This window comes from Apodemus sylvaticus, chromosome 6, assembly GCF_947179515.1.
Source record: "Apodemus sylvaticus chromosome 6, mApoSyl1.1, whole genome shotgun sequence".
NCBI classification, from domain to species: domain Eukaryota; kingdom Metazoa; phylum Chordata; class Mammalia; order Rodentia; family Muridae; genus Apodemus; species Apodemus sylvaticus.
This window is the reverse complement of record NC_067477.1, coordinates 135,011,991-135,155,020: the sequence shown is the minus strand read 5'-3', so window position 1 is coordinate 135,155,020 and position 143,030 is coordinate 135,011,991. Positions and strand designations below refer to the sequence as shown.

General features: G+C 46.0%; 4 protein-coding genes, 1 long non-coding RNA gene and 1 pseudogene across 9 annotated transcripts; 4 read left to right on the top strand and 2 right to left on the bottom strand.

The window, feature by feature from the left end:
• Positions 1 to 13,972: 13,972 nt before the first annotated feature.
• Positions 13,973 to 14,104, top strand: LOC127688258 (uncharacterized; annotated as a pseudogene).
• Positions 14,105 to 32,930: 18,826 nt separating this feature from the next.
• On the bottom strand, positions 32,931 to 40,957 carry Cript (CXXC repeat containing interactor of PDZ3 domain). Its single transcript, XM_052186520.1, has 5 exons — positions 40,840 to 40,957; positions 38,449 to 38,514; positions 37,476 to 37,530; positions 34,414 to 34,517; positions 32,931 to 33,792 (listed from the first exon to the last, which is right to left on the bottom strand). Exons 1-5 carry the CDS (start codon positions 40,853 to 40,855, stop codon positions 33,728 to 33,730), a joined length of 306 nt encoding a protein of 101 aa, XP_052042480.1. The 5' UTR covers positions 40,856 to 40,957; the 3' UTR covers positions 32,931 to 33,727.
• A 131-nt stretch (positions 40,958 to 41,088) lies between these two features.
• Pigf (phosphatidylinositol glycan anchor biosynthesis class F) lies at positions 41,089 to 68,791 on the top strand. 4 transcript variants are annotated; one of them, XM_052186514.1, is made up of 6 exons: positions 41,089 to 41,201; positions 43,081 to 43,329; positions 45,127 to 45,218; positions 46,508 to 46,624; positions 57,458 to 57,566; positions 68,485 to 68,791. In XM_052186514.1, exons 2-6 carry the CDS (start codon positions 43,102 to 43,104, stop codon positions 68,596 to 68,598), a joined length of 660 nt encoding a protein of 219 aa, XP_052042474.1. In that variant the 5' UTR covers positions 41,089 to 41,201; positions 43,081 to 43,101; the 3' UTR covers positions 68,599 to 68,791. The 4 variants fall into 4 exon arrangements, with proteins under 4 accessions (XP_052042474.1, XP_052042476.1, XP_052042475.1 ...); XM_052186516.1 differs by having other exon boundaries at positions 57,458 to 57,631; positions 68,485 to 68,575; XM_052186517.1 differs by having other exon boundaries at positions 41,121 to 41,201; positions 43,085 to 43,329.
• An 85-nt stretch (positions 68,792 to 68,876) lies between these two features.
• On the bottom strand, positions 68,877 to 101,810 carry Rhoq (ras homolog family member Q). 2 transcript variants are annotated; one of them, XM_052186518.1, is made up of 5 exons: positions 101,310 to 101,808; positions 100,698 to 100,756; positions 71,381 to 71,545; positions 71,009 to 71,104; positions 68,877 to 69,141 (listed from the first exon to the last, which is right to left on the bottom strand). In XM_052186518.1, the coding sequence occupies exons 1-5, from the start codon at positions 101,449 to 101,451 to the stop codon at positions 68,986 to 68,988; spliced, it is 618 nt and encodes a 205-aa protein (XP_052042478.1). In that variant the 5' UTR covers positions 101,452 to 101,808; the 3' UTR covers positions 68,877 to 68,985. The 2 variants fall into 2 exon arrangements, with proteins under 2 accessions (XP_052042478.1, XP_052042479.1); XM_052186519.1 differs by lacking the exon at positions 68,877 to 69,141 and adding an exon at positions 69,174 to 70,413 and having other exon boundaries at positions 101,310 to 101,810.
• Positions 101,811 to 112,053: 10,243 nt separating this feature from the next.
• Positions 112,054 to 120,902, top strand: Atp6v1e2 (ATPase H+ transporting V1 subunit E2). The gene is made up of 2 exons (XM_052184807.1): positions 112,054 to 112,180; positions 119,969 to 120,902. Exon 2 carries the CDS (start codon positions 120,068 to 120,070, stop codon positions 120,746 to 120,748), a length of 681 nt encoding a protein of 226 aa, XP_052040767.1. The 5' UTR covers positions 112,054 to 112,180; positions 119,969 to 120,067; the 3' UTR covers positions 120,749 to 120,902.
• A 12,923-nt stretch (positions 120,903 to 133,825) lies between these two features.
• Positions 133,826 to 136,762, top strand: LOC127686765 (uncharacterized). The gene is made up of 3 exons (XR_007978240.1): positions 133,826 to 133,920; positions 134,946 to 135,106; positions 136,425 to 136,762. It is a non-coding gene; the product is annotated as an uncharacterized LOC127686765 (long non-coding RNA).
• The last annotated feature ends 6,268 nt before the right edge of the window (positions 136,763 to 143,030 follow it).

Genomic DNA, 143,030 nt, shown 5'->3' with positions numbered 1-143,030 from the left:
TTCATAGCAGCCCTATTTATAATTGCCAGATGCTGGAAAGAACCCAGGTATCCCTCAACAGAAGAGTGGATGCAAAAAATGTGGTATATCTACACAATGGAGTACTATTCAGCCATTAGAAACAATGAATTCATGAAATTCTTAGGCAAATGGATGGAGCTAGAGAACATCATACTAAGTGAGGTAACCCAGACTCAAAAGGTGAATCATGGTATGCACTCACTAATAAGTGGATATTAACCTAGAAAACTGGAATACCCAAAACATAATCCACACATCAAATGAGGTACAAGAAGAATGGAGGAGTGGCCCCTGGTTCTGGAAAGACTCAGTGAAGCAGTATTCGGCAAAACCAGAACGGGGAAGTGGGAAGGGGTGGGTGGGAGGACAGGGGAAGAGAAGGGGGCTTACGGGACTTTCGGGGAGTGGGGGGCTAGAAAAGGGGAAATCATTTGAAATGTAAATAAATTATATCGAATAAAAAAAAGAAAAAAATGGGGTACAGAGCTAAACAAAGAATTTTCACCTGAGGAATACCAGATGGTGGAGAAGCACCTAAAGAAATGTTTAACATCCTTAGTCATCAGAGAAATGCAAATCAAAACAATCCTGAGATTTCACCTCACACCAGTCAGAATGGCTAAGATCAAAAACTCAGGAAAAAACAGGTGCTGGCAAAGATGTGGAGAAAAAGGAACACTTCTCCACTGCTGGTCGTGTTGCAAGCTGGTACAACCACTCTGGAAATCAGTCTGGCAGTTCCTCAGAAAACTTGGCATGATGCTACTGGAGGACCCTGTTATACCACTCCTGGTCATATACCCAGAGGATTCCCCAGCATGTAATAAGGACACATGCTCCACTATGTTCATCGCAGCCCTATTTATAATAGCCAGAACCTGGAAAGAACCCAGATGTCCCTCAACAGAGGAATGAATACAGAAAATATATACACAATGGATTACTATTCAGCCATTAAAAACAATGAACTCATGAAATTCTTAGACAAATGGATGGAACTGGAGAATATCATCCTAAGTGAGGTAACCCAATCACAAAAGAACACTCATGGTATGCACTCACTTATAAGTGGATATTAGCCTAGAAGCTTGGAATACCCAAGACACAATTCACATATCAAATAAAGCCCAAGAAGAAGGAAGGAGAGGCCTCTGGTCCTAGAAAGGCTCAGTGTAGCAGTGTAAGGGAATACCAGGTCAGGGAAGCGGGAAAGGGTGGATTGGGGAACAGGGGGAGGGAAGAGGGCTTATGGGACTTTTGGGGAGGGGATCGAGGAAAGGGGAAATCATTTGAAATGTAAATAAAGAATATATCAAAGAAAAAAGTTACAAATACACGCTTTGGAGTTATAAATACATCATACCAACAAGTATCAGAGGTAAACAAAATCAGCACTGTAGGGCTAAAGTGTTCCCAGTGAATTGTTAGGGAAATTAGAGCTGGTTAGCATGTCCACACTTGATAAAGCCAATGTATCCTTCCAGTCTCTTTCTTCGTCTATCACAGTGGTCTTCTGAATGAACAACTTAAGATTTCACGTGGTGAAAGACACCCACGCACAGCAGCTGATGAGAAGGTTTGGGGCTTTGTTTGGCTTGTTGAATCTTTTTTATACTTTAGAGAAATACCATCTTCCAAACACTGACGTTGACTCTAACCTCCTAATACTTAAGTTTGGATGAGTAAGGTATTTAAGGAATGCAAACAATTGTCACTGGGAAATAAACACACTTATGGGATACAAGACTGGGTTGAGACTTCTGGGTTCTACTGTGCTTTATGCTACTGTCCAGGGAGTGGCCTTTTGTTTTTTAGGCAAACAGACACAGATAAACAAGACTGGACCAAGGCATCTGTCTTCTTAGGCTGAAAAGATATTGCTTCAAACTCCAATTCTTGAAATATATATTTATTGTTTATTTAAAATTAGCTTGGTGATTACAGAGAATGAGGGTGGGATCAGAGTCAGTTCTGTTGTTTTGAATAAATTGGCTCAGCCAAACAAAGCTTCTGCAGTTAAGCATACACTTAGCCTTCTTTGAAATCAGGTGATTAAAATGCTTCCCCTACTTGAGAAACTCCCTAGGCACCTCAGACTACTGTCAGCTACCCTATGTGACCACCTGAGAGGTACGTGGAATGTTTACCTATCTCCATTTTATTACTTAGTCTACAGGTTGATTTACTATACAGGATACTGAATCAGTGCGTAATAGCATAGTATCTTTACAGAAGGATAGCGTAGTACCCCCCTTCATTTAAGTCTTCAGCTAAAACAAAAAACAATGAGAAAAAATAGTCTATAAATATGAGATCTTTCTACTCTGATTATTTGCAGTGACCATGGACAGCCAGTCATAGGCTGGCACTCCGTGAAGGTACAGATGGTATTTCTGTAACCACATCCTCGAGCCCAGTGAGAGAAGGCAGTGCTTATAAAAACTAGAAGATTTAAAGAGAATGATGCTGGTCCACTCTTTCATTATAGTCTTGTTCTGCTTGAAGGCACTTTATCGCTGTTCTATGTAATCTCACCCTCCACATGCTGACAGCCTACTCAAGCTTATAACAGGAGGAAGCAGCCTTGGGAGGAGCAGTCAACAACACCGGAAGTTCAGTGGTTCAAGCCCGCCCACCCCTTCGAGCTACTCTTCCCAGGCCACACTGCATTATGTTCTGCCATGTAACGTAGCCTGTGTTCAGCTGTGCTGGGGGCTCCAGCGAGTCTCGTGGAAGTGGCAACCGCACTGTTGCCAATGTGGCTTGGAAGAAATAATGTGGAAATCAGTCCTGGAGTTGTACATTCAAGTTTCAACATCCTGTAATTCTGAAGAAGCCATTTATCCCCCATTTCATTTACTGACTCAAAATATTAGGTTTTTATCGTATGCAAGACGATAGGGAGCATTAAGGTGTATGGAGCCCTCTGTCTCCTTCCGGCTCATGGTTTACTTGGGAAGATAAAATTCACCTGCAAAACACGAATCTGCAAGGCAGAGCACAGCGAACTCACAGTTGCTCTTTTATATATATATAAACTGTATCCTGAGCAAGACAAATGACTTCCTGCTGCAATAATCAGGAAGGCACCATAGAAGCCAGCTGAGCTCAGGATTAAAGGATGATTAAATTTCATTAAGCAGAGAGCCGGGGGAGGAGGTTCAAACAAGTGCGGAGCAGGAGAGAAGGTGCAGAGCCGGAGATGCTGGTGCTATTTTGGTAAGCTTAGACAGATGGCTTGTGTGGGTGGGCTGTGAGTGAGGAGGCTAGTGGCCTGCTCCATCCCTGTCACGCAGTGGACACTTTAAGTCTTAGTTTCCACATTGGGAAAGAGACTATGGAAAATACTTTCAAAGAACTCCAGGATGGACATTGGGAGCCTAGTCACCAGTTTGGAAATTGCAGCTTTGTTAGTTTTCTGGATTCTTTTGGTGATATCACTAGGAGGCTGCATTGTCCTCAACTGTCTCATGGAGGGATCTTGATTGTCTCTACATGGTCCTAAGAGTTACCAGGACACGGTGACACCGAGAATGGACGACAATAGAGAGCTGGCTCTGCTCTTCCTTAACTGGGAGCAGCTAGGGAGCCCGGTTAAGCTGAATAGCTTTGCTAACAGACAGCAGACAGGAGCATCTTCTTCCTCTAGTGCTCATTGCTCAACAACCTCGTGCTTCAGAACAGGCTGGAGAAGCTGGGGGTGGGGGAGGTGCAGATGTGCTCACCTGGGTTGAGCATGCAGCTGCCAGGCTCTGCAATGGAGGCACAAAAGCAGAGAGTGTGGAACAGCGGTATAATATCAAGTGGAAGGGTCATGTGGGACCCTAAGGGAAGCCATGGATAGAAGCCTCCAGGAAGGAGGCTGGATGGGCTCTGAACCCCAGGGGCATCCTCGCATCCTCAGAGCCTTGTGGTGTGTCTCAGGGCAGCCACAGGCCTGGCAGCAGATCGATCCCTCTGCTCCATGAAGGGTGCTGACCAGGAGGAAGTGCTCCTTTCTGTGCCAGTGACTTCCCTGGAGCCAAAGGACTGGTCTCCAGGCAGGAAGGGTGTGCCTCCACCACAGCTTCCTGAATGAATGAGTCTTGCTCTTTTCAACCCATGTCCTCTGCTCTTAGATCCCAGAGAGGATTCTACCAGCACAGTCCTGTGTTTCCTAGACAAGAGTTGGTTTAACAATCTCTCCCTTGCCTACTCAAGTCAGGCTAGATGCCTACTGAGATGTCTCATGTCCAGGTCCCAGAGGCTGTGGCTTCTTATAGTATTTATAATTTGTGGGTAGGAACAGGCTACTAGGTGGGCAGATTCATCAGTGTGGCACTGTCCCCACAGCCACAGGATTAGTAGCAACCTTCTGGGGAGTTTTTCTTGACACTCCTCATCAGAGTCATGATATCTATAAGCTCAGTGACAAAATGATCCTGTTCCTTGTAGCACAGTGAGTTGTTCCAGAAAATCTGGGCAAAGCCCTGGGATGCAGAGCCTTCAGGACTCCACTTTCTGATCACTTTCTGAGTGTGTGCCCAGGCATCTTCTTTCTAAGCAAACGCTAGACTCTTTGTCTACGTAGAGGGAAGACTCTTCATTGTGGGAAGATGTGGGGACGTGGGGATAGTGCCTCTGGAATTGGGAGCTGGGCAGAGATGCACTTTCTAGATTATAGATTTCTACAGCCTCTGCTCAGTAGTAGGGGATTTGGTGATGATCTCTGGTTCATGGGGGTCTTGAACTCCTCCCTCCACCCCTGACCAGTTGCAGAAGAGAAAGCAGGTGAGGAATGGGAGAAGGAGAAGATCTGTCTGAGTCCCCTGAAAACATCTGTGTGACCAAAGGGACATCAGCCCAGGGGGGAAATTATTTGCCATATAAGGTCTCCTGCTCTGCCAAACAATACCAGGGCACCTTCCTTTAAATCTGGGGGGTAGGGGAATACCTGATATGCCTTGTGTGTTTGCCACAACATTATTTCAGAATGATTGGTGGGTGCCAATAAGTTTCTGCTACCACAAGTGGATTAGTTTCAGGAAAGCACTGTTCGTGGTATGTGAGAGTTTGCCAATGGTCAGATGACCTCTGACCTCTGAACTTGAATTTGATTGGTATTTCACATCACAGCTGCTGTGCTGGGATCAGGGTTGACTACAACAGTGATTGAAGGAGTTGTTGGAACATCTAGGAAAATCTCCAAAAAACAGGTGAGGGTCTGAGCCTCAAGGATTTAGATTTGCATGTTGAGGCATCCAGGAAGACTGGGGTAATAGTTAGGTCTCTTGAGTCATAAGAGTACCCAAGCTTTCTTGTGACTTCTGTGCATATAGATTAAGGAGTTAGCCATGTGTGTGTACGCTGCCTGGGAGTATGTCACTAAATGTTTGCAGTAGATGGATACATGTGTTTATTTATGAGCTATTTTTGTATAATGATGCATGTACTGCACACATGCATGTACTGCACACATGCATGTACTGCACACATGCATGTACTGCATACATGCATGCGCTAAATATTATTATTTGCTCTCAATGTCGACTAGGAAACTATTTTAGGAAGCATGATTTTGTTTCCTTCTTGAGATAGAGTCTCACTATGTAGCCCAGGCCAGCCTCAAACTCATGATTCACCATGTAGCCCAGGCCAGCCTCAAGCTTGTGAATCTCCTCTTTTAGCTTCATGTTTGTTGTGAGTATATGTATACACTACCTTCAGCTAGCAAACATACTTTTGTTGATCATTTGTAGTTCATAAGGCTTTGAGACACATGCCTGTCTGCCTTTATCTTTGGGGCATGTTTTCCTAGAACCCCAGTGGGTACTTAAACATTAGGGGAGTACCAAACCCTGTCTGAGCACTGTATATGGCAGTGGTTTGTAACTTTAATTTTTTCAAAACCTATTTTTAATGATGGTTGTTAAATGCTTTAATTCCCCTTCTGGCCTATCACCCACCAGAGGATACGGGGGAAGTAGACCAGTTTAGAAAGGTTCTTTGGAGCAACTCCCATCTGTGCTGTCTGGAAATCAGCAGTTCAGTTCACAGGCTAGCAGCGGCAGCTTGATCCACTCAGCAAACACTTCGAGGATACACCAGTAGTCCAGTTCAGTAGATCAGGATATCAAACACAAATCAGCAGTGGTGGCGCTACCTAGCAGAGACAGCCAGGCCTCAGCCTTGGCTCCAGTCAGCAGGAGGGACCAGGAGGGAGGCCAGGAGAAGTTCTCTGCTGTGTCTCTCTCAGGGAAGCAAAGATCAGCAAAGACTGAAGACTCACACGCATTGTGTAGCTAGCTATACCACCAAGCCAAGCTCGGCCTCCAGCACCCCATCAAGTCTTATTTATACCCTCCAAACATCATGTGTCTTCCATGTGCCTCGCCTTACCACGGGTCTTGCCTCAGTACGTGGCTCCAATCAGAGGGAAGAAACTGCAGCATGCCACCAGAAGTTTTTTGGTGCATTTCTCTCTGGTGTCCTGACAAATGCAACTCAGCTACGCAAAGTAAGATGAACAAATGCATGCATTGTTAGTTAAGAACCCTTCATCATGTGTCCTTTCACGTGCTTGCTTTAGTAGAACATCCTCTCGCCTATGTCTGCTTCAGTGAAATGTTCCTTCATGAGTCTGCCTGAGCCTTTTACACCTGTGTCTACTTTAGTGCAATGTCCTTCATATGTTTGCCCCAGAAAAACACCATTCAACCGACTTTCCAAAGAACCCTGAAGTTTCCACTTCGCTAGTTAGTCATTGTGGGGCAGTGGACCCTGAGAGGAAGCCTCGTCCTCGGTTGAGCTAAAGGCTTTGAAGCCCAGGAGAGCCTGAAGGGGCAGTAGGAGCTTCACCCGCTCCAGGCACCAGGCCCCGACATGGTCCACTGCTATACAAGTCACATGACCAAGACAGCTGCTAAGTGACTAGGGACCAGGGAGTATATACAGCCTGAATATGTCAGGCACAGCAGTAAGTCAGCCATATTTTGGAATGGATGGAGTTGTCAATATATCTTATCACACTGCTCAGAACAATCCAGCATGTAAAACAGCATTTCTGGAATTTTCCATTTAATATTTTCAGGCTTCAACTGATTATGAGTAACTGAGACCCTAGAAAATGAGAGGGTTGGCAGGGTAGCTGCCAGGTGTGTAAGACTTCTCCATAGGAAAGGGCGGCTGCTGGGTGTGTAAGACTTCTCCGTCCTTCAACACGCCAACCGTGGGAGAGTAATTCAATGGATAAAATTGTACATCTCTACTATGCATCTTTTCAGGATGTGTCCAATCTCATTCCACGAAAGCACAGTTTGGAGGGGGCACACTAGAAAATAGCATGTTTGAGAGGATAAACCCATCTATGCCTGCGTTTACCTTGTCTTTAGCTATTAGATCAAAAAAGATATTTCTTTTAGCAACTTTTCTCTTCCTGGATGACCCCTGTTTTGGTTCCTGGTTCACCAGTACTCATGGACTGCTTCCTCTGAAGCCGCCTAGTACATGTCACTCTGTGATTGTCTGTCCTCTGGACAGATAGGACCCATAGAGCAAGATTTAGGAGCAGGAAGGGTTTCTGTCCCGTTCCACCATGGTCACACACAGGACAGATGGTGTTCCTGCTTCCCCTAGACAAGGAAGCTTAGAGAAGCTACTGCAGACTGACTGAGTTCAGCACTTTGCAGCCAAGTGGTTGTAACAGGATCTTAGGCAAATGGGTTTGCACTTCCCAGTAGAGAATGCCACCACAGCCAGAGGAAACTCAGAACAGGGGGCACTGCTTTTCTGAGTGACTCTGGTCTGCTCCTTCTCGTCCCTCTGCCATCTGTTCTTCCTGTGCCAGTGTCCTGACATGTGCTCATTTGCTATTACCTCATCAGAGAGCCTTGGACAGGGAAGGAAATCCCCTACATCTGCCTTAAATGTCTTGCACAAGATAAAACAAAACAAAACAAAACAAAACAGTAAAATATATTGCAAAGTCCTGGCATTGCCCAGGAGTCTCTGCAGTTGGCAGCCTCATTGCTCAAGGATGCAGCCTAGAGGTTGGGACAGGGAATGATCAGCTGTCTAGTAGGTTGTTGTTGTAGAGCCCCTTCTCAGAGCTTCACCATATCTACAGTCCCAAATCATTTGAATCTATTTGGGTGCAACCGCTTCGCCTGGAATTGTCCCCCGAGTGCTTGAAACGAAAAAAGAAAGAATTGACTGCGTGTAGTGGGGAAGACTTAGCATTTTTAAAAGCTCGAAAAATGATATCCAGATGCTCAGCACAAAGGAGGAGGCCCTTCCCTCTAGTTCTGAGCTGGCCACAGTGATCCCTCCCATCTGGACGGCTGCCCCGAGCCCTCAGGAGGCTACCTTGGGAGACCGCCCGGGAGCTCCAACTGGCCCCAAATCCAAAGAAGGCAGGCAAACCATCTGGAATGAATTGTCTAGATCAGCCCTGCTGTGCCCAGGCGCCCTGACAGCTTCTTGGGTCCACGAGGCTTGGATTTAATCCGCCAAGCACTCTGCAGACTCGGCCTCCAGACAGCTCTTTGACTCCTCTCAGAATCTGGATTCCAACGGAGGTACAATTAGACCTGCTAGTCACTTCCAACTTTGACTTTCTCGGGGAGAGGAGCAAGGTGTGCTCTGAGACACACTTTCCAGCAGCTCTTGGCCCAGAGACAAATAAAGACGGGAGTGGTTTTGGCAGGAGGCCTCTCCCGGTTCCTTTGTGTTCCCACTGCGATATGCCAACAATCCATCCAGCCCTGACAACTGACACTTACTTGGAAAGAATAGAGAAAATAATCCCACTCCACAACACTTGGGGAGCCTCTCAGAAGTGGCAACCTGTCTTTCTACACCCTCTCTACACAATGCAAGGTCTGCTTGGGAGAAATGATGGAATACCTGGGGGAGGGGAAGAGGCTGCTGGGAAGGTTTTTGGAATTGTCCCTAAATTGAACTGTCAAAAGGATTGAGGTTTGTTTTTTTCTTCTTCAAAATGATAAAACCCTAACAACACTAGATTTTTACAGTTTTCCTTCCAAGATGACAGCTGCCTTGATGGTCTGTGGACAGTACCCAGCTTCTCCTCACAAACCCCACCTTCCCTCACCCACCACCTCCTCTCTACTCTGTCTTCATGTCTTCACTGATAAGGAAAACGGATAGTTTCTCTGAACTCTCTCAGCAGGAAAACAGATTCCAAGATAAATGAGTCTAAGTTGAAGAGAATCTGCCATGTCTCAGATCAGGTCTCAAATGGCCAGAGTGACGGGGAATCACAGAATCACCAGCACCAGCACCTCAGAGTTGCTTAGAAGCTTCCAGACTGTTTAGCAAACAGGGATGTTCCCGGCCTGGCCTGTGTCCCTCACAGTGCTCCCCTCCTGTGTCTCCTGCACCACTGCTATCTCCACCAAGCACTGCCCATTCTTCCCATGTTCACCACCTGGCAGCACGGGACAGCCCAGAACTGAACGAAACTTGAGCTACACACAGATGTGGCCGGAGCAGGTGACAGCTTCTGTATGTTGTCTTGCTCACCCATCTCCCCATGTCACCACAGTAGCTGCACAAGAACACCAATATTTGGAGTAAGGGGCAGTGAGATTGTCTCACCGCAGACTTCACGGGACGAATCTCTGAGTTGCTTTCCCAACTCTGAGCCACTTGGAAGACTCAAAATGTCCCCAGAACATGGCCTCCATCTCCTCCTGTCGCCAACCAATTTGTTTTTTACATTTTTACTTATTGTTCTTGTGTGTGTGTGTGTCTGTGTGTGTGTGTGTTTCCATTGTTGTGAAGAGACACCATGACCAAGGCCACTCTTACAAAGGACAACATTTCATTGGGGCTGGTTTACAGGTTCATTGGTTCAGCTTGTTATCATCAAGACGGGAAGCATGGCAGCGTCCAGGCAGGCACGGCACTGGAGAAGCTGAGAGTTCCTCATCTCGATCCAAAGGCAGCCAGGAGAGACTGTCGTCCTCACTGGGCAGAGCCTGAGCACTAGGAGCCCTTGAAGCCTGCCCACACAGTGCCACATCTCCTCCAACAAGGACACACCTATTCTAACAAGACCACACCTCCTAATAGTGTCACCCTGTGAGCCAAGTGTTCAAACACATGCATCTATAGGGACCAGACCTCTTCAAACCACTACAGTGTGTGTGTGTGTATGTATACTGTGTGTATGATATGTGTACAGTGTGTGATGTGTGTGTGTACGCTATGTGTGAGATATGTGTTTACAGTGTGTGATATGCATGTACGCTATGTGTGAGATATGTGTGTACAGTGTGTGATATGTGTGTACGCTATGGGTGAGATATGTGTGTACAGTGTGTGATGTGTGTGTGTACACTATGTGTGAGATATGTATGTATAGTGTGTGTGTGTATACTATGTGTGAGATATGTGTGTACAGTGTGTGATGTGTGTGTATGTGTATACACTGTGTGTGATATGTGTGTACCATGTGTGATGTGTGTGTGTGTACACTATGTGTGAGATATGTGTATACAGTGTGTGTGATGTGTGTATGTGTGTACGGTGTGTGTGATATGTGTGTACAGTATATGTGTGATGTGTGTGTACACTTTGTATATGATATGTGTGCACAGTGTGTTATGTGTGTGATGTGTGTGTATACACTATGTGTGAGATATTTGTGTACAGTGTGTGTGTGATGTGTATGTACATGTGTATGTGTATACACTATGTGTGAGATATGTGTGTACAGTGTGTGTGATGTGTGTGTGATGTATGCATGTGTGTGATGTGCACATGCGCATGCGTGTGCATGTGTGTGTGTGAGATGTGTGCATGCATGCGTGATATGGTGTGTAAATGAGTGCAGGTGTATATGCGCTAGAGTGCATGTGTGGAAGGCAGGGAAAAGTTTCTGAAGTTGGTTCTCCCCTTCCACCATAGGACTGAACTCAGACCCTCAGGCTTTAGGGTGGGTGCTTGTAACCGCTGGCCAGAAGGAGCTAGCTGCCTCTGTCCTCTTCCGGACCACCGTCTTCCAAATCCAGGGAGCCGGGCAGGGCGTGGCTGCCAATAGATCCTGCCTACTCCTTCATATTGAGGAGTGTCACTTGAAGACTTGCTCTCTGGAAGAATCCTTTGTGCCAGACCTCCTGGACACAAAGAAATGGAGTATGGTGAGGGTGTGGTGGGGCTGGGGACCACTTCACTCCGGAAGTCAGCCCTGGAAGGGACAGGTGGTGGGCAGCTCAAGGCCAGTGCCACCTGAGATTTCATGCCAGGCTGCGTTTGGTTGGCAAAGCACAGCCTAGGAGACTGGAGAGCTGGTTAGAGGCTCAGCGTCTTCTGGACAGATGGATAGCGTGTACAAGTTTGCTTCTAGAAGCAAGGCGTAGCTATCAGGATTGATTATAGGTGAATGTTCCAGTCCAGGAATGAGAGCAAGAGAAGAGTTCACCAGCACCAGCACCAGCACCAGCACCAGCACCAGCACCAGCACCAGCACCAGCACCAGACCCAGCACCAGACCCAGCACCAGACCCAGACCCATCCAACCCCCATCACCAATACCCCCCACCAATACCCCACACCAAACCCCACACAGGTGACCATTTGGGGTAGAATTCTAGCTTCAAGAAAAATAGGGCAATAAAGCAAAATGTCAGGGCAATAAAGCAAAGCATCAGGCACCAAGGCCAAAGCACATGGAGGCCATAGAGTTATAGCTCAGAGCTGGTCAGCATGCTCAGTGGTCAGCGCAAGATCTCAGGTTCACGGACTAACAAGGATAGCAGGACAGTAAAATGGATGCAAGGCTCTTAGAAGTGGGTGCCAGCTATGGCAACTGTCTGACGCTCTGCCCTGCTGGAGTGTGGGTGATGAGCTAGCCTGGGCTGCTTAGGTGCTGAGCCCACAGAGCCTATGGTGGAGCCAGTGTCCGAGACTGGTCATCCTCACATTGTGGTCATTGCCCACAAAGGGCAATGTATTTATGATTAAAAGAGCACCTGGCTATTTTAATTCTGGTCCTCTGCCACCCTGGAGTGGTACAGGAAATACCAAAACAAGAGTCTAGGAATCTCTCGGCTGCTCTGCCTGAAGCCAGTCACTAGTTTGGGACTCCTAGATATGTCTTTTTTGGGGGGTTTGTTTGCCTTGTTTGTAAAAATCAGGAAGTTGAGCTAAACTAAAGGTTTTCAAAGCATTCTCCTTGAACTGGCAGTACCAGTGCCATCGGTGGCTTAAAGGAAATATAAGTCCTTAGGCCCTATCTTAGTTCTACCAGATCAGAACCACCGGGAGTGACCCCTGGAAACCCGTGCTTTAATGAGTCTCCAGGTGGTTCTGAGCCCTAAAAATTTCTACATCTGCATGCCCATATGCCTCTGCATCTGCTAGAAGAGATGAAAGGCCCCAGCCATGCTCCTGAGCACACAAACGCCCCCAGAGCAGGGCTCAGCCACAGCCCTTCTCCCTGGTCTGTTGATAAGCCAAGGCTGCCTCTGCAAGGGACGGATTGATGCTGCGGCCAGCCAGTTAGAGGGTGCGCTGCACCCTGTCTCCTATACCTCCTGCCCAGTTAGCCAGAGGTAACTTCGGAGGTTACTTACTCTTCTCCACAAGCAAGGTCACAACCTGAGGTTGTCATAGAAGCCAGTTTCCACCCTGGCTGCTTCCCTGGAGCAGCGGATTGGCTGGCAGGCGGCAGATTGGCTAGCAGGCAGCGGATTGGCTAGCAGGCAGCCGGCTCTGCCTGGCAGCAGGGATTTGATAGGCACAGCGTGCAGGAAGAACCATAGGGAAGAGCAGCTCTGCTAAGCCTGTGGCTTCTGCTTACAACATTTATAGGTCTATTTATAACCTGCCTTGCTCCACAAAGGATTTCAGGCGGCTGCCTTCCTTGTTGGAAAATCCGTGATGCCAATACTTGGCGTCTGACACCAAGGACTTCCTGGTCCAGAGCAGGGGCCAAGGCTTTGTCCATGCGGCCCTGACAGAGCACATAAGGCGCCCTAGGTGTGGAGGAGGCGCCTGACCCTCCTTCCTACCTGCCTGTCTTCACAGATGATACAGTCAGCATCTTGTCTGCCCTTGTTTTCAATGATACGACCTGGCAACTCCTGGTCTGCATCTTTTCCATTTGGGTTAAGTAAGTAAGGTCCATTAGGAAAACGTCCCAAAGCCGAGTCTGAGGACTGATTGTCGGAGCTCTGTACGTAGAGGGAATTCTCTGCTGTTTTCTCAGCCATCTATTCCTCAGGAAAATGCCGGCATTGGCTGGACTCATACTTGGAGTCAGTTTGGATTCTGAGGGGTCCTTAAGTTAGTTGCATTCTCAGCATGCTTAGGAGAGACGCAGCTCCATAGGAAATGCTCAATAACCGTTACCTTAAATAAACAAAATACACACCAGTGGCATGGGTTGATACTAGAGTCTCTTAGGAAGCTATGATCCAACTACGTTTATCCCCTTGCAGGGATAGTTAATCACCATGAGTCTGAACCCCAAATCCGTGTCTTGTTTCTCCCTTTTCACTTTCCTTCTTAGCCTAGCTTAGTTCAACAATTAAGTAATTTGGCTTCAGCTCTTCCAGAGGGAGAGGTTCTAGGTTTTAACAGATCTCCCCGCCGGAGGCGCAGGGAGAGGCTCGGTGATACCCAGAGTTGCTGACTCTCGTAGAGGCTTTGACGTGGCCGAGCACTCTGTGGAAGACTGCCATGTTCCGGCCCCCTGAGCCCCTGCTCCCTGGACTTTGGCGGTGCGGGGGGGTTCTGAAGCATGCTCCGCCCCCACATGACTGCCCTCTCACCGCTCTGTGTGTCGCTGCCTACCCCTGCCCTTGCTTCTCAGACAGGATGTTCTCCTTTGGACTCTGACTAACCAAGACAAAAATTGACAGGAAACAGTCAAGAGAGAAGGATAGGAATGCTGCTTCTAAAGAAGAGAGACTGAGCTTACTAACCATCAAGAGTCATTATTAGTAGCATTTGGGTGGGTTTTCTTTTGGTTGAGCTGGTGGACAAAGACTTCAAAGGCAGGTGCTAAACAAATACTCTTTTGTAACCCAGGATCCATTGTTCTGTTTGCGTCTCAGTAGATATAAGCAGGAGTACAAGAAAATGCATTCAGTACTAATGCATTCAGCAATAGAAATGATAACGTTATTAGTGCAGGGATAAAGAAGCAAACAATAGAACAGAAGGGAGAAGGCAGAACAGAGAGCACCCCTGCACACATGTGGCAGAGGCTATAGATGGTGCTGGCTATAGGGGGCAGCAGCTACAGGAGTGGCTATAGGGAGCAGTGGGTATAGGGGTAGTGGCTATAGGGGGTGGTGGCTATAGGGGTTGTGGCTATAAGGGGCAGTGGTTATAGGGGGTGGTAGTTATAGAGGGTGGTGGCTATAGGGGGTGGTAATAGGGAGCTGTGGCTATAGGGGGTGGGGGCTATAAGGGGTGGTGGCTATAGGGGGTGGTTATAGGGGCAGTGGCTATAGGGGTGGTGGCTATAGGGGTGGTAGTTATAGAGGATGGTGGCTATAGGGGGTAGCTATAGGGAGCAGTGGCTATAAGGGCAGTGACTATAGGGGCAGTGGCTATAGGGGGTGGTGCCTATAGGTAGTAGTGACTATAAGAGACAGCGGCTTATAGGGAATAGTAGACTTTCAACGAGTGGTCCTGGAAAGCTAGTTTTCTTAAACATAGAAAAAAATAAAATGGATCTCTACAAAGAAGAAGGAGGGAATGAATGCATAAAAGATAAAGGTATAGATGTAGAGACCGAGACAGAGATAGATGTGATATGGCAAATTTTAAGCATTTTTTAAACCTACATGTATGTATTTATTTATTATCCCCTTTGTGGTCAAGCATGTGTGGTGTACATGTATGTGCAGCTGAAAGGGCAGCCTGAGGAGGTCATTGCGCTCTCATGTTGTCATTGGTGACAAGTGACCCCCTCGCTGCCAATGAGAAACATTTACTAAGTGGACCCTATAAAATAAGGTGGACTGTGCTATCCACTCACAATGAGCACAGTAGTACACACACACACACACACACACAAAAGCAGTTCTGAAGGTATTAAAATAGTATTATTCTCATACGTAAAGCACAGAAATATGTGTGGTACAAAAACATTTACTCATGGGATTAAAATGTCACTGAAATAATTAGGGGAAAAGAAGTCTGAGAAAGTTAAAAAGCTGAAGGGCCGACGGCATAGCGTGCCTGAGGACAGTCCTTGCCAGGCCTCTTAGTCACTGTCCGACTGCTGTGAAGAGACACTCGCCATGACCACAGCAGCTCTTGGAAACAGCGCACGTCACTGGCCTCGCTCACCGCTTCAGAGCTCTAGTCCACTGTCATCTCGACAGTGTGGTGACTCACTCAGCACTGGATCTCAGAGCTACATCCTGCTCTGCAAGCAGAGTGCCTGGGCCTGGGCCTGCCGTGGGCTTTTGAAACCTCAAAGCCCACCCTCAGTGACACAGTTCCTCCAACAAGGCCACGCCTTGATCCTTATAATCCTTTCGACAGGTCCAGTCCCAAGTGACTGAGCATTCAGATATATGAGCCTGTGGGGCCGTTCTTAGTCAGAAACCACAGACATTACAGGGCAGAGGAGACATCACACATTCCAACACTCTAGTTACCTCTGAGGGTGGGAAAGGTGACGCTTGAGACAAGGGAGGCAGCCATGGGTGTCAGTTAGCATTAAAGCATTCTGTCCCTTTAGCTGGGTGGAAGATGGGTCCAAAGGTGTTTATTTCCTTCAGTAATATGCATGGTAAGTGTGTTCTTATGTGCAGATATAATCTATTTCATAGAGTATTTTTGTTTTAATGATCAAGGTAGTAACTGAAAAGCTGAGGTAAAAAAGAGACGAGTACTTACTGGCCTGAAGGCCGAGGGTTGGGGAGGACGGACTGGAGGAGGGACTAGGAGGGAGATGGGCTGGAGGATGGGCTGGAGGATGGACTGGGAGGATGGACTGGGAGGGAGGACAGACTGGAAGATGGACGAGGGAGGGTGGGCTGGGAGGAAGGACATAGAGGGAGGGTGCACTAGAGGATGGACTGGGGGGATGGGATGGGAGGGAGGATGGGCTGGAGGATGGGCCAGGAGGGAGGATGGATTGGGAGGGAGGATGGACGGAGGATGGACTGGGAGGACGGGCTGGAGATGGCAGGTTTCAGCAGCCCCCTCCCCAGCTTCCCTGCACTCTCCTTCATCTGCTCTGTGCTGTGAGGTCAGAATCTAGTTCACAGCTGGTTACAAATCTTAGCCTGACCCTGCAATGACGGCAGTGCTCTTGGAATTAGAACTTGTGAGTGTAATTTCCTAGGGCTGGTGAAAACCCTCACAAATCCCTGAGATTACACACATGCACTGTGTGCGGGGTGTATATAAGTATCCACATATGCATGCATATATTCAGAGATCTTTAACTTTCTAAGGCAGGCACAAGGAAGGGAGTGCACTGGAGTCCCTGAAGCCCCATGGGAAGAGGGACTTAAGTCACCAAAGTAGTGACTTAAAACTGCCCTGGGTTCACTACCCTTCTGGCGGTAACTTCTGTCCGACGGAGCAGAGAGGCCCTCTCAGCTTACAGTGTTTTCCTTCCCACACAGAGCACATCAAGAGACAGTCCATTTCATAAAAACTTCAGTGTGGGAACTGGGGGGATGGCTCAGGGTGAGACTGTTGCACAAATGTGGCAGCCTGTGCTCAGACCCTCAACACCCATTTAGAGGCAGGCATGACTTTGAATACCTGTAGCCCCCACTCTGGTGGGTAGAAAACAGGAGGCGCGCAAGGGCTTGGCGGCCATCCTGTCTAGCCAAAAAGTGTCAAGCCCCAGGTTTAATGGGAGGCCCTGTCTCAAGAGGATAAGGCAAAGGGAGAGAGTGGGACACCAGACATCCTCCTTAAGTCCCACACAGGGAGCAGGGGCATGTGCACCCCCACAGATGTGTGCACATATCCACACCCAGCACACATGTGCACACATCCACACACAACACACATGTGCACACATCCACACACAGCACATGTGCATATATCCTCACCCAGCATACATGTACACACATCCACACACAACACACATGTGCACACATCTACATGCAGCACACATGTGCACACACACGTGTACACATCCACACATAGCACACACATGTGCACATATCCACACACAGCACATATGTACACACATCCACACACAGCATACACATGTGCACACACCCACACACAGAGCACACATGTGTACACATCCACACACAGCACACATGTGTATACATCCACACACAGCACACATGTGTACACATCCACACATAGCACACATGTGCACACATCCACACACAGCACACATGTGCACACATCCATACACAGCACACATGTGCACACATCAATACACAGCACACATGTGCACACATCCACACACAGCACACATGTTCACACATCCACCCCCAGCAGACACAGACAAAGTCATTCAGTCTGGTGCTTTTGTAGCAGTGATGGGCAGTAGGAAGGTCTCATGACTATCGCTGGCCCATAGTTACTATAGAAGAAAATCAAAGTTTAGTTGAAAGGGGTGTGCATGAGACCGGCCTGAGGCTGTCTGGGTAGAGACGCAGCTCTAACTGCAATGCTAAAGGAACACACTGAGGCCGGTTGCAGAGCTCAGCATCTTCAGGCTCCCCCAGCAGAACGCAGAGGTCGCATGGTGAGGGTCCCTGGCTCTCGCTGGCCCAGACACCACACTGCTCTGGAGAGGCAATCCACTCTGCATTTGGAGGACAATACAACCTATCCCCTCACCTCTATGGAGAGGCTTCTGGTTGTTTAACTCTACCTCAGCCATGCATCTGGAATCCTGAGACCCAAGCACCTGGGGCTGATGCAGCCATCCTCCCCATCCTCTACACACACCAGGTAAGAGCAGGACGTGATGCCCAGATGGGCAGAAACACTGGACTGCCAAATCCTGGATTCCAGGGAGTTAAGGAAGAGAGCAGGTAGGGGAGAGGTAAAAATAAGACTGCCCAAGGAGCTGACTGGTTAAGGAGAGAAAGACGCGATGGAGCATCCACTTGTCAGCAAACAGTTTAAATGAGGTGAATTCTCTGAAGCTGAGAGCACACTCCATCCCCAGAGAGGGAAGTGCCTGCAGGCTGGCTGGACAGCTGTGCAGCAGAGCAGCTCCTGTCATGGGCCCCAGAGAAGAGTCTCTGTTCTCAAAGTCATTCCTGTTCTACAGGGAGGAAGAGGTTCTTATTTCCTTCCGCTAGCTCCAAGACCTACTCGTACTTTCCAAAATACAGTCCAGCACTGACCCGCACCAAGGAGAATGTGGGGTGACTTTGCCAGGACCCCAGCGCTATTAGAGAATAGTGTAACCACGTCTCTCCTCAGGGAAAATGTTCTAGCCTTGCAGTCCCATCTCCGGCCAGTCATCTTCATTGGGGAGGTGCCCTAGCTTAAGGTGGATGGAATGTCTTGAGTGGGGGTTACAATCAGATACGGAGGCTGCGGTTGGCGAGCCAAGGTAGATCTGGCTAGACAAGGCCTGGGGGTAATGGTGTTGTTACCACCAGCGGGGGAGGGAGACCCGCCACAGTGGAAACATGGACTAACCCAAGGTTTCTGAACCAGAAGCTGCGTTCATGGCCCAACTCTTTATGTGGCCAGAGATCTGGACCCAGGTCTTCATGACTGTGCGCTTGGTCGTCTTGCTAGTCCACACATTCTGTCTTATTCTGAGACAGGGTTTTGCGACAGCCCAGGCTGGCTTTGAACTTACAACCCTCTCATGTCAGTCTCCCACATGCTGAGGTTACAGGTCAGCACCATTGAGCCTGGCTCTGTACTGTGTTTTGAATACATATCTTATCATTCCAGTTGTGCAGTAGGGTACTTTGGGTTTAATATGAAGTTTACTTTGTTTTAACCACTTTCCTAAGTACACTGTGTAGATTAGTTTCATCTAATGTTCATAGATGCCATAATGTATCATTCCTATTTTGTTGAGGGAAACAGAAACAACAACCAACTCCCTTAAGATCGTGTAGAGGATGAGGACACTGTAACTTTTCATCTATGAAATGGGCCGGCTAACAGCAGCTGCTCCTTAAGAGTGCGGTGAGGCGTGAGGGAGCTACTGTGTGGGAAGCACCCAGACTGGGCCTGGCTCCTAAGCACCTACTGAATGAGGTAAGGACACAGTGAATGGGAATCTTCATGCTTGAACTCAGTATAGCCAGGTGGTTTGATTCCTGAGAATAAAGTCTTGTTTTCCAGTTCTCTCCTGTTGACTGTTCTGCTCCTTCCCTTCTGATTTCTTTTGGCTGGGATTCTTACAGATGGGGACACTGACCTCCAGAATCTCGGGCCATCCAGGGCCACACATTCATTCCTCTTCTTTAGAATGCCACGGTGACACTTCCTGTATCCTATGGGCCACTCTACCTGCATTTACTCATATAGTTGCCATGTCATTTTAGGGATAGGGAATGCTCCTCATCTGTTCTGTAGACGAGGCCGATCAGGCGCAGGCTGGCCTCACGGTGAGGTTATGCTCCAGCTGAGCCCTGTGGGGTTTGAGACCAGACAGCTCTGCCACGATGCCCAGAGCAGGAACTGGTATGCTAATTTAGAAAACTACTTAAAAAAAGAAACCCAGACACTGAACACAAACATACTCTTACAGAGGAACCTGTGCCAAGTGTGTCCCATCTGCTTTTGCAGTCATCTATGGCTAAACCTTCTGATGAACCTCAGATCTTAGTATCTGCCTTGGCTTCTGACTTCAATAGGTACATCAAATAGCTTAGTCTGACCTGTTGCTAGGGTGACCAGTTGTCTAGTTCATCTGGGACCAATCATATGAAAGTCCCGTGTTAACAGGAAACGCCTCAACCCTGCATTCTTCACAGAGATGCTTTGGTGATCGCTGCTCAGTAAAGTTTGCCTTTTCCTATGGGTTTCCAGAGAAAGCACGTCTTTTCTCCAAATGGTCCCTGTTTCGTTGTAATTTTGGAAGCATCTACAACACATCAACCACAGGAGCATAGGGAGCAGCACGGTGATGCTCTGTGCCCTGGGGGTGGGGCAGATCCGCAGGCTTCTCTCGATATAATCAGGCAGAGTAGAGTGACTACTCAGTAGTTCTCCCCACGCCCATGTGGCCCACCATGCTATGAGCGCCCCTCACACCAGCACTCTTCCCAAGCACCGTTGAAGGTCTCCTTTCTGCAGCACCATAGAAAATAAGGAGAGCTAGCTGGGTTTGGCTGTGGTTGGTGGTGGGCGAACAGCATGAAGAGGAGAGAGCAAGGGCTTTTCGGGGGAGAAAGATCTGCTGTGGAGTTTAGTCTCTCACGGGTCAGTTTTTGACCATGGGTGAGTTTGTCAGCAAGACAATAATACTTTGAAAAATCAGCAATGCTTTGTGGGCTTCGACTTGTGCAGAGAGGTGCAGTCAGCATTAAATGATGGCCACAGAGGCCCAGATCTAGACTGGGGCACCCAGTCACTACCATCAGCTCAAGCGGGCTTGCTATGTCTGTCTGTGCAGGGAGATGCTGCTGAGTGGCTGCTATGTGTCTAAGGTGGCCACGGTCTTCTCTCCTTTCAATGTCACTTCCCCAGGCAAACTTTACCTTAGACCCACGGGACCCTGTCTTTTTATGTTTCTTTTTACAAAATGAATTTTTGTCAATTGTTTATATTCAGTCTTCCCTACTTGATGACAAACTTTCTAAAGGCAAGGCCATGTCTATCTTGTTCACTCTTGTAGCTTCAGTGACTAAGCCAGGGACTGGTACCCCACAGGCATTTACAAATGCTCGTTGGACAAAATTAATCAAATGGCCATCTTAGGTACACGGAGACGATGGCATAAGCCTCAGATGCAGTCAGCCACTAGATGGCGCGAATGCTTCTCGCGCAAACTGTCTTGCAGGCTTTCTCAGAGCTGAGGGATGGGTGGCAAAGGTTCAATTTCCAATTCTGCTTGGAAGGGATTCTGCTGAGTTTATAATATTTGTCTTTACTGAGCGCCATGCTAGGCAATTTACAATGCGTACTGTAACTCTTACCATTGCCACGGGAGAAGTTAACCGGCTTTACAAGGGAGGAAAGTAATTTCAAGCAACTTGAAGTAACTTTTCTTAAGATACACAGCCCGCAGCAGGAAAATACCACTCTGAATCTGAATCTGTTGGCCTCCATCCCCGAGTTCTTTCTAGCATATTATAGTGTTTCTATTATAGTGGCCAAGCCAATAATATACTTCCTTCTATTGAAAAAATTCTCACAAGTGATTGGTGTTTTATCAGAGGCCCAATAAGAAGTCTCTGCATGGCTGTTGGTTTCTAAAGTCAACTGAGAGAAGAGGGGGAAATCAAGTCAGAATAGACTCAGTATCTCTTGGGCCAGACCTTTAGGTCTTGAGCTCTTGAGTGACCCAAGCATAGTTGATGAAAGGAGAAAATAATCCTCTTTTTATTAACCAATCATGAATCGCTACAAAGGTCGTTCATGAATCGCTACTAAAGTCATTCATGAATAGCTAGCTACTAAATCCATTCATTCAGCAACTAAGTCGGTAACTGGTCTGGCAGAAATGAAGATAATCTAAAGAGATACTGTGTCTCTCAATCTGTCAGACTACTGGAACAAGGGATCCCAAAGAAATGGAAACTTGCCTAGGAATCTCACTGTGGGAGAAGGAAGGGAGGCTACCAGAGGGGAACTGTTCTCCTTGAAAGAGAACAGTGCAGGATGAAACTAATGGTGGGTCAGTGGTGGACAGGACCACATCCTGACTGAGACTGCTTAGATATGCATGCACGTCCTTGGCCTCTATTTAAGCTTACATCAGGCCCCCGGAGACAGACTCTTTGTCCTTCTTCCCAATGTTGTCACATTGAATGTTTCTTTTTCTGTTTTCCACATAATAATTTAGCTGTTTTAATTGCTCATTGAGGACCTGACTTGGACCACAAGGTACAACCCCAAAATTCAATTAATACATTCACATACAGAGTTGAGCAAACAGATGGGTTTACAACATGGTCAGTGTTAGGAAATGTGCGTAGGAAAGACATATGTACGCACAACAGTACCTCGGTGCCAGGCAGATGCTACACATCACAAGAGCAGCATGAGTCTAGAAGCCAGAAAGAGTCCCGTGAAAGTCGCAGGTCCGAAAGTCAGGGGTGACCAGAAAACACATGAGCAAGACAGCAAAAAATTATGCCCTTTTTACTCAAGGTGGAAACCAAAGGTCAGAGGCATCAGCCCCAGCTGAGAACGTGTGAGTAGTGCAGAGTGCTACCCCAGGCCTCCTGAGCAAGAATCTGCGTCTTAACAAGCTTCCTGCGTGATCTGCACATGTTTAAAGACTTCCAAGGACCATAATATACTAAAATATACTAGTACTTTAATTTTTAATTTTAATTTTGGACTTTTGCCCATGAAGGAGTTGCACTGTATATTCATTCCTGCTCTTCTTCACAAGGAGCCTCATAGACACTTCTAATGACTAAATTTTCTATAGGCTGGTAAATCATTAACTAGAAGAAAGCTCTTACCTACAAGTATTTTTTGTATATGTTAGTTTGAAAAAGTTTCAGGAAACTAGGTAGGTAGGCCTTGAAAAAAAATCCAAAGGACTAACTTTTTAATCACTAAAGACTTTTAACCTATTCATTTTAATTGTGGCTCATTGTAATTCTTTTATTTATTTATTTTTTGGGGGGGGGGGTTGAGACAGGGTTTCTCTGTATAGCCCTGGTTGTCCTGGAACTCACTCTGTAGACTGGGCTGGCCTCAAACTGAGAAATCCACCTGCCTCTGCCTCCCAAGTGCTAGGATTAAAGGCGTGCGCCACCATGCCTGGCCTCATTGTAATTCTTTGGAGACCAATAATTTATACATGTTACATACATCAGGACACCTCCTGTCACTCCCCAGGTCCTATGCTGACCTTATTCACCATTCAGAATTCACAGAAGTGGAAACATGGAGTCCAGGGGTACTGTGGCGGAAAGAGATCTCCTAAGAAACAAGCCCGTCCAATGGACCTGATTTAAGACCTTAGTGAAGGTGACACTGTTCTATGTCCTTACCTGTGGCTCCTGGCTGCTTGTCTCATGAATGCTGTGCAAGCCCATTTGGATAGGCAGTGTGCTCTAAATTTTAAAGGCACTAAAACATTCTAAACAGAGGAACACGGTCCCTGGGCGTGCGAACAGTCCTTGCACAGCATCGCTTCTCTGAGATGCAGACCCCTGTGTCTAACTAGGAGAAGTTAGACGGTTGCTAAGGACCCTTCCCTGCTCTACTATTACACAGGCCTGGTTACCTAGGAGTAGAAGCATGGCGTGTTATTCATTAAACCCAGAATATATATTCCCAAATAGAAACAGCCCACACTATCCTCACTCCCAGATATAAAAGTTGAGAATGCCGGTTACCATAGCAACCCACCTTCATGGAGTCATTTAGAAATCCAATTCTGTGAAGTGACAATATTATGTAGCAGCACCTGCAAAGGTCCATAATCTTTCCCTTCTTGCCCCGGGCTATGGTGCCAAGAACTGTCATACTCTGGAGAAGCGATCTGAGTCCTGGAGCTGCCTTTCAGGCACTGGAACAGAAGGTGCTGAGACGGAGGGGGCGTCAGAAGGCCTCACTCCGGCTTGCTAATTCCGAAGCCGCCCTTCACAAACTCCAGCAAATATTTTGTGATGTTGCAAGGTGTTACGAGGAGTGAAAAGCAAGCTGTGATTCAGCCAGAACGAAGACTTTGCAAACACGGAAGGGCGATGTGTTGTGAGGCTGAGGCTTACTTCTGTGAGTGTGCAGGGCAGGGTGCTTGCCGAGTGCCTGCTGCCAGACGCTGTGGTCGCAGACTGGATTTTAAACACTAGACCTATGTAAAATTATGTGGTCAAGAAGGTGTCACCTGATGGATCCTGGGCCCTTGGGAGCTCTGGAGTTAACCTCAAGGAGTCTGTGTGTTCTCCCTGCAGAGGCAGTGGGACGGGGTTCACTTATATGAACTGGTTTCGAGTGTGCATGAGGACTGTAATGTCCAATAAGCATAGATTAAAATTAATTAATCTGTAATGTTACTATGCCTTAGCTGTGCTTTTAATCAACTGGTCATAAAAGCAGGGTCATTCTTGAGCTTAAGGAAAGAGGTTATTTTGGGTGGAGTTGGCTGCTGAAGTAACCTCACTTTTTTAGATCACATCTTGATCCTGAGGGCTGAGACAGGGGCACCTTACTGTTAGGAGAGGGTCTTTCCTCAGTTACTAGCTTCCTTTACATGCCGTCGGTTCAGAGAGTTCATTTACCCCTGGTTTCCAGAATGTCTTTAATTGGCCAATTCAGCACCTTTTCTCTATGGGAAATGTCATATCTGAATATAAGCTGTGAACAATGGATATAGTTCAAACATTTTATGCCGTCTAACTGAAGAACTAAGTATTCGACAGACTCCACAAGAGGCAGACAGATAGGGAGGAGGGTCGTGATTAGATATTAAGGATTGTACATTTCCAAGATGTCTGGCTTCCTCCTCCTGATCCCGAAACAAATCTCCCAGTTTAAAACAAAGGTCGTGTGAACATTTTCTCCAGCAGTCAAGCACCCTGCTAATGGCTCAGCAAGTCCAAGGCCCATTCAGGACTTGTTACAGAACACTTGTGGGCCAACTGGGCTTCTTGTCTTTCTTCAAACTGACCACCTAAACTGGGGAAAGAAGACCCTATAAAGACTTAAACCCTCAAGGAGAAGCCGGCTTCGGCTCCCTGAGTCCTCCCCCACCTCCCACCCACCCCCATCTGCTTTGTGGGTAGTTTTTTTTCTACTTGTGTTTCTTCTTTCCTAATAAAAGCTGATTCTGTTTATTGTGTTTGCTTGTTCAACAATTTCTCTGCTGCTACGTGTCATATTTGAGATTTTTCCTGTCTCTTACGTTCTATAACTGGCAGAGAAAAGCCCAGTCAAGACTCCTAGACAGTGATATTATACTGGTTATGTTTTTGTAAACTTTACACAAATTAGAGTCACCTGGGAAGAGGAATGCTCTAGAAATTGCCTCTGTAAGATTGACCTGTGGGCATTTCTGTGGCTATTTTCTTAATGAATATTTGATGTGGGAGGGTCCAGGTATTGAAGGTGGGGCCACTCATAGGCAGGTGGGTTTTATAAGATAGCAAGCTGAGCAAGTCATAGGAATAAGACAGTAAGTAGCATTTTCCTCCATGGTTCATCTTGGTGATGAACTATAAGTCAGTTTTAGTGTTAAATTACAGCAATGGAGAGGAAAATTTGTCTCTCTGTGTGCATGTGTGTCCCCCCTCATGCTCGTAGACACACATATAGCACATTATTTCTTTCCTGAGGTTCTGACACTTGGGGGTATGGGGAACCCTATTAAGGTCACAGGGAACATGTACTCTCAGTTTCCAAGTCTTACAAACCCAGCTGAGACTGCTTATCTTCCAGGTGAGCGTGGGGAATGGGGCAGCCCACAAACCCTGTCTTCCTGCTTTCCCAGTTCTATGTGCCTCCTTTTTTCCAAATACTGTCTGTGCTGTCACTTTGTTTTTCCCATCCCCAGGGAGCTTCTCAAACCAAAGCGAGGAAGACTTTTGTTTGTTTGTTTCTCCATTTCTTGCTGTTAGCCTTCTCTGGGCTCAGAGCACAAACTAGGCTTTCCCGGGGAGGAACAACCAGGGATGAAGATGCTAAAAGGGACACCCGTCCCGGGGCCACATCGCAGACCAGCAAAACTGCCTGGACCCAGGGCCTGCAGGAGCCTCGGCCAAGCAGCCTCAGATGAAATTAGATGACAAACAAAGTGTGAACATTTTGACTGTAATTAAAATAGGACCCCCTTCCCCCAGCATCAGACACCTTGTCTTTAAAATCTTTTATAAGGGGGGCTAGACATTCAGAAGTCAGTGCCTGGGCTTTTGGACACAACAGTAAAATCTGAGTATTTTCTCAGGACTGGAGAATGATGGAAGCTGTGGCTCGTGGTAGCCCCCCAGCCAGAGCCTTGGCGGGAACTGGGGGAAGAAACAGCTACTCCCTGCCCTGGCTGCCCCCTTGAGACCCTAACTTTCAGACTCACAGCTGCCTCTGACATAAGTCATTTCTACCCAACAGGAGTCAAAGTATCTTAAGTCATTAATTCATCTGAAACTTCATTAAAAACCACTGACTTTTGTCATGAGCTATGAAGTGGGAATAGGTAGGTCTGTCTTCATCTTGGTGGTTTTATCCAAGGGGCCTGTTGAACAACAAATATGCTCTATTTGGATGTATGAGTCTTACAGTTTAGTTGCAGGGATGGAAGACCTTGTAAATGCAAATGGAGTGATTTTAATATTATGAGAGGAAATGCGGCCTGCAGGATAGAGACACGGGGTACACAGCGAGGCCTTCAGTGTCAAAGAAGGCTTTCTGAGCAGGCAGAGAAGTTAAAAAGGTGGAAACTTAAGAGAGAGCCACAAGGCTCCGGGCGCAGGGCAAGTTCTAACAGGCCAGCGTGGCTAGACTGCTGCTTAGGTAGGGAAGGAGCAGGAAGCTGCTGGAGTGACCCTAACTCACCCCGTTTCTAGAGTTGTGATAGGGTGTTCCAGAGCTGGTGGTCATGAACACACGTGCTCTTTCATCAAAAGACGGAGCTGCTGAGTGCCTAGGCAAGAGGACTCCACCCCCACCCCGATTATCAACGCCTGCTGAGGGAATCAAGGGCCTGGGGAGGGTTCTTCTAAATGCAAAACCCACAGGTTCTCTTGTCCCTTGCTCCTTGCGGAGGAGGAAGCAATGCCTTACAGGCTCTAAATTTCAGGCAAAGGAGTTTGTAAGCATGTGTGAGGCATTAGAGTGCTGGACCAGACTTCCATGTTGAGCAATTTATTTTTATCATTAAACCTTTGGGTAAATTTGTCCAAATGGGCTGCCTTAGTTGAATGCTCATCTGAGTGTGGGATAAACTCCTTAAAACACAGGTTGGTTGCAAATAATCGACAGAGAAACTGAGTTAGAATTCATTTTATAAAATAAGAACCTCCTGAGTTGTAGGTGGCTCTCTGACCCAGCGACCGAATCAGGAGAAAGAATTATGTTTCTGCAGCTGTGAAGAAGGAAAAGCAGCAACCTGCCCGGGACGCTGCCTATCACCCAGAGGCCAATGTCACCTCATGGAAGGGCATCAGAGGGCTGGATCTGGAGAAAGTCCATAAAGTCTAGACCACACAGGAAATAATTACATACTATTATTATTGAGTGAATGGAGCAAGGTGATCCTTGAGTAAATAGCCAGAAACGTCTGAGCACATTCGTGCTGGGCTGCAGTCATGTGAACCAAGTTATTGAAGTTTAGTACATCAATGTCTCAGTTAGGCTTTCACTGCTGTGAGCAGACACCATGAGCAAGGCATGTCTTATAAGGACAACATTTCATTGGGGCTAGCTTACAGGTTCACAGGTTCAGTCCATTATCATCAAGGCAGGAACATGGCAGCATCCAGGCAGACATGGTGCAGGAGGGGCCGAGAGTTCTACATCTTCATCTGAAGGCTGCTAGCAGAATACTGACTTCCAGGCAGCTAGGATAAGGGTCTTAAAGCCCATACCACAGTGACACACCTACTCCAACAAGGCCACACCTTCTAATAGTGCCACTCCCTGGACTGAGCATAGACAAACCATCACAATCAATGTACAATAATATGTGCTTTAACTCATGCTGGTAAGATAATCTTCAGAGATGTCTGAGAGACTTCTGGCCCTAACATTAATTCATAAGGTTATTAAGGAATTATGAAACAGTAAGAATAGTCTGGGAAAATGTTAAACTAATGCTGGGCAGCCATTAACCTTTTCTATCAACTCAGTTTCTCAAATGTATTGATCATTTCTAACTAGGATAAAGCAAACTTATTTTAAGTAACAAGTAGTAAATGTTTCAGGCTTTATAATCCTGTCCTCTCACAAGAAAGCAGCCAGTAAATGTCTGTGACTATATTCCAGTACATCTTTATCTGTTAAAATAGTTAACGTGCTCATGTATTGTAATATCCTCATATACCTGACCCTGACCGGCTATATCAATGCAGAATGGTTATAAACTCTTGGGGGAAAAATTAGGAGCTCTTTGAAGGTTCACAGCAGACCTTTGTGAAAGTGTAATTTTAAGGGTATATTAGTCACTGGCCAATAGACAGTGACCTTTAATATTTATAAATATTGCATGAAGAAGCCTGGATGCTTTTGTCAGAAGCCAGATGCCTGATCAAGAGACAGACCTGGTGCTGGGACCAGGGTGAACTGTTCATTAAGTGTAAAACACTTAGGTTAAAGCAAGCAGAGTATCTTACACACTCAACTTCAACTAGGTTAATCTCTTACATCCCATTAACATATCTCTGTCTCTCTTCTTTCCCTGATTTTGCCTTTGTTTCTGTCCCCACCATTTCTCCCATTAGTGGATTGAATTTGTGGGTCAAAATATAATTATTGGGTTGGTGGCCTGGCCTGGCTCAGTAGCAGAAACTTGCCTAACATTTGTGAGGGTCTGGTTCAATTCCTGCTACCACAAACTAGATAGATAGATAGATAGATAGATAGATAGATAGATAGATAGATAGACAGACAGATAGATGGATAGAAGATAGACAAACAGTATAGATGGAATACCAGGACGATAGACAAACAGGTGAGAGTATAAATGTCTGATGAACATTAGGAAGATGATGAAACTATAAAAATATGAAACTTAAGTTTCTGGAAAATGTCAACAAATAAAACATCTAATTTTGATTCTCAACTTCCCCTCTAAAACCGCATTACCAATATTTTAGGGGGAAATGGTATGCACCCCAAGATAGTGAATGGAGTTATCAAAGAACACAGCTTTGAGTGGGTGGAGAGAAACAAATGGTAATAGACCTGTTACTTCTGCAAAAGTCCAACTTTGATTACATTAAGTAAAAATATGGGGACAAGTGTGGCATACATTGGAGCGCTAACTGGCTCACAACCTTATGACACCTCTGGAAGTGGGCTGGAAAGCTGACTTCAAGCGCACTGGCTGAATGAAGGACAAATGAGAGTCATGTGACTTTCTGACCCCTCAGCACAACTCCTATGCACACTACTGGTGGAGGAGTATTGCCCCTCCCACACTATTGCCAAAATCCAGAGGTGCCAGAGATGGGAAACAGACCTTCACCAAGCGCAGCTGATGGTGGGCACCATGAGGAGAAAACATCCTCAGAGTGAGGACAGCCAGAGGCTGAACACTGACTACTTAGGCGCTTTCTGCCACGTTAACCTCTACACAAGAGAAATTCAGAGTGCTGGTTAACTCTCTTCCCAGCCATTTGGTGACACTGTTGGGGAAGCAGGCCATCACTGTAAGCAGAGTGCTGAACAATCTCATAGTCTCTCCATTGTTGGGTCTGCACGGGACAAAGAGCCAAAAAGGTCAGGGGAAGCTTAGAAATAGGGCGGCAGAAATGAGGCACACAACTAGAAGAGGGCGGAGTCCATAGTGGAAAAACCTAAGAGAGTGTACAAGACAAGCCAGACATGGGTGTGCATTCCTTATTCATCCCAGCATTTGGGAGGCTAAGGCTGAATCAAGAGTTCTAGGCCAGCCTGGGCTACACAGGGATACTCCCTCAGCCCCAATAAACCCACAGAGTCCTCTGCTTATGATGCTTCACCTCATATTTTCTGAATTTAGGATGCTGAGGAAGTATTATTATACACAATGTACTTGGATCTGGAGTGCTGAGCTTTCCTGGCTAGGGAGAGGCAGTAGGATGTTTTCTCAGGATGCTGGCCGCGGCATGTGGAGGCAGGAAACGGGCAGGGATGCCAACTGACGCTCCAGTGAACTATGCTGTAAGCTGGGATGTTCAGCTGCTGGGTGTGTGTGTAACATTTTCAGCCTACAATGGGTTTACTGGGATGGGGAACTTTATCAAAATGAGCATCTTAGTCCATCTGTAATGGTCAGGGGTACTAGGACAAAATACCTAGGCCATATTTACCTTCCTGCTCTAATCAGTTCTTTAAAACTGGGCAAAATTGTGAAAACCGCTTTTGGATACTGGAGAATAGGCAGCCCAGGGCTGCGACTCCTCAGAGTGTCGGGTCCACACAGAAGCAGATCCTATTCATCTTATGGAGTGAGGATCAAGGCAGTGTGGGCAGTTCACAGATACAGAGCAGTCCTGGAAAGGCAGCAGCACCACAGAAAATAGTCCAGAAATCCTCCATCAGCATCCTCATGGGTCTTTATCACATATGAGGGTGACCATGTCTGGTGTGCAAGCCAACACAGCTGGGGCCTGGGAGCTGAAGAGTTCCCAGACTTTTTGTCCATCACTCTGGAGGCTGAAGCAGTAAGCCCTCACTGACAACCAGGCCTCAGATGTAGGCCTGGAAGGACCACACCTTCATACTGGGGCTAAACTATCCTTACAGTAAGGATTCCTCTACATTCTTTCTAGCAAAGCTTTAAAAAAAAAAAAGTCAAAAGAGTAAGCTTAAGCAAACAAGATTCTGCATGAGGTCAAAGCCTGAGCATTTCTTTCAAGAAACACATTTCACTTTTTAAGGTTTATAATATTGATTGTGGGCCTTCTGTTACCTTAGTAGGTTAAGGAATTCCTTTCTATTCTAATTTTGTAACAGTTGTCACTATTAACAGGTTTTAGACCATTTTGTTATTTACATCTATTTGCATGTATGTGTGGGCGTGCTCACCTGTTTGTATGAGTGCAGGCCGGGAGAGGGAATCGGGGCCCTTCATTTCTCCAGTTCCTCTGAGGCAGTGTCTGCTCCTGAACGTGGGCTCAAGTCTTCAAGCAGCAGTGACCAACTCTCCTGTCCTTGCCCTTCTATATATGTCTATGTATGTATGTATACATGTGTATATAAAAACATATGTGGAACCACTGGGTCATCTCTCCAGCCCTGACCATTGAACTCTATCAAATAATCTTTTTCTACACTGAGACTGTCAAGTAGCTTTCCTTTCATTTTTCTAATGTTGTACCTTTAATAGGTTTAAAAACTGTCAGCCAACCTTGAATTCCTAGAATAAGCTGACAATGTTGTCTTGTGTTGCTGAATTCATTTTTTTTTAATATTTCCCATCTTTGTTCTGAAGACTGCCTCTTAACAACATTTTAAACTTATTTTCCAGAGTTAAAGATTTATTTTTATTGTGTGTGTGAGCCTGCACGTGAGGCGATCTGCGAGCAACCATATAGATGCTGAGACCAAACCAGCATGTGGGTAAGAGCTAACCACTAACCTCCCCAGCCCTGCCTATCTCCACTTTTAAACAGATGGTCTCACGGAGCTAAGGAATGTTAGAGTTAGACATTATATAGAGCAGTTCCTAAGCTACGTGTATATAGTTCATGGCCTTAACTTGTATACAGTGAAGGGTCACCTTTAGACGGCAATCCTCCCGCCTCTACGTCCCACGTGCTGATCAGCACACCTACTGCATAAAGTACTGGGAATCAAACCCATGGCTCCATGCACTCAGGCAAGTGCTGCCGCCCTTCTTTCCACATTTTAAATGTTTTATGATGACCTTCTCTGGTTTATCTTATCACTATACTACCTGGGACTTAAGCTTCCAGTTGGCTTTGGGTTGCTTTGACTGCATCTTTTAGCATCGTTGCCCCCTGGTGGAAAGGCCTACTATTCCCACACGACAGCATGGCTCCGCTCAGCTTACTCAGTCCAGCCAGTCTCTCACTGGTAAGGCCAAACCTGTATTTTTCCATTGACTCCCCACTATTTTAGCTCAGCTTTCAACTTTATCATTATTACTGGGCTAAAATCACGGCTTTGAAACAGGTTCAGATTCTACTTTAGTACAAACATTTTGGAATAAAAAAGCAGAAATCCAATAAATACCGATTGACCTTTAAATGCACTCAGCTTCATTCACTAAGTTACCTGGGAGGAAAGCAAAACCATACAAATTGCCAGGTTTGCCCTGTATGAACAGGCTGATAAATGATAATCACATGTTAACTATGTTGTGGGTTTGCCCAGACATTTTACAACTTGAACCAGGGACATCTGGACGAACAACTCACTGCAGGGCTCAGGGTGGGAGCCCACGATCAAAGCAGACCCCCTGTGCTGGAGGGTAAGGACGTGCTGTGTGAGCAGAGCATGCCAGCAGATCTGAGGCTGGCTGGCTCCTTCATGACTTCTCTGTGTTAAGATTTTGAAAAATCCCGACACTTCAAGAGGTCATCTTGGTCTACAGGACAGCCAAAGCTATCCTGTCTCAAGAGAGGAGAGATCCTGTCTCAAAAAACTAAAACCCAACCATTCCCCCAAACCCCAAGTTAATTAAACACAGGGGTTACTGAGAGACAAGGTTGCTCTGTGTAGCCCTGACTGTCCTGGAACTCACTCTGTAGACCAGGCTTGCCTTGAATTCAGAGATCCTTCTGCCTCTGCCTCCTGGGTGCTGGACTTAAAGTCTGTGCCACCACTGCCCAGCTGAGAGATATTTGTATCCTGCATTATTTCTGTCATTTTTCTGATAAACAGAGATTAACAAAGTACCCTAGAAAAACGCTGAAAAAAAAAACCATAGTAGATAAAATGAAGTTAGACTTTTTCATCAAAGTAATTTTAAAATAATAATCCTAGTCTATCTTTCATTGCTTATAGTAGGCCCCACATTACAGTGATGTGTATTTAAGATCCTGCAGATGGAAACAGAATATGCTTTTGGTATCCGGGTAAGCTGAGGGTTTTAAAGGTGGAATGCCCAACCCTAAGAAGGCACCAAGAAAAACTTTCATTTGAAACCTCAAAAAGTCTTCTGGCACTCAGTCTAGTGACATCATTGAAGACACAGGAAGGCCAGGACGCTTGCTTTATTTCTGAGGGAGTGGCAGTGGGGGTGGAGAGATGTTAAGAAAATAACAGAAGAAATTTATCCTCCTTTGAATTTAAAATAGTGCTGACGGAATTGATGCTCTGAACTTCAGTGCATGCCTGGGCAGTCGGACCCGTGGCTCTCAGTCACATATGAAAGGAACTGCACTTCAGCATCAACAGCCAATTTAAATAAAAACTGCAACTTGTCTTACACTTGCAGCAGGACTGGTCACTAAAGAACCACTCTGCAAACATTTATAGCTCATGAAAATGCACTTAACTAAGGTGCTGCTCATTCTAAGAACTGTGACATTTGTGAATAAGTGAGAAATCTCAAGTCTGGATGTCAAGTTCAGAACAAAGGATCAGTAAGTTCACATTTGCAATATCTATAAATAAAAACACATGGATCAGATAAGAATTATATGGATAATGCTGAGTAGACAGTGCGTACGGAAGTCAGGAACAGCTTTTCATTACATGGATAATGTTGAGTAGACAGTGCGTACAGAAGTCAGGAACACCTTATTCATTAATTTTGTCACTTATCTAGTGCAGTAAAATGCTCACAAGGAAAATAACCACTAAGGCAGAAAACTGGTCATATCACTGCTGTTCGGAACTTGGTGAGAGCAGACAAATCAATACTGATCAACTTCTCTGCTTCCGACGGAACCATTCATCTTCAACAGGCTATTCTGTAGATGGACATCCACGCCATGCCTTGAAAAGCTGAAGCACAAAGCAGTCATGGAACGTCAGAGTCGCACCAGCACGTCTAGACAGAGGTCTGCTTGTAGTTTTTAGTATCCAAAACCTTTTTGCCACACATCGCACAGATGCCTGAAACAAAAGAAACCGTGTGAGCAGGCAGGCAAGCAAGCAGTGCGATGGTTTATCCTGTCAATCTAAAGCTCAGACGCTCCCGCAGTGGGACTGCAGAGACGGCCTGCTGGGTGAGTGCACTGCTCTGTAATCATATAAACTAGAGTCTGGAGTTCAACATTCACATATTCTCACAAATGCCCATAATTTCAGATCCAGGTGGGGTGCAGACAGGAGGAACCTTGTGGTTTACTGGCTTCTGGCCCAACTGAGAACAAGGAGCCTCGGCTTCAGGCACAACTATTAAACTACGCCTCAAAAGCTGTAGTAATAGAGGAAGACACATGATGCCCCTCTTCTGGCTTCTGAGCACATATGCCTAGGTGAGCTGCACACCTGTACACACACACACACTCAGACACACACACACAGACAGAAGGACAGATAGAACTTCAAAGCATCATAAAAGAGAAAAAGGAATATCCTTTTGACTACAAATTCACTTTAAATTCTATTTATCTTAGTAAAAAGGAGTATTTGACTAACAATTTATGAAAGGTTACCCCTTTCTGTTATTCAAAGCAATAGCAAATGAGACAGATTTGATATAAGTAAAAAAATTAAGTTAAAGACACAAACCTTTTTTGTAGGCACAGCCTTGACAGTAATGAGAACCTGGCTGGTGTACAGAACTTTTACAAATTCTGCAAGTGGAGAACTTATTCTTTCCATATGGATCAAACCTAGAGAATTAAAAAGAAAAAAAGATATTCACACCACAATAGAAACGTGAGCGTGTGTGTATGTGTGTGTGTGTGTGTGTGTGTGTTTCTCTGTATGGCTTTGGCTGTCCTGGTACTCACTTTGTAGACCAGGCTGGCTTCGAACTCACTGAGACTCACCTGCCTCTGTCCTGAGTGCTGGTATTATATATGGGTAAGCCAACTACTAAAAATAGGAGGAAGGAGTCTGTATGTTCGCTCTCTCTCTCTCTGTCTCTCTGTCTCTCTGTCTCTCTGTCTCTCTCTCTCTCTCTCTCTCTCTCTCTCTGTCTCTCTCTGTGTGTGTGTGTGTGTGTGTGTGTGCGCGTGCATATGTGTGTCCAGAGGGTCCGGGTTCTTTAGAGATGGGGTTACAGGTGGTTCTGAGCTGCAGTAATGTAGATGTTGAGAAGCAAATGGTCATCTCTCCCGGACCACTCCCCCTTCCCTGCCCAACTCCCCTCTGATGGGGAACCCAGGCTGAATGGCCCTGGCCTCCTGATGCTTTTGTTACCAGCACCCAAGCACTGTGATCACAGGCACGCAACATCACAACTGGCTTAGCGCTGGCTCCATTCTAAAGGTACAAAATATCTATTCTGGTGATGCTTTATGTGAGAATATAAAATTCTCATCAGTAGACCCAAACTGTAAAGGCTTAATCTCAATACCCAACAATAGATGAATAACATCTACAGTTTGTTTTAAAATAAAACAGGGACATCTCCTAATGACTACTCACTTAAACAAGCATTTCAAGTGACTAGACTAATCCCTTTGGATTAAGGTTTTTCTACTATATGAACATGGTAGCCTATAGGAAACACAGAGCAAATAACTTTATAAGAAATAATTCTCCCAAAACTGAATGTTTGCCTTCCTGCCAAATAGCTATTTATATTTCCTCCATGAAACATCATAGTCCTAGTATCTTGTTTGGGCTATAGCGTGGGATATTCTTTTCTTTAAATTGCTTACCTTTATCTATGTGTCTTGCCTGTATAAATGTCTGTGTGTCATGTGGGTTGTGCCTGTTCAAGCCAGAAAAGGGCACTGGATCTCCTGGGGCCAGAGTTAGGGACAGTTGTGAGCCACCATATGGGTAATGGGAATTGAACCCAGGTCCTCTGGAAGAGCAGAAAGTGCCATCTCTCCAGCCCCATTATTTTCTATATTCAACAAACAAACACCTTTTCCTTGTTTCTTCATTTATTTTTCTAAGACAGAGTTTGGCTCCATGACCCATTTAGTATCGTCCCCGCTCAGCTTCTCACACGTACCACGACGGCTAGGTAATAGGTAATGTTTACAGGTTAACTTTTCTAAACTGAAGCACTTTACTCCCACAAGAGTAAGTAAAATTTTTGTTTAGATTTGGATGTTTAGAGTCCTTTTCTGAAACCATATTTTTATTGTTCTAAAACAACATTTTAATCTTCAAATGAACATTTACCATTAATTGGCAGGATGTTTGTTCTTTTTCTAGAGATGCTATTATTTTTAAAAATATGTTTATATGTGTGTTTGTGTCGGAGTTTGTGCTGCTAAGGCTAGAAGACAGTGATGGATACCCTGAAATTGGAGTTATAAGCAGTTTGTGAGCCTCCTGACACCCAAACTGAACTCAGATTCTAGAAAAGCAGTGTATCACTGAGCCAGTTTTCCAGCCTCCTAGAGTTTCTTGCTCCTTATAAATAACAGTACTGAAAGTTTAATGTAATATAATAGTATACTTTCAAAAACAAGCTAACAGGAGTACTCAAAAATAATAGCTACATTTTAGAAATATCAGAAAAATTTAAGAGCATAAAGGAATTGAATGTATATGAAGTTGCACGATTTATATAAATGACTAGTAAAAAATGGCTTTAGAAAGTATAGTCAAGCAACAACATATATGGTACGTGCCAGCTACTTTATAAAGTACAAATTTCATTTTTATTTCTTTTAATTCCTAGGATAATGCCACACAATGGCTACTTATTCATTTAGCAAATATCTACAGAGTACTTACTATACTCAAATACTGTTCTAAATACTAAACATGAACATTACAAATTCCCTTCCCTTACCTAAGTGTTACAGAGAGAACCCCAGCTGCAGGCTGTGGTGGAGAAGAGACAGATGCTGGCTAAGGACCCCTCTCTGAGATCACATCTCAACCAAATTTCAAATAACAAGAAGTCAGGAGGAACCTCGGAGCAGCAAACATGCACGGCCTTAGGTGACTGCGGGAAGCTACCATATCATGTAAGAACATGGTAGAGAGCCCAGATTCTATTCTACTGGAAAAGGAAAACCAAGGGAAGGTTCAAGCAAAGGACCCACATGACCTTTCTGCATGGCCAATCGAATAACCCTTCACTGTGGTAAAGGAAGCAAGGCATAGCAGTGGGAAGGGTTCATGCAGAAGTTTAAATTTAATATAAGGAAGCAGCGTGTCAAAGTTGGGGAGATTTTGTCCTCATTCTCAGGTGCACTTCAGAAAGAGTAAGGAACTGCCACATGCTTCTGGTCATGTGACTAGAATGACAGAGTCCAGATTCAAACTCAGCTCCAACTTCAAAGCTTATGACTTCCACATTTCCTTGGTGCCTTTGATTTGTAGGTGAATTAACAAGTAGATAAAATAAAAACCATGTTTTCTGTTAAAATAGTAGCGAGTAGCACTCATACCTACATATGTTGGTACAGGGTGGAGAAGCGGCCTATAGCAAAGAGTCTGTCTTTGAATGCAAATACACCTAACACACATGACCAGGCAAGAGCTCACTGCACTAGGCTTGCCACTTACAAAGTGGGCTTCATGACTGCCTGGGTGCTCTCACCCACCCATGGCTGCCCCCCCAATGGCTGCCCCCACCCATGACTGCCCCCCCCCATGGCTGCCCCCACCCATGACTACCCCCACCCATGGCTGCCCCAGGTGTTCTCACTCACCTTGCTTTTTTGGAAGTCAAAGCTTTATTCTCATTCAGCTTCCTCCCGCCACTCTCTACATATTAAAAAGAAAAAGTGCATACATGTCAGACAATTTACTTTTGTGCATTTAACATATAACATGTAATACCAAAGTTCACGCTTTGACTTTTTAATCAACAAACGACCCTTTTTTTATTTTTTAAAAATCCTCATATAAGCCGGGCAATGGTGGCTCACGCCTGTAATCCCAGCACTCAGGAGGCAGAGGCAGGCGGATTTCTGAGTTCGAGGCCAGCCTGGTCTACAGAGTGAGTTCCAAGGCAGCTAGGGCTTCACAGAGACACCCTGCCTTGAAGAAACCAAATCCAAAAAAACAAAAAGGAAAAAGAAAACACCCTCATCTAATAGCCCCGTTTTTCATGACTGCTGTATGAAGTGTAAGCACTTTATCGCTCGGTCTTAAAGTACATCTCTGACAATGCCTACACGCTCTGTATGCGTAACACCTGTCTACTGCTATCAGAGACAGAATACAGAACAACACTGGCTTCCCCTACCATTAAAGATATACTTTGCTGTGTGCGTGGGTTTTGTTCTGTTTTGGAGATAGGGTTTCTCTGTGTAGCTCCTGGATTAAAGGTGTGCATCACCATGCCAGGCTTTGCTGTATGGGTTTAATAAAAAAGTAAAGCAGTTTAAATTTGTTTGAGAATGTAAAACTTAGATGTGGAAAGGAAATTTAAATACAGATCTTATTAAGTTGAATCAAATAGACATACATTGAAATAATAATTTTACTACTTCTTGACTATATGAAGAATCCATACATGTAGCTCAGATGATGAAAAGTACATGCATTCACGGAGAGCCCAGTCCTCTGTTTAAGGGGCGATACTGTAAGCATCTAACAGTGCACTCTGCAGACAGTGAAGCACTAAAGCAGTATCCACAAGGGCTGATCCAGCGCCTATCTCCTAATGGCAAACAGTACCTGTGGTATTCCGGGCACCGTCTTTCCATGTGTCTGGAGTGATAACTCTGCCAAGTTTCTTTTCACCTGTGGTCACCAAAATAGCAAAAGAGAACAACTGTCATCTAATAAGCAAATTGTGTGGAAATAAAATAATGAAATTCATTTCTTTGCTAACTTCACAATAATAATTTAAAATAATATATTGTATTACCTGAAGTACATAATGATATGAAAAGTCAGGTTATAGTAGGAATCTATTAATGCCAGGGTAGAAACCAATGAATGACTTAACTGCATGCATAGTAACTGTGGGTAACAGATACTGGTTCTAAATAAAACTTGCAGGACAATAAGATACTTTAACAACAGGCTTTCACTGATTATACTTCAAACAATTCTGACGAACTTACTCATTCCTCCTACATTTTCTACTCACCTAGTCCCTACAAAGCGCTGTATAAGGTGCAGATGAAAACAAAGCAACGGATCTAGATTCAGGGGCTTCTACCCAAGCCCACTAGTTCCTTAAGAGCTTGTAGGCAGACTGTAGGAAAGAAATAATCCAGGTGCAACTGTACAGAAACCTAGTATGTGTGTTTATAACTTTTTCTTGTTAAGACTCTACAGCGTTCATCAGATTTTCAAAGTGATTAGAGACTTCTTAAAAAATGAAGAAGCCTTCAGTAAAAATATAAGCAGGAAAATAAAATGTAACAATCGTGAACTAAGGAGACAGAGTTTAAATGTCTGGCAAGGTAAATGAGGAAGATGAAGTCAAACAGTAGATAAAGTACACATCCCCAGGACAGGCACAGGAAGTTCATGGGGGAGGTACCACAGTAATCTGGCCAACTTAGTGTGAAACAAGGTTGGAAGGATAAGGTAGGTCTTTGTAAAGGGCACGAACATCGAGTTCCAAATGGACAGTTACTTCTTACTGTTTAATAGGGAAATGGTCAGGGGGGAGAAGTGGGCTGGATACTCAGGGGTATGGGTGTGCTGAGGCCAAGCATTCCCCAAAGTCCTAACAGAGCAAGGTAAAGTTCCAGGAGTTTAGTGTGAGTCTGGGAAATAAACCAGACCCACACTAAACTCCTGGAACTCAGTAAATGGAAGATGACTGGAGAACACTGACAAGTTCATTTAGTAGTATGGAAAGCAGTTTGTATTTGCCAAGTTCTAAGAAGTAATTCTAAAAAAATTGGGAGACAAATAACATTTTTGAATAATTTATCACACAAGGAAAGACAGACCTCAGGTGGCTGCCTGACATTACAGCTTCTTATGAGCAAGATTTCAGTTTACTTAGAGGGTGAGTGCAATGAGCAGACAGACTAAGAGGTTACAAATAATAAAACATTAGATTTTTCAGAAGAGCAAAGAAGTAACTAGTAATAGAAATGATCTTTTATGGCACAGCACAAAGGACAGCCTCATAATCTAAATACATTTAAGCCACATTTAATTAAACATTTTCCTCACTTTCAAAAAGAATAAAAACACTGTTTAAGAATGGCGGCTGAGTCTAATGCCACAGCTATGTAGGGGTGTCTGTGTCCAGAGTTCTATGTATTGAGGAGATATGAACAAAATGGGTCATAGATATTAGCCAGTAACTGAGATGTGAGCTGGGATCTTGTCAGAGAAGGATGTCTAGTCCAAGAAAGAAATTAAGAGAAGAAGGTTGTTTTAAAACAAATCATCAGCTTTTGCAGTTAAAAGAATCAAATATTTCCAACAAATCTCACGGGTTTCATTGGAATTACTGAATGGTAACTAAAAGGGTTAAAAATGCCTTTCTAAAAGCCAAGGGTGACTACGTAAAGATTTCTTTAGTGATGATGAGACTCTCTCCTTCACCTGAGTCAATGCTGTGAATTGACGGGATGGTCAATTAAACTTAATTTCAGATAACCACTTAAGTAATTTTTAAAGTAAAATCTGTATTAAATGCCGCATTTTTTGTAGTAAGGCACAACAAAAAGTCAAGATTTAAACACTATACAGGACATATTAATAATACTAGAAATTAATCATTGCTTATAATCTTAAAATGTAACCGAGAGCCTGGAATTTTCTTTTGTTACATCTGGCAACTCTAGATGCTACCAGAAAGATTTTGAAGTTCCATTTTAAGCCTCCGAGAGCCAATCAAGAAGTTGTAATTGAAGAGATCCAGGAAGGACGCGAGGACGACAAGAGTAACAAACACAGAGATCTGAAACCATTCTGAACACAAAGCATACGGGAATATGGTCCCGGGACCGGCAAGAAGGACCGTGGGGAAGGGAAGGTAGACAACGGTTCTCTATGCCACAGACCAGTAGGGGAAGACCCAAGGCCGAAATCGCAGAGAGTCTCGTCAGTTTCCCGGCCTCCACCTCCCGCAGAAGCAGCCCCTTCACTTACATTTTTCACACACCATCCTTCCAAGGGGTGTCCTGTCCCCTCAACCGGCAAAGCAGGAGCAGCTGCCAAAACACATCAACAACACAGCTGGGAAGACTTCCTCTTCCGGCTACGTCAGCTCGCTTCCGTACGCTCAGCCCTCCGCTCCGGCCTATCGAGCACCAAGAAAGTCGCGGGCGGGATAAACGCAGCAGATGGGCGGGGCTTCATTCATTGTCCTGCCTCTCCTCTTCAACGATTGGCTGTGCTCTTGTGAGTCCCCGCCTTCTGGTCTGCGCCTGCGCGAGGGGCCATGGCGGCCTGTCGCACCTGAGGGTGGGAGGCGGTGGCGTCCCCATCCCTTCGGCGGGCGGGAGTGTCAGGTAAGTCAGCGGGTGGCTTCTCACGCTCGCCCAGGGCCGGTGCAGTTCGCGCTGCGGACTGCTGCGGTGGCTTCCAGCGCTCCGCGCTTCCGGCGGACCAGAGGATGCCCTGCGCGACCGACCCTCTGAGATCCGGGCATCTGTCCGCGGTCTCTCAGGTCACCGGGTCGGCCGCACGGGCTCTCTCCGGTGACGCCCTGGTCGCCCTCACTCGCGCCGTCCGAGGCTGGGACAGAGCCACCTGGGTGTGGTTGAGCCGCGGTCCGCACCTGGGCAAAGGCTGCTTAGGAGGAGGGCTCGGGAGCAGCCATGCCTTCCGACCCGGCTCTCGTGGGATCGCGACTCGGGAGGGCGGCTTCCCAGGTGGCGTGCCGGGAACTCGCCCGCCAGAGTCCGAGGAAGGGCTCCATTCAGCGAGCCTTTGCCCTTGGGTACTGCTCGCCCTGTTAGATGGGGATTTGCTGGTGGCCTAGAGACGCGCTCTTCTCCAGAGGATGGATTTCTGACCCCCTCACCTGTCTGACCCCCGCAGTTTAATGAGAACTTTCCCCAAGTCTTTTTACTGCTATCCGTTCTCGTCCCAACCCTGGAGGATATCTTCTCGTTAATGAGGCGATGCTTGACATGGCTTTAGTGTGCAACCTTGGCCGTATCTGCTAACTTGTTTATCCAGTTTGCTTAATCAGTATCACATTTGCTTTTGAAACCGATAGTGTGAATTAAATGAGGGCTAATAGGACAATGCCCGGACTTGCGCTTTTACCTTTCCTGCTAGTTCCTCTTCCCTGATGAATGGATGTTCCCTTTTGGGCCGGATTTTTACTACATAGTAACATTTGTTACTTTTGAGTTCTTATTTTATTTTATTTTATTTTTCACATTTTTTTGTTCGATATATTTTTTATTTACATTTCAAATGATTTCCCCTTTTCTGGCTCCCCACTTCCCGAAAGTCCCATAAGCTCTCTTCCCTCCCCCTGTTCCCCCATCCACCCCTTCCCACTTCCCTGTTCTGGTTTTGCCCTATACTGCTGCACTGAGCCTTTCCAGAACCAGGAGCCACTCCTCCATTTTTCTTGGACATCATTTGATATGTGGATTATGTCTTGGGTATTCCAAGTTTCTAGGCTAATATCCACTTATCAGTGAGTGCATATCATGATTGATCTTTTGAGTCTGGGTTACCTCACTTAGGATGATGTTCTCTAGCTCCATCCATTTGCCTAAGAATTTCATGAATTCATTGTTTCTAATGGCTGAATAGTACTCTATTGTGTATATATACCACATTTTTTTATATCCATTCCTCCGTTGAGGGACACCTGGGTTCTTTCCAGCTTCTGGCTATTAGTTACTTTGAGTTCTTAATTAATTTTAGTCAATATAACATAAAAACTGTTCTTTAGGTCAAATATATGTATTTAGAGACTGTAAACCTTTCTCTTCCCACTCACGGTCTGCTTTTACTAGAATTCAGCATCTGTGACAGACAGTGAGCCCTTAGTGCAGCATAAGGACCATCTTAATATGGTTCTCACCATATTAAGTGTATTTGCATCTCTAAGTGTATACTTGATTGTCATTTGGGAACTGCAATGACTTCATCTTCCTGATTTTGGCCAAAAAAGTAAAATTAGGTGCTTGTGTCTGATATATGCCCCCTTTGTAGAAACCAGTCACAGATATTTAAATTTGTACCATATTAGAGAAATCTAAAGTAACAATTAAAATCTGCATATTCATGTTCTGTGTTTTGAAACAAATATATTGCCCATAGAAAATTATTAGTACATGGTTTATATTTAGAGTGTTGAAGTGTTGGGGACATGGAAAAAATCATTATTACATGTTTTTCTTTTCTTAATTTGTTTTCTACTAGATAGATACCCAAGAAAACACCATGAAAGATACTGACATCAAGAAACTTCTCTATACCAATCTTTTGTGCATATTTTCAATTTTCCTAAGCATTTTTATTCCGTCCTTCGCCTTGGACAACTTCTCAGTGTTGGAAACCCACTTGACCTGGTTGTGTACGTGCTCTGCCTGTGTGACCACTGTCAATCTCTTGTCATACTTAGTAGTGAGACCAAATGTGTCCTCTAAAAGAAGTTCATTGTCACATAAGGTAAGGGCTATTTCTGCATAACTGGCTTTTATGTGGAAGTTGCAGTGTAAGAATGAAGTATTGCTATGTCCTTATTGGGTTATTTACAGTGTAAAGGGAACCGAGTCCCACCCCACCTCCCAAATCAGTGGCCTGTTACTTTCCTACAGTGACTGACAGAGCCATGTTGTGCATTAATGGTGGAATTGTGACTCCTTCAGTGCATCACAATGTAAATGACCTGTGTAAGCATGGTTTTATGTTATCACTGGAGATAACTTACAAGACACTGCAGTTTATTTTCATTTATTTTTGTACATGTTTAGGTGTATGGGTGGGTGGTTACACTGTACAAAAATGCATTTGGAGGCTGGAGGGCAACTTCAAGTGTTATCTTTAGGAACACTGTCCACCTGCTCTGTACAGGACATTTCAATGGCCTGCAGCTCACCACTTAGGCTAGACTGGCTCTCCAGTGAGCCCCAGAGATCCTCTTGCCTCCCTAGTGCTGGGATTACAAGCATGCCCCATACCTGACATTTTCCTGTGGCTTCCAGGAATCGACTGAACTGTCTCCGGGCCATGTATGTTTTTAAAGTATATATTTTTATTGCTTGGTGATTTCACACATGCCCACTGTGTTTGATCACAGGCATCCATCCCCTGCTCTATCCCTGCCCTCTGGCCAACTTGATAACCTTCGTCTTTGTTGTACCTTCTAGAACCCTGTATCTGAGCGGATGTGGGCCATCCACTGGGGTGTGGGCAGCCCACCAGGGACCACCCACTGTCAATAGCTCCCACAGCCAGGGGTCAAGACCAAGCCCATATTCTTGCACTCCTTAAATAAGTGAGTTTTCTAGGATTCATTGCAAATTAAGTCATAGCAGCTGTTACTTCACATGTGGCCTTCCTTGACTAAACAGTTAAATGTTTTCAGAATTTAGAATTAACTTTTTCTGGAATAGTCACTGTGCTATGACACTTGGCAATTATTTTAAATTAAAATCCTTACAGAATACCCAGTACTGTGTTTAATTCCATTAGAACATTTTAAACACACATACACACACAGAGACACAAAATTTATAAGTCTTTTTCATTTAAGAGACAAATATCACACAAATACACGCTACCCACCATACCAGCATAAGAGCCATTGATTTTTGTTTATTGTGACTGTGATATTACCAATACTTAAGAAATATTGATAACAGAGTGTTGAGATACAGAAACCACAGCCACCACACACAAATTACCTACAAAAACATAATGCTACACTTTTTTTTTCACTTTAAAACAAAACCGGGTAAATTATACCTAAAAAAAGCAAAACACTAGATAATTTCTCAAATCATATTCATATTACACTATAAACAATATTAAAAAACACAAAAGACTTGAACATCTATTAGGCCTATGCCTAGAACATGATCTGAAAGTTCAGACATTATAATTACAAATTACATATTAACATTTTAAACTGTGTATATACAACACAGCTCTCATATTGAGGTCAGAGGGCAGGCAGATCTTTATCATGTGGGTCCCAGCGATTGAAATCAGGTGGTGGGCATGGAGCGCGTGCCTTTCCTGCTTGGCCCGCTTGCTGGGCCCGTCTTGTAAGTTTTTCTAGAGTCTGGTTTGAGGGCTGTGCATATGATAAGACATGCGATCCAATTTGAGATTATCCAACAAAGAATGTTCAGCTATTTCAGACATCATGGAACCAAGTCATATTTGTATGTAAAGTGGCAGAGTTTATTATGGCTATTTAGGTATCTTCTTGAGTCTTCAGATTCTTCATTTCTCTTTTAGGTAACCAGAGTTTTGAAATGCTGTATCTACTTTCTTATATCTTGTTTGTCCCTTCATATCATTTTTGTTCTATACGGAGCACCACTAATAGAGTGAGTTTTGAATATTTGCTTTGTTTATGTTTTAGTGTATGAATTTCTAAACGCTATGCTAACTTTCAGCTGAGATAGAACATAGCGGGGTTGTTAATGGATCAGGCAGGGAACAATTGTCATCGTCCTGTTTTCAGTGCTGCTGTTTAAAACATCACAACAACCAAATCTTCACACACTTTAGCTGTTAGCTTTCTGGGACACAGCTGTACATCATAAGCAGGGCAGGTTAACACCGTTACTATATACTATAGTAATAAATAAATGTATGGTTGTTAAAAACCTCTAGCTGTCTAGCCTTTGGGCATTAGAGCACAACATGTTCATCTACAAAACTGTATTTAACAGCCCTGGGATCACGTTACCAAAAATTAAAAAAAAGTGTGCCAATGCTGTAAGTAGGTTATGATTTGGGAGGCATTGGTAGCTGCTGCTGGCCAAGGCTGCAGGCCGGACACACCTGGATTTCTGCAGGCAACTCGCTATTGTGATGTGTGTAAGCTGGTTATAGATAACATTTCAGTGATTCAGAAATGTGATTCTAGAGTAGCTGAGGTTATTTTCATAAGGGACATAAAGTCCTCATCAAATACTAATGTTTATATTAAAATTTAGTAGTTTTTAAAACTGGACCAATTTCAAATTAGTGGAAGCTAAATTCCTAAATATTTCTTTTATGAGCCATTTCAGTTTAGCAGTGATTAATGATGATGGTGAAAGGAGTGATGTAGCTACAGGTGTACACACGCACGCACGCAGGCACATATACATACACAGTTGTATACACATTAACAGATTGTTCTATTTTATGCATAGTAGGAAAGTCTTGTCATGGAAGATGACTTCTGTCTATCCATCATAAAAGAATAAATGAAAGAACAATGTGTTCCAAAGTTCAAGATTTTACCAAAATGCAAATTGTTAGCCATTAGTCATAAACTCTTGAGGTGAAACTTGCTGATCTTCAGTCTCTTCATGTAGGGGGAAAAAAAGGCAGTTTAACTTTGAGAGTTCTGGAAACTGATAAGAAAGAAAGCTAATTGTCTAAAATTGAGATTTTTTTTTTCATGAAGGCCTTACTTTTAACATTTTGGAAGTCTATGATCAAAATTAGGTAATTTGGCTTGTAGAGTAACTGAATCCTTATTTAGTGGGGCTCAGGTAGGTTTTTGCAGTGAAGTATATATGAAGGAGATACTGGAGCAGTGAGTGCACTTACAATGATTTTATGTGCTTGTATACATGTACAGCTAAGACTTTTGAAAGGTAACAGTGTTTTTTTCTCCTAGGTTGGTGCTGGAAACATTTTTATTTGCAGTTGTTTTGTCTGCTTTTACTACAGTACCTTGTCTGTGTTTGTTAGGACCAAATCTCAAAGCATGGCTGAGAGTTTTCAGTAGAAATGGGTAAGTTTAAAGTTTACACTTTAGTGATATTAGTAATTTAAAGGAATTAGAGAAGTATTTTCTATTCATGTCATGTCGACACATTCATGAGTCTTTCTAGGCAGTGCCTGGCTCTCTGGGATGTCAGAAAGGGCCAGGGCAGTTGGAGAATGGAAATAGAGAGGGCCCCAGGCATTGATAGCCACCGCTTCTCCCTCTACATTAGCAAGATAAAGTACTACAAGTATAATTGTTTCTGGCTTCTCACAGTGTGAAACTGAAGTTCATAATACACAGGTATTTACACTAACAGTATCTTCTTTGGTATTTCTCATGGTAAGAGCAGGTGTTCCCAGAGTCCAGTTCTGTAGCTACCGTGTATATTGTCAGCATAGTTAAGATAAACGGTTAGCTTCCTTAAAGGCCTTGGGATGATACACACTAAAAATGGTTAATTTTTAACTAAGAAAACCAGCTGAGTTAGTTCTCACAGGTTTGCCCTATTTGTGATTCAACAGCCAAACTTCGTGAGCATTTACTCTGTGTTCCCCATTATCTAGCCCTGTGTGGGTTGCAGGATGACCCCCGAGGGCCTTGTCTGTTCAGGCTAAGAGCCAACAGGAAGCAACTAAAAGTATATAAATTCCACAGCTGGTAATGGGAGAATAGGGAAGGAAGGGGCAGAGGACAGGTTGTGAGGTGACCGACCGATCTGTGATGGATTGGGTCAGAAATAGAAGATTTGATGAAACCTAAAAAGGCAGATATTTTTTGCAGGGTGTTGAGGGAGCATAAAAACTGAATTAAATTTAGTATTGTTTGTGTAATTTGGAATTTGGCTGTACTACAAGGAGCACACAGGATAGGTTCTGTGTAGCCTATCTCTATAAATTACATTTTTCTTTTGGAATAAATATTAGTTATTTTATATATGTGTGGGTAGCTTTGGTCTTGCTGTGTTTTATTTATTTATTTTATTATTTATTTTCTGGAACTGCTGACTAATCATAAAGTTTCTAAGAACGAAAGCATAACAACTAAATTTCCCTCCCCTACATTATCATAGAATCTCCAATGGAATTCATTTATTTAATTTGAAATTTTTAAATATGGAAATTGACTGAAACTTTAATGGTTTATTTATATTGGTGGTTTAGTCAGCTTTGAATTTTGTGTGAAAGAAATATATTTGCTGGGCACATTGTCATCTTGTTTTATATATAGTTGTTCTGTCCCTTGACCTATATGTTCTAAAATCTACTGTACTTTGCAAAAACTCAGTCAGCAAAGACCACAGAGATTTTGTATAGGAAAGGATGGAGTTAGAGACATCTGCTCAGAGACTTCATTAATGACATAAGAGAAAAGCTAGGAACTTAATAAAATGGTAGCACAGTTTTACATTGAAATGATTCAAAAACATATAAACATTACATTCAATAATATTTTTCCAAGAAAAGACTTGAACTGTGTTCCAGGTCAGTGATGTGAAGCAGTGAGAGACGATGGCTGGGACTCTGACTAAGAACTACCTCCTGGTGTGGGGGAGCATGGCTCAGGATACATGAAGGAAACAGAGAGTTGGGACACAGACTGATTGATTATTAATGTATTTGTGTATATGCACAGGTGTCCATATACATGTGGGTGCTTTTGTGCTGTAGGGCATGTATGGAGGTTAGGGAACAAAACTCTGGCAGGTTTGGCAGCAAATGTCTTTACCTGCTTTGTAAGTTAGGGTTTCTGCTGCAATAAAGCACTGTGACCAAACACACCTTGAGGAGGAAAGAGTTTATTTAGCTTACCTCTTTCAATCACAGTTTATCATTGAGGAAAGTTGGGTCAAGAACTCAAGGCAGGAACTCAAGCAGGACCGTGAAAAGACTGTTGCTTGCCGGCTTCCTCCTGGCTTGCTCAGTTTGCTTTCTCATACACCCCCTTGCCCAGGGCTGGCACTACTCACAGTGGCTAGGCCCTCCCAACTCAGTCATCAATCAAGGAAATGTCCCAGGGCTTGCTTCTGATGGAGGCGTTTTCTCAACTGAGGTTCCTTCTTCACATGATGTAACATTGTGTCAAGTTGACAAATAACTACCCAGCACAACTGCTGAGCTATGCTGACAGTTCATGGGAGACACCATCTTATAAAACCAACATTGAGATATGGTTTGCACACCATAGTATGACATAATGGCTTTAATACAGTCACAGTTATACATACCCATATTTTCAGTACTTCAAATAGAAGTACATTCTTACATCCTTATTGCTGCTCTCTTCTGTCCCTGAATCTTGTTCCTGTCTCAGTAGAGCTACCTGTACTGGGTATTTCAGATAAATGAGCCCAGCAGTTTGTGATCTTTTGTGACTGATTTCTTTTACTCAGCATAATGTTTTCAAGAGTCACTTGAGTTGTAGTATGTATTGCTCTTTAATTTCTTTCTTTAGGATGTTAGAGATTAAACTGTCATGTGTAGGAGGAAAGCAGTCTCTCAACTGAGCTCTATTCCTTGTACTACTTAGGTTAAACAGAAACCCTCCAAGGTTAAAGCGTGTGTATAGGATGCAACGTTTATGTTCAAAGGTAGAAGAAATAGTCGCATTGATCTCTGAAGAAGACAAGATATTTATTCTTCTGTCAAACCAATTTATGAAATATTGATGATCTCTGAATAGCTAGTAGACAAGCTAGACACTTTTCACTGAGACTTTTTAGCTAGCTTGTGAAATTCGAGCTGTACCTACAAGAACTAAGAGTTATTGATATTGCATTATAGATACTGAATTGGTTCTTGGTTACTGAAAATTAGAGCTGTAATAGAGGCTGTAAAGTTTCTTAGTTGCCACCAAAAATCAGTAGAGTATAAGAGTCGCCCTTCCAAAATTTCCAACATGCAACTAGTTGAAGGTATCAGTAAGCTGATAAAGGACTGTGGTTAAAAAAAAGTCAGTTTGTAATACAAACCGTGCAATTTACCAGCCTATGAGATATGATATGAACTCATAATAAAGTAAAATCAAGTAAGAAACAGACTTTAATAACTTTTAAGCATGTCATGGACTTTATGTTGTTCAGAGATGCTTCACCACATTCTTCATAAGATGCTGGGCATCTTGCAGGGTGAGCCCGTTGCTCTGTTCCACAGTCAGTAGGCCTTCATTACACAGAGGTCGTCTCAGACAAGCTGCTCGGCTCCATGAGTTCTCACGTGTAGTATGAACAAACTAAAATGAATATGTGCTCTTCAGGGTTATTGCCAGAGTGAGGAAGACAATAAAATCCGATAGCAAGTGTTTGTTAAGTGGGTTAACAAATAGCAGCAACATCTGTATCTCATTTTTCCAACTCGGACAGTTTGTCTCAGTAGTTGTGTTTGGTTTGGAACAGACCAGCAAGGGCAGTACCTAGATAACTCAGAGAATAAGAAGGCTCTGCCAGTTAATTCAGTGTGATGTGCACGTTTGGTCCTGGGTGGAGCAGAAGACATTATGGCTCCACATTCGTTAGTGTAGTTACACACGATGAAATCGAGTCTGGGATGTTGAGGGTGAGCAGGCCTACTTTGAACTGACACCCAGCTTCAAATCAGTATTAACAGTTTGTACGCTTTTAACTGAGATGACTAAGGTTGGATTTACTTGTATTCCTTTATTCATTTTTATGTATATGAGTTTGTGCTTTCATATATGTCTGTACCACATTCATCTCTGGTGGCCAGAGGCCAGAAGAGGATGTCAGGTCGCCCAGGACTGGAGGTGTAGACACTCGTGAGCTGGCATGTGGGTGCTGATAGTCAAACCTGGGCCCTCTGAAAGCATCAGGTGCTCTTAGCCACGGAGTCCTCTCCTACCCTGGGTTTAATGCTTGTGTTTGCATATTCATGTACAGCTAGTGCTGAGCAGATGACAATCATGTGTAGACTGAAAACTAAACTTTTGACTTTGAAGAATAAGAATTGTATCTTGAGAGTAAAGGATTCTGATACTTTTGAGGTTTAGACACTTAATTTCATTATCTTAACAGTTATCTTTAGTTATTCCAAAAAAGTAAATGAAACCAACTCCAAGAGAATGCTTTGTGAAGAAACTGAAGACAAAAAGTATTGGTTTCTTCTTATTCTTGTCCGTAATATTGGCTGTGCTTGGTTTGTAAGTTTGTTGTCTTGTTAATTATCACAAAGAATGCTACTTTCACCTATAGACCGTGTGTGTGTGTGTGTGTGTGTGTGTGTGTGTGTGTGTGTGTGTGTTAATGTGGTGAGCACGTACACCTGCTCGCCAGAAGAGTGCATCAGATCCCTTTATAGATGGTCATGAACCACCATGCAGTTGCTGGGAATTGAACTCAGGTCCTCTGGAAGGGCAGTCAGTGCTCTTAGCTGCTGAGCCATCTCTCCTGCCTGTGGACTTTCTTATAAAGGAGCGTAGTAGTTACCTGTCATAGACCTATGCTTTGTATTGAAGTTTGTGTGCTCTTTGGTTTGTTGGTTCCTTTATTCTGTTTTGTAAGTGTTTATTCTGTTTCTGAGTTTGGTCACTTGAGCTGAAAAATGTTCCTGGGTAGGATGGTCTTGTCAAGTTGAAAGCTCTCAGTAATGCCTGTTCTGTAGATGAAACAGCTAGGTCTGATTTTGTCATTTTATATTGAGAAAACCACTGTAAACATTAAGAGTGAAAGGGGAGTAAATGGCCAAAAATGTACACATATAAAAATAGGTACCTTATGCAGCTTTTATTTTTTATTTATATTCAATACTTTATTTGTTGGTTCTTCTCTATCTTCTAGCAGTGTCTTCTCTGGTTCAGCCCAGCCTCTCCTGCCTCAGCTGTCACCAACTGTCTTCTGCTCACTCTGCTCTCTGACCCTACTCTTCTGTCTCCTGGAATGGCCTCTCTGCTACCCCTGAGGAATCCTACTCCCCCAGCTCACCCTCTGCTGGCTTTTTATAGCCTCTCCTGTTCCCAGAATTCGAGGCAACTGACACTGAGGGCCATAGGGTCTTTAAAGGGCCAGGCACATAAAATAAATTCTACTACACACTTAGTCCAAATGTGGTCAAAAAACTTAGTAGCAAAGAGGCAATGAATTTAATATTCACTTATTGGGGAAAGCCTGTACTTAATTGTGTAAACTGTTCTTAGTTACCAGGAGTTAACACCCCCCCCCCCCCCCCCGTTTTTCTTCCAAATCTTTGAACATGTTTTGATGAGAACATATCTAAACCACATGTGCTTATTGTTAATTGCATTGAAATGGTTGACACGTTGACATACAGAAGGCACTCAAAGAGGCATATGATGGTTGACATTTGACATAAGGAATTTCAGGGAAGTCAAATAATATGAACAAGTACTTAGGCCTTTGTCATAAAGAGTGATCTATAGCATTTTCTTTAGTTATCTTAAAAGTTTATTCAGAGAATAATAGACCATTTAGTCTGTTCTCAGCCCTCTGGTTTATGTGCAGATATTCTCTAATTATGACAGCATTAGCAGCATTGCACACTTCAGACATTTGTTATGGACACTTGTGAAGTGAGAATAAGCCAGTGTTGGTCCTGCGAGAATTAGTTAGTAGGAATTTGACAGTTTCAATTTTTTTCTCAATTCTTTGTTACAAAAGAATGCATGTATGTACTTTACTCTTAGTAGGAAAATGTATAGATTTTGTAGTAAGCGTATATATTATTGAATATTGTTCATGTTAAAAACTCAGTTAAACAGAAGGTTAGAGAGAAGGGATAATAATTACAGTTTATGTACTCTAATTTGGTTTCTTCATATAATATGCAATTTTGAAACAATTATAATTTGGCATTATAATTTACTGTATTCCACTGATGTTATGAACATTGCTGTCTGTGCATATGTATATGATGTACCACTTTTTGCATAGCACATTTGCACAGCACAATTATCTAGCTTTAAGTGAAATGAAACCTTAGGATGTACTGTTTGACCATGAAGGCGTGTGGTTCTGCTGTAGTTTGGACAACGCGTGCTTCTAGATACAGATTAGACCTGGCTGTGCCTCTTAGGGATTCTTCTTGTTCTTGTCCTTGTTAGAGGTGGGAGAAGACAGTGGCTTCCTTTCCTTGTGCCTTCCTGCCCTGATTACCGAGAATAGGTCACTGTGATCAAATTAGTACAATCATCATATCATTAATATTCTGTGATTAATTTACTGTTGAATGTTATCACATTTTCACAGTTGTAAGTAAGGTGTGATATTTGTTTTATCAAAGTTGAGGGAGGGGTTTTTGTTTCTCTTTAACAATTATAAGTAATGTGAGGTACATTTTTGTTTCAGCAAAACTTAAGCAAGAGTCTCTGTGAACTAAATCCCTGGAATAGAATTCAGGGATCAAAGGCAGCTGACTGACACTGTCAAGCTGTGACTCTAATACCAAGACTGTGGGTACAGCTCCAGAGATTTCTCTCACCAGCACAACTCTGACTCATTGTCAGTTCTCCTTGCTTTTTATGAATCTGCAGGGCTGCTTTCTACTGGGCCTCTGCCAAGGGCACAGACGGTACCATAATAGCTTCATCTGGCTTCTGAAAGGATGTATAAACCCTGGCCAGGATTGTTTTAAAATTTGAATCATGACTCCACCATTTACTACATTGCAGCTCAGTATTACTATTGAGTCACAGGAAGAACATCTACCTTGTTCTCCATTCTTTCCCTCTGACTAAGGATTGTTTTTAAAAAGGCATAAACTAAAATCCAAGGTTCAAAATACAGATTCATAACAGGAAAAAATGGAGCCAGTTAAGATGGAAAGTCAGTACCAAAGCGAATTCATTTGTTGTATCTGAGCAAACAGTAGCCAAGACAGTTTGCCCATGGGAAGGATGAGCAAGAGAAACAGAAGTGGCACAGCAGCCAGGAAGGGAAGGCTGGGATGCAGGGGCGAGAGACACATGCACGTGATGTGGAAGAAAACAGCCCTGGACCAAACCAAGCAAATCTCACAGCGTACCAGAAAACATGTTATTATGCAAATTAAGTTAATAAAAAGAGCAAAAACGAAAAAATAAAACTGAAGAAGACTGGATTGCAGAATCATTGCCATAAATTCAGAACCTAAACCACATGTATAAACCACATGTATAAAACATATATTAGAAATATCCAGAAACAGCTGAGTGGTGCACACCTTTAATTCCAATACCCAGGAGGCAGAGGCAAGCAGATCTCTTGAATTCAAGGCCAGCCTTGTCTACATAGTAAGTTCCAGAACAGACAGGGCTAGGTAGAAAGACCCTGCCTCAAAAACAAAACACAAAAGAAATATCAACAAGTATAAAGCAAGTTAGAAAATCAAATTTTAGTATTAGGGAAAGGTTTGAGCTAATCAAAATGAATAAGAGATGCAAAAGGAGTTGGGGAGCATTAAGTACTTACAGAACATGATAGATACAGAGAAGAGACAGGAGAGTCATTCATGTGCTCCTCTAGTGCACAGGTAGTGTAAAGAGAGTTCTGACTGAAAGAGTTGCTCAGTTTTGGTATGAAAGTGGCTCATTATGTCAAGAAAATACTAGAATGAATTATAGAAGAGGAGATACTATAGAAGTAACACAACAAGTTGAACCATGGAGGAAGAGGAGTGGAAAAATAGAATTATACCCCTAAAAGCCTGAGCTATTTCAGCCAACCCTAAGGTTGGAGTTGTCCATCTTCTTCAGGGGCTCCCTTTTGTCCACATGCTTCCCAAAAGGAGATGTCTTACCAACAGTTATAAAATGCAGAAAGAAATGAAATCTTGAAATATAATACATGATATATATCATCTCTATAGGGTATGGAAATCAGAGGGGGGAGACTTAATTCTGATTTTAAAGCTATATAAGTTACTTTTGATAAATGTTTTCTTAAAAATATAGGCTACAGAATTTTTATAGTTTTATAAGTCTTGTTTGTTTCTTTTTTTTAACGTTTATTGTATGCAGGATCACAAAAACTCATGGATATGCCAAACAATCAAAATTGAAATCAACCTCTTGGATATTGGCACTATTTATTTTAGTAAGCAGAAATTGGTTACAAATGTGCTGGAATAATGAAAAGACTGTGGAGGGTATTATTTCTTGCCGCCAGTGTCTCTGATCACATTGTGAGCTTGATTAAAATCCTTCAGTGATTTCTATAGTGTGACTTTAATGCAGTCTTAACCATAAGTCTTCTGCACTGAGATACCATTTCACACTGGCTAGAATGACTATATAATCCACAGATAATTAGGAAGATGTAGAAAAATTGGAGCCTTCACACATAACTTGTGAGAAAATCAAATGTTTTGACTGCTTTAGGAAACTGTTCCTCAAATGATTAAACAGCAGGTGACCTGGCCATTTCTTTCTAGGTATAATCCCAAGAAAGATGAAAACACATGTCCCTACAGAGATGTTCCTAGCAGCATTGTATCTAACACCAAAGGGCAGTAACAGCTCAGGTGCACATCAACTGTTGCATGGAGGAATAAATGCTGCAGTATCTGTACAAGTGTGACCCACTGACGTGCCTGAAGTGTCAGCTCATGCCACACCATAGAGGAATCTGAGAAAGAGTATTCTACAGTAAGAGAATTCATGTCACAAGAGCCCACTTACATGAACTACCTAGAGCAGGCAAATCCATAGACATAACGTAACTTGTTTGCTCAGGGTTATGGGAAAGAGAAACGGAGACTAACTGCCACTAGGTGAATGCTTTCTGTTTAAAGTGATTATAGTGATCTAAACATGGCTGACTGTCCTAAAAACACTGTTATAACCTTTAGATAAGTAAGTTGCGTGGCTCAAACAGGATTTTCTAGGGGTTGTTGTTGTTTTGTTGTTTTGTTTTTTCTGTACTCAATAAAGCTGTTATTACTTTTTTTCCCCTGTATCCCAGATTGGACTAGAACTTGCTTAAACTTGCAGTATAACCTCCTGGTTAGGGTTAGGGTTAGGGTTAGAGAGCTGGAGTTACAGGCGGCTTGAGTTGTTTACAAACTTACTTTTCAGTCTCTTCTTGTCTTGCACTTGGCCTCTCATTTGTAGTGCATTTTCTAGCTTATGGTCTCACACTGCTTATTCCTTCAAACCTTGATGACCTTCCTCCTTTGTATACAAACAAGTCTTTCCAGCGCTGCCCCTCTCCCATGCGTCCCATCTCTGGGCACATTACTGCTGTGTTGCATCCTGGATGAGCTGTGTGTTGATGTCGTTTGTCACCACAAACCTAGTCAAAACTTAACTGTGAGAATCTTTTACGGTCCTAGATAGTGCCAGTCTCTTTATATTTAAGACAGTTTATTTCCTCTTCAGTATAGGAATAGTTTTTCCTATTCTGGCTGGGTTCTGCATTTACAGAAATTACTTTAAATGTAGAGCAGAAATGTCCAGTGCATAATACAAATGTGGATACATGGTGATTGCCTACCACGTGCTCCAAGCCCAGAGCTTTAAAAGAGACAAGAATCTCTTAGATCTGGGCATGTCAGTAGACAGGGCTAGTAGGACCTGACTTTCACTTGGATGTTTGTAATTCACTGTATATTTTGTGTGCAGTAATTGGAGAGTTTCTAATGAAAAAAATCATCCAATCAAATAATTGTCCTTTTGCTGCACTAGCTAGAAGATGCTGCCTTTCACTGACTCACTTAACCCTATTGTGCATTGTGAGCTAGTGAGTCTTTGGCTGAACCCACTGCATCATTGTGGGCCTTTACTAGACACTGTTCCACATGACTGAAGTTATCACACTATAAGACTGATGTTGAATTCTGGAATTTTGGTGTCTTTAAAAAAAAAAACAAACATAGAATTATAAGATGGTGCTTTTGTTTAATCCCAGATGTGGGGATGTGGGGCTACTTCAGACTGTCCGTTGCAGCTGACTATGATTTGCCTCGTGCTCTAGAAGAGGCATGGTTTTCCAAGCTGCAGATAGTTTCTACAGTTGTGTGACATTTGGAATTCTGAGAACTTTACAGAAGGTACATAAATGCTAGGAACCCAAGAAGTGGGGTGAGTGGTTGATGGTCATTGAGGGAGGTTGTTTGTGGTTTCTTAGTAGTCGTGGTCAGAGAAGCAGTAAAAGGAAAGAAATTAGATTCAGGGATTTTCTTAATTCCTCTCCCCTCTATCCTTGTTTCTCTCCTGTCTAGTGTTAGGGGGTGAAATGGGGTAGGAGGAAGATAAAGTGTGGGGAAGAGAACTCACAAAGTAGCAAGGACCAGCTACAATAGTCCATGCTGACTTTGAAGTCACCGCTTTGGCACCAGCCTTCCCTGAGTGCTGGGTTTATAGGTGTGTGCTGTTATGTCCACTACCAGGAGAGCTTTTGAAGTTCTTGTTCTCTGGCCCTAATATGTCAAACAGATGAAGTCAAGTTGGGGAATGAAAGATAGCATGACAAGACTAGTTGAGAAACCATTCTCCATCCATACATGGATTACTATAGCTGTTCTTGTAGAAAACATTGGGCTTACAGCATGATGCATGTAAGTCTTAATTGGGAAAATACATATATACACACATATGTGCAGTTATGTATAAAATAAAATTGTGTGCCTTGTGGAAAGGGATATAACTTGAAATGGCAGTTACCTGTGGAGAACGGGCTCAGGCTGTGCTAAGAGGACGTGCTTGTTGCTACCATGCTTTTGTATTGTTTGCCTCGCACAGTGCACGTGCAGTGCCTTTCCAGTGAATGACATTTGTGTCTTCATGTGCTGTCATTTTGAGTTGATTATGTTAAATGGATGAAAAATACATGTGTAGCATCAATTTGTCCAAGCTTGTGTGATTTCTAGCTATTACGACATAATCTGCCAATGACATATGTATTGTGTTTTGCAGAGTTACATCTATTTGGGAGAATAGTCTTCAGATCACTACAATTTCTAGTTTCATAGGAGCATGGCTTGGAGCATTTCCTATTCCACTGGACTGGGAAAGACCGTGGCAGGTTGGTTTCAAAGACTAACGAAACGTGTGTTGACCCAGCAGTGGGAAAGCTGGTGAAGAACGCTGGTATGTAATGCAAGGTATTGACTGATTGTTCACGGAATGAGGGAAGGCAGAACAGTCTAGGTGGCTGCTCACTGGGCCTGACTCAGTGCTATAGGCATCCATGTTGGCTGGGATCCTGCTGTTTTTTCTGTATGCAAAGGTGAATGCTTATTTTTAAAACTGTGTGTATGTGTCTGTGTATGTTTTGTATGCATGTATGTACTTATGTGTGTGCTTATGCATTTATTGTGTGAAGGTCAGAGGTTGACATCCAGTGCCTTTCTGTGGCTCACCTCATTTTTGAGACAATCTCTCACTGAGCCTGGAGATTATGTAGCTAGGTTGTCTGGCCGTTGTTTCTCGGGGACCCTCCTGTGCTCACCTTCTTGCACTGAGATTCCAAATGTGTTGTCACCATGACTTTTCACATGGGTGCTGGTGATCCAAACTCAGCACCTCATCTTGCAGAGCAGTCACGTGCTGGTCCCTGTTCTTATACTAATAAAAGCTTATTCTACTAATGCATACAAGGAGCTCCTCCTCCTCCTCTTCTCTGGTTATTATACTTCTGATCTTAGATTCTTATCTAGGTTGATGGCCACATTGAATACTTACCTTGAAATATATTAAAAAGCATATAGCAAAGTAATTTTTAAAAAAAAGTTTTGCCACGTCTTTGTTTATTTATGCGTGCATGTCTGTAGGTGTGTGCATGCTAGAGTGCGAGGGTGGGCATCAGAATAGTTTCTCCCCTTCCACCAACAGTGTTCTACAGCCAAGCAAGCAGCAGGTGCCTGTACTCTCTGAGCTGTCCTGACAGCCCCCAGCATAATTTTAAAAATGAAGGCAAGTGATTTGAGAGGAAGCCGGACAGTGCACTACCACTGAGCCATACCCCCACCTTTGATGCTTTGGGGCAAGGTCTCATGGCTTAGCTCATGACGACCTTGAGCTGGTTCTGTCATCCAGGCTGTCCTGAAACTTATGACCCCTTACTCCTGCTTCGTGATTAGTAGGGCTACACTCATGCATCACCACCCAGCATTATTATCTTAGTTTTTAAAATATAGTTTTGAGACAGTATCTTAGGTAGCCCAGGCTGGCCTTGAATTCATTTTGTATTTGAGGATGACCTTGAATTCCTGATCCCACACTTTTCCTTCCTCGGATTGGAGATGCCAGGTATGTGCCACCACTCTCTACTGTTTTCTGCTGTGATGGAGCAGCCCAGGGGAGGGTAAGCTTTATTTGGCTTACACTCCAGGTCCATCATGGAGGACGGCGGGGGAGCTCAAGGCAGGAACTGGAAACAGAGCCTTGGGGGGGTGCAGCTTAGCTAGCTGACGGGATGGCGCTGCCAGGAGTGAATGGGCTCCTGCACTGGGTAACGGCCAAGGCACCGCCACTGACTGCCACAGGCAGGCTACCCTGAGAAATCCCTCAGTGTGGCTTTGCTTCTCTTCTCAGAGGACTCCATCTGTGTCAAGATGACAATTAAGACTAGCCGGGCACACCATACTTTGTCACCTTAACACATAAGCACATTACTGCAATACCATAACCTTTCCTTTTTTCCTTTTTTTTTTGTCCCCCAAATCGTATTGCACTAATTTCTAATTGATTTATTTATTTATTTATTTATTTATTTATTTATTTATTTATTATTTTATTTTTTGGTGTTTTTGGAGGCAGGGTTTCTCTGTGTAGCCCTGGCTGTCCTGGAACTCACTCTGTAAACCAGGCTGGCCTCGAACTCAGAAATCCGCCTGCCTCTGCCTCCCAGAGTGCTGGGATTATAGGTGTGCGCCACCACTGCCCCGCTTCTAATTGTTTTAGACTGTGCTTCTTTACTATGTAGTTATTTTATAATGTAATAAATTTCACTATTGATCATTTAGCTTATTGCCAGTATTTTACTATAATACACTGATACACATACTTGAATCTACAGCATCATGAATTTTTCCTTATAATTTCTCCTAAAAAGAACAATACTACTAAAAATGAATGTACTTTTTTCCAATATGAAGAGAATGTTTTTCTTGTCTCAAAGATAAGATATATTTGCCTTTTTTAATATTTGCCTTTTAGATTTAAGCTGTGTAAAATTAGCTTATTTTCCTCCACTGGGAGAACACCATCATTTCTGCTCTGGTGGTAACTTTTGCAGCCCATTCTCCACCCCTGCCGTTCTTCATGTGCATGCTTTTACTGTGTCTTCCCTTCAACTTTATATTATGGTGTTATTGTGTATTAGTGAAGAAGTACAAAACTGGAATATTCAATTTTCTTACAATAATATCATTTTAATGAATGGGCATTTAGATTGTTTTCAGTTCTCCGTGGTAGTAGCGTCCAGTTTAAGCGTCATCTTGAGCATCTGTCCACGTGTTTGCTAAAATTGTAAATTCCTGGGTAACAAATGGGTGGACTGAATCTTTGGTGTGTAGCTCACTGACAGGACCTGAGTTTTCAGAGGAGCAGACTGCCTGCTTTTTGGCCTATTTTTGTGCCTCTCTTGGATGCTGTCTACCCCGCAGCTGTGCTTCCCTTCTGCTCTCAGTAAATCTGCTGTGTGCCCTGTTTTCACTGTCATGTACAGGTCTCTGCAGGTGTGGGGACTGTGGTGGCTCTCAGGCTTGCCTGGAATTCTGTATGTAGCCAAAGCTGGCCTCAAACACCTGATCCTGTTTTCAGCGTACCCCATGTCCTGGGACTGCAGGCATGGGCCATCGTGTCTGGCAGAACTGACTTTATCTTTGAATATGTGCATAGAAGTCCACTGACGAGGCCTCAGTACCACCGCATACCCCAGGCTAGCCTGCTCTCCTAGATTCCAGAGATCTCCTGCCTCTGCTGCCACATCCTAGGTTGGGCAGCTCCGTGAAGCTTTGTGTGAGTTCTGAGGCCAGATGTCATTTCAGTACACTTCTGTGACAAGCATCTCACCGCTGAGCCATGAACGCCTGAATTATGGACTTGTACAAAGATTTTCTAGGAAGCTAATTTAAAATTATTACAGGTGGTTAAAATATTTAAAAGATTTCGTTTAGCTGGAATACACTGGCTGTTTAATTTTATTATTTGGGGGGGGTATTTTAAGTTAATGGTTGGCTTATTCACTACTATCCTTTTAAAGTCTAATATGTACTGATGCGGGAAGAATAAAATTGACATTCCTCAGATTTTTTTTCAGTTTCTTACTAGCCGCTTTTTGGTTGTTTTCTAATAAGTGAGGCAGTTACCGTTTTCATTTTCAGCAAACAAGGTTTTGTGGGGGCTACTGTTATTTTCAAAACTTCAAACTATACAGAACAAGACCTCACAGTGGTTAAAAATATTGACAGAATCTGCCAGAGAGGTAGTAAATCAGATCAGGGGATAGGCATTTCATAAAGTGGAGACTTTGTTAGCGTAGAACTTCACGAGAGTATAGCACTGTATAAACTCTCCGGTCTACAGACAGTGTGCATTAAAAAGAGAGCTTTTAGTTCTTTGTCCTCTGCATCCCAATTGAAGCAGATCAATTGATGCACTTTTGAGATTTTAAAATCATGTTTAAGCAAACATCTCTGGGTTATGTTTGTTATATTTTAGAGAAACAGGAACGTCTGGTGTCTTTAAAAAATGCACATGTATGAACACATAGGGCCAGAACCTGTCTCATGCTGTAGTGCCTTTCTCTCTATTCTGAGCTCAATGGCGTTCTGTCTGATGTTGCTGTGGCCAGGCATCAGCTGTGCTTCATATGTAAGTCTATGTTTATGTTCCAGATGGATTCTTCATCAAGTGACAGACGGGCCACTGGAAGTTGATGTCAGTGAAAACTTATTTTCAACCTCCATGAGGGCTCAGTGACTTAGTCGTTAGTGATAGATGCGGAAAGGTGTGTGTACACGAAGGGAGACCTCTGTACAGCAGGCAGCAAGGCTGGTCACGGAGCAGGGCAGGAGGCTGCCTCCCACCCACGTGCTCTGTGAAGTGAGCCGCTGACAGCACACTGAGCACAAATGCAGGCTTCATTGTTCATCCTGCGTTCTCGCTGCTCTCTGTTTTGTTCCGTCTGCTAGCACCCCTTATGTAAGTTCCTTTCCTTTTGTATTTTGTTAAACAAGTTTATTGAGTTACTTAAATTTCATATCATGTTCAATTCTGTCTGACATTTCAGATACTAATAGAACACAGGATCATTTGTAGGTCTTTGTGTACCAGGTACAGGTCTGGTACTTTGCCAGAGGTAATGGAATGTGATGACTGTAGTGCAAGCTCGGTCTTATTCCTGTTATTACCCACCACAAAGGCAGAGTGTGGGAGGAGGAGAAACTGGATTCACTGGTGCTTGATTAGCAAGAGGAAGATTTGGGATTCAAACAAGAGCCCCACCTACACCATGATTCTCTGCTCTGCAGGAGACTGAAACCTTGTTTCTTTGTTTAAAGCTGAGAGCTTTTGTTCTCTTTAGGATTAAATTGTGTTCCTTTCCCACATTGTTTCTTCTAAGTGTCGTGATCATTCTGGTGATGTCTGTATTTTTAGACAAAAATCTAATACATTTGTAGGAGCATATTTAAGGCTAATTTATAGTGTCTTTGTCTGAAAAATGCATACGTTTTCTTCTCTGTGCGTGCACACATATATGTAGCATGTGATAGGAAGATGACAAGTCTCATCATGGTCTATCATTTTTTGATTTATTCTACTTGTTACTAAGACTTCCTTGTTTGTTTGTTTGTTGTTTGTTTGTGGGTATCTGTGCACATATCTCTGTGCGTGCCCGTGGAGTCCAAAAGTGGTAGTGGGTCCCTTAGCTGGGGTTACAGGTACCTGTGAGCCTCCAGATGTGGGTGCCATCGGATTAAGAGTAAATAGGAGAAATGGATGAACCTGCAGAGGAGTCGTCTCTCTTTTTAGATACAAAGGAAGATTAGCCCAGGATAGCCAGTCCTGTGTCTCTCATAGGTGCCTTCTCAGTGGTTTGTTTATTGTGCTGATTTTCTTCTGCATGACTGTTAGAATCCATCTGACAAAGCTGGTACCTTAGGGTGATCACTCACATTTCCTTTCAGTTTGTATTTAAATGCTCTGCTAGGTACTCCCAGTGTGAATGCTGCAGTCTGGGTCGTCCCAGTGTGAATGCTGCAGTCTGGCTCCTCCCAGTGTGAATGCTGCAGTGCAGTGTAGTAATACACATGAGTGACAAACGTCTGCTCTTCTGGCTCTAGCTTGCTAATTGTAAATGGACACTGACCTGCATTTACTCTGACCTCTCTCCAAAGAACACATAGTTAGGAACCTATTACTTGTTGAGAAGTGCATTCCTGGTGAGGACTCCTGTCACTAGTAACAATAAATACTTCTGAACATATGCATGCACACACACAAGTTAGCCTGGCCAATAAAGTCTCTCAGGCAAGTCCTGCCACAGTCCTGTTTGCAGAATTAGCTGACACGAGCACATCTTTAATCCAAACCATCTTCTGTTAAATACTAGTTTTTCCAGGTTTTGAAACATGTAAGTTGTATATTAGCATTTTAGTTTAATACAGTATAATCCCTTTGGTAAGGGAAATACCAATTAACCTAAAAATCACACAAGTCTTCATTCAGTCAGACCCATGACCTATTTTACCCTCTACTCTGGCATTTTGCAGTAACCAATTCTGTTATAATCCTATGACTTCTAGTTTCAAATTATGTAAGAATTTGTGGCATCTGTGATTTTTAAAAAAATGAATGTTTCATAAATATTGATTTTTCTATTCTAGTAAAACTGGAGAAAAGGAATCATTGATTTTTACATTTATATTTATTATTGCCGTGTGTGTGTGTGTGTGTGTGTGTGTGTGTGTGTGTGTGTGTGAGAGAGAGAGAGAGAGAGAGAGAGAGAGAGAGAGAGAGAGAGAGAGAGAGAGTGCCTGCAGGTAACAGAGTTTGTAACAAACTAAGCAGAGTGGCTAGAAGACTTGCCAAAGCCAACATGCTCAGTAACCACAAAGCCCGGATTCAAAGCCAGTCTGCCTATTACCAAAATCAGTGACCTTTATCACTGTTATCCGTGAATAAAGCACAGCGGAGACCCATTAAACCCTCCATGGCTGTGTTGGACAGTTCCTGTTCTAAGACAAAAGGCGTTTCTTCCAAAAGTCAAAGTGGACATACACCTTTGTATTGTTGCATTTTTAAAAATTCTCTTTTGTTAAAGTACGTATTTTACATGTTTTGCCTGCATGTATGTCTGTGTATATCATGCATGCAGCATGTCCACAGAAGACAGAAAGGGGTGGCTGGATCAGGACTGAAGCTACAAATGGCTGTGAGCCGCTGTGTGGTGCTAGGTGCTATACTTAAGTCCTCTGCAAGAGCAGCTGGGTCGGTGCTCTTAACTGTGACCCGTCTACCCTAGACCACATTGTTCCTTTCAAACAATTTTTGACAGGAGAAAAAAAAACACATATACACATTCAGTTTATATATCTCAAAATGCTTTTTGGCTTATGAAGATATTTTATTTCTAAAAAAACAAACAAACCAACCTTATTACAGGTTTCATTTGCCCAAATTCTATGCTAGGTAATGTAAAATCTTTATTAATTTTTATTGCTTTGAGAAAACTGGCCTTTCTTAGTTCAAGTGATAAATAAATCCATAGTCACTTGATTTATAGGAAGAACCATAATGGTGCCCTAAAAGCAAGAAAAGCAAGGCTTTTTTTTTTTTTTTTTTTTTTTTTTTGTGGGATGGGCAGTGGGGAATCGGGGATTGAATTAGATTTTTCTTTTTTTTTTTTTTTGGTGTCTTGTTTTTTGAAATAGTATCTTGCCTGTAGCCCAGGCTGGCCTCTAGACTCATAGTGATCCTCCTTTGTTGGTTACCCTGCCCTTCTCTGCTGTACAAGGTCACAGGAATGCAGCAGGGTGGGGTTTCTGAGACAAAGTCTTGTTTTGCTGCTATGCTGATTTCCTCTTCAAGGAGGGCACCTCAGTTGAGAAAATCCTTCCATTAGATTGCCCTAAAGACAGGCCTGGAGGGCATTTTCTTAACTAGTAATCAATGTACGAGAGTCCAGCCCATTGTGGGTGGTGCCGCCCTGGGCTTGTGGTCCCTAATTCTATGAGAAAGCTGGCTGAGTAAGCCATGAGACGCAAGCCCTCCTCCTTGTCTCTGCCTTAGGCGACAACAGTGACCAGTGTGAGCCAAATCAACCCTTTCTTTCTTCTCCACATTGCTTTTGGATTTTGTGTGTCATTATAGCATAGTAACCCTAAAACAGCATCACAGTTGGCTTCAGTTTACCTATCCTTCCCTTCCTTGGCCTCCTGACTGCTGGCTTGCTCGGGAGGCGAGCATGCTAGCTTGTCATCCGAGCTAGCCTCTCATCTTTTAAAGTAGGTTTTTCCTTTGGTCCCCTTACTAATTTTATCTACTCGCATTGCATTATTATATTGTTATATAACACAAGATGTTTCTTCCATCGAATCATTTTTAAGAAACATTTGAAACTAAAGAAACTAGATAAAATGATGTCACTTTGGTGGCAAACCCTGTGAATGGCTTTCTTAATATGAATGTCTTTGTTTTAAATTTCCTATTCTTATTACATTATAACAATAATTATATGTAGCTATTCATATTATCATAATTTAGAGAAATATTTATATCTCTGCAGCTGAACTAGCTAATATAGGTAATACAGATTTTTTAAAATATGGCATAAAGAAAATAAAAATAGTATCTCTGAAAAAGGGAAATTTTTGAGTGGAAAACTTAGATCTCGTTATTAAAATATAATCAAAGGAGGCTGACTGGGTAAGTCAGGCTGACTGCTGTGCTGTGCTGTGCTGTGCTGTGCTGTGGCTTAATCATCTCATAGCAATCCTAAGGAAGGACTTGTGCAGTGAGTCGGAGACCCACAGCAGCACCCTGGTGCGCACAAAGCCTGGGCATCCCTGGGAATCATTTGAAAAGTTGCAACATTTTATTTTGCTGATAACAGGGATTTCTGAGTTTTATGTAACAGAGAAATGTTGAGTGGTCAAGCCTTACCTCCTGATAGGAGGAAAACATTGAAAACAAAATTTGCTTCATTTTTCATATTCTTTGGAAGTATGGCAAGTGTCTAAAGGACGAGTGCAAGTTGTGTGTGTATGTGTGTGTGTGTGTGTGTGTGTACAGTGAATCACACCGAAGTCACAGAGTGACTAAAACAGAACTTGGTACCCCAAATCAGAATGTGGCTGGGACCCATAAGGATTGTTATTTTCCCCACACCCTGACTGACAGAGCTTTTCAGGGGGTGCAGGAGCTCACACATTGCCAGGGCTGAGCAGTCACACCACAGAGGAAAAGGGATTAAATAAAAACTCCTGAGGTAAGAAGTTCAGCCTGTACATAAAACAGTAAACTATGCATCTCATTTTATTATGACTCCGTCAGTTAGGACGGGTGCTGCTGAAGTAACAATCATTAAAACAACAACCAACAAACCAGCATTTAATGTGGTATTTAAAACCAATAATTCAAAATCAAACGGAAGCAGTGTCTAAAGTAACTAAGATAATTCATAACAAATAGCATGAACTCAAGCTCTGCGTATTGGAAATATGATAATTCATCACGAGTAAGCTACAATGCACCTGCAAGGACAGCAAGGGCACACATTAGCAAAGTAAGTGCTGTTAGGTTTCAGGATCCCCTAAAACGTAGAAAGGGCTTTAGGACAAATTCTGTATGCAAACACTAACCAATTATAACTTCTTGTGTGTTCTTTCCCACATGGCCTTATTTGAAGCAGTGTGCTTACTAACACAGTTCATGTTAGTAAAATATTTTTGAAAAGTATTTTCTTTCCCAGATACTTCACTAGTTTGAAAGTTCCCAGAGATTAAATTTGAATTTCTTCTGCAACCTAAGCTATTAATGAAGATATGCATCTGAAAATAAGGCAGTGTCTCTATAATCTGCTCATGAATAGAAAACAAATCTTTGGTTTTCTGGTTAAAGTGGCAGAGAAGATTTTGCAAAAAGAAATACTAAATAACAAACACTTAACTCTTAACAAGCAATGGGAAACTCCAAACCCCATCAAGGTAAATAGAGTACCTAAGGCACCTCAGGTTCAGAGGATACAATCGTCTGCTTAGAGTTCAAATAGTCTATATACATGATTCTTACCATCTGGAGCCGGTGAAGTCCAACTGTGACTGCTATCAATCAGAAGAGTGATAAGAGCTCATGAATGACTGGGATACAAGGTTGTCCCTGTGGTCACACGGGAGGAGACTGAGGTGACACCAGTGCACTTTCAGATTCTTAATCTGTTTCTCTTGGAGCAGGAAAGTCCTTGACTTAAACTCATTGCTAAGACACCAAGTGTCAAGGGTTTCACAGATGTAGATTTGAAAAAAAAAAAAAAACCATCAAATCTCCAAAGGCAACTTGGAAATGAATAATACTTTACTGTCTTGATACCTTCATATCATAGTTTTGACAACTTAGCTAATATGTTAACTGACTATACAATTTCTTTCACTTCTATCTCAAAACAGACCAAAACTAAATGGGAAAATTACAGAAGTCCCATTTGAGCATACATAAGGCCATGATATACTTAATGTGAACCACCACTGCCTGAAGACATACTACGTCCCCTTCCAAGAGAACACTCTTGTCCAGTAAACTGTCCACTACCAAGTGGGGAGTGTGGTGCTTATATTTTAAAAACTCCTACAAAGCTCACATGCAAGACAGTACATCTAGATTTGTGACTGGTATGAACATTTAAGGCTGTCATTTTCAAGTATAAATGTTTAGTGTTCCATTACCCAATCTGTGCAATAGACAAAGCTTAAGCACAAACCATGGAAGATAACAGAAGCTTGCTAAAGACAAAGAAGTCGTAGTTTAAGCAACAGCAAATTTGAACCTAAGGAAGGCTGGTAACAATGTATGGATTAGATTATGCTTCCCTCAACTGCATAAGGTGGTTCACATGGGAGCTTTGCTTACACTGCTGTCTGTTGCGTGGCATTTAGAATAAGGCAGATCCATAGCAGACGGAAGAAGAAAGCCAAATGAGGTTCCAGCCAGCTAGTACGATGGTTGGCCTCCAGTCCACTGTGATGGCCTGTTCCCTGGGGAAGGGTTAGAAATGGCGCAGTACACCAAATAAGCTTTACGAAGGAACATGGAAGTTTGTTTCCAAGATTTTTCACACATACCCTGTGTATGGCATTGAAAAACAAATCACCGTTATTTACTTCTAGTTTAGTGAAACGTAGCATGGCTGGAGAAACGGTCTTGGGAAGCCTGCAGTGTTCTGCTTGCCTCACACTCTAGATGTGTACATGAGCTGTGGTCTGTGCCTTCCGTGGATACACATCTGCAGCTCCAAGCGGACAGCAGTGTAGCTATGGACGCAGGCGCCCACAGATTCCACATAACATGCTTACATTCCAGGTCTTCCTCGGACACGACTGAAAGTTTCTAAGGTTCGGTCAGCCTATGCACTTATTTCATTTGATGTACACAGCCAATGTGGGATTTAGAAAAATGGATAACTAATTCAGAGAGCTAAACTGAGTTCAGGATTATGGCAAACAATACCCAATTTTTAAATGTTACTTAGCATGTATTTCATGCAATTTGGATAACATCAAACTAAATCTACAATTGCCAGAAGCCTTGTTACTGTTTAATGCACATTAACTAAAATGTGTCCCTTGTTAGTGTTCGTGATCAATGCGGTTATGATCTATTAAACTTGGCATTCTTTAAGAAAGCACATTAAGCTTCACATAGAAATGTTTGTGTTACACTTCATTTGTGCTCAAGTATAAGAAAGCATCGGTTGGTTTAGATCTCAATTCTTTCCTCAGGTGTGGCCCATCTCCTGTACACTCGGAGCGACCTTTGGCTACGTGGCTGGCCTGGTTATCTCGCCACTCTGGATCTACTGGAATAGAAAGCAGCTTACATACAAGAACAATTAAGAGGAAAAAAGAGAGAAGTAATTTCTCTGTGCAGATTCCATAGGGCTGTGCAGAAGTTACATGGTCCAAGCCGGGCAGTCCATTTACAGCACTGTTTCTAAATGTCATTTCAACATGATGTGATTGTAGCTTTTTAACTATGAAACCCCTGAGAGATTGTACCTTCTAGTTGAAATAAAGTATTTATAGTAGATTGTGGCTTTAGATGCTGTTTGCTGCCGCTTAGACCTTTATGAAACATTCTCAATGAACTCTGTAGAACGCTGAGGACAGGTCCCCTCCCCCTCAAGTTAAACTGCTTCATTGTAAGAGGTCAGGACATCACTGTAGCATTTCAAATGCTTTCTGGGAGAAATGGACAGTTTTCTTGGCCACTAAAGATGTTTCTCACGTAATCAAACAACAGTTTATACATCTTGATCCTATTCTTTTTTTTACTGTGTGTTTCTTTGGAGTTAAAATGGCTATGATAGCCTCATCAAACACAGTCTTCAAACCCTTCTGGGTTAAAGCTGAACATTCCACATAGCAGCATGCACCTATCTGGGAAGGAGAAAAAAAAAGCCACAGTTATATAAAAGTCTTATACCACTCAGTAACTACACATTAAAAGGGTAGTTATAAAATATCGCTATATAAAAAGAACCTCATTATGCATATTCACAGTACTCGAGGGAGACAGCTGTTAAAATACTAGTGTATGGCCTTCCACGTTTCTCTATGGAAAACTCATTCATCAAATATTAGGCAATCGCTAACATTAAGCAACTGCTTAGGTGCTGGGAACATGACAAGGTGTCCTGCTGTGTGGCAGGAAAAGGGATATGGAATAGACACTGTTGATTGCTGGGACAAAGAGCAGAGGGAAACAGGAGAAAGGTGATACTCAGGAGGGCCTTCTCACTGGTCAAGGCTGAACAGTAAGGGCTCCTGAAGAGCCCAACCCCAGACTGATGTGGGAGATGCTTCCATATCTAGGGCAGTAAAAAAGGCCGGGGATGGGAGAGAGCACCCATCCCTGTGTAGCCCTTGGTCGTTTTCTTGACTGTTTCTCAGGGTTGCCTGCAGCTCCGCCTGCTTTATCTCCCAGTCTGTTTCAGACTACACATCACCTTCTGGCACTCAAGCTCCAGCTCACTCCTTTACAGTTGTCTTCTCTCCCCCAATAAAAAGTTTCCTATAAGCAGGGTGGGGACTTAGCATATTCTACTGGGTTGTTAGACCTGCCCAGTAAGAATACACAATTTCTTTTGTTTGTTTGCTTGTTCTGACTTTTTGAGACAGAGTTCCCTGTATAGCCCCGGCTGTCCTCAAACTTACTCTATAGATCAGCTGGCCTCGAACTCAGAGATCCACCTTCCTCTGCCCCGAGTGCTGAAATTAAAGGTGTAGCCCCTATGCCTAGCTAGAACGCACAATTTCTATTCATTCTCCTTGGGGTTTCCTCAGACTTGGTGACTTTGGATGGATGTTCTTAGCACTTTTCCGCTGGGGTCTATGCCCTCTTCTGATTAAATCATTTTATGGTTAATGCCCTACACAGCAATCTGATTTATTTCTGATATCCAGTGTGATAGCACATATTTATGTACCCAGATAACCTGCATTTATAACTTTTGCTTTTGCACATTTAGAAATTCCTCCTCTATCCAAGATTATAAAATCAACACAAGAAGTTCCTGAAGTGATTTGTTGGTGAAATCATGTCTCTTCCCTTTGAAAAAAAGCTGTCCTCCAGAAAGTTCTCTTGCTTCTTCCTATCTCCTAATAGTACATTTAAAAAAGGCCTTATTAGATTGTACTTCCACAAAAATCCTAAAGCAAAAAGAGGGAAAAAGAATGAGAGGAATTCAGTTCTTCCAGGCATATGGAGGGTAAAAGAATCTAGCTTTGGGGTAAGGAATAATGTAAATTAAATTAAAAGGTATTATATGGATCTGTCACTATTTTGTAGAAAACTACCCATAATTGTCTCTGTAACCACAGGTCTAAATGGTCACCTAATGTCACTTTACCTGCTCCTGCAGGAGTGTAAGCTGAAAGCAGAGCCTAATTTGGCACAGTACAAATATTTAAATAATTAAGAAGGGTGTGAAGTCTCCGCCTGTGCCTCAGCTGCAGGTGCCTTTAAAGTCCTAGTTGCTGGCCAGCCGAGAGCAGGTGGGCTAGCCGAGAGCTGGAAGCTCAGCTCTGCCAGTTTTTACTGAAAAATCTCAGGCTCCTGTACTTAAAGGGCCCCATTCTTTCTTGTCTACAGCCAGGGAAACAGCTACCCTTCCTCATTGTGTTGGTGCAAAGATGACTGGGATAATGGGAGAGAGATACCCAGCAGGGCTGGGACAGGAGGCATGGGTTCAGTCTAGCCTAGCTGCCATCTTCACATCTATTATACCCAGCAGGGAATCATTACCTCTTTTGCTAGTTTCTGTCCTTGTTCCACACATACAGGTTTTTCTTTCATGTCATTCAGTCTTGCTAAAGTTTTGGGGTCATCTCGGAGATCAATCTAATTAAGAAAGATCAATAATGTCCTATAATATGTATTTTAAAAGAAACCAATGCACATAGTCCCATTTAATCTCCACATATTAAAAAATACACAAAATGAGATTTCAAAGATATGAATACAATTTGGGGGAATTTTTTTTAATGTAGAAATATGAGAGGAATTGCCCACTTGAAACTTAACACATCATTTGCTAGTCCCAGGGTCGTGTTGGAGAGCAATCCCCCAAGGTTAACTATAAACCTCTTTAAATGAAGAAAGGCAAAGCAGACACACCTGAGTTCCTATTAATAAGAAGGGGACATTTGGTGCATATTCCTTGAGCTCTGGTACCCATTCCTCCTTTACATTTTGAAATGAGGCTGGATTTACCACAGAGAAGCATATGAGGAAGACGTCAGTCATGGGGTAAGATAAAGGCCTCAGACGATCATAGTCCTCCTATGGGGAAAAAAAGGGAAAGTCATTATTTATACTTACATGTCTACAGAATAATAGCGATAACTACGTTAGATCCCAAGGTCAAAAGAACAACCAGGAATGTATTTCTCTGAAGTAAGGTGATTCTACTTAGCTTTGGTTTTCTATTCTTAATAATAATAATAAAAATAATACAATTAACAAAAATGAAGAAAACAGGGGAGCGTGGTAACACTGCTGTAACGCCAGCATTCCAGAGGCTAAGGGAGATGGGGAATTCTAGTCAGTCTGGGCTACACCTTGAGATCCCATATCAAAACATACAAAGAAGCACACCGGGGTGCGAGGCAATACACTGTGACTCCTATAGCTCTCACAAGTCTGCACAGAGGACCGAGGCGGGCTCTATGCTTAAGTATTCTAATATAATTACACACAAGTATTGCAGTAGTACAGGTCTCGACCAACATGGTCTCATGGACTTCATCCCTAAAACTGGATGGCTCACAAAGGACAGTCATAGTAAAGATTCAGGGCTTCAAACTGGGCGGTGGAGCGTGGGGCAGTGCCAGGTTTGTTGTTGTTGTTGGTGGTGGTGGTGGTAGTTTTGGTTTTTTGGGTTTTTTTGGTTTGGTTTGGTTTGGTTTTTTTTGCATGTATACTCCCAGAACTGCAATCATTCATATAGCTACACATGTGATCAAACAATGCATTCTGCTCTGTGACTACCTTGTCCGGCCTGTCTTAGCAATCTTTCCACATCAAAACATGCTGGACTATTGTATGGGTTAGACAACTGCTTCATGACTCCTATCTTCCTGATAGGTACTTTAGTCTCTGCCACAAAACACAGTGACTAACTTACTCTGCATGGACTATTTTATGTGACACAGAATTCTCCTTACATTCTAGCAAGAGAATGGAGTCAGGGGTCCGTTCTGCACCCAAGGCTGGACTCATCTGGCTTCATGGGAACTGGTTTGGGTGTAGACCACTTTCTTAAGTGACTCCCTTCACTGCTAGAACTGTATAACCCTGGAGCTAAGGGAGTAATTTAGATCCATTCAGTTTCTGCCTGATTAGTTTCCTACAGAAGTACATTCTTTTCATGTCGTCTGACGTCTTTCTCACCATAACTTTCATTTCCAGCAACTCTCAGTAGTGAGTGATCAGTTCCAAACTCCCCAAGCCAGCAGATGCTCCAAGCCCCTTCTTTTTACTTATATGTAACCTATGTTCCCTTGTGCATATCTTAAATTGGTGATACATTGCTTATAGTACCTAATAAAACACGAGTTATTTTTAATTTCTTAGTGTCTTGGCTAGTTTTAAGCCAGCTTCACCAAGCTAGAGTCACTGGAGGAGGGAGCCTCAATTGAGAAAATGCCTCCGTAAGATCAGGCTGTTGGGTATTTTCTTAGTGATTGATGGCCATCCCTGGGCTGTGGCCCTGGGCTCCATAAGAAAGCAGGCTGGGCAAACCATGAGGAGCAAGCCAGCGAGCAGCACTCCTCCCTGGGCTCTGCGCCAGCTCCTCCAGATTCCCACCATGCTTGAGTTCCTGTCCTGGCTGCAGTGATGAGCCGCAGTGAAATGGGAGCTGAATCTATGTAAGTTACTTTTCTCCTTTTGTGAGTCTTTCAGATGACCGTGCACTCGAAGCTGCTTCATTCATGTTGCTGGATCATCAATGGACATGCAACTCTAGCCATAGGCAGCGATTTTTATTTTCGAGACAGGGTTTCTCTGTGTAGCCCTGGCTGTCCTGGAACTCACTCTGTAGACCAGGCTGGCCTCAAACTCAGAAATCCGCCTGCCTCTGCCTCCCAAGTGCTGGGATTAAAGGCGTGCGCCACCCCTGCCCGGCTGAATTTTTTGATAAAGCAGGGCAGTAGGAAAAGGCTACCCCCTACCTCCACGATCTTTGTGTTTCTCTTTCTTTCCTTCCTTCCTTTTTTTTTTTTTTTAAATGTTCATGGGTGTTTTGCCTGATGTGTTTATACCTGATGCCCACAAAGCCAGAAGAGGTGTCAAATGCCCTGGGACTGTAGTTAGAGTACATGGTTTTGAGCCAGTGTGGGGGTGCTCTACAAGAATAGCTATTGCTCTTAACTGCTGAGCCCCCTCTCCAGACCAAGACTTTACTTTCTGTGTGGAAGTTGCTACCAGCATTTAACTAACTCCGTGCACTGGGTTTAGTAATAGGCCATAGGCAGTACTGTGGTTAGTGCCCAATTTGTTGCTCTTGTAATGTCCTCAGTTAACTACTTTTCCTATTCTGGCCAAAAAAAAAAAGAGTTAAAAAGCGAGGGGAGGATGTTGGTAGTTGAGAAAACAGGTAGAGCAGGTTTGAGACACACTGTACCTGGGCCGGCTGGGAAAAACTACGCAAAGCTATAACAAGAACAAAGAATCTAATCATACACTTAATCTAAAAAGAAGCCAAACATATGGCCAATAAATACCTGGCAAATGTTGTCTTCTACAGCCAAGGAAAGGAAGTCAAAACCACACTGAGAACCTACCTCGCCCCAGTGAGAATTCCTGTCATCAGGAAAACAAAAAGGAGCCACACTGCCAGGGACAGCCACTAAGAAGAACAGTAAGTCCTCAGTCACCCAGCAGAGCCTCGAAGGGTAGAACTGCCCACGAGCCAGCTCTGCCCACGAGCCAGCTCTGCCCACGAGCCAGCTCTGCCCACGAGCCAGCTCTGCCCACGAGCCAGCTCTGCCCACGAGCCAGCTCTGCCCACGAGCCAGCTCTGCTGCTCTTGAGTTCACTCAGAAGAATCAAAGTCAGCATACCCTAGAGACGGGCCCACTCATGGTCACTGTGTGCTGTCACGCACGGTGGCCAAGTTACAGAACCAGTCTAGGTGCGGTGTGTGTGTGTGTGTGTGTGTGTGTGTGTGTGTGTGTACATATATGTACAATGGACTTTCATTCAACAAAATCCATGTCATTTGCAGGAAAATGGATACAACTGGAAGTTACCATGTTAAGCAGATTAAGCCAGACATAGAAAGACAACGTGTTTCCTTTCATTTGGGGGTTAGTGAGGGGATGCTAGCTAGGGACAGGGAGAGACCCAGGGAGGAAGGAGGGTGGGGATGATAGTTGGGGGGGGGGTGGATACAGCCAGACTATAAATGACTATAAATATGTATGGAAACGTCACAACAGAACAGGATTTTCAGGTATAACGTGTGGGGCTGGTGAGTTGGCTCAGAGGTTAGAAGCACTTGTTGCGCTTGCAGAGGACCCAGAATCCAAATCCATTGCCAACACCCACACGGCAGCTCCTAGCCATCTGCAACTCCAGTCCCAAGGGATTGGCTCCCCTCTTCTGACCTCAGAAGGTACTAGGTACATGTGGTACACAAACATACATGCAGGCAAAATATTCCTACACATAAAATAAATCTAAACCAAATTCCACAAACCTGTTCTGAAGAGCAGCCGGAGGGTTAAGTAGTGCACACTGAGCCTACAGACAGCAGCCTCGTCAGAGCAGCCAGCACAGAGAAGATAGGAAGGAAACCCACACTCTGACCACGCCAACCCGCAACTCGGAGCTTCTGGCAAACCTGCACTTAGCATGGTCTGGAGAGTGAGGTGTTCTCATTAAAAATCACTCTTCACCCTCTTCACCAGCATTTAGATTTCCAATTCTCACAGGCACAAAAACTACGGGTATTATCCCACAGGATGACAAGTTGTAGATAAGGCAGTGCCCCTGAAGTAGCCAGCATGCACTTAGAGCACGACAGGACTCCCACGGAGCTCTAACAGACACCCCCAAGTCTCCAGCAATCCTCCAACGCTCCCAAAAGCCCCGTGCCCCTGGCTTTATCTCCCAGCAGCTATAGAGAAGTTTCTTTACTGAGAAATAAAATTTCCTATACCCTCATCAAAACCCCCAAACCAGAGACTCAAGAACAAATGCTTTTCTGATTGACAGGAGAACGATTTGTTATCCCTGAACTAATCAGTCACTTTGGAACGCCTCCAGCTTAAGGCAATTGAAAACATCAAAGAAGTATATATGTAGTTTTTAAGAATGCCAAGTTACATATTTACTTTTAGCCAGGTATATTTCCTTGGGGAAAGAGAACTCTGTACGCTTTCTTTGGGGCTGTGAAAAGAAAGTAGTAGAATTCAAATTCCCTAGAAATGCTTAGTCACATTAATCTGATTGCTTTCATAACCACGGTTAATCAGGCCTGGTTTTCCCCAGTGACAGACATGTGAACATACGGGAGGAGGGCAATTGGATCAGTCCTTTCTAGGGATCTACAGAATTGCACTTTTTGTTAGAACAATTACATGCAGGGAGCCAGGGCCATAAAAACAGATCAAAACCTGAAGCTTCTACAGAACTTCTTGGAGCAAATGATGCTTCTTCAACCTGGACCACGGAAAATGAACTGCTTTTTCCTGCCATCATGGGCTAAATAATTGGCTGTTATTTTGAGAATGAGATCTCTCCTGATTTCATCCAATCTGAGTAATGAGAAAGCTAATAATAGAGAACAAATTAAAAAATAAATTACCCCTCGTGCATACTGTAGCCAGCATCACATTACACTGTTTCTCCCACGCACTGTGTTTACGAGAACGCAGTGTGAGCCGGTGGGTCTGTGAGTAAGAACAGCTGCAGAGCCTCAGCTCAGGCTAGATACCACCAACAAACTCGTGAGTGTGCGTGTGAGCCCTTACTTTTAAACGACCATGTGTCCAAGTCAGAGCTCTCACCTGAGCTCCTGTGTCCTAATTAGCAAACCAATTATAAATGTGTGTGTGTGTTCTAATTTTTAAAATAGGTATTTAAACATGTAACTAGAACATTCTTGGGAGAACAGATAGGTGTATTCACGTGTAACTATCCGCCTTTCGTCATCAGGACTTTTGAACGGCCAAGGGGATTCTTTAGCTTCCTACCAGCTGCCTAAATATCACAGAGGTTTTCCATTTTTTTAAATCCCATGTTCTGATAGCTTATCGAGTGGGTTTTGCATTATTGAAAACCAGAACTGATAAAAATTATCATACACTTACCACATGACAAGAATCCCAGACAAGAGAAGAAATGTGTTCTGAGAGGGAACAAAGATCATCAGGGTCAGCAGTGAACTAAAGCAGGCGCCCTGTCTGCGCCTCCTGCACACGGGGCCCAGCCAGCAGGGCCCTGAGCCCTCACCCCTCAGCATTACCCTGATTCCGTGCATACAGTCCTGGGCATTCCCCCCCCACATGGCTGGTCTTTGAATATCTGTTTAAAATATACATCCAAAGTACAAATTCCTCTCCTACCACTGATAGTGGACAACCTGCCTCTGCCACTCCAACGCCATCAGCAAATACTGCATGAAGATACCCTAAGGACATACACACACAACTAGAGGACCGAAGTGCACCTTCTGGAGTTTATAATTTAGTTGGACAGTCAAGACATAAATAGAAAAAGATGATCATAAACAACAACAGGACAGACAGGGTAGAGGCTGGATCGGGTAGATAAATGGTTACTCCAAGCAACACCATTCAACAGCCCCCAAGGTGCTTGGGGTGGCTCTATAGACAGGGACATGAAGAAAGGGCACGACTCAAAACCCAATTTATCAAATATGTTCAAAATATTCACAAAGTTCTCTCCTGAAAGATGCATGTTTAAAACTCAGGCAATGATGTTAAGTGGGCAAGCATCCATCACATACCTTGCAACTCACTAGGGCGTTGAAAATCAAGCCACAGCCCAGAAGGGGCGAAACTATAGGCCACTGTACAAACACACAAAAAGAGAGCCCCAAGGTAGACTGCATGGGTGACAGGCAAATGTCAAACAGCCCTAGCTCTCAATGCATGGCGAGGCAGACAAACTGTGTGGGAACATGTCACTGCAAGCCAGAATGCTGTATATGGCAAAGTTGGTGATTAGGAGACACCGGTAGGAGGCTTCTCAGAGCATGCATCTGAATCAGCCTGCAGCTGGAGCAGACTGCACACACACGGGGAGTGTGGCCCTGTCAAGCTTCTTACCTCTGGGACCCTTAGTTAGTGAAGTGTGGGTTGTCAGTGACAAGTGCTTCAATGGCCAGAAAATGCATTGCCACAAACCCACTCCCGAGTCCCCCAGAACATAGCCCACTGCCAAAATCTACAAGCTTCCCTCTGGCCGCGTGGAATGAGGGACAGTGGGGCCACGGAGGACTCATTCTTTCAGCCAAGCCCCAGCCCCCGAAGTCCGAAACAGCTGCTGATTATTCTTAGAGCTAGAAAAACTGTCTGGCGAGAGCCCTGACAACTGTGGCTCTGCTATACACGGAAAGCAACTGTCGCTTCCAGTGCGACCAGCAGCCATCCGTCGTCTCTGAAACATCTGTTTCAACTGAGAAGCCCAAAATAGGCACCCTGCCCAGCGTAAACACCCCAGCCCTCAAAGGGAGCCATGCTGAGGCCAAGCAGGCTCAGGCTCTGGGCTAACAATGGCATCTGAAACTTTGTTTCTTTTGTGCCGTTACTTTGTCACTTTTGAGTTTGGTTCCTATTGAAGCTTTTCACCTTAATTAGTGGTAGAGCACTTGCTTGGCATGAACAACATGACTGGGTTAGACTCTTCATTACCATAAACAAGCATATGAACTCAGAGTAACTCTAGGGGGCTGGGGAGATGGCTCAGCACTACAGACACACACTGCTCTCTTGGAGGACCAGAGTCTGGTTCCCAGAACAGGTGTCAGGCAGCTTACAATGGCCCCAGGCTGGTGTGTTGTCTCTGTCCTCTGCAGACACCTGAACTCATGTGTGCATATGGTCCCCTCCTTACTGTACACACATCACTAAAAAGAAAACTCCATCTTTTAGAAAACTGTAGCTCTGGGGCCGGGGCTGGGGCTCAGTGGTGGAGTGCTCCCTTAAAGTGTGCGATCCCCACTGTGAACAACAATGACAACACCTTGTTTTTTCAGAGAACCTGGGTTGAGTCCTCTTGCCCCTTGGAGACTGCATTGATCAATATGGTTCAAAGCTCACCACTGATGAGTTTCCTGAGCTTACCTACTGGCCTTCTGCTTCCTCTACTGTACAGTAAAGGAAATTTGGGGAGGAGACATAATATTGAGGGTGCTATAAATTCCTAAGAAAGTATTGTTTCAAATTATTATTTCAAAACCATTTTGCATATTTGGTCTTTTCTCTTCCAACTTTTGTCCATCTTCATTTTAGTTATGAAATAGTATTTATAAATCATGGGTCTGATTAGCTCTAGGCAAAGAATTATTGAACTTTTGAAGGCTTGACTTCTAAAGTGTTTCGTGTGTGTGTGTGTGTGTGTGTGTGTGTGTGTGTGTGTGAACAAGTCAGTGTCTCCCATTAATTTAACAATTACTTTGGAGCTATACACTCAAGTTGTAGGCTTTCCCATCAATACCTTCTTTGTGGCTACTTGACTGATCACAGCACCAGTTTCAGTCAGCCCAAAGGATAGGAAATATACACAATGAGACGGGGAAGCAAGGGCCCTTGTGGGACAGTGCTTCCTCTCTCTAGGAGGGGACTGAACAAACCATTAGGTCCCACATCTCTGCCTCCACTTTGGGAGTAGCCCTAGGAAAAGCCTTAGATTCTTAGATAAAGCTCAAGCCTCAGGGTTCTATTTTATCTAAACTGACCCCACAAGGCAGAGGATCAAGACTCAGACAAATGTGGCCCTCCGCCCAGCAAGCTTCGTTTCCCCATTGGAGGAGGGGCAGTGAACAGAGCAAACACAGGCAGAGAGAAGGGAGCCGGGAAGAGCACTTCTTACTGTTGAGCCTGACTTTCCAAAAAAAGATAAGCCACAGCCTCTCGGCCAGTGCTCTCTTTTGTGCAGGGTGAGGTGACTCCCCTGCTTGGGGAGGTCTTGGAGCTGAAATTCTACACTGTCAGGAGCTATAATTACAAGCCACTTTCACTAAAACAGAGGTCAGCTGGCCTCCAGCACCAGCAACGGAGTTAAATGCCAGCTCCCTCTCCTGGGTGTCTGTCTTCCTGACTTGCCGGCAGGAATTTCATGTTGTTGGGATCATATGCCTGGCAACAAGGCTCCGAGTGTGGTGTGCACACGAGTGAGAAGCAGGTGTGGATCCCGCCTTCCTGCTCTTCTGCAGAAAATGAGGGGCTTAGCAAGGGGCTTTTGTCCAGGCAGTGCGACTCTGTCTGGAGAATGTCTGGGAGTTGCTTTTGATTGCCAAAGTGAAAATGGGGTCCCTCCAGGCATTCTGAAGTCGCTCTCCTGGATCCCAGACAACATCTTGAGTACCAGCATTCTGAAATATGAAAACAACCACACAACTCTAGGACCTGCCATATATAAACATAAACTTTTCTTAGAGCACCATTTAAATACAATTTCTAGGAAGATAATCTCAATGCAAACTGAATTTTGTTCAAAGCATTGAAATATCATTGATCTGCCATTATCGTTGATCTGCCAATATCGTTGATCTGCCATTGCCCAAGGTCACAGGCTGCTTGCAATATTGTTCTTAGCATCCAAATGACAATAAAAACATGATTATATCAGTCACTTCAATGACTGTTGTTGCATTTATGGTAATTACAGGTACCTGATTATGAAATTATGATTTCAGGAATATTCTCACCCTGGAAGCCTAGGAATTTAGTGCTGGAATAAATAACTTGGAGATGGATTGATTTCCCATACCCATCCTTCATACTCCCGGAGTGTTAAATGTTGACGTAGAATCATGACCCTAGAGATCCTGTACCACCCGAAGACTTCACTTGAGCATAAATAGAAGAGAAGCGTTTGCTATGAATGGGGGCGGGGAACTGGGTCTGATGAAGCCTGTTGTTGAGAGAAGTTGTCCCAAGAATGATGCCCAGCACAGACTGGGTCAGTGCTGGGAAGCGAATGGCCCAGGAACAAGGAAAGGGTTAAACAGAAAGAAGGATTCTGTCAGGGAGAACTGAGGTCCGAGACAGGTTAGAGGCCAGCCCCAAGGCCTGATGGTCACGGTGCCCCTGGAAAGGCCGTGGGCACAGAGAGCTGGGCAGGGAGTCAGCTGATGGTCACGGATGCCCCTGGAAAGGCCGTGGGCACAGAGAGCTGGGCAGGGAGCCAGCTTGAATCACTGGAGGTATGGGGGTCACACACAGAATGGAACTTTTCAAATAAACCAGAGGTGAACAGAGACCCAAGAGAGGCTGTTACTGACTGCTGGAGGACAAAGGCGGTGGCCTGGATCGAATGGAAGCAGCTGCCCCCCCCCCAACACACACACACACACACACACACACACACACACACACCCAGAAAACTGGTGGCTTCTCAACCCTGTCAAGAGGCACCTCGGGCTGGGAGACAGATTAGACATGGCGTTCTTGGTAGCACTTCTAAAAAGGTGGCTGGTTGGTTTTACGGAGCAGGGGAACACTTGAGTGAGCAAGCCATTAGGGAAGAAACTGGAGGCCAGTGTGGACCATGCTGAGCTTGAGACATCTTCTGGGTAGCCCCAGACAGAGTTCTGTATTCGAAGCTCCTTCTGGCCTCACCAGAACCTCACAAGTTGACAACTCTGAACTAAATTCACTTCTCAAATCTGCAACTCAGGAGTTTGCTACATCAATAAAGGAAAACTGATAGGCACTAAAGCTGCCCAAGTTAGAAATCCAGAACTTCTAAGTAGCAGCTCAGATGCACAGAGGGATCAAAGCACAGGTAGGTCTCCAACCAGCGGGCAGCTCCGGAGGCTCAGACCCCTTCCCTGTCTGCACCTCTCAGCGGCAGCACCTGTTCACTTTGTAAGCTTTGGTCTATAAAGCATCTGACAGATCTCCGCTAGATAGTGATTCAGATCCCTCACCGCACGCCCTGCACGTCCACAGCACCAGTGGGCTGCTTCTGTTTCAGACACCATTAACAATAGTGTCTCTTTTCTATCTGTATCTCCCTCAGGACTTCCCTAGAGCAGGTCCACAGGGCCTGGTATCAGGATCTGCTGGTGGGGGGCGCAACCAGGAAGCCTGCAGCCAGCACGGCAGCTTGCTCTGCTAGCTGGAGCTGGAGAAAGTGTTTGAACTCTCTCGACTCTCAGGTGACAATTTGTTCGGTTGTTATTGTCATTTTAAGGAGGGATCAAATTGGTTCCCGAGAACAGGGCTATTTCTCTGCTGAATGATCTTCACTCTAAGCTCACTCAGCAGTGACCTCATGGCCTGGGAGCTGCACACTGAGATGCTCCCAGCATCATATAGTACCTACCACAGCCTTGACATCTACTTGTCCAGCATCCTTGCTCTCTCCTTCTTTCCAGACCCATCCTCTTCCAGTGAGACCCTTGGCCCTGGGGAGTGTGTCTCCATGCTGGGCTAGAAAAGGGCCAAACTTGGGATGAACTAACTGGCGAGTTCTACTACTACTTCTGGTTCTTGTATGGGCACAGGACCTAAGCTATCCAATCAGAACGAAGCAATACTTAACACACTCCAAAGTGTTCTTGCCTCTGCTGCTGCTCCCTTGACACCCCTCTGCCCTCTCGCCATCCCTGCAGTGCACAGAGTTAGGCCAGGATGTGCTCACCCATGGGTCAGTCCTGCCCTGTGCCCCTGTCTACCTCCAGTTCTACAGGAGCATGGGAAGTCTTTAGAGAAAGCCCAGTTCTGTACATAGGACAACTCAGTCACAGGAGCTGTGCCTACCCACAGGACCTTTTCTTGTTATTATCCCGTAATAACACAGCAGCATACCTACCCAGTGTTAGGCACCGTACGAAACCCAGAGGTGACGGAAAGCACACCGGAGGCACTGGGGATGCAGCTCAGTGGGTGTCTGCTTAGCATCTGAGAAGCCCTGGGGCAGATCACCAGTGTCACCTAAGCCATTTGCAGTGCACGTGCCTGTGGGCCTAGCCCTCGGCAGTCAGAGGCAGGGGCATCAGAATTGCTATATGCACTTCCACACTCTGGAGCATGGCTTACCCTCCTGGCACATCTAAGCCCCTCCCTCCCTCCGTTTCCTCCTCCCTCCCTCCCCTGTGTAGAGCCTTCAGCTCTGACCTGGCTGTGCTGTGATGACGGCCCTGGAGTCCCACAGCCCTGGCCTTGGTAAGGCTACCTGGGTCTTGCGTTCCCTGGGCTTCATGGTTACCCCCAACGACAGGGCTGCTTCCACCTTACTGATGAGGAAACAGAGGCTCAAGGAAGCATATCACTTGTAGCTTACAGCTGGGCAGAACTCTAGGCCAAATCAAGTTGTCTAAAGAGCAAGTTTTGCCATCAAAAGTTCTGCCAGGTTTGAGACCGACCTGAACTCGGCTGGACTTGCTCGATGTACAGTCTCTAGTAAATTCCCCTTCCAGTTTCCTTTCTCTAAACAACTAAAGATCCTCACAGAAAGTGGGGTGTGTGTGGGGGGGGAGGTGTAAGATTGAAAGAGTTGGGTTGTGAAAGGCACTTAGCACACGGTGACTGCTTGTCTATAACGTCCCCAGCAGAGTTTCTTCTCCATTCAGTTCCAGATTTGAGGCAGAGCTATAGATAGATGTGTGTGTGTGTGTGTGTGTGTGTGGGAATGGGGCTAGGGAGACAGCTCAGTCAGTGAAGTCTTCACTTACATGTGTGGGAGTCTAAAGCTGGGGATGGTGGCAATGCTGGGAATGTCAGCCCTGGAGAGACAGAGACGGAGTTCTCTCTCTGGCCAGCCACACCAGCCAACCTGGCTCGACTCCAGGCCAGGGAGAGACCCTGTCTCAAAGAGTAAGACAAGTTACCTCAGAGACAACACTGAGCCAACCTCTGGCTCCACATACGTGTACACAGGTGTGAGGGCTCAGCTACACACCTCCGTTCATCCAGTCCAGGCCGGATTTCCCACTGACTGAACACAAGAGCCAGTGTGACAATACTAATGTAACAGCACTACTGTGGCTAACTGACCAGCCACCATTAGAAAGGCACCGGATAGATGGCGTCTGTATGCAATGGCTTCACATCTGTTCTTCATGTAGTTTTTGGAGACAGTCTCAGGTAGCCAGACTGTCCTCACACTCCTCAAGTTGCTGTGCAGCTGAGGATGAGGTTGAACCGCTGACCTTCCTGCCGCCACCTCTCACGGCGTTGGGATTACAGGTTTGCAACATGCAGAGCTTCACGGATGCCAGGCAAGTGTTCTACCAACCCTTATACAACCTCAGCGGCAGGCCAAGCTGGGACATTCCTCATCCCTCCCTCCAGGGCAGTGCACACAGCAGCCCGACTCTAGGTGGCTCAGAGATGCAAAGGGTTCCCAGGGTAGATCCCAAATTCTAGACCCCACCCTGTGACCTGGCCGGATTATATAGGAGCCGTTGGGTCTGGCTCCTACCCAGCTTGGTGAAACCCATCCAGTGAGTCCCTTCAGAGCCCACAGTCCATCTTGGAAGTTGTATCACATGCTGCCTGGAAAATGAAAATGGACTTCTGTTAACAAGCCACTGGATTATTTAATATCATTTAATTATTATTTAATTCTTGCGATCTGGTAGCAAGAAGTCTCTAACCTGTGGGTTGCAGATCTAGAGTGCAGGGTCTGGGCTGAGAGCAAGTGCTGCCTCTCAGAACCCACATGTGCAACTGTGTTTATTCAGTGTTCTTCAGCCCTCGTCATCATTTGTGTGCGAGTGTATGAATGTGGGCATGCATGCATGTGTGCTGTGTGTGTTTGTATGCTATGTGTGCTGTGTGTGCATGTGTGCTGTGTATGCATGTGTGCTGTGTGTGCATGTGTGCATGTGTGATGTGTGCTATGTGTGAATGTGTGCATGTGTGCAGAGGCCAGAGGTCAGAGGTCAACATCAGGCATCTTCCCATCACTCTTACCTTGGTTTTTGAGACATGGTGGATTTCTGAACCTGGAGCTTGGCGAGTTGGCTAAACTGGTCAGTCACCAAGCCCCAGGAAGCCTCCCCGCTGCCTCCCAGCACCAGGCTAGCAGATGGCCCTGTCCCTTGGTGCTTTGTGGACTAATGCTGGGGATCCAAGCTCAGGTGCTCGTGCTAGCACGGTGAGCATCTCAGCCACGGGGCCATGTCACCAGACCTCACCATCCACCAGTAAGCAGCAGCCCTGAGCCGCACACATCACTAGCTCCTCACTGGACCTTCAGGAATCCCACACTGAGCAGAGTGTCCCAGCCCCGCCACAGCTGACCTCAGGCTCCTCTGCATGCCTTCATTTCAACAGCCCATTCTCACCAAAATGGACACAGGGTGCTCCCGACACCTTCCACCCATCCCGGCTGCTCCTGCACAATCCTCTGCCTTCCTCTTAGCCTGGGACTCTTCTTCCACAGGGTGTCCCCTCTCCACCCCAACCCACATGCTCATGCCATCCGTCACCTAAGAAAGTGTTAAGGTCTGTGTGCCAGACAGTTGTATGTCCACATGACACAAGCTGGAGTAATCTGTGAGAAGGTACCCCAGTTGAGAAAGGGTTCAGACCAGCCTGGAGGGCATATTCTTAATCAGTGATTGATGTGTGAGGGCCCAGCCCATTGTGGGTGGGACTGCCCCTGGGCTGGTGATCCGATCCGGGGTTCTATAAGAAAGCACACTAAGCAAGCCACTGGGAGCAAGCCAGGAAGCAGCACTCCTCCGTGGCCTCTGCATCAGCTCCGCCTCCAGGTCCCTGCCCTGTGTGAATTTCTGTCCTGACTTCCTTCAGTGATGAACAGTGCTGTGGAAGTGTAAGCCAAATGAAGCCTTTCCTCCCGAAGTTGCTTCTGGCCATGGTGTTTTATCATAGCAATAGTAACCCTAACTAGGACGGTCTGCCCTTACCCCAAAACAAGAAGTGCTGCTTCCAGCCTTCCAATATCAACCACGCTGCAGACAGTTCATGTGAAGGTTCACAGCAGGTCACTTAACCAGTGGCAAACAGGCTGCATTTGATATTTGAGTGAATGGAAATCTGTGTTTACCAGTCATCAGTATTGCTGCTGACTAAGGTGACAGGGGAACATGAAAGCAACCAAATCTTATCAAGGTGACTCCACAGCAACCTAAAGACGGTATTTGGGATTACATGGAAAATGTGTCTGCTAGAAAGTCATGGTCTCGCAGGGCAGTGGTGGTGCACGCCTTTAATTCCAGCACTCGGGAGGCAGAAGCAGGTGGATTTCTGAGTTCAAGGTCAGCCTGGTCCACAGTGAGTTCCAGGACAGCCAGGGCTACACAGAGAAACCCTGTGTAGGGTTTCTACACTGTGTCTCAAAAAACCAAAAAAAAAAAAAAAAAAAAAAAAAAGTCATGGTCGATACAGACCCTAAAACATCGCCATGGCTGGAATACATTAGTGTCCATCGACAAGAGCTGGACTCGGTGGACACAGACTCTGGTCATTAGAAAGCCAGGTTCTCACGTGGACGTGAAAGGCCTTGCTGCGGTTCCATGACTCAAAGGACAAAATCTCTGAGACGTTCAATAACTTTTGCTCCAAAGCCTGAATGCCAAGCGAGCTTCTTACAAATTCATTTCCCAGTGTCTTGAGGCCGACTCTGAAAGGGAGCCACTGCTGGAACATATTTATGCTTCTAATTATAAAGGGGACGACTTCAGCTAGAGCCCAGCTGACTAAACACATATGTTTATCTCTTATCTCTCCAGAGGCCTCTAAGGGTCCAGGGTTTTGGGGCTTTTTTTTTTTTTTTGCTTTTTATTTTTTGTTTTTGTGGTTATTTTTTTAAGGCATAAAGCCACATGGAAAAGCCCAATTAGAAGGGAGATAATAGCACAAAATTTTAGAATCCAGAGGCAAGAAGAACAAACTGAAGCAGCTTAGCAGATCGGGGTTGCCTCTCCTGAGGCGGCCAGCAGAGTGGGACTCAGGGGCAGCTGTCTGCAGCGTCTCCATGCCCTGGGGGGAGGGGGGAGGGGAGGGAGGCTGGAGCAGTGTGCTCTTCTGACTACAGGACAAAGGTGAAGACAGTTTAATTTCTGGCCCCCTTCTCTACCACAATAAACTCTTTAACCTTGCAAAAGGTGGGGAATATGGGCTTAAAACCAAGCCCTCCAAGCTGCCTTTTCCACTGGCAATTCTGTCCCAACTCTTACAGCCCCTAGATAGTTCTTTTCTGCTTGACCCATAGGGAGTGGTACTGTTAGGAAGTGTGGCCTGTTGGAGGAAGTGTGTCACTGTGGGGATAGGCTTTGGAGGTCTCCTCCTGTGCTCAGGATCCACCCATTGCAGAAAAGAGCTTCCTCCTAGCTGCCTGAGGAGGCCAGGCTCTCCTGGTTGCCTGTGAATCGAGATGTAGAACTCTCAGCTCCTGCTCCAGCACCATGTCTGCCTGCACGCTGCTTCCTGTTAGGATGATAATGGACTGAACCTCTGAAACTGTAAGCCAGCCCCAATTAAATGTTTCCCTTTATAAGGGTTCACTTGGTCATGGTGTCTTGGCAATGGAAACCCAAGACAATGGCCCTAGTCCAGCTCTACAGCAAAGACAAAAACCTATTGACTTTATAGAATTCCAAACTGAAAAGGTTTAGACAGGTCATGGTATAATCATGGTTTTCAACTGGAAGTGTGCACAGATGATGTTGTCCTGAGGGAACACATGCCATGTCTGGGGACATTCTGATCGCCACAACTGGAGGATGGTACTATTAGCATATCTGGGGAAGACACCAGGCATGGATAGTTCTTCCTCACATCCTAGAGTGCACAAGGCAGCCTCCTCCCAACAAAGAACAATAGCCTAGCCCATACCAACAGTATTTGTTGAGAAATCCTGACCTACAAGGAGACCTGAGTTAAACACCCCTTCACATACCTGTCTCCCACATGCTAAGTACGAGCAGAACTTTCAGAAATTCCAAGTTAGCCTTCTTGAGTGGTAGGGGTTGAGATGAGAGGCTATATAAAAACTTCTAAAGAACAAAGACACAAGACAGCAAGGTCCATTTAAAGGACTAAGCTATATCTACAGCAAGCACCCCATAGAAACACAGACTTGATAGAAGAAAGTTTCCTTTACTAGACTCAATCACCCCCCCCCAAGGGCCTACATACCATAGTCACTAAACTCAGTCATTCTGTAGCATAATTCTCCTGAGCTCCCAGACACAGGGAGTTGTAGAACCTAATAGACTATATTTTCCCTATATACACATACCTATGATAAAATTCACTTCATAAATTAGACATAATAAAAAATCAAGCACAAATAATAAGCTAGATCAATATACTGTAGTTGAACTTCAAAGGAACTATCATTAACATCCTTAGACAAATTACAGAAAATATTTCATCAAAAAAAAAAACACTAGGTATGTTATGAAAACTGGGCATTGACCACACACCCAGTGTGACACACGTGTTTAATACCAGCATTTAGGAGGCAGAGATGTGTAGATCTCTGATTCTGAGGCCAGCCAGGGCCACATAGTGAGTTCAGGCCAGCCAGGGCCACATAGTGAGACTCTGTCACAAAGAACAAAAACCTCTAGCTGAGCAGCAGAGGGAGGAAAAGGGAAGGTGGAGACAAGGAGGGGTGCTCAGCATTCAAAACAGAATCACATTTAAAAACAAAATAGGGATATCCCAGTAAATAATAAAATTGGGGAAATAACCCTAAAATAGAGCAAAATGAGCAGAGAAAGTAAAATATAAGGAAATTAAGATGTTCCAGGAAGTCTGGCCTTTAAGTCTAGGTAAGAGAAGTGAAGGAAGAGGAAGTGAAGAAATAAAAGAAATGAATCAAAGTGTTTCCCAGAAGCAAACTATGAATTTCTAGACTGCGGGGGTGTGCAGCTGCCAGCTGGACCCTGCCCGAGAGCGGATGCCACCGCCTTTCAGGAGGATGAAATCGAAGGCCCGACGCTTCCAGAGCCAGGTTCCTGACGACAGATCAAGACCCGGTCGGCTTGAGACTCAAAAAACAGAAACTAGAAGAGAATGTAGCTATGCCTTTGAAATTCTGAAGAAGAAGGAAAGTCAACTGAGTCTGGAAGAAACAAAAAAGCTATTATTAGGTCCAGCGACTGAATCCTTGGTTTGAGGTCAGCCTGGTCTACATAGTGAGTTCCAGGGCAGCGGGGGCTACACAGAGAACCCCTGTTTTGGGGAGGGAGGGTTGAGGGGAGACAAAAAGTAAACAAACAAACAAACAAAATCTATTTGGTGTCAATAAGCTTGCCCATGATAACCCTTCTTTGCTTGGGCAATTGATTAAAATATGTCCTCCGTCAGAGTGAAGAACTGAAGAAGCCATGAAATCATGAACTGGGGATTTAACTAAGGGACGGGACCGTGACCAGGAAACTACAAGTGTATGGCATGAGAGGCACCAGGCCACTCGGAGCAGCTTGAAGGCTTAGGAGGGACGCTCCCAAGGAGACACTGACAGAATGTTGGACATAGGTGACTGTGTGAAGGTCATAAAGGTCGGGCTGGGGGGTGGGAAATCTTGGGGCAGCGCTGAAAGCTGGCAAGAGAAGAAAATCCCAACTCTGCATAAACACAGGAGGAGACGCGCCCCCCCCCCCCCCGCGGGGGGAGTGGGTGTGGCACCCTGTGACCACAGATTCACAAGCAGAAACACACACCACTGGTCAGCCTGAAAATATGAAATAGCCACTGGAAAGCGCACCTGGGAAGTGGGTTGTGTCTCAAGACCTGGAGCGAGCAGTGCGAAGTGAAGACAGATGTTCCTGAACTAGCATGGGGAGCAGACAGTGGAGGTCACAGCAAAGGGGCACAGCCTTGCTACAGGAGAAACAGCTGTGACTCTCCTGGCCCACCCTCTCAGGACGACCGACTCTAAAGCATCTACATTAAAACCTTGATACAATAAAATGTCTTTTAAAGATCCTGGGGGAGAACAGAATAAAGACGAACCGTCTAAACTCATTCAGTGTCACTGCTCAGGGCGGTCCTCTGACGGCTGTCCCAGCCGCCCTGCTTCCTGTACACATCCACTGCAGAGACCACTGCTGTTCACACTGCGTGCAGCATTAGCAATCACAATTTTAAAGTTTTGTGAAAGCAGTTATGGTTGCTGCTATCCTAACACATGTTGCTCTGTGCTTAATTGTCATTTTTACCAGTCCTCAATGTGTTCATAATTGATTACTGTCACAAGTAGCACTGTGAGGAAGACCATTTGTATGTAAACCTCTCTGTAGTCTGATCATTTTCTGGTTATAAATTCAGAGAAAAGGATCGCTGCTAATTCAGGGGCTTTGTCAAATATCTTCAAGCTAGCGGGATAGTTGTTACTGTTCCAACAGCATGGCCTGTCCAACCTTTTCATTCATTCATTCATTCGTTCATTCATTCATTCACTTTCCATCCTGAGAGTCGCTCCTCCCCTGTCTAGCCTGCTGATGTGTCAGCACTGCATCATCACCTGCAGAGTTCACACTCGAGAACTTTGTAATCGAGTTAACAGAAACCTCTCACACAAGCAAAGATCTCATGATGTTTTAAATACATTTTTTTCTGGTCCACATTTATAGCTATCTTGAGGTACATGTAGCCCACAGGCCACAGGTTGGCCATGGATGGTAGACTCTCCTGTTTCTTGGATATGACTTTTTCCTATTTTATCCAGTCCAATAGATTAAGCATCTTTTAATTTGCATATCTTTGCACAGTGAGTTTTGATTGGCTACTTGCTTTTCTTCTTCTGTGACCTATTGGTTTATGTCTTTGTCTTTTTTTTTTTTTCTTACAACATTCCTGTTGGCAACCTCTTACAGGACGACATAATTCAAACCCACTGATCTGACCATCCACGACTGTTCCCAATAAAGTCACTTCTGAGTCGGGGTGACTCTCCAGGGACTCTCCCTGACCAGGGAGGGGGGAGTGGCCCCATTCCTCTAAGAGTCAAAGGCCAGTAGAACTTTGCATTCTGCATCTCTCCTAAGTGTGGCCCCCAGAGCCTGGAGAATGTCCATGGGAAAAAAAGACCGAAAGAGAGAAAATCCAGCTAAAAGGAAATGAAATATTGACACATTCTGCAATATAGATAAACTTTGAAAACATGTCAAATGAAAGAACCAAAGATAAAAGAGCAAATCTCAATACAGAACATCCAGAATAGGTAAATCTGTGGAACAGAAGTGGACCAATGGTGCTAGGGAGGAAGGGGGTACAGAGAGCGAGAAATACTGGGTATAACGTTTTCTTGGAGGTGTGGGGGGGGATAAAAAATGTTCTGCAATTTATAATATCTCAGCTTTAAATACTAAAGTAAGCAAATATAGGCATCACTAGTTTGATCCACCATGAATGTCCCTTGCCCACTCTCCTGGTTACTGATCCCTCTGTCACCCAAGTGACCACGTGAAGCACACAGGTGTCCACGCCTGTCTAGGCCCACCTGAACAACAGCCTTCCCGCTCTCTCCCTCTGGTCTGCACAGGCCACTGTGGAGGCACACCTGACATAACACATAGTTCTGTGGGTCTAGGCTTGCTAGAGAAGAGTTCAAAGCCACAGCCAGTGAGTGGATCTGGCAGTCTGCTCTGGACTCTGCAGTGAGTGTCATTGTGCCTAGATGGGCAATGCATTAAAACCACCACTTACAAGCTCATTTTAAAGCCTTCGATAATGTCTAGACAGGTCAGAATCCTCTTCCAAATGGCAGAGCCATTTATGAAAGTCAAGTTTTCCATAATAATCTGACTAACAGACTCTCCGAAATCCAACACTCACCTGGTTCTTACAGTGATTTCCAGACCTTGTGTAAAATGCTATGTCACACACGGTGCCCCTTAGGGCCTTCAACGATCTTCATGGGTCATAAAGATCTACCCAGGAACAAAGCCAAGTGTCAGGTTGCGGCTCAGTCAGTTACTTGGTTAAAATTAAAAAATGGAGCATATGTTAACCTCAAACAGGAGGCAGCTGCTGAGCTGAGCATCCTCAGAATGACTTTCTTGATTTCTGAATGAGGCCTGGGTGACTCCTTTGTTGGACAGAGTCGCCGGTGTAGGAACAGAAGTCTCCATCCCTCCTCTGCCCTTCCTTTGTCCTCTCCCCACATGTAGCTCTGTCCCCAGGTTTTCAGGGCCAAGGAAGCTTCTAGAAACACCTTCAGGTAATAAGAGTGAGCGAGCCCTGACCCAGCTGACCATGGAGGATAGCCATTTGCAATTTAGCTGGAGACACCAGGGGCTTCAGTTGAACTGGCGAGTTTGAAGTAAGCACCCCCAGTGGCAGCTCCGACCAGGGGCCTGCAGAGCCAGCTCACTCACACTGCTGACTGCTATGCTATTCAAAGGATGGTGCTTCGAGACTGGAACAGAAAAAAAATAAGGGAAACAAAAAGATAACATTTGAAAGGAAGGGAGCAGAGGAGTGAAGAGAGAGGCTGCTCCACAGAGCACAGAGGTCAGCCATGTTGGAAGAGCGATTACTGCCAAGGTGGGCGTTGAGCGGCACAGCCCTTCCTCTGCCCCCAGCCGCTGGGCTCTGCCTGTTTAATACCAGGAAGGTGCCACCGCCCATCAACTCCTATGGAACTAAGACAACATAAAGCCAAGCCGACATCCTGGCTGGACACGGGGTTTGATACCATGAGCAAACCTCCGCTAAGGAGACCATATCTCCATATCTGTAGAGTTACTTAGTAGGCAGGAGAGAACATGGCTTGGCATGAAGACCTCACCGAGGGATACCTGTGGAGTCTACTATTTGCACACCCTTAGGGCAGACATCACATTCATGGAGACAAGGTCTGCACCTGGCGCCTCCCCTCCATTTGTCTCCTGTGTGCACAGGCGGGCTGTGAGGAGTCCATTCTTTAAGGCAGTGTGGAGAGTCCCACCCAACACATGTTCAAAATGAGGAAGGAGGCCACAGAATATTAGGAGAGATGGGTAAGCGTGACATTCAGTCATGGTCTCCAGACACTGGGACCGTGTGTAAGGTGGATAAAGAAAGCGGCTTGCTGAGAGGAGACACCAGGTCTCACAAACAGCATCTGTGCAGCTCCGACTTTTTGGCCTATATCAGAATCCGTCATCCAGTCTGGAGCCACAGTGATCTCACCAAGCTTGCGATTTAGGAGATGGGGTCGATCCTAAGACTTAAGAGGCCTGACAAATTCCCAGGCAGGCCATGGTAGAAAGGCGTGCACTTTGAGAAGCCAGTGCGTGTACGGATCCCGTCTGGCTCTGCCTGTCTGGGAAGCCCTGCTCTGACTCAGCTCTCAGTAGGAATTCATTACAGAAGGGCAGACCCTGACCTCCTCAGCACCCCCAGATGGAGGCCATGCTACCCTTGCAGGCCTCAGCCCAGACTTGGTTCTCAGGGACTGCTTATGGGCTGGCTAGGGGAGAAGCTAGAGAGATTCTACCACAGAAAGTTAGACGCTAGAGGATTGGGAGCCCACGGATGATGGTGGCCACGCAGATTGCCCAAGCAGGTGAACTATAGGTAGCAAGTGGCAAATGAAGCCATGGGAGGCCGCATCTGGATGAAAGAGACAGTTTCTTTTCAGTGTACATAGCAGGCGAGCTCTTTACCACTGTGTATACCCCAAGTCCCAGACTTACATTTGTGAAGAGGCAACTTCCCCCTGAATAAGAAAACCCTGCGAGGGATAAAGGTGGCCCCTAAGTGGTCATGGCGGGGCAGTTCCCAAGCAGTAGACAGACAGCAGGTCAGGTGGGCACAGCGACTCAGAGCAGAAAGGGGCGTGGAGGGATATTACGCCTTAGGCTTGAGGGGCGTCTGATAATGGTTCACAGGACACTGGGCAAATGGCAGACTGCTATGTCCACTTACTTATCCGCAGTGAGGCCTGAGCGCCCCCAGGCAGCCCCTTTTAAGGAAGTACAGTGTGTGAGCAGAAAGACAAACAGCCTCGGTTCCCAGGAACAACATCTGCTGGAACAGCCCCAGCCCCAGCCCTGACATCCTCTCTCTAGAAACCACCTCCAGAAACCACTCTACCAACTCTAGAAAAGTGATTGCATTTTTTTGCACATGTGTCAGGGAACAAGGCGTTGGCTTATGGACAAGCTGACTGGTGTCAGCTAGCACAGAGCCCCAAGACTGGTGATTCCAAGTCGCCTTTTAACTTTCACCAACTACATGGCCTGGAGCAAACCACTTAACCTCCCTGACTCTGCAAAACGAACAAAGGCCTCTTAGCCTCTGACTCACAGACATGAGAAAGCAAAGCGGTGACAGCTTAGCACTGTGGGAAATCACCACTCAAGGCTGAGCCCCCAAATCAACCCTGGGGTTCCATAGATCTGGGAACCTGGAGGGGAGGCTGGCTCACCTCTTTGGCCAATCACCACAAAAGAAACTGCAACAATAAAGGCTTCCTCCTCCACTGGCTTTTGTGCTAAAACCAAGAAGCAACAAGGCAGCAGATTAATATCTCTCTAATTACTAAGTTGTCAATCAAAAGGGGGAAGTCTGTAATTTAGTTATCGAGCCTACACCTCAAGCTGGCAGAGAGTAGGGACCCCAGACCCACAAAGACACATGTAGGGGTGCCTCCCACGCGCCTGCCCTCTCCACACTGCCTCCCAGCACCCCCGCCAGGGTGTGAGCTTTCTCATGTGCTCTCTGCCGCATGCACGCACGCACGCACGCACTCAAGCATGCTCGCACGCACACACGTGCGGGCTTTTTCAATGCTGTGCTTCTCAATCTTGCACTTGGTGGCACAGAGAGAAAGGAGTTGCTGTGCCCAGCACGAGCTGGGTGGGGACAGGGAGCGTGGGTAAGCGACTGGAAGGAAAACTGAACACCAGCGCGCCCCAAGTCCCTCCTGGCCACCCTAAGAGGGTTGGAAATTCCTCTATTGGGAGACAGGAAGCTCTGACTTGGCCCCAAGACCCTACCAGAAGGTACAATCATAACCCCATTCTATGGATGTGGGCATCAGTTTGGGAGAGATGGGGCGTCACGGTGGGAAGCAGCAGAGCCTGGTCAGGACTCCACAGCCTGAGGAGGCCACCCGCGCTGGCAGTGCTCTCCCACCTCCTGCCTTTCCCTGTACCCTCCAAAGCAGCCACCCTCACCCTCAGGGGCTCCTGCAGCCGCTCTCCTGCAGCTGGCCAGTTGTGCAATGCACTTCCCAGTATCTCATCACTGTTTTCCCCCACAGAAGGCTGAGACACAGAGCAGGCACCAAACTGACATCACCAGAACCCAGGAGGTATGGCACTCCCTAGAGGGAGGTAACTATGTAATTCCCAACCCTCGCGGCCAACCTGCAAGGCAGACACTGTCTCCCATCACATACAGAAGGAAAGAGGCTGTGGGAGGAGATGGCTGGTTACCTGATCTTAGCCACATGAAAATATAGACAAGGTTTGGTGTTCACAAAACCCATCGTCCCACTGCCAAACTATCTTGTTGTGGTCAGGGGACCTGGAAGATGCAGCCCCACCCCCACCCCGAGCCTGGTAACCAGCAAGCCTAGCGAGCCAGGTCAGAGACAAAATTGGTAGTTCAATGCACCACCCACAATCCTCTTATCGATGACAGCTGAGTCCCCAGAGAAGGAGCTGGACCGGGTGCTCTTAGCCACTGGTTAGCTTTTAGCTGAGCAAAGATGTCTGTGCCTAGCACTGAGGCACTGGGCTAGGCTCTGGGATGTGGTGGAGACACACAGTGTGCGGCCATCTTGGAGCTCTTCGAAGACATGAAGCATCCACAGAGACAACGGCAGACAGTGGCCCCACACCACTCATGGGGCACATGATGGGCAGGGGCAGCTGGCCACCTGCAGGCTTCCCCAGGCTACCAAGCAGCTGTGACAGGCACTGAAAGAGGAACAACAAAGTGCTGAGGGCAAAGAAAGCCACTCCCTGACCCAAACTGGCCAAATTAGGGCAAAATCAACCCTCTGGGGTGTGAAAGGAAATCCAGCCCATCACTGTCTTAAATAGTTCAGGTTTTTTCCCCCCAAGGCTGCATTGGTAGGGTGGTTTCGTTTTTTTGTTTTTGTTTGTTTGTATATTTGTTTGTTTGCCTGGTTTCTCTGCCGCTGCCTTTTTCCTCTCTGAAGCCCCGCTGCTGTGTCTGAGGCCTCCAGGGTACCTGCAGCTGCTGACACACGTCCCCGATAGGGACTGATAGTGTCCTGGAGAGATGCTAGGCTGAAACCTCAAACTCAACCACGAAACCACAAAGGGTCTCCAAAAGACCCTGACCAGGGCATGAGACTACAAGTTCCAAGCCCAGAATTTAAAAGGGGGAGAGGGAACTGGAGAGATGGTTCAGTGGTTAAGAGCACTGACTGCTCTTCCTGAATTCAATTCCCAGCAACCAACATGGTGGCTCACAACCATCTATAATGGGATCCTTCTTCTGGTGTGTCTGCAGAGAGCAACAGTGTAGTCACATATAAATCTAAGAAAAAAAAGTTAGCTCTGTGGCCATACCGTGGCATACACAGCAATACCTGCTCAGCCCTCCCCCTTCACCAGTTCCCCCCTCCCCTCCCCCAAGGCTGACAGAGCAGCATCTTGTTCTGCCTGCAGCATTCATCCTTGGCATACCAGTCAGGAAACATTAGTTTAAAAACTAGAAAGGCCATGAGACCTCAGGAGAATCATGTTGGAAGCTGATCAAAGCGCTCAGAAAGGTTGAGACACAACACAAAGGCTCATCAGGACACTCCCGTACCATCAGGTTCCTGCCTGACCTGGAAGAGACCCCCAGAGTCCCACCCAGGAAAGCAGTGTATTTTAAGGAGCAACAGTTTATGAGTGGACAGGCCGCCCAGCTTCTCAATCCAGAGGAGGAGGCCAAGCACATGTGTGTCTTACAGTGCAGCCTGGGGTATAAGCAGCTTCTACAGAGGTTAGCAAAATGCAGACAAGAAATCTGCTGTGTGTTACCAAGGGAGACCAGAGGCCTGGTGCCACATCTCACCTGTTGCAGCTCACGTCTGAAAGAGGTTCAGGGTTCCTCTCACGCTCTGTGTGTTCAAGGACGGAATGTGAGCCTCAGGGAACCCGAAGCCTGTGGGATGTGGGTGGCCACGCCCTACAACCTACTTCTGTGTGCTGCACACCTACCCTGAAGTCAAAAACCTTTTTTCTGACTCACCCGGCTCTTTCCCACCAGCTCACTTACTTGCTGTTTCCTCTCTGGGAATAGCCTACCTGTTGTGAACAAACCCCACGTAAAGTTAAAATGCATTTGATAAGGTGGCGGTCGTGTTGCCCCTCCCCCCACCCCACTCCCAGCACCAGTTCTTGGGTGCTGTCCCATGAAATGTAGAAGAGGGGAAGACCTCCTGTCTGCGGCCTCCAGTTGAGGTTCCGTTTGTTGAAGTGCCGTCCTGGGTGCCCAGAGAGCTGTGAGGGGAAGGGGGGCAGCTACAGCTGCTGGGTTATGGCAAGTGTGAAATAAATCTCATTTGTCACTGAAAAGCTACCCCAGGGGATACTGGAGCAAGGATATTTATAGCTCTCATGTGTGCAACCCTGAACTCGGATGCTTAAGTTGCCAGATATAGCAACAACGTGCCGAAAGCATACATGTGAACTTGGAGGCTAAATCTAGAACTTTAGGGATCCCAAACTCACCCCACCCACCGCACACCCTCCTGAGTGTCAGTATTCTGAGACCGGGGATGAACTGGACCTTGGTGCTTCCCTCTTCAGAGTGTCAGGTTCTGCCTTCCTGCCAGCATGAAGGGATCAGGCCTGGAGCGCACAGGCAGAGAGCAGTCTGCCCAGCGGATCCCTGCTGGCTTGTTGGAGCACAGCGAAAGTTCCCCACACTTCCTCCCATTCTCAAGAGTAGAGGTGGTGGGACAATCCCACCTTTCTGATTCCCTCCCAGGGCAGGCAGAAGGCTAGTGCAGAGTCTACACGGAAGGCCCAGAGGCAGGCACAAAAGGAGACGTTCACAGAGACCTAGGCAGAAAGCCAGACCTCCCTGCAAGGCCCCCCAGACCTCCCTGCAAGGCCCCCAGAGTAGAGAAAGGTGCCTGTGTTGACTTCCACTCCAAAATGTTTGGCAGCCAAAGTGGCAATGCTGTCCTTGGACCAATCTAGGATTCCCCAGAAGGGGAGGGGGATCCCCTTCAGCAGCAATGCTGGTGCGTGCATGAGATGTCCCTAGACAGGGCACATGGCAGGACTGCTGTCCAGCATACTCTCTGCTGATGTCAGCAAAGGTCAGATAGACTTGAGCCTGCTCAAGAAGGCCAAAGGTCATCTCCTCACCATCCTCCCTTGACCAGTAGATTCCTACAGGGCAGCTGGGCAAGTGATGCTTCCGACTCTGGACTTGGCTGGAGTCATCAAGAAGGCCAAGAGTAAAAATGTGGACTGCGGGGAGGAGCCAACCTGAAGGAGGCATTGCTAAGTTTATTTAAGTAGGTATTCCAGGCACCCACACACATGAGCAAACGGTTTGGAGAGAAGGCCAGTGCTTTCCAGCACCGTGATCCTCCTCCTCAGTCCACCGTCTCTGGAAAAAGAAGCAACTGAAACCTGCATACACCCCTTGCTTCTCATCTTCTACACAGAACCTGAAACCACTTCCCTGGCTCCACACCTCTGCCAACAATTCCAGGATCCGGCACGGCAGCGAAGTCTATCAACTTCAGGCATGACACATTGTCTTCTACTTGCAACCACCCCCAACCCCCCAAATTACCTCATCCACAGCAGAACACAGTAATTTCTTGTGATATCATTTGCACGCCTACTATACACAAAGAACTGTTCATGCCAACTGTTTTTTGCAAAGGTTAATGAATTTAAGGCAGCCTACATTTCTGCAGTGGAGATCCTAATTATCTACATTTTACTATTACAGAGAAAGTAAATAAATTCAGTTAAAATTGCATGCCTAGCATAGGTAGAGATGTGACCCCAAAATGTTTTAATCCCGAAGTCCCTCTTTTTCTAGCTGGCTAAAAATCCTTGACGTCTGAGTATATGGATGTTTGCCTATGGATTTGTTGATCACTATTATTATCATAAAGTGAATCTGGTATATATTTATAGAGAAGCAGGGTCTTAACAATCAGCCTAGAGACATACACAGACACATGAGCAATCATCTGGTCCAGACTCTTACATACCCTCCCACCAGCAGCAGAGACCCCATGACTTAAATGTTTCCTTTTGTACACCCCAGATGTCTACTTAGCATGATACAACAGCCCTACCACTTTGTCTGATCATGGCTATGTTTACATATTACAAATGAAATTACCAATAACTTTAGGCCCAAACTCTAAGTATTTGTCTGTGGTACCTACCCCTGATCAGACCCTCCCCACCCCCACCGGGTCTACTGCCACCGAGAGAATGGTTGTAAAACTTCATGCACACACACAATCTAACTGACCGGGCGCACCTCGTAACTTCCCAGGACCCCGCCGGAGTGCTAGGGGGTCCTTTATCTCAGCAGCAAGCTTGTATAAGTTGTGTGAACTTAGATATGCATACACGAGCACTTGTTTGCCCCAATCTGCTCTGTAGAAGTGGATATTAATTGTGTTTGCTGAATAAAGTGCACGTTTAAAACACGACCGTTGTAACCATGAGCTAGGATAAGACATTAAAATTGGGAACTTTCTTCTCCAAAATCTCTGTTTTCAACTATTGTCAACTCCTTGTCTATCAACAGCGCTACTTGAAAGTGGAGGCACCTGACTGCTGTTCACTCCATGCCCTCCAAACCTAATGAAAGGGGTGGGGTGTTGGTGGGGTTACAGAATAACCAAGACAGGCCCTAGAAGCTGGGACTCAGCCCCTACCCAGCACTGGGCTGGGCAAGTTTAGTGAAGGGGGTGTCCTCTGGCCCCGTGCACTGCCGTCCTCAGATGTTCCTCCAACTACTCAGTGCTCCACAGCCTTCCTAGTCTGTGCCCCTTTAACACAGTTTTGCAGTGACGCCCCCAACCATAAAGTTATTTTGTTGCTATTTCATAACTGTAATTGTGCAACTGTTATGAATCTTAACATAAATATCTGATATGTAGGAGAGCTGATATGTGATCCTTTCCCCACAGGCTGAGAACCACTGCTCCAACAGTTTAGAAATCAGAGCTAAATCAAGCCCCTCACCCCTCCCAAAAAACCCACAAAATATTTCAAGACTTCAGTATAGAATCTGAGAGCCTACCATGCTAAAAGGCAAATCTAATCAAACACATATTTAACATATAGTATCTGTGGTGGTATTTCTCTCCCTGCCCTCCCCCACCCTCCCCCACCCCCATTTAGCCCACGTTCAAATAAAAGGCTCAGTGATCTGAGTCACTCTTGAGTGTTCAGTGCCTAACACATCCTCAGGGTTCTCGAGACCTCATAATACACAGAAACTTCCAAAGACTTCCGAGCAGATTGCAGAGCTGAATTCTGCAAAACTATCCCCTTAGCCCCAGAAGAAAGTGGGTCTGGCAAGACAGTAGAGCTGGGTTAGGGAGACAGAAAACCAGAAAAGCCCTTAGCCCTCCAGAAGAACAGCCTGGCCCTTCTGGTTTGCAAGCACTAGCCAGAGGCTGCGGAGAGAAGTGTTCCTTCCCTTTCTGCATGTAATCTCGCCAAAGAAAACACAAAGTCACCTGGCCCTCCAGGGGATAGAAAGCTCTTCCTCCAAGACTAGTGCTGAACTCTTAACCCTACCCGCCTGAACCCCAGGGAGTGGCTGATGATGGTTGTTTCTTTTCTTTTTCCCTGTGCTCTTTTGCTAACACCACAAATTACGTTTTCAGGGACTGGAGTCCCAGAGTACAATGATGTTGTAATAAACATAACCAGGACCAAATGCCTTCCCATCATCTTAGATGATGCCATTTCCCACCAATCAGGCTCCTCGGGCAGACAGACCACTCACCAATGAGGGACCAGACAGAGGCTGCGAGGGGGAGACCTGGTCATCAGCAACTAAAAATAAGAGCGCTTTACCATTGGCCGCTGCCACTTTGCAACAGGAGTTGGGACCCGCTCACCAGGCAACATACGTAACGACCCATACAGTCAAAAACTTTTCACGTCGCGGGGTTCACGTTTTCTTTTGGATTTGTTTCCTTAATTTGCTGACATAAGAAAAAACCAGACCCTGAGGCAGCCCCTGGAAGACACACCCTCCCACCTAGACGCCTCAGTTTCCAAAGGCCCTCCACAGCCACACGGAATTGGCAAGAAATGGGGATAAGGGAACCGGCCAGAGGCCAAAACACTCACCTGTCCAGCTGTGTCATAGAGTCCCAAGAGGTACTGCTTGCCCCCCACGGTGACGCTGACTGCAAGGACAGAAGTGGGGGTGGGGAGAGAAGCTCGCAATGACCTGAGGTCTGGCAATTTCGCTCCCCACAGGAACCTCCTTCCCCAAATCACTGGGAAGCATTGGGTGCTCCCCAGGAGAAAACATCCCCCTTATCTTTGAATCCACTTCACTGCCAAGTGGCATGAGATATAGGTGTAATGTGACCCCCCCCCCCTGCCACCACCACCCCTCCCAAACCCTGCAGCCACGTCTACCCTAGTGTTCCCAGATGTTTTCCCTACAGGGGTTTCGGGCCATAAGAGAAGAGACCGCGGGAAGGTCAAGAAGGGCGCTCAGGGGACTGGGAAGTGTGAGAGAAGGGGCAAAGGGGGAGATAGGAATGGGGTGGGAGTTGTTGCGAGGGGTGACCTGAGGCACAGCTTCGGGGGAAGGGGGTGGAGCCGCCAGGCAGAGGGCAAGGCGGGGGAGGGGAGCACGCTCAGGGGAGGCAGGCCAGGGGGCTCTGCCAAAGTTGCTCCAAAGTTCCCAGCCCGGGATCAGCCCCCTTAGTCAGCAGGGCAGAGGCTTACCAGCGTAGTGGTCGAAGACAGTGGGCACGTACTCCTCAGGAAAGGCGTCGTTGGCATAGCTCATGAGCAGGCACGTCTTGCCCACCGCCCCGTCGCCGACCACCACGCACTTGAGCATCAGCGCGCCGGGCCCGTGAGCCATGCTGCGGCCGGCCGGCCTCGGGGCATGGTCCCCCCGGAGCCCCCGCCCCGGCTCCGGGCTCAGCCCCAGCCCGCCTGGGGGATCCGCCGTCGCCGCCGCTCGGCGCAGCAGGGCCGCCCCCCCGGCCCCATGCAGCGGTCCCCCTGACCGGAGGGGAAGGTGCGGCGGGCCCGGGGAGCAGCCGCCGCCGCTTCGATCGCTGCCCCGCTCCCCGCCCTGGCCCCGATCGCCGCGCCTGCCTGCTGGCCCTGCCGCTCGGCGCCCGAACCCGCTCCCCGGCCCGGCCTCCCCAAGAGGATCCGCCGGATCATAAGACCGTCCGGCCCCAGGGGAGTCGGCAACTTTGGGGAGGGCGGTGGAGGGGAGGGGCCAGGCGGCTCTGCCCGCCCCGCCCCGCCCCGGCCCCCGCCCTCCTGGGCCGGGAAGGGGGAAGGAGGGCGGTCCCGGCGGCTCCCGAGTGCCCCGCGCCCGCGCCCGCCGTGCGCTCCTGCGGCTCACCCTAGCTTGACTCCCTGCGAGGCGGGCTCCGAGACCGAGGAGGAGGCGCCCCGATCCGGGAGGACCGGAGCTGGGGGAGGGGCTCTTGGGCAGCCGCTCGGAAGAAGCCCAGGGCTCCTCGCGAAAGTGCGGCCAGAGCCCGGAAACGTCCGCAGGCCCCGGTGCCGGGAGGAGACGTGGAGGCCTTTCGGGGAACCACGACGACTTCCACGGTGACGCAATTGTGCAAAATTATACAGATGTATTATATTTAAATTCTGCCTGGAAGGCAGGAGCCATCCCATCGGCCTGCAAGTCCACCACGCAACTAGAAATCAAGAACAGCGGCCAAGAGGGTTATAAAAATAATTAATAACAATAATTAGAAAGGCGCGCCGAGGCTGGGAGGGTGGTGGATCTCTGAGCTGGAAAGCTAGGACTTCTTCCTGGCTTATTGCTTGCTCTTCGGCATAACCACCCCACGCCTTTCGCAGCACGAGCTTGAGTCATTTTCAATGAAATTGGTGACTAAGAGTTGCAGCATATTGCACCCCCAACCAACCACAAAGGGGCGAGCCCTTGTTGAGAGACCGCAAATGTTATTTGTGCTCCCCCTGGAGGCGACGTCGTCCGAGGCTTCCTTTTGCTTCCAAAAGTGTTCAGTTGTGATCCTTGAGATAGGATGTATCCTCAAGCTCTGAGATTTAGCCAGTGATCCAGGACCAGCCCTGCGCCTCTGTCTGGCAAGTCCGGAAACACTTGTCTGGCCAGGGCCAGTTGTACTGCCAAGTGCTGCTTTAAACCTACGGTCCTAGTGCGAAGGCTCACTCTGTGCTGACTGACCCCACACCGCAGCCTACCCCGCAGGTTGATGACAGGGAAGTCGCTTCCTCACACCAATTCATAGTGGCGAGAAAATGCATTGAGAGGTGTGTGGGTCATTCATATCCTCGCCCCCTGGGATTTAGGAGGGGAAACTGGGACCTGGGAAGTGGTTACCAAAAGGTTACCTGTTATTCCCAGTGTTCAAGGGTCACCTGGAGACATGCTTACTGTGAGGTCCTCTTTCATGAGCCCCTGGTGCCAATTTTCAAATCATAATCCTGATTTCAATCTACCAGGAAGATTTCGAGTATTATTTAAAGTTCCTTGTGAACGTGGGGAAGCATCTGTCCATTGCATTGGAATGGAGGTACACGAATTGACCACATTAATAAACCTGAAAGTTACTTCGTAAGTTCTGAAAGGTTAGGAAAGGCAGCACACTGTCTTGAAGTCAGGTCTTGACCCTCTCCCGTGGAGGGGAAGAGAGGAAGGTTTGCTGCTTGTATGACCATTAGCTCTGGCTGTATTTGCAAAGACTAGTATTCTGAAAGGAGGAACTGTGGAAAAGGTTAAAGAGCTGTGGGAGCCAGCTCTGCTGGAAAGCTGAATTTGGTCCAAGCACCACAAGTTAGTAGTGTGGCTGGATGCTTTTCTCGAGGCCTCGGTTTTCTCCTTTAAAAAATGTGAGCTCATCTCACAGGGCCCCCGGTTCTGGCTGGCTGTGGGAAGCTCCGAGAATCTCAGAGCTTACTCCACGTTGGGTACTGATGTGGGATGAGTCATGCGATGGTGACTTCATTGGCGACAGTGACCTCATTCCCTTGGCCCACAGTAATGCCAGACAGACTGCCAAGAATATTAGAGCTCTGGGGACAGTCACACCTGGTGGATGGGGGCTGGGGGAGGGGCGGCCATCTAGAACACTGCCTTGACAGTACGCGTATCCTTCAACTGGAATATTTAGACCTCTGCAAGACCCTGGCTTTCCCATAGGCAAAAAAGAGAATGCCCAAAAGGCAGAGCAGAACAAAACCAAAGACAGTGTTCAAATGTCAAGAACTTGGGTACAGGAAACAACTCTGTTTCTAAGCATCCCAGAGGCCTCTGCTGAAACTTTCCCTTTTGTTTGAACCGTGAACACTGAAACAGACACAGGTCTGTGTGAGAACAGTGAGCCTGTCTAGGCAGCCTTCTCTGTTTCCTGTATTCCTTCCTTCCTCCTCCTCATTCAATATTCCACTTAACAAGCATGGATTGAGGTCGACTAGAAGCCAGGCTTTCTTCCTGGGCAGGGGACATAGAGCTGGCAAGCCACACTCACTAGAGGGGGACGGAAGGGAGCTGATGGGCAGACAGATAGCTGCTATATAATGTGATCAGGACTGTGGGAGGGAATAAAGAACAGGCTTCTGGAAGAGCCGGGGAGGCAGCAGTGCATGGCTGTGGGTGTGCTGTGGAAGGATTTGCAAAGTGGTATTGTTGGCCTGGGGCTCTGAGGCTGATAGGAAGAAGCCTGGGGGAAGCAGCCAGCACACGCTGGCTAAGGAAGAGCAGCGCCGGGCTTCTGGGGAATGGGGGTCATCTGAGGTGGACAGGTTATTTGTTAAACCTTATTCCAACCGGGGTGCATACATTCAAAGAACATATCTTTATCTCTACAGCAAGAGACAAAGGCACCGTCTAAGCGAGCAGTGGTCCTAAAAGCAAGGGCATGGTGAACAAGGGGAGATTGGCAGCATGCTGTTGTGTGCAGTACCTGTGTGTCACTGGTACTTGGTGGCCAGTGATGTAGATAATCTTACTTTATCTCTGAAATGACTGTGCAAGACAAGACTTGTAGACAGCAGCTATCAGTCCACCTGTGTAGGCCCGCACCATTTGCTTCAAGTCTGTCATCAGGTGGTTTGACTGGAAGTGTTCATCTTGCCTGAGCCCCAACCCACCCTTTCAGTTCATGACTCTGCCGTTCCTGAGGTCTTACTGGCTCCTTCAGATGGGCAAATTGAACTAACTCAGCTCTCCCATTTGCCTAATGAGTTGAAGTTAGTTTTTAGTCTCTGATAACCAAAGGAATTCTGACTCTTACAGTGTTGGCGTTATAGACACTAAGCACCTTGCTCGGTCTCACAGCTGAGCAGCGGGGCCAGGGCCTGAAATGTTCTCTTCCAAGCTCATGCTGCTTGCTGTATGTTCCAGGACAAAGCATCAAAGATGGCAGATGAGGAAAATGACAAACCTAGGCCTGTCATTTGATCTGAGACCACTCAGGGATTAGGATATGGGTTTGGAGAATAGAGTAGGTCAGACAGAGGAGGGGAGAGATTGTGTGAGATTGGACCATGAGGATGAGGTTCAAGAACGCTCACATGACAGGATCCCTTGGGGTTTGGTAACAGCCTGAGGAGGGTTTGTATCTTCCGTTTGCCTCTCTGACCAGCAGGTTTTCCTTGACTGACTAATTAAACTGAAACCTTAAACTTCATCTAATAATCTAAATTCACTTCATCCTTAAGCCTGTCAGGGTAGCCAGTGAAATGCTGGGTGGCTTTTGCCTAACACTGGGGCTATACTCCATCCATAAAACCATCATCGCGAGAAGGGGTTGGGACCATTTGGATCTCTTCAGCCCTTACTTCTGAGGCACAGGCTTCATTCTGACTAGAGCTTGTACTTCTGATGTGCTAGACAGCAGTTGTGAAGGAGAATCTCTGCCGGAGAGGCAGCCAGTGACATCCATCACATCTTCGTTGCTGCTCAGCAGAGTTCCCAGGTCTCCCAGAGGTGCAGTGGAAATGAGAGTTTTAATGGGAGTTGAAAGTATGTGTCAGGTCCAGTGCAGAGGTAGACAAGATGGCTCCAGCGCACATCCATGGTTGGTTAGTTGCTTTGCCTACTCAGGAGCCCATGCTCACTCCAAATCTCAGTGTGGCTCCCCTCCCTCTCCAAAACTCATTCTGGGAAGTATCAATAAGGAAGTAAAATGATTGTCCCCTTCCTCCTACACAGTGCCCCTGCCTTCAGATGTAGCCACATAAGTGCAGGGGACTCTCCTGTCATCTCTTGGCATATAGCCACGTAGCAGACTTCTGCTTCCCCTTCCTACACACCCTTCCTTCCCATCCGCATCCCTTTGTCTGGTAACATACATTGCACCGTAGTTTGAGCTGAGGTATTAATGACTTAAACACAGAGGCAAGTTCTCAAAAGTCATTGGCTCTTAATGGGAAAATCTAATAAAACTACCTCACTTGGCTTTCATTTCCAAATGAATGTAACTAGATCCCCCTTTCCAGTTTAGCACCTCCCAGAAATCCAGGCTATACCCCATACACCGAGGATTCAAGCTCATATATCCTTAGTGGTGTTTTGCAGTTTTCTGCTATGCCTAAGCTTAGAAAAGTGGTCATTGTGACCCGAGTTATCAACCACCCACTGCTCAACTGAAGGAGAGGGCAATTCCTTGGAGATTTCTGGAAATATAATTTGGAAATTGTCCCCTCCCATAAACTTCAAAGAAAGATGGGTCACAGATTTCCCTGAGAAATGAAATGAGTATTTTAATCCACGCTTCAGCACTGAGAGGGCTATAATTGAGTTTCTGGCTCAGGGTGACAGATACTTGAGGTGTTTAGATATGGGTGGTGGCAATGACATCTACCAGCCAAATTCATTTGTCCCTATTCTGTCACAGTGGATGTTTTGGTCAGTGAACATCAGAAACGCATTTTGAATGTTAAACATCTTCTAGTTCAGTGGATCTCAACCTATGGGTTGCAACACCTTTGGGGGTAGGATTTCAGACAATATCCTGCATATCAGATATTTATATTACGATTCATAACAGTAGCAAAAATTCAGGTATGAAGTAGCATTGAAAAAAAAATTTATGGTTAGGTGTAACTGCCCGCAGTTACAGCGAACGGGTTACCTAGAAGGGAAGCTGGGGATGTATGGGAAGGCGGCGAAAAGAGATGGAGACCAAGACAACATTGCTGTTCAAGGTCTCAAAGTTTAATGAAGAACTCCCAATATATAGGCAAGGGGAAAAGACTGGAAGCTTCTCAGCAGAACCAGTTCAGTTGCTCCTCAGGTGGCTGGTGTTTCTCAGAAAACTGCAGGTCCTTGAAGAACAAAGGGCTTCACCTTGGTCTGAGCATTCCATCCTGGTGTAGGGGATTATGGCTGACACAGGAGTTCCTGCTCAAAGGCTGGATGAGGAACTTCACATTGGTCATGTCAAGTTCCTGCCAGGTAGCATGACACCTCAGTAAAGCTCTCTACAGTTGGGGCTTGGCACAACGTGAGGCACTGTATTAAAGGGTCTGCAGCATCAGGAAGGTTGAGAACCACTGATCTAGTTTGTGAGTCTCAGTCTCAGTGGGAAGAGAAGAGCTAACCTTAAAGTATAGCTAGACATTACAGACTTAACCATCCTTGCCAAACTCATGAGTTAGTGAGACTTGGGTTGACTGTCAGCTGCAGTCCTCAGAGGCTCAGCTCCAGTAGTGGGTATGTAAGTCAGTTCCTGACACAGGAAGTGGCATCTCAGAGCTGGCAGTGGTTTAGATGTGGTATGATTAGTTCCTGGTTCAGAGTGACAGGTGTGCACGTGGACTGTGGACAGCTGAGGGACAGCGACAGTACTGGAAGAGGTTATCTTGCCAGAAAAGCTCTGAGGTATGTGCTGGACATCATGTCACGCTGATCTTCAACAGCTCCTCTAGCCTCTCTGCAACCCCACATGCTCTCTCTGATTCTCTTAGGAGTCTCCACACCTTTTCAGTTTAATCAGCCATGGTTTCTGTGGCTTATAACCAGCCTCCTGAGAAGGGGTGGACAAACAGATAACCACACTGAACGTACTTCGTGTAATCAATGGAGCCTTGTTTACTTTTACCATGCAAGCAGCAGCACTGGACTGTTCTTTCTGATGTAAGTAACTTGAAAACAGCACCGACTGGATAACATTGTTGTTTCCCAAATGCTAAACTGTATGTAGTCCAGGGCCAAGCTCCTGAAGAAAGGAACAGAATAAAGTAAGCCCTGCTGCCTAACTTCCTGTAGAAGCATTTTATTAATGGGAGCACCAAGCAGAAGACTTGGGGGGAACTGGGGAGACTTTCCAAGACCAGGTATCACAGAGGAGAAGGTATGGATGCGCAAAGGGCCCCTGGACCCCTGGTCTGTTGCTGACAACCAAGCTGCCTGTGTACTGTGAGCTTTCAGAGGCTAAGCAAAGGACAAAGGCTCACAGTGCTCCAGGAGATGTTTGGGTTTCAACTAGCCAAGGAAAAGAGACCTTAGTGAATTTAATAGTCCAGGGAATTCAATGGTGGCTCCAGTAGACGGGTTATATAGCTCTAGCATCAAGGTGACTTTAGACATTTCCCCAACAAGGTTTAGAAATAAGCCTTGGAAGGAGCAGGTTCACTATAAACACTGCCAGGTAAAAGGAATCTGCATTTTTAAAATAACAAAATACAGGTGTCCAGCAACAAACAAACAAACAAACAAACCACCAAAAAACAAAAACCAACCCGATAAAAGTGACAGCGCATACATGTGGGCAGGTGCTGCGGCAACCACAGGGAGTGCAGTAAACAGAAACAAAACATGGATGACAACACAGGCAATTAGCAGACACGTTTACAATATGCACAAAGATTTAAAGGAAAGCTTGAACATAATGTGGAGGAAAATAGAAAAGTTATTTTTAGAACCACATAGAGGTTTTAGACCTGAAATGTTCACTACTCGAAGGGAGTAATTCACTGGACATTGAAAAGAAAACAACAGTTGACACGGGAGGCTTAGCAATAGAAGCCATCCAAACTAAAGAACACGTACATAAGGCGAGAAACACACACGTATGCATGCACACACCCATGCACACACACCTCACACATAGCAACAGTCAATGATTTTATGTGCACATAAATTTGGAATCTAAAAAGGGGGTAATAATTTCAAGTCATTCCAGTTTTATGAAAATTATTAATCAAGAATTTCAACATATGCAGAGCAAGGGAGACCACAAAGTAAAACCTCATCACAAAAGCTTCATAACGGAATCACCGAAAATTAATAATAAAAAGAAAAAAGTGGTGATTAGAAAGAAAAGATTGGGAGAGCAAAAAAGAAAAAAAGAGATCATGTTCCAAACAACAAAGGCGGAAGAACCAACGTCTCGCCTGCAGTAATGCAGACCTGAGCTCACTGTAAGAGAATCTTTATAGTGTTGAACAGAAGAAAAGAAAACATCATAATTTAGATTCTATAGTCAGCAAAAACTATCCTCCAAAATGGAAGGCAAAAGTAACTTGTTTTTTTCAGATATCAAAACAATTTTAGAAGATAAGTGACCATCTAAACCAAAATAAAAGATTTTGCTTAGTTTATAACATCTACAGAGATAAAATTATAATAAAAATAACACACCAACAAAAAAACCCCAGAAGTACGTTTTCATAAAGTATCCTATATCATTCATTAAGTAATACTTTGGTAGTTTGAATGAGAGTGGCTCCCATCGGCTCATATTTGAATACTTGGTCCCCAGTTGGTAGTACTGTTTAAGAAGAATTAGATGTGTGGCCTGCCTTGCTGGAGGCGGTGCATATCCTGGGTGGGCTTTGAGGCTGCAAGAACCTCTGCTTCACCCACAGTGACATCACCCACAGTGACTTCACCCACAATGCACTTCACCCGCAGTGACATCACCCACAGTGCACGTTCTGTTTCCCACTCGTCTCATCTCTGGCTTCTGCTCCTCTGCTGTCATGAATCCTAACCCTCTGGAGCCATAAGCCTAAAATACATGCTTGTCTACAAGCTGCCTTGGTCATGGTGTTCTATCACATCAATACACAAGTAACTGGGACGGTACAGTGTGGTTTGAGTGTTGCCTCCGTCAGTCTGTCCCTGAGATCTTAAAAGAAAAGGTGCTAGATTGGTTGATTTATTAATAGCCAGTGTGCGTTGCTCATATGGATATCTTGGGAAGGTCAGGATCAAAACATGACAGACTTTACTACCTCTGGAAAGGGCCAGTCTCTGCTACCAAGATGGCGCTACTGCATCTACTCTGGAGGAAGAGAAGAACAAAAAGAGAATGGAAAAAGGCAGGGTGTGTATGAACCCACAAACCTTACGAGAGCACTTGCTGTGGCCACACATTCTTTGCCCTTCAAAATCTAAGAACAGCAAGGGATAATTCAAGGAGAAAGGTCTATTGTCCACATAAATGGGGATGTCGACATGAGAACCTTTGTGTTGCAGGACCTGAGAGAGGGTTGGTGAACAGGAGAAGTGGAGTCTGGATTCCTAAGACATAAGTAAGCAAACGCCCAGCTAGGAACATGTCCAGTGCAACCCCACCCTGAGAGCCATCCTGAGCCCACCATCATCTCCTGCTCAGTCCTGTCTGCTTCCCTGCCACCATCCTGGTCTCTCACACGTCCAGGCGTCCTGGTCCCACAGGTCACAGCATGCTGGTATCAGGCTGCACAGTCTGGGAGGACCTTTAACTAAGTGTGGGGACTTCCAGAAAGTTGCGTAGATCCAAAGCTAACTTACGGCTTATAACATCCCACATTTCATGGCTAAACAGGTTGTAAATATACTAAAATAATTTTGCTAGCTTGGTAAAACCTCTTCACTTTGGACTCCCTTAGGGAAGGCATCCCAAGCCTGTCGCTCTGACCTCCTGATTCGGTATCTGGAGGTCTTATGCCGGGGACTGTGGGTTCCAGCAGGACCACTCTGGTTGGCCTTGTTCTTTACTTGAGTATCGGTTAGAATCATCACAACTGTACAGTCACCACTTTGAGTAGAACAGTCTTAGAAGCCACCAGACAGATCCATATAACTCCCTCATACTCTACAAATTCTCTTGGATCCCTGTGCTCTGGCAATCTAGGCTGAGGTGCCCACACAGGCAAGCCACTGTGTCCCTCTCCCCACAACCCTCTCATTCTGACAAAGGACTGGAGACCCCCAAGGCTGTTGGCAATTTATAGGGGGCACTATGTCTTCAGCAGCCAGCCACTCCTGTGTACTCCATGAGTAGTCACGGTGAGATCGCTGCATCATGCTGACCTCCATGGGGAGTAAAGAAAAGGGGAGGGGCTGGAGAGATGGCTCAGTGGTTAGAGCACTGACTGCTCTTCCAGAGGTCCTGAGTTCAATTCCCAGCAACCACATGGTGGCTCACAACCATCTGTAATGGGATCTGATGCCCTCTTCTGGTGTTTCTGAAGAGAACAACAGAGTACTCACATACATTAAAAAAGTAAATAAATCAATCTAGGAAGGAAGGGAGGGAGGGAGGGAGGAAGGAGAGGAGAAGTAGCTCTCCTCCCACTACTTGAAGAGAGCCTGGATATGCTTGGGATGATGTGTAATAGACATTTATATTCTCTTCCTTGCAAACCAGAACTTGCCCTGTGCCAGAGGTTGAGCTGTGTCTCTAAGAGACACGTGAGGAGAGTGAATTTGGTGACAGGGCAGGGCTCGCTCTGGACTCGTCACTTAAGGCCGTGGGCTAATGACAGGCATGCTGCCACTTGTCCCAGGGAGCACTTGCCGTCCTTCCTGGCGCTATTCTAGGCTTGCAGGCCAGAACCTCGGACATGCCCTGGAGACTTCCTCATGACCCAGGGCCACTTCCCCACGGGTGGGTAGAGGAGTCTGGCTCTGTGCCCGTCAGAGGGAGGGACCTTGGAGCCGAGGCCAGGGAAGCTAAGCTACGCTCTGCAGGGTCAAACTCACACAGCACTCTCTGTCATTTTCAGTTCCATTGTAAGCGTGGCAGAGTACAACATTTCTCTTTTGCAGATGGGACTTCTCTGTGTCAAAGCCATCTGGCCCTGTGCTGTCACCACAACACAAACTATAGTCACCTAGAAAGAGGCAATCTCAATTACAGATCCCTAGATTGGCCTAAGGGCACATCTGTGGAACTAAACTAACTCTCACTCTCACTCTCCCTCTCCCTCTCCCCTTCCCCTCCCCCTTTTCTTCCCCCTCCCCCTTCCCTCTCTGTTTCTTTTGTTGTTTGCTTGTTTGTTTTTCAAGACAGGGTTTTCCTGTGTAGGCCTGGCTGTCCTGAAACACTCTGTAGACCAGGCTGGCCTTGAACTCACAGAGATCCAACTGCCTCTGTCTCCCAACAGCTAGGATTAAAGGTAAGTACCACCACTGCCTGCCTTTGTTGAGCATTTTCTTGTTTAGTCATTAGTGTGGGAGCCCCAGCCCACTGTGGGCGGTGCCATCCCTGGGCAGGTCCAGGGCTGTGAAGGAAGCAGGCCGAGCAAGCCACCCACAGGGCATGATTTCTCCAGGTTCCTGCCTTGACTTCCCTCGTGATGGGCTGTGAGCTGTAGGAGGAAGGAAACCTTCTCAATTCATTTTATCTCATCAACAGGAAGTAAGTTGGGACTGGAGCTGGAGTAGAGAATGGGTTGTTATGACGACAGCCCAGGCCGCGGTGTTTAGGCCGCACGACAGCCCAGGCCGCGGTGTTTAGGGAGAGACACATGGTTTGGCACCATGTGGCAGAATTGTAGTCCCTAAAGAAGCCAGGCAAGGCCACCGGTGATGGTGCAGCCACAGTTGCATGGGGGGCCCAGCATCTTGGAGAAGCCCTGTTATTTCAAGGTGGTTTGTGTTGTGTCACCTGGAGGTGAGACGGAACTGGGGTGGACACTGTCCCTGGGAACCAAGCTCTGCTAATCTGAAGCAAACTGCTCTTGGGGAGAATCAAACCTCTCTGGAGTGCTGCTTTGACAGGCCTGCTCTGCAGATGGCTTTTAGAAGAAGCTAAGCTGTGGATTCTTAATATAATTATCTTAGAAGAAACGTCTCCTGTCCTTGGCTGTCTCACTCTTCCTTTTGCTGCCTGGCCCCTGCATGCATTTCACTTCCTTCAGCCTGCGACAGAACTTGCTCAGTCCCTGGGACGGCGATGGCGGCTGCACGAATCATCATCAGCCCTGACGAAGCCTATGCTTTTCAGACACTTTCTCTCTGGGAGTGGGCTTTTACTTCCACCTAGTCTAATGAATGTGCTCTCCTACTTACCCTGCTTCCGGCTTGCTCCTGAGAGAGAACTTGACGGCATATGGCTCCTGCTGTCCCCCAGCCTCACCCCCAGCCCAGCGGCTTTGCCCTGTGAGGGCTGCACCCAAGTGTCAAATCTGATACTTTGTATCTCTCTTCCCCTCTCATTACTGAGAGCTTGTTTCTCAACCGGGCCTCCTCTCTGCTCACTGCCTGCTTTATCACCTCCTGCCACCACCTGGTGAATCTTTCTAGACCAGTCAGTGTTCGGGCAAATTACAACCCTATTTGGAAGCCGCAGGGTCTGTGACTCAACTGAAACCTATAGCTATGTGATGTGAGTGTCACCTTTCCCTTTCTCACCTTGAGTGGCAGGTGCCTTTCCACACATTTTAGTCAGTGGCCTTTCTGGGCATCTCCGGTCACTCCTAAAAACTGGGTCTTCCAAGAGGATAGTGAGGAATAGCCTGGTGTGAGCAGCCTCCACTGTCACCTGAGGCTGTGGTGTCCCAATCCTTGCTGCCGCCTAGGGTTATGTCTGGATAAATGATGCAGCAGCAGCAGCAGCAGCAGCAGCAAGAGTTTGTATCAATGTGACTCTTGACCCACCCACCAAAGGCCATGTGGATATCCCTGGTCTGGACTTCTGCCTGGCCATGTCGCTGTCCCAGGGCTGCAGAGACCTCCTCCTGCCCTCGTCTGGGCAGTGCAGAGAGCTGGCCCTGGAGCCATGTGTCTCCGGAGAGCTGGCGAGGTGGCCAGTTCAGCTACCACCCGGGGCCAGATCCAGGCCTTTGCATTGGCCCACTCCAACATCTGCCCCATCTTTGAACTGCTGGAGCGAGTGCAGGAGCTGGTTCTGCAGATCCAAACCTCCAGGATCTCCATGACACTGGGCAACAACAGGATATCCGAGAGGAGTCCTGGTGAGGATCCAGTATCGAAGCGTAGCAGAGAGCAGAAGCCAGGCTTGAACCAGACCACTGATTCATTACAATGAACATTTGCAGTGAAGCAAAAGGACGTGTTGTGAGCACTCCACAGCTTCCACTCGAGATTTGTTTTTGTTTTTATTATCATTCTTTGTATTCCTTTGTGTTTTCTTTTGGGGGAGGGGAGGTTGCAAGGGCAGAGGGCAGATATGGAGGGACAGAGAGATTAGAATTGGGCTACATGATGTGAAAGTCACAGAGAATCAATAAAACATTGAGAGAGTGAGATAGACAGACAGACAGACAGACACACACACACACACACACACACACACACACACACAGAGAGAGAGAGAGAGAGAGAGAGAGAGAGAATTTGGTCTCTATGCAGTCTTGACCATTCCTATCAATTTGGATTACATTCTCTCTCTCTCTCTCTCTCTCTCTTGAGACAGGGTTTCTCTGTGTAGCCCTGGCTGTCCTGAAACTCACTCTGTAGACCAGGCTGGCCTCGAACTCAGAGATCCGCCTGCCTCTGCCTCCCAAGTGCTGGGATTAAAGGTGTGTGCCACCACTGCCTGGCCCTTTGGATACATTCTCAATTGTGGAGTCTACCCATGTCCTGTCTTTTTCAGGTATCTTACACCACATTAAGGCACTATAGTGGATCCCCCTGAAGCCTCATTTGGGGGTGGGGTCTGAGCATCTCTAATGTCTGTGTACCCCTCCATTCACCCTCACCCTCTTGTCCCCCTAGTCTGTATTTTACTGCCAACACGCAGACGTTTGAAACCCCGCGCTTGAAGACTGAGCTGTCTGCAGGGCAGCACACTAACAGAGCCTCTGATGGACGTGGGAAGGGACTGGGGCCAGAGCCCTTCACTTACATAGCTCCACAGACATCACTGATGCCTCACCCTGCTCTGTGATTGCCAGCTTACAAATTGAGTCTCCCTTCACACCAAGGCCTTGGGAGCCAGAGCCGCCACCTGCCTTAGTGGCTGTTCCTTTGCCTGTCTATATCTGCCCAGCGGCCCACACATGTCAGCTGGCATTTGCTGAAAGATGGAGAAGGGGAACCCCCCTCCCATGTATTTAATTCTGAACCCCCCTCCAAGGGATTTCCTAAATTTCTTCACCTACTTCCTGGACTCTACATGTTGCCCCGTGCTTCAAACCCTGGAAAACCCCCTTCCTCTTGTTATTTGGCAATCCCTAAGTGGCTGGAGGCTGGAGGCTGGTCCTGCTTCCCCTTTCACGGGCAGAGAGACCATGCCTTATGCATCTGGCCTCAGGCACGCTACAGACGCAGCTAGAATGCAGGATGGTTGTTTCAGGACCTGGGCGGGCGGGGTTCCTGGCTCACTTCTAAGATGGACACGGCTTCACCTGGGTGAAGACCTGAAGAAACAGAGACTTCCAAGCTCAGACTCCCCCAGGACCTTTCCCATACCCACAAGTACAAAACCACGAGTTCTGAAATGTCCCCTTCACTGTCACGGTTGGGCCTTCTGCAGGGCTGTCAACATTCCTTGCTTAAAAATTTCTTTCTTTTGTGTGGAAGTGTTGGTATAATGGCATGAACGTGCCACGCACATGTCTGGAGGCCAGGGGACAACTTGTGGGAGTCTGTTCTCTACTTTCATCATGTGGATCTTAGGAACTGAACTCAGGTCATCAGGTTTGGTGGCAAGCACCTTTACCTACTGATATATCTTGGAGGCCCTTCCTTTCTTGACTTAGGTGATAGTTACCAAGTATTTGGCTGGTAGTAAGTCATTAAACTGCACATTTGCATTCTGTGTACTTTTTCTGGTTGTGTGTTGTATTTTACAATATAAGAGGACAAAAGAGAGAGAAAGAACATTTTTTCTGACTCCAAGTCCAATCCCAGGGAAGAAGCATCCCTCTGCACCTGCCTCCGCGAAGTCCCCGGGCCTGGGCCCAGCTCTGAGTTGTCACTGTCCCCACTGAGACACAAACACTTCCACACAAAATAAGCTAATGGTTTTTAACAAGGAATGTTGACTGTACTGCAGTTGCCCCTGCTGTGACTGTGGAGGGCACATTTCAGAATTCGTGGTTTTGTATTCATGGGCGTCATTTTAAAGAGGAGCCCAGAGGACCAAGAAGCAGTGTGATTCAAACTGGGTCCGAAAGTAAAGGTGAGATTTAGCCGAGTGGACATTGTGCTTGAGGGATCGGTGTGAACAAACCTTGCTGAGTACAACTGGGCTTGTGTATCGGGGTCTGAAGCAGCAAAGATACCTTGCTGCTGTGTGTAGGGTAGAGGCTGGGGGATGTCTGCCTGACCCTGCTGCCCCAGCCCCAAACGTGGGCAAATGCCACTTCCAAGGCCTTGTGCAAAAGCAATCATGAGGTTTCTCAGTTTGGTTGGCTGTTTTGCTTAAATTCACAGGCCCGTGTGAGCTCATAATCTCTGTCCCAGACAGGCAGAAAGTTACATCTGCCAGACACGTGACATGGATACTGAGTTCCTGGAGACATTTTTGCTCCAACCCTGAAATTCAGCCCAGCCCCTCCAGCCCTGAATTTCAGCCCAGCCTCCCAGCCCTGAATTTTAGCCCAGCCCACCCAACAGCTGCTTCCAAGTCCAGTACCAAGGAACCCTGGTGCCCAGGGAGAGAGCCACAAGACTTGTGGACTGCAGCATCAGGCAGGGGGATTGCGACAAGCTATGAGATGATCCACCCTCTTCCCCAGACCAGAGCCTTGGAGTTCAGAACTTCACCCACCATCTCTGAGGGTCTAGCTGTGTCTGGACTGGGGACAAGGGCACAGAGACATGTTAGAAAAGTCCATGAACTCCAGACAGGGTTACTAAGTTTAACAAAGAGGCCAAGCTAGTGAGTCAGACCTGATCAGGATCCTTTACATTCAAACAGGGGCCGCGATGAGGAACAGCACCCAAATTCAAACAGGGTTGTCTATGGCACGACAACCGACTCTGTGCACCACTGTGATAAAACTCCCTTTCATTTAAGCAAAGGCCACACAATGTAGATGTTGTCACAGTCCACGGGGAGGGGAATAGGAGCTGCTTCAGAAAAATCACATGTATGGTCAGTGAGGAGCAGGGCCTTCAGGCAGCCTCACTGGGGAGCCTTCACAGTGGAAGCCGGCCCTGATTGGGCACAGAGAGGTGCCCACGTCATGAAGAGGAGCCCAGCAGCCCTGTGGCAGGAGTGGCTCTCTTAAAGGCCATCTGGTGAGTTGTCGTTAGACTGCTTTCTCATTAGACACTCTTCAGATTTGTCTCCACAAGCAACTTGCCTTCCATGAGAGGCCATGACCCACCAGCATGGCAGCTGTATTTTCATTAGTAAATTAATAAACTGGATGCCTGGGTCTACACACGTCTGTGAAGGGAAGCCCACCCGGAGTGGGGCCCACTCCGCGTCTACTTAATTGAGTTTCTGAGTATGCAAGGACAAGCCGGGACACGGCCCAGGTGCCAAGGAATCCTCTCTCTCTCTCTCGGGCTCTTCTCAGCAGAGCTGGCCAGCCTCCCCTCGGGGAGACTGGCTCTGTGAATTGGAGCTGGCTGCTCAGACGGCCGGAATCATCCGTTCAGAAGGATGTGGCAGAGCCAGGTTCCAGTGAGCATTCCAAGTTCCACAGTCTGTGTCAGACTCCGGCGCCAGACCGAAGGCAGTGCCTGCCAGGGAACCGGTAAGGGCTCGCCTGGTGTGTTTGTTCCTCCACACACACGCCCAGGGTGTCCTACATTTCACATCCCTTACCCTTTTATCCCTGGTGGTTCCAAAAGCTAGCAACCGTCGGCGTTAATTCAGAGAGCCTTTTAAAACTTCATTGACATGTCTTATGTAGGAGCAGGGAGTGGTTTTGCTCTATGGACAAAAAAAAAAAAAAAAGCTTAGTTTTCAAAAAAAAAAAAAAAAAACCTCCAAATAACATGAGATAAATAATATGCTTTTCAGAAAAGTTATTTTATTTAGGAACTACTATGTCGCTCTAGTCAGCCTGGAACTTACTCTATAGACAAGGCTGGCATCGGATTCACAGAGCCCTGCTGCCTCTGCCTCTCACGAGCTGGAGCAGAGGCATGAACCACCAGGCCTGGCCGTTCTGAGAATTCAAAATCACACGAATGTGTATTAGAGTACAGGTGGTAAGTTAGAGGAGAACTGACCGGAGCTGGGGTCTCGGGAGTGAACCCAGGGCCTCAGGCTTGGCGGCCACTCTTACCCACTGAGCCATCTTAGTGTTCCTGATTATGCCTCATATCTTTTTAATTCAATTATTCTTTAGCTCTAAAATTTGTTCAGTTCTTTTTATATTTTGAATATTCTCATTTTATTCAGATATTTTCTCGAGCCTGATGAGTTTTTTTGAGTTTTTTTATTAACTTCTTTGGTAATTTCATATGTGTGTATAATGCATTCTGCTCACAGGCATCCCCTCCCCCTTACCCTCCCCCCATACCCCCACCAGGCTTCCTGTCCTCTCACTAAATCTCCACCATATTTTCTTGACTTTTTGTTTGCTTTGTTGATTTGTTTTGTTTTGTTTGTGACCCACTGGGTCTAACAAGGTCACTCATGTGGACATGGATGGAGTGATGTTCTGTAGTGTGAGTGGGCGCCTGTGTCACTAAAGAAAGTCACGTTCTGTCCTGTAGCAGCTCAAGGCTTCCATTAGCTTTCCTGGGTGTGCGGAACCCCACTACCTTTCTCTCAGACCGAATGCTCATGAGTTCAGTCTTCTGCGGGCCCTGTGCAGGCCACTGCAGCGGTTGTACGCTCGCTAGTGTCATGGCCTTATCATGCCCATGGGATAGCATTTTATGTCTGTATGGAGTAGGAAAGATTTTTTTACTTCTTGTGTTTTCATTTTTTATTTTGTTGGTTTTTTGTGTTTTGTTTGTTTGTTTGTTTTTGGTGTGCAAGGATAAAGGTCAAGGTCAAGTGCGTATTAGGCAAATGTTCTACCACTGAATCATATCCCCAGTCTGAGGATTTTCCTCCTCCTCCTCTCCCTGTTCCTCCTCCTCTTCCTCTTCTTCCTCCTCTCCCTGTTCCTCCTCCTCTTTCTCTTCTTCTTCCTCTTCCTTCTCCTCCTCTCCCTGTTCCTCCTCCTCTTCCTCTTCTTCCTCCTGTTCCTCCTCCTGTTCCTCCTCCTTCTCTTCCTCCTGCTCCTTCTGCTACTGCTCCTTCTCCTTCTCACGGTCACCTTTGGAGGAGGATGTGTGTATGGTAGGGACCTGTGAGTGAGGATGCACACACATCATTGTCTCACATTCACAGAGGTCAGGGTGCAACCACAGACCTGGTTCTGTCCCTCCACCTTCACGAGGGTTCTGGGGATCAAACGCAGGTTCTCAGGATTGCTTGCAAGTGCTCTACTCTAGCCTCGAGGGCTTTTTAACATCCAGAATCGCAGATGGCACTGGCAGAACTTTGATGCATACATCAGAGCATGAGGAGCAGCAAGCATGGAGGGAGACCTTCAAACACAGACTTCTTCAACGCCTGCCAGGTGATCGAAATATACACACAAGCTTAGACACCATTCCTGCTGAAGGCTGCCTTCAGCCTCTTCAACCCCACACCTCTCATACTCTATGTCATAACAGGTTTTGTGAAGCCTTCTGCCTCCAAGCAGTCTTCCTGGATTGAATCCTGCATTACCAGGTTCTCATGAGTCTCCTCAGTCCCTCTCATCCCATGTGTTCATTTATTTTTTAACCTTTGGATTTTTTTAAAATTCTGTATGTATGGGGACTCGTTTGTATGTATGTCTGTGCTGCTGTGCCTGCAGAGGCTGTAAGAAGGTATCGGATCCCCTCGGACTAGAGTTACACGTAGCTGTGAGTTTCCATGTGAGTGCCGGGAATTGAACTCAGGTCTTACCGAGCCTTCTCTCCAGCCCCATGCTGAGACATTCTTTATGCTTAGGTATTGATTTGATATTTCCACTGCATTGATTTGCTACCTGAGTCTTAGATCATTGCTGCCTAGAGAACTCTGGCCTAGACTGGCCCTGACTTGCTGCTGTTGGGTGACAGTGAGTGGCGAGGGGCAGGACGGCAGAGGGTGACGCTTGGACTTCTCGAGGTTGGCTTCTTACAAATCACTTTGTCTCTGGACGTTGGTTGACTTATCTACAAACTGAGGGCTATCGAGATAGTCTCTGGTCTGCTTCCCTTCAGGCTCTGATTTCCTCCTTTGTGTTCTGCACAGGGAGGGAGTGGACATTAGCAATACCCTGGAAACTTGGCTCTATATTGAAGACACCAGAAGGTCACGGGCCCTCCCCTGCCTCCGCTTCTGAGAGCAGCCATGGCCCTGACTGACATAGATGTGCAAAAGCAGATCAAGCACATGATGGCCTTCATCGAGCAGGAAGCCAACGAGAAGGCGGAGGAGATAGACGCCAAGGCAGAGGAAGAGTTCAATATCGAGAAAGGCCGCCTGGTGCAGACCCAGCGCCTGAAGATCATGGATTATTTCGAGAAGAAGGAGAAACAAATCGAGCAGCAGAAAAAAATCCAGCTGTCCACCATGAGAAACCAGGCCCGGATCACAGTCCTGAGAGCCCGGGACAACCTCGTCTTAGAGTTGCTCAGAGATGCGAAGGTGAGACTCAGCAGAATTGTGTCGGATGAAGTTTTCTACCAGGATCTGCTGAACAAGCTCGTGCTCCAAGCCCTGCTCCGGCTGCTGGAGCCTGTGATGATTGTCCGCTGCAGGCCGCAGGACCTCCACCTGGTGGAGTCTGCCGTGCTGAGAGCCATCCCTCAGTACATGATGCTCTGCCAGAAGCATTTGGAGGTCCAGATTGACCAAACTGAATTCTTGGCCTCCAACGCCGCCGGAGGGGTGGAGGCCTATAGCAGCGATCAGAAAATAAAGGTTTCCAATACCCTGGAAAGTCGACTGAATCTCGCGGCCATGCAAAAGATGCCAGAGATACGAAGGTCTCTGTTTGGTGATAATGCAAACAGGAAGTTCTTTACATAAGGCTCTGGGAAGGGCCTGGGTTAAATGGCAGAGTCTTGCAAGCCTAAGTCATTTGGACAAAGGGAACTGGGCTGGGGGGTGTCATCTTCCTCTCTGCTCTTCCTTGGCCGCCATTTCTTAGCTCTGAATAGCTAAGAGCATTAAACATTGTTACCTTTGGAATAAATCCCAAACTATGCTTAGAAGTCAAGTTGTAGTCCATCTGTCTTGGCAGTTTCTGGGACATTTCAAAGTCTGGGATGAAGATGTCTATCTGTCAGCTTTGCCTTAGGCGAGATGTGAATCGTACCTTTGACCTGGGCATCTGAAGCTCTAAGCTTATTCAAATGTGAAGTGTGCTTTTCCTCTTGTTTCAGGTGTGGTCACTTGGAACAGTGGTATTTAGTGAGGGTCAGCATCATGGATGTGTGTCTGGTACACCTTCCCCAGGCTCAGGCTCAGAAAACCACCAGGCAATCAGAAGCTGCAAGCGCAGTTTAACGTCCCTGGAGCCACTGCCTTGAGACTCCGGAAGGTATCTCTGGAGTTGTGTTGTGTAGGAGAGGCTGCAGTGGGACACTGGGGGAGGGGCCGTGATTCTGGAGCCTCGGTTTATGCGCACTACTGATTCCAGGAGCCTGCCTGTATTCCTGAAACCTGTTCTTGGCCTGTCTCTCCCATCTCCCCGGTGCTCTGAAGTCCAGCTTTCTACATCTCCAGCTAGCATTGCCCTCCTCTCCCCGTGTGCATGGTGGGTCACAGGAAGGTGTACATACATGTTCTATGGCGTTCAGAGGCTTCAGTGGTAGACTGACCTCAGCTCAGGCTCAGTGTGATGGGAAAGAGAACCAAGAGGTTGTCATTGTGTACTTAGTGCTGTGTGGGTGGGTGTGCTTTCAGGCTGAAGCCGTGTTAGTGCCATTGATGAAAAGGTTTGGAACAGAAGAAACTCCAAACAACTTTCCAGAGTAAAATGCTTATGCCCTGTCAGGGTAGAACCACAGTGTACTGAATAGAAGGCCTGTGAGACTCAAACACAAATTTGGGGTCATGTTATTAGTAAGTTGGATGCCTCACAGGACGCAGGGGTGGAAATCTCGTGGAGCCTCAGGAAAGGGCTGGAAAGCCTCTTGAATCTCTTATCTCCTAAGTCCCGTCTCCATGTCTCCTTGTTTTGCCACATTCGGTTCCTCACAGAGTTGCCGCACTCCACGTTACTCCTTGTTCCTTCTCCTCCTCGTCAACCCCTTCCTCCTTGTCCTCTCTTCCAATGGCTCCAGTATAATCCTTCATGTCCCTTCAGCGATGCAAAAGAGGGATGCTTAAGCAAGCCCCAACATCTTCCCAGTTCCCAGCCACAAGGACTGTGTCCTCTTGAGGGGTCAGCAAAAGATGGTCTTTGTGTGCTGGCACTCTTTCCCGCCTGTCTCTTCTCCCACACACTGCCTTCCAGACAGGGATCGTCTTCAGTCTCTGTTGTCCTGCTGCTTGTGGTGGCTTTTGCATCTGGCGTTGGGCAACAGAGGAGGCTCTGGGTGAGTATTCACGAACATTCTGAATGGGAGACTCCAGGGTCTCTCCTGTTCTGGCTTGTAAGAAGGAAAGGGCTATGATTCAAGGGTCTAGAGGAAAGCATCTATGGGGTATTTCAGAATCAGAGCTTGACAAAAAATTCTTCCTCCACTGTCCCTGGAAGGAATCCTGTAAGGGAGCAGCTGAACTCAAGAAGACTGTGTCTCCTGCTTTGCCTCTCGCCCTGATGCCTCTGGGGCGTCTGCACACCTTCCTTTGATGGGCATGGCCTTGCTTTGCGGTGTGCACAGACTGAAGCTGTCTGAAGGGCCCGTTCCTGACCAGTGTCTTCCACAAGTGCTGTGGGAAATGCATATTCCAGCCTTTGAATCTGCATGGCCTCAGTACTAACTTCAGACACTGGTGGAAGACTGCCTCACGATGGAGCACAAGGCTAGGCGCCCTACCCCAGGGCCTTGGCTTTAGAAGTTGCATGCATTTTGTTAGCAGGTGGGCACTCTTCATTAGCAATCGCATCCAGCCCCAAAGTGTTCTTGGAGCAAACTGTGAGAATCTACAGTCAGCACAACTCTCCCCCCCTGTTCCCCTCATTAGCGCCTCCCCCTGAGGTGTGAGGAAAGCTGTTGGCTGCAAGGCAGAGAGGCTGTGCCTAAAGTGGCATGGGGACTCTGGAGACTCCTCCCACGGAGCGGAGCTGAGGAGTGTTAGCCGGCACCAGCAGCTCCACCACCACCACACAGATGTGTGCTTCATCGAGAGTTAGGTCTGTCAGCAGGAGGAGGAGGAAAATACATTCAGCTCTGCTTCCTGGAGAGTAGCAGACGGAGATGGATGGATGTGAGACCAGAGACCAGTCCTGCAAAGATCCAGCAAGGGCTCTGGTGCTGACCCTAAAGTCATAGGGAACTTAGAAATGGACCATCACATTATCCTGGACCCAGCCGCAGCCCTACTGGGACCTCTGAGGAGCCACTGTGGCACCTTGCTTGACTGCTTGGGGACACTGCTCTTCACCCTGCTGCTTTCTCCAGCAGACACTTTACTTCTCCAACCTCAGATCCCTCCTCTGATGTTGCCCTCACTCCTGATAGCAGAGAAAGGCAGCTCTGCTTCCCCTCCCCCATCATCGCCCCTAGCTTCTGTTGTAAAGCAAAAGGACCTCTGGCTTCCTGAGCAAAATCATAGCTCATGGGGCTTGCATGGTGGCCCTCTTCTACAGGGAAGGTAGGGTCCTCCTGCCCGAAGACACAGCTAAAGCCCCCAACCCCACCACCGGGCTCTAAGATGCAGGCCTCTGACTCTTGCCCATCTTTTGCCAGCTCCCGAGAGAGATGAGTGTGAACTCTTTCATCACTGGGCAATGAACCTATGGCCGGTGGTGCTGGAGGCTCCCAAACCCATGAAGACTTGTCCTGGAGGCTACAGGAGGCTCCGAGGTCCAGGACACCCAGCAATCTTAACATCTGCTTGAATCTGAAGTCCTGAGGAAGTAAGGAAGCAGTCCAGCCAGGGTCATAACCTGTTGGTACCTGCTGATAGATAACCTGGGATCCAGAACAAGTCTCAAAGTCACTGCCATTCGTTTTTGCAGATGATATGATCGTATACTTAAGTGACCCTAAAAACTCTACCAGAGAACTCCTACAGCTGATAAACAACTTCAGCAAAGTGGCTGGCTACAAAATCAACTCAAGCAAATCAGTAGCCTTTATATTCAAAGGATAAGCAGACTGAGAAAGAAATTAGGGAAATGACCCCCTTCACAATAGCTACAAACAGCATAAAGTATCTTGGGGTGACTCTAACCAAACAAGTGAAAGACCTATATGACAAGAACTTCAGATCTCTGAAGAAGGAAATCGAAGAAGATCTCAGAAAATGGAAAAAACTTCCATGCTCGTGGATTGGCAGGATTAATATAGTTAAAATGGCCATCTTGCCAAAGGCAATCTACAGATTCAATGCTATTCCCATAAAAATCCCAACCCAGTTCTTCATAGAGCTAGAAAGAGCAATTCTCAAATTCATCTGGAATAACAAAAAACCCAGGATAGCTAAAACTATTCTCAACAGTAAAAGAACTTCAGGGGGATTCAATATCCCAGACTTTAAACTCTACTACAGAGCAATAGTGATAAAAACTGCATGGTATTGGTACAATATCAGGCAAGTGGATCAATGGAATAGGATTGAAGACCCAGAAATGAACCAACACACCTATGGTCACTTGGTCTTCGACAAAGGAGCTGAAAGCATCCAGTGGAAAAAAGATAGTCTTTTCAACAAATGGTGCTGGTTCAATTGGAGGTCAGCATGCAGAAGAATGCGCATTGATCCATTCTTATCTCCTTGTACCAAGCTCAACTCCAAATGGATCAAGGACCTCCACATAAAACCTGACACACTGAAACTAATTGAAAAGAAACTGGGGAAGACCCTGGAGGACATGGGCACAGGGGGAAAGTTCCTGAATAGAACACCAATAGCTTACACTCTAAGATCAAGAATTGACAAATAGGACCTCATAAAACTACAAAGTTTCTGTAAGGCAAAGGACACCGTCAAAAGGACAAAACGTCAACCAACAGACTGGGAAAGGATCTTCACCAACCCTAAATCCGACAGAGGGCTAATATCTAATATATACAAAGAACTCAAGAAAGTAGAACCCAGAGAACCAAATAACCCCATTAAAAAGTGGGGTACGGAGCTAAACAAAGAATTTTCACATGAAGAACTTCGGAGAGCTGAGAAACACCTTAAGAAATGTTCAACATCATTAATCATTAGGGAAATGCAAATCAAAACAACCCTGAGGTTTCACCTCACACCAGTCAGAATGGCTAAGGTCAAAAACTCAGGAGACAGCAGGTGTTGGCGAGGATGTGGAGAAAGAGGAGCACTCCTCCACTGCTGGTGGGATTGCAAGATGGTGCAACCACTTTGGAAATCAGTCTGGCGGTTCCTCAGAAAACTGGGCAGGTCACTTCCTGAGGACCCTGTTATATCACTACTGGGCATATATCCAGAGGATTCTTCAGCATGCAATAAGGACACATGCTCCACTATGTTCATAGCAGCCCTATTTGTAGTAGCCAGAAGCTGGAAAGAACCTAGATGTCCTTCAACGGAGGAATGGATACAAAAAATGTGGTATATTTACACAATGGAGTACTATTCAGCCATTAGAAACAACGAATTCATGAAATTCTTAGACAAATGGATGGAACTGGAGAACATCATACTAAGTGAGGTAACCCAGTCTCAAAAGATCAATCATGGTATGCACTCACTGAATACCCAGGACATAATCCACAAATTAAATGATGTCCAAAAAGAATGGAGGAGTGGGCCCTGGTTCTGGAAAGACTCAGTGCAAGAGTACAGGGGAATTCCAGAACAGGGAAGGGGAAGGGGTGGATGGAAGAATAGGGGGATGGAAGAGGGCTTATGGGACTTCTGGGGAGTGGGGACCCAGAAAAGGGGAAATCATCTGCAATGTAAATTAAAAAATAAATAAAAATAAAAAATAAAATAAAATACACTGTGTAGGAATTGAGCGCCTTGGTGGTCAGTGGGTTGGATATGACAATAACTACATGACCATAGCTGGTGCCACAGAGAAGCCTTCCGTGTTTCAGTCTCAGGAGGTCCTGAGTGCTGGTCAGTCACAATGAGGACCCAGGGGGGACAGGAGAGCACCAGGGAAGGACGGCTTGCCCAAAGAACAAAATGGGTAGGAAGGTCTGCTCTGCCCACAGCACCTGACGCAGGGCTATCTCCCAGTGGGTACTGATAAATCTCTGAGAAAGAAGGAAAGAAGAAAGGAAGCAAGGGAGAGAAGGGAAAGAAATATAGACTTGATGTAGACTAGATGTGTGGGGAGGGGAGGGGTGGGGGAGGGAAGGATGGAGAGGAGGGGTGGGGGGAGGGGAGGGCAGAGTGGAAGCAGGGCTTTAACTGGCCAGGAGGAAAACAGTGGGAGGTATTTGAAGTTTTGTTTTGTCTTTGTATTTTTGGAATCTGAGTCCTGACTTTTCGCTTAGTGGAATTGCATATCAACAGACTTCTTTCTCACACATTCTGAAAATATTTATTGCATCGTTGCTAAGTGCCCTGTGCACGGAACAGGACAATAAAGGCCTTAAGGAACCTTCTGATATGGATGGTGAGGGCATCGATGGAAGGGACACCGAAAGAATAGCCAGTGGGTGGACCTGGAAAGAAGGCTTACATTGGTCTGAGAAAATATTAAGAAGTCCTCCGTAGTCCCAGCTCAGGCAGGGCCCTCCCAATTGTCCCTGGCGTCTGAGTGGGGAAAAAGGAGGCAGACATATTAGCAGATGAGCAGAGAGGATGGGGCGGGGCTAAGCACTGGCTCTCAGCAGAGGGGGCGATGAAGAGGCCACTCCTGTATCGGTCTGAATGCCTTAGATACCAAACGCCTTCCAGGAGACCATTTCTGAGCATCAGAAACTGGTTGCTCACAGTCTGAAGCTGGAGAGTCAAGGCCCAGAGATTTGGTGTAAGCTCCCTCGGGCTCTCTTACCCCATTCACGAAGGTGTACTCCCAATTAAGTCCAAGCCCCCTCCAAAGCTATAATTTGTTTTACCTTGTTTTGTTTTGTGGTGCTGAGAATGGAATCCAAGCTTATCTCCATAGCCAAGGGCAGGGAGTGTTCCTAGGAAGTCTGCTTTAGGATACAAGGGTTACAATGTATCTATGCGGTTAGAAATGAGGCAAGAGAACACTCCAGACCTTAGGTGTCCCAAGAGAGTATGAACAGGGCCGGCTTCCTAGCGCAGGCTGCCCCACTGGGAAGGCTCAGCACACGACCGTGGGGGGGGGTCTTCGTACTAGCAGCTTGTATTCCCCAGCAGCCCTTGATATAAAGAAATCAGCATAAAAGGGCCTGGGCACTGGGTGGGAGATCATTGACAGAGGTTCTTGTTGCAGATTTGCAAGCTGTTTATAGGAGTAACCAAGTAACTCACTTTCTGTCCTAACTTTCCTTTGTTAAAGCGGTAGAAAAATGCAGCTCTCATTGGGGTGATTTGACAGGAACGTGAAACAAAATAGAAAGCTCTCGGAAAAAGCCAAAGCGAGATCTATGTGTTCCATGCTAATTTTGTTACCAAACCTTAACTCAGCGGAATTATTTTTATTACTGCATTATACCAGAAAAAAAGAACACATTATGGAAGTCCAGAATGACTAACGCGCCTTAAAACTTGGAGCATTTAGTATTTGAAGTTTATAATTTGGATATCCTTTTAAAGTTACCATATGCTCACTTTCCCTGGTGAATAAAAATAAAATATATCTTTAAATAATTATGCACAATATATTTATTATACTAATCATTTTATATCCAGGTTTTTGTAAAAAAATCATGGATCTTTGTAATTTTCATTTTCTTTGCTTGTTTGTTTCAAGACAAGTTTTCTCTGTGTAGCCCTAGCTGTCCTGAAACTCCCTCTATAGACTAGGCTGGCCTTGAACTCACAGAGATTTGCCTGCCTCTGCCTCTGAGTGCTGGGATTAAAGGCTTGTACCACCACTGCGAGGCTGTAATTTTCATTTTCAGTGTCTCTAAACTACTGCAAGCAACATGTTTCATAATGTAATGAAGCCAGCAGAAATTGACAGCTGAGTTACTTCCAAAGTTTCATTTCTGTAAATCATGCCGTGGGTAAAGCCTTTTTAAAAAGTGAAATAGAATTGTACATAGTATTTTGTCTACTCATGCTACTGAGAGATACCATAGTAAAAATGTGGAGCTCTGCTTTGAGAGAGAGAGAGAGAGAGAGAGAGAGAGATTTTCTTATAACATTGGTTGGTCTCAAAACTCACTGACCTTCAAAGCTGACCTTCAAATCCTAATGTTCCTGCCTCTACCTCCCAAGTGTGGGGAATACAAGCATGGACCACCACACCCTGCACCATTCCCTCAGTGTTTTGTGTGCAGGGTTCCTGTGTACATGCTGACACATCATTGGCCTAATGGTGTATATGCAGTGTTATCATGTGACTTAAAATGGTTTTATCCATTTATTTATTTTACTCACTATTATTGTGGTAAGCAATAAGTGCATGAAGGTTAGGAGGTCAGAGTCTAGGCTAATAGGAACTGAATTCAAATCCAGGCCCTGCCCCCTGATCCTTTGACTAAATTCTAAGTCCCAGTATTCATCCACTAGTCAGCTAGTTAACCCTGGGCAACTTTCTTCTCCCGATCGCACTTTAGAAGGATAATTATAGTACTTGCCTTTTCAAGGTGTAAGAATCATTCCACAGAAAGCTACCATCAGAGCTGGTATACAGTAGGCACTCCATAAATATCAGCCACTCTTATTTTTTTTAAATGCATGAACCATCTCAGGAAGCATTTTTGGAGAGATTTTTTTAATTGTTTTCTTAATTTTTGTCTTCTGTGTTTGAGTGCTTTGAGCGCATGCATGTATATGCAGTCCATATATGTGGGTGGTGTCTGGTACTCCCAGAGGCCAGAAGAGAGTGTCAGATCCTCAGGAACTGGACAGGCAGAGGTCAGTCACCACACAGGTGCTGAGAATAAATCAGCCAATGCTCCTAACTCCAGAGCCATTATTGCAGTCCTGAGATCATCATTTATAGTGACTTCCTAGGACTGTGTTGTTTTATATACTTTAATTTATTCAGTGCCATTGTATATTTTGCTTATCTTAATAAAGCAGTGATTTTTGGGTACCTAAAGTTCTGTCCCAGTTTTAAGTATTTCCACCCTAGACTTGTGTTATTGGAATTAAAGAGTCTCATACTTTTTAAGGGACTGCTAATGCATATGCTAAATTGCTTCAATAGAAGAGATTTTAAGATCAGGGCTCAAGCCTGGTTTTCAAATTGCAGCAGCAGGAACTACAATCTTGGCCGTTTTCATCCCTCTCCTTTTAAAGCTGTCTTGCTGGAAGGCATTCACCTCAGATTCCTGAACTTTTGAGACGGTCCCTTGGTTGTGAAAGAGCCCAAGGAGAAGGAGGAGGGAAGAGCAGGTTTGAATGTCAGAAACTCTGGTCTGACTGTCTTAGTAATTGTATCACGGTTGACAGATGCAGCGGTGGTCACGTGGTGTGAGCATGACCTCATAGCTCCCTGGCTGTGCCAAGGCCCAGCAGCTGTGGGAGGAGGGGAGGGATGCCGGCTGCCTCACCCCAAGTTGGCAAGTTACTTAAAAGAGACTCGAGGGCCTGGGAACTCCTCTTGGTCCCCTGAGTGCAGAGGAAGGAGATGCTCTGATTTTTCTGATGGACTGGAAACGCTATTTTGCTGCTTCATTAGTAAGTATTTGCTGCGAGCAGCTGGAGGCGCAGCTCTGACTGCAGGCCAAGCTCTGTGCCAGGCGGTCGGCCCATTTCCTTTCCCTGCACTCTGATTATCCACATCTTATTGCCCAGGAAATAGAATTGGAAACAGAATGAGAAAACTTTAGGTTCAAGCCAAGAAGTGAGGACAGGACAGGCAGCTTTAGGGACCCTGGTCTTTGAGGCTGGGACCCCTGGTATTCGGGGAACTTCCTGAAAGAAAGGGGAGAGGCAAGGTGGGACAGGACAGCACAGCAGACAGAATTTACCTGGATCTGTAAGGCAGAGAAGGGCATTTTTGAGAGAATCATCAAGATAAACAGACCCAAAGGACAGTCTTCATGCAGCGAAGGAGCGGCCCCTGCCCACCTAGCCAGTGTAAGAGAGTTCCACTTCCCTCTAGAAAGCCTGGGACAGACTGGCAAAGACCCAGGGGACATTTGCAACCCTAGGTTTTGCATGTGTTCTAGACAGCTTCCTATTGCCTGCAAATGTCAATTCCATCGAAGGCAGTCATGCACACGGATGCTCCGACTCCTGGATGACTGTGTACATACACATCAATTAATAAATACACACACACACATACACACATATCACATGTGTGCACACACACACACACACTCTCACACACACACTCACACTCACACACACTCACACATTTTTCTTAGATTTCTTAGGAAACAAATCCATGCAGCTTCTTGTACATTTTTAGGCTTAAGCACTCAAATCTTTTCCCTCAGTTTAAATCGTCACATGGAATACATTTTCTGGTATATTGCAAATATTGACATTTTAAAGTAAAATGGTTACAGTACTCTGAAACATGTTTCTAAATGCAACCCCGCAGTGGTTGGCTACCCACCACCATCCCTTTTAAAAATACATGAAGACGTTGGAGCCATTTCCTCTCTCTCTCCGGCATCACACATTTCTACTGCACTTGTTGGCTGAGCCCACACTTTTATGAATGGAAGTCTCCTGGATCCCTACCACAGCCTCCCTCCCTCCAGCATGGCTATTTTTTATACCTGTATTCACACAAAATGAGTTCATTTAACAACACATTTCTCGTGACTGTTCACTATCATTTTAAAAATCATTTTTGACAACTTTATATTTGACCAACTATACCATTCCCCTCTAAACCCCCGAACCCTTCTTTCCAATGACTTCCTTCCTTTTCTCTCTGTGTGTGCATGTGTTCATGTGTGACTGCCTGTGTATGCACGTGTGTCTGTATATGTATGTGTATGTGCAAGTGCCTGCATGTAGGCACATATATGTGCAGGTGTATAATTGTGACTGTGTGTATGTGTATATGCACGTGTGTGTGCACATGTATGTGCGAATGTATGTGTGTGTGTGCACATTTGTGTGCATGTGTGTGTGCCCTAATTCAGGTTGCTTGAATGGGTAGGGGTAAGGGTGGGTTGGCATTGGTAGAGGTGAGGGGAGAGGGTGGGTTGTCATGGGTAGAGATGAGGGTGGGTTGTCATGGGTAGAGATGAGGGTGGATTGGCATGGGTGGGGGTGAGGGTGGGTTGGCATGGGTGGGGTGAGGGGAGAAGGTGGGTTGGCATGGGTGAGGTAAGGGTGGCCTCCAGGAGGCACTGGGTAGTGTGTGGAGCCTTGTTCTTAGAGGTTCCCAGTGAGCTTCTGTCAGTTTGACATTGTTGTTTTATCTTAAAAGGCAAAGTCAAGAAAGCCAAACTGATGGATTCCATAGCTCACCTCACAGACCTCTCAGTCGGTGCCTTAAGTCCCAAATCTTTGGTCTCAGCTGAGACCTAGTTGAGAGAAATCGTTAAACTTCAAGGTTTCAGGACTGTGTGGCGGCTTTCTGTTTAGCCTGAAGCAAGAAATCTATGAACCTTGTTTTCGAAATCTGTAATCACAGCCTGGGGAACTTCACACCTGATTCACTGGGAAGACAATGGGAGGGAAAGTCCTCTCTCAAGTGTATCACTTTTTAAGGATCTTAGCTCCTTGCTTTTGTAAATGCCACAAACACAGGTGTTTATATGCAGACACAAAGTAGCCAAAGACATGGCCCTGTGTCCTAGCCTCTTACCCTGGTGAATCATACTTCATAATGACCTAGCAGGTCAAGTTTAAATTTAGAATCCTGGTACTTCTCAGATGGCTTCCTGAGAGTACGGGGCTGTGTGGAGAGCTGTCTTCCTCAGCTGCACCCACAACCCATAGGGGGCTCTTCTTTCAACCCAGCTCTGCCTCAAACTTTGAGAGCTTGCTACATCTACCAACATGGAGGACCGGTCTGGGGAAGCACCTGCAGATCTTAGAAACATGTTCTAGGCCTTTGAGGTGGGGAACTCCATGGGTTTATGTATCCCAGGGAATGGTTCAGAAAGAGAAAGCATAGTTGGGTGTGTCGCCTGGGTGAGGAACATCCCTTAAGAAAGACTGAGGCTGGAGTGGATTGTTGGTGTGCCAGCCTAGAATAATGTCTTGCTTGCTTGTGACTATGAGTCAGTCTACAGTGGTGTCAGCTTCATGATGTATTCTAGGACTTTCTGAGGCTCACCCTGCCACACAAAGACTGGGAACCTCAACTTGATTTTCTTCGTTTGGGAACTGCTTTATTAAGAGACTATTCACCTAGCATGTACTTTACCCATTTAAAAGTGTACAATTCAAATGCTTTTAGTATATTCATAGAGCTGTATAGGAAGTTACCATCATAATCAGTTTCAGAACGTTTCAAGACCCCAAGGGAAACCCCGTACTCTCTTACTATGACCCCACAATTTCCCTGTTCCTATAATCTTAGGCAACTACAAGTGCATTCCCATCTCTAGCGTCTCCTACTCGGAATATTTCACATAAACAGAATTAGATTAAATGCAATCTTTTGTGTCAGGATTTGTCTTGCCATAAACATTTTCAGGATCCATCCACGTGGTAGCAGGATTAAGCACGTTACTTCTCATCATTGTGGAATTATATACGGGTGACCTATCTTTTTTCCTACCCACCTACCACGCGATGGGCATTTAGATTGCAGAGCTCTGTGCCTTGGCAGCATGAGCTGGCCCCTGAATTGAACAGTAGACTTGTCTTCCCAGCCAGGCCCTGCTGTGATTCTCTTGGCACCACAATCAATGCCCTCTCTGCCATACCTTGCCAGTGCAGAGGCTGTTTAAACCCAAGGATGGAGCAGACAGGGCTACTCCATGCAGAAGGGCACGTGCTCTCCAGGGCCCCCCAGGAGCTCTCCTTGTAGCCTGGAAACCCCCTTGTCTGGACTCATCTCCACATCTTCCTCCGTAGATGAGGCTGGGAAGAGATGCTCAGTTTTGTTGCAGAGCCTGGGTGGCACGACATAAAGACAGCATCTGCCCTTGTACAACGTAGAGTTCTTCATTACAGGGACAGAAATGCAGTTCAGCCTGGGAGCTCGGAGCACTCAGGGATGTCTCTTCCTTCTGGTGGATTGACAGCTCAACGATTCCATCAAGGCCTCACATTTTCACTCCTTCCTTTCCCATTTCCTCTCCCTATATCTTATCTTCATGTTTTGCTTTTATTTCTATTGGCCTCATTCTCAGGTAGCTTTCCTAAGGCAAAACTAGACAGCAACCAGGAATTCTGCACATTTCTTCCCCCAACTTAGTACCCAGCCAGAAAGTGAGAGGGCAGTGCCACCGCTGCCCAGCAGCCCACCTCGGTTTCCTCTTTTTATATTCAGTCCGTGACCTCAGCTCATGAAGGAGGCCACCCACATTTGGAGGGGGAGTTCCCTCCTCATTTAAGCCTATCTGGAAACACCCTCAAAGATACACTCAGGGGTGTATCTCCTAGGCAGCCCAAATCCAATCCTGTTGACAGTGATGATTAGTAATTATCTCCATGCCATCCCAGCAACAGTACTTTCTCTGCCTCGATGGACCATATCTTTTGAAATGTACGTTGAAAGGCATCTTCCCTTAGGTGCTTCCTGTCCCTTGGTTACGGGACACAACACAAGAAAAGTAACAAGTCAGCTCACCTGAACTTCGTGGAGGAAGAGGGAGTCCCCCCCAAAGAAAGAAAGAATATATTTGAACAAACACATGGGAACTATGATGGTTTGTATATGGCCCAGGAAGTGGCACTGTTAGGAGGTGTGGCCCTGTTGGAGGAAGTGTGTCACTATGGGAGTAGGCTTTGAGACCTTCCTCCTAGTCACATGGGAGCCAGTCTTCTCCTGTCTGCCTTTGGATGAAGATGTAGAGCTCTCCGTTCCTCCCACCCCACATCTGCCTGGACGCTGCCCTGCTCCCACCTTCATGACAATGCACTGAACCTCTGAACCTGTAAGCCAGCCCCATTTAAATGTTGTCTTTTATAAGAGTTGCCTTGGTCATGTCTCTTCACCGCAATGGAAATCCCAACTAAGACAGTGACTGTCACTGGTGCCACCTTGGCCAATGCCCTGCCTGGAGTCCGCCCACTAGTGTGTCTTACACATTCAGAATCCTGGTGTGGAAATTCCCAAGAGGACACTGAGGTCCTTACACATAATGATCACCTCCTTCTGAGAGCCTAGAAATGGATTACCAAGATGTTAAGCCTTCTAATGAAGATTTATAATTGAACAGTTGCGAAGTCTCAGGAATCCAGGCTTTGTGGCAGGACAGGGCTGGGAACACTTTGGACCTGAGGGGTCTTTTGGAGACCCAGAGAGTCACTGTGATTCACTAAGTATGTGCCCACTCATCCATGCTTAACGTGTTCTTGACTTAATGTCACAGTGACTGACTTGTGCTGAAGATGAGCAGATTCAGAGGGCAATGGAGTCTCAGACAAAGGGGGGAATGCCGCAGGCAGCAGCAAAGGCAGCTCTTCCCCCAGACACCCCCTTCTCCTTCCCCTTTTCTTGGCTCCTTCATTACCATGGCAACTAATGATGCTCCTCCTCTCTGGCTCTCTCTGGTCCCCAGATGCCACCTGTCTTTGTCTAACAAACTTCATGGAGCACTTGCCAGCCTTTCCCAGCCTCTCCAGTTTCCCCAGCTTCTCCCCAGGGTCCCCAGCTTCTCCCCAGGGTCCCCAGCTTCTCCCCAGGGTCCCCAGCTTCTCCCCTTTAACCCCTCTAACACCTTCTCCCCCCCTCATTTCCCTTCTCCCAGGCCTCCAAATTGAACCTTCCTTAATCTGGATCTAGGCTTTAGTTAAATTCCCATCTATAAGAAGTTGTATGAAAATTAGATTTTTGCCTCTCTAACCTGATTTGAAATGCATTAGGAGATCTGCCTCTTGGAACGCCTCAAGGTGAGGCAACTGCTTCTCTGCGCGTCAATGCTGTTAGGAGGTGAATCACCTTCTATTTCTGTACCAGGAGTGCTTCTGTTTGAAGAAATCCCCTGGCGTGTCTCTGACAGAGACTATCCTAAGAGAAACCCTGGCTGCTGAGCTGCTGGCCCCACAGACTTTCGTCAGCGGCAAAGAACAACCCAAGAAGATGACCCAGCATTTGAAAGCCATCAGGTTCTGAAGAAAGTTAGTTCTGGCTGCCCAGGCTGGGCGTGGTGTGCTCATCTCCACACAGTGAAGGGGGCGGGTAGGAGAGGAGGCGCCTGCTTTCCCAGGCTTCATTTCCTGCTAGCTACACCAGCTCCTCGTCTTTACCTGACACGCCTGGGTTCCCTGGCATCCACATGTCTGAGTGCTTACCCTAGCTGTTCTGGTGTGTGTGTGTGTGTGTGTGTGTGTGTGTGTGTATGTGTGTGTGTGTATGTGTGGTGTGTGTGTGTGTGTGTGTGTGTGTGGTGTGAAGGTATGTAGCAGTATGTGGTGTATGTACGGTGAGGGTTTGATATGTATGGTATATTTGAGGTGTTCATGTGCTATATGTGTGTGTGATGTGTATCTGGTGTGTTCGTGAGATATGCATGTGTATGGTACTGTGTATATGGTATGGGAGACATGTGTGTGCTCTGTGTAGTATATATGTGGTTTGTGTGTAGTAGTGTGTGGAATGTGTGATATATGTGAGGAATTATGTGTTATATGTATACTACGGTATTTTGTGTGTAAATATGGTATATATAATGCATGTGTGGGTACCTGTGTGATATGTGTGATGTTTATGTGGTATGTGTACTTGGGGAGTATGTGTGGTAGTGTGTGGGTGGTACACTTGTAGTGTGTATAGTGTATGCTTGAGCAGTGTATAATATGTGTGGTGATGTGTGTGTGCTCTGTTTGTATGTGTATATTAGTATGTAGTAGTGTATGGTATATTACATTATATATACTGTGTACATAGGATGGCATGTGGCATGTGCAGTGTGTGTAGTATGTAAAATGCATCGAGTGTGAGGTGTGTGTACGATGTGTACATGTATGGTATATGTGTGTATAGTATGCCTGTGTGGTATAAGGGACATATGTGTATATGTGTACTGTATGTATGAAATGTTTGTGTGGTATATGTATGTCTATGTGTGTATGGTAGCATGCAATAGCGTGTATAAGTGTGTGTGTGTTATGTATGCAGGTGTGTGGTATGTGTATTGAGTAGAATGTATGTGTGATGTTTGTCTATATGTTTGGGGTATGCGTGTGTAGCATAAATCTGTATGTTTGGTGTGTGTGTATGTGTGTGTGTGGTATGTCTATACATATGTTGTATGTAGTGTGTGCTGGGTATGTGTGCTGAGGAGTGTAGGTATGTGATATGTTTTTGCCTCTTCACTGCTGTAATAAGCATGTTACTGTGCTTTTTTGTTACTGTGTTCTGGGGACTGAACTAGGTCCTTGCATTTGCAAGGCAAATATTTTGTACTGAATGAGCTGTATCTATCTCTCTGTGCAGGAAGGCAGGAGGCTCACAAGACCTTTTGGAAACCTTCAGGAGGCTCTACTCCTCCCTAAGATTATCTGAGAATCAAAGAGTTGACTGAGGTGGGATGTCTCAAGGGTTTACCTTCCTATAAATCATCCAGGGATCTTCTGAGGGCTGCATAGCTGACAGCTTCTGCAAGCCATCCTAATAAATTCATTAATTCACCAGGCTGAACTTCAATGGAATTCTTCTTTTGGTCTCCAGCATTTGGGATGGTCAGACGTCTCTATGTTTTCCCAGAAAGAGCCATGCAATAAAGATGTGTTGGACACCTGGATTGTGTCTGCGTAGAGGAAAGCCATCTGTAAGCCAAGGAGAAGAGTCTTCCAGCTCCAGAGCTGGACGAAGCATATGTTGTTTAAGCTGTTTGTGCCATTTGTTGTAACTTAAGACTAGGTGGCCATAGGTGACCTGCCCAAGGAGTGCACTGGACAGAGCAAACGTACTGGAAGAACTTGAACAAGATGCCCCCTCACAAGCCGCCATGGCTGTCTGTCAGCTCGGGCTCTTTCCCAGACTGCCCTGGCCCTTTCGTTCTTTCCTGCCGGGCCCAGCAAAGGGTGGGATGCGCAGCCTCATTGCTCATGGTTCTGGGAACTTCAGGATCCAATGCTACAGCAGACTTGCTCAGAGAGGAGCCACCTGGGGTGGGGGAGGGCTCCTTGGGGGTGGGGAAACGCCCCACACCCCTCCCTACTTCTGCCAGGTCCTCTGGCTCAGCACTTTGAGCAGGGCTTCCTGGTGGCTGCCGTCCAAGGCCTTCCTTCTGTCCCAGGACTGAACAAAGGCCCCGTTGATGAAAAGTGTGAGTGGAAGGGAGACAGCCATCTGAGGCTCAGGAGGATAAAACGTGCAGCTTGCTGCTTCTGGGGCTTTCTAACCCCAAGAAGGAGTAAGGTCAAGAGGAGGCCTGAGGCAGGAGGGAGAGGAGAGACACGTCCACGTGGGAGACCCTGAGTTCTCAGCAAGCCCTGTGGTGATGAATGACCGTGGGCCTGCAATGTGATGTGCTCACTAAAAAGACGCCTCCTGCATCCCAGAGTCTGCTCCTAATGGCGTGCCTTGCACACCAGACTCAGAACCTCCATACTGGGGACACTCCAATGCACAGAGCCAGACTTCCTCCCTGCTGCAGGTGGAAGCTAAGGACTGCCATGTCTGGGATGGGGTCTGAGAGACGGGAGGAAACCTAGACCCCAGAGATGGCTTCATTCCTTACCAGGGCTGGCTTTGTGGGCTCGCCACAGGTCACAGGATGGTTGCAGGAGCTCTTCTGTCAGCACCAGGAAGTCCCAACAGTTGTCGCAGGCATGGGCGTGGTGTGGTGTGGGCATGGGTGTCAGAGGACAACCTCAGGCGGCATCCTTCAGGTGCTGGCCACTCCGTGGTTGTTCTTTTCCCCTCACCTCTTCCTTCCTCCTCCTCCTCCTCCTCCTCCTTCCCTTCTCTCCCTCCCTCTATTGTCTCTGACTAGCTGGCTGACCAAAGCCCCCTGCCCCACCCAATCCTATTCCTGTCCCAGGTGAGCCTTGCTTCTTTGTGTGGGTCTAAGGAGTGAACTCGCTTTCCCAACTGAACTGTCTCCACTGCCCTTGGCATTGGTTTTGATCAATGACTGTGTGCTCTCCTTTCACACCGAGCTCACAAATTCTGGAGCACTGTCCTCCCCACCACCGTCACACTGACGCCTTTCACCTGTTCAGTTCTGCTCTGTACCCCAGGCTCTAACCTCATGATCCTGTTCATCACAGCCCAGCTGAGGGGCTGCCATCTCTCACTGGGCCACTGTGGGGACAGTGAGGCTTTTGATGTCACCATTTTGCTTCCTGAGGAACAAAAACCACTTTCCTCCTGATGCTGCCATACACAGTGTAAGAAACTTGCAAGTCAGAGCCAATCCCCTGCTTAAGTCTTAGATCCCACAAAGCTTAGGAAATATTGATAATGAGCCTGCAGCTGTGCCCCCTCTGGCTAATTAAGTCTAAATAAGCCACAGACTTTAAATTATGTAACAGGGCTTGGCCAAAACAGCTTCGAAACGTGGGAGTCCCAGCTGTTTTCTTGGGCCCCGTGGAATAGCCCCACATTTTAATCATGCTTAACCTTCCCGAAGGAAGGGCAGCAAGCTTTACATAACGAATGGGGGGATCTGAGCAAGAGCCCCCCAAAGCCACACACAGGAGCCATAAAAACAGGAGAGGCAGACACAGGCCTGGGGTGATTCCAGAACTTTCTGGTGGTTCCTGGGGTGCCGGGTGAAGTTGGTCCTCAGAAACCCACAGCAAGGACTGGCCAAAGAGCAGAGGGAGGAGGGACAGACCGTGGTGTCCCGTGGTTAGGCTACCCACTGCGGCTAGTGCTTGCCCATGCCAGGTATAGATGGAACCCCCACAGCTCTTCTAGGACTCACTTCAGGTCCTCTTCTTACCTCACTTTTTATCTTTGTCCTTTTATCCCTTTGGGAAGTCCTCTAGGTCAACAACAGGGCCTTATAGTCAGAGGAAAGACTGGAGTCTCAGCCTGGGCAGCAGGCTCCTAGCTGGGGTGGAACCTATCACAATGTTCTTGACTCAGGGCTTGGGATGGGATCCCGGAAGCTGCATCTGCGTGGTGCTCCCCCCAGCTCCCCCCATGCTGAAAGTCACCTCTAGTCCCAATCTCTCGGGTCAACTGAACCAGATGCTATGTTAATTAATTAATTTATTAATTAATAAGTCTTTATTTTTCTCACCGAGTTTCTAGATAATCTCCATGCCACTTCAATGATACCCAAGAATATTAAAGGACTTGTAGTCACCTGTTCAACTGGGGTGACAACAGAACAAAATGAGGGGAGTGGACTTTAGAACTGTCCCTGCTGCCCTTTCCCTCCAGTAAATGACAGTAGCCTCTTAGCTCCAGCTTATCTTTGGACTTGGGTTAGCAATCTATGATAGTCTTCTTAGAGGGAGTAGACTGGTATCTTTCTGCTCTTATGCCTACTTGAAATGTTATTAGGGCTTTGTTTATTTGGGCTAAAGCAGAGTGGACCTTGGTAATGAGTTCTTTTTGTGAGGCAATCTTTAGCAGCTGGGTATAGGACTATGGCATAGATCCCCTGGCCAACAGTGGGCTGTTTTCTGTGGGATCTGAGATGAGAAAGGAGAGAGCCTTGAGCCTTGAACACACTCCCAGTTTTGGAGAAGGTCTGACACTGATCTGTGTACCCTTCTAAGTCCCCAGGCAGGGCTGCTGCCCTGGTGGTAGATGTTGGGTCAGATCTAGGCATGTATGCATCTGGTGAAACCATGAGCTTTACACCACTGTATGTGGTTGTGGCCTGTGTGCTCTTCCTCAGGAGGCCCAAATCTGCCGCCGCCATGCTCCACCTGTCTATCTCAACCAACCAAGACTCTGTCTCAGTAACTCAGGTCTTCTAAAGTAGGAATGGTGGGCAACAAGTTCTTATGCGGTTACTAACCCTTGCCTTTGTCCTATCAGAATCCTAATTTTGTTTAAGGCTGCAAAAGTGTTCAGATAAAAACCTTGACATGGCAAGACAGTGCAGAGGTTCCTCTGCCTTGCATTCTTGCTAAGACCATTTCAGGTTTAACTAGAATTTGATCTCCTTGATGGAGAATCCCATGGAAAATTATCCAATGCTATTCTAGAAACCCAAGATCGAGATGCCCCTGATAATTTATCTTAACTTCTGCTAAACTTCCTGCTTGTGCAAACCTCCCCCTCTGGCTAACTGCTTATCTTAGCTTCTGTTAAACTGCTTGCTTGTGCAAAACCTTTCCTCTGTAGCTGCTGTCTGAGATACCAGGATATGGGTTTTGCCTTTAAAAAGACCCTTGGTCCAAATGCTCTGGGCTAAACTTGAGTTTCTGTATACGTAGGTATAGTTCCAGCTGTCTGGAACAAAGACTTTCAATTGTCTATAGTGCATGCCTTTAATCCCAGTACTTGAGAGGCAGAGGCAGGTGGATTTCTGAGTTTGAGGCCAGCCTGGTCTACAGAGTGAGTTCCAGGAAAGAGCTACACAGAAAAACCCTGTCTCAAAAAACCAAAAAAATTTAAAAAAATATATGCATAGTAGGTTGACCAGATGCTGCTTATATTGTAATGCTAATTTGCCCTCCCCCAAACTGGTGGTCCCAGAGACAAGAGATGAGAGTCCACATACAACTACTAGCTAAGTGACCCTGTCCCCAGTGTATTGTGGCTGGAAATAAAGATGCCAAGAGCCAATAGTTGGGCAGAAGAGACATAGGTGGGGTTTAGGTTTCTCAGGTTTGGGGTCAGAGAAGAACCACAAGGAAAGGAAGGAATGGAAGAGGGAGAAGTCAAGAAGATGTGGTCCTGAGGGCGGGCCAATCGGAGTTAAGAACAGCCCAGATGAAACATAGTAAGTAATAAATCAGGGTCATCAATAGGAAAGTAGATTCTAATAGCATAGAGTGAGATACTTGTCCAGCTAATATGCTGTTTAAGGTATATTGTAAATATAAAGGTTTTATGTGTTCTTTCATCCGGGAACTAGATGATAAAGGTGGGACAGGGTTTAAATAATCTACAATTGTGTCTGAGTGGTCATCTTTGGTGGGCTCCCTGTAGTAAATCCTTACCTCCTCAGAAGTCCTGTAGGTAGAAGCAGCCTTATGATTGTATCTGACCAATGAGATATAATAAGAAATCTCTGGTTGGGACTTCTTAGGAAGTATTTTTGTTTTTCTGTTGTTGTTGGCTTTTAAAAAAGGTTTTGAGACAAGTTCTATGTAGCCCAGGCTGGCCTTGAACTCACAGAGCTCTGCCTGCCTCTGCCTCCTGAGTGCTGGGATTGAAGGCTCTCTCTCACTCCCTCCATCAGTTTGGCAAGCCTTCAAAAGGCAGTGCTTCCTCCACACCTGCTCTCAGCCTGTGGAGTGGTGCTGGAGCTGTGGTAGCCATGCGAGAATGAGGCTGTAGCCACAGGATATAAATGAAAGCTGTTGCCCTGGGGATGGTGGGGAACCCCGGAACCAGAGTCCTCTGTCATTTCATAGCAAGTTTGAGCCCTTGGGCTGACCACATGAACTTGGTTTGTACAAACTTGGTTAAGTTAAGCTGCAACCCCTGTTTTGTTGTTGTTGTTTTAACAGCTGACTGTAATACTCATACTCTGAACCTCTAAAACAACGTGTCTAGGGTAGAAATGGGAAGAGCGGTCAGGGTGAGCATGGCGTCCAGGCTACAGGGAGGGGTGTGCGGAGGGGGAAGCGTCCCCACTTTTGTGTCATTAGACTTCTTTAGAAGCTTCAGGGCTCCCAGTTTCTCAAAGGATCAAGTTCATAGTCCTGAGACCAGCGTTCAAGACCATGAAGCTGGGCTGGAGCCGGGTGTCCGGCCTGTTAGCCTTTATAGCTCTTGTCTGAGCAAGAGCACTCCATGCCTCCTACCTCCATGATGGTCCCTGTGTGGGTCCTCCCTCCTCCTCCTCCTCCTCCTCCTTACTTACCTGCCCAGGTTTCCTAAGCCTTCAGGGGCTGCTTTTACAAGAAGCCTTCTCTGACTCCAACCAACTCCCCGCCCTTCCTGGGGTCTCTAGGCTGTAAGTGATCTTTAGTGTTCTTGTGTGTTAAAGCTGCCTCACCAGGCAGGATTGTAGGGGCCTGGGAAGAGTCTATGCTTCAGAGTAAGACTCCTCTGAACTCTGGAATTCTCTGCAAGGTTTTAACACAGACCCTACAGCCCTTGGCAAGCTGGCCCCCCTAAGCACTGAGCTGGATTCTTGGCACTGGAGGCACTTAAGAGCTGCTAATGTGTTGACTTGTTGCTAGGTTGGTTACCATTTAGCTGTGCCTCTTTCCTGTCCTTTGTGGCTGTGTCTTTCCGGATTTTCTGCTTCGAATTTCAACAAGGAGACTCATCCTAAGTTGGAAGGTGATTGTGTGGAGCTGGATCTTCCTAAGACCCTCAACTTAGAGTCAGGTCCTAACTCCTGTCATTAATCTTTAGACACTAGATCTGGGCAGTGGGAAAGAGAGTTTGTATCTATCACCCGGGTGTGCCATGCTAATCCAGTGACTTCATAGAGTTCATTTTCCTCTTAGGAAAACCAAATGCATTGAGGTCCTGCATTGCCAGTCAACAGGAGCGATGGGATGGGTTTTGTTTGTTTGTTTGTTTGTTTTTGTTTGTTTGTTTGTTTGTTTGTTTGAGACAAGGTTTCTTTGTATAGCCTTGGCTGTTCTGGAACTCACTCTGTAGACCAGGCTGGCCTCGAACTCAGAAATCCACCTGCCTCTGCCTCCCAAGTGCTGGGATTAAAGGCATGCGTGCCCCACCACTGTCCGGCTAAGGGGTTGCCTCGGTTTCACACCAGAAACCTGAATCAAAATAAACTATCTTGAGACTTGACCCATAGCAAACATTTCCATCGCTGAAAGTTTAATGAGAAACGCCAGTGTTGTCATTTGCGAGTTCTAAGTGCCTACCTATCACACACAGCCTTAAGTGGAGATGATGCCCTGATCTCGGTGGAAGACGGGAGGTCACTGTGAGCATAAGTGACAGGCTAATCTGTCCTGACAGTGTGGTCTGAGGATGGTCTAC

Excerpts from the sequence above, each read along its gene's own strand:
- Rhoq (XM_052186518.1), bottom strand. The coding sequence starts at position 101,451 with ATGGCTCACGGGCCCGGCGCGCTGATGCTCAAGTGCGTGGTGGTCGGC. Across the intron at positions 100,757-101,309 it reads TGTCTTCGACCACTACGCTG|TCAGCGTCACCGTGGGGGGC; the intron begins GTAAGCCTCTGC and ends CTGTCCTTGCAG. Across the intron at positions 71,546-100,697 it reads TCTATGACACAGCTGGACAG|GAGGACTATGATCGTCTGAG; the intron begins GTGAGTGTTTTG and ends TTTTCCCCATAG.
- Pigf (XM_052186514.1), top strand. The coding sequence starts at position 43,102 with ATGAAAGATACTGACATCAAGAAACTTCTCTATACCAATCTTTTGTGC. Across the intron at positions 45,219-46,507 it reads TACGGAGCACCACTAATAGA|GTTGGTGCTGGAAACATTTT; the intron begins GTGAGTTTTGAA and ends TTTTTCTCCTAG. Across the intron at positions 57,567-68,484 it reads ACTGGGAAAGACCGTGGCAG|GTGTGGCCCATCTCCTGTAC; the intron begins GTTGGTTTCAAA and ends TTCTTTCCTCAG.
- Cript (XM_052186520.1), bottom strand. Across the intron at positions 37,531-38,448 it reads CGGTGCCCGGAATACCACAG|AGAGTGGCGGGAGGAAGCTG; the intron begins GTACTGTTTGCC and ends TTTAATATGTAG. Across the intron at positions 33,793-34,413 it reads AGGCTGTGCCTACAAAAAAG|GCATCTGTGCGATGTGTGGC; the intron begins GTTTGTGTCTTT and ends CTTTTGTTTCAG.
- Atp6v1e2 (XM_052184807.1), top strand. The coding sequence starts at position 120,068 with ATGGCCCTGACTGACATAGATGTGCAAAAGCAGATCAAGCACATGATG.